Source organism: Nesoenas mayeri (assembly GCF_963082525.1).
Source record: "Nesoenas mayeri genome assembly, chromosome: 13".
Taxonomy (NCBI): domain Eukaryota; kingdom Metazoa; phylum Chordata; class Aves; order Columbiformes; family Columbidae; genus Nesoenas; species Nesoenas mayeri.
The window spans coordinates 17789663-17933841 of record NC_137550.1 but is presented as its reverse complement, the minus strand read 5'-3'; the positions used below and the strand labels follow the sequence as shown (position 1 = coordinate 17933841).

General features: G+C 46.3%; 1 protein-coding gene across 2 annotated transcripts; it reads left to right on the top strand.

Annotated features, from left to right (window-relative positions):
• Positions 1 to 31535: 31535 nt before the first annotated feature.
• LOC308045382 (gamma-aminobutyric acid receptor subunit beta-4) lies at positions 31536 to 102698 on the top strand (the record flags this gene model as incomplete). Of its 2 annotated transcripts, none has more annotated exons than XM_080352640.1 (9): positions 31536 to 32172; positions 36143 to 36231; positions 59131 to 59198; positions 80332 to 80552; positions 92644 to 92726; positions 96991 to 97128; positions 98692 to 98844; positions 101573 to 101817; positions 102321 to 102698. In XM_080352640.1, the coding sequence occupies exons 1-9, from the start codon at positions 32093 to 32095 to the stop codon at positions 102696 to 102698; spliced, it is 1455 nt and encodes a 484-aa protein (XP_080208766.1). In that variant the 5' UTR covers positions 31536 to 32092. The 2 variants fall into 2 exon arrangements, with proteins under 2 accessions (XP_080208766.1, XP_080208765.1); XM_080352639.1 differs by having other exon boundaries at positions 101573 to 101829.
• Positions 102699 to 144179: the final 41481 nt, after the last annotated feature.

Sequence of the window (144179 nt, the reverse complement as noted above, 5' to 3'; positions counted from 1 at the left end):
GGCTTTAAGAGCCACCAAGTTTGTTTGCTTTTCTGACCCAGGGTCCTTCTGGGTTTGTTCCTGCACCCACAAAGCTGTGAACTCATTTTTTGTTTCAAAAGGAAGTGGAGTGCAGCATGAAGCCAAAACAGAGCTCAGTTTACAGCTGCACACCAAACAACATTGAACCTTCTGGTGCAAAGGCCTTCAGGTGCAATGGCCATTAGGAGAATAAATCCCAAGGGAAGTATGAACTCTGGTGTGCTCAGGAACCTGCCACATCTGGAGACTGACTGTACTGTCATTGAAACAGCAATTTTAGGATCCTCTCCATCAAACAGGATAGTCAAGCAATATGGTTGTAGATAGAGCCTGTCAGCAGGAGAGCAGAAGTTTCCTGAAGACTTCAGCTGAACGTGCTACTTTAACAAGAGCTCTGAATGTCACCACATTGCCTACGCTATGGTCCCTGAAAGGATTAATATCTTGTCAGGTTTAGTAAACTTTACAAGGACAACATGAGGCTGAGGGACAGGCAACTGCCTAACACTGAGTGGGTCTCATCAGCTCTAATTAGCTGAAACAAAACAGCAGAGACCCAGGTAATAAGAGCTCTTAATGATATTAAGGTGAGTGGTGGCTGCGGGAGGCAGGACAATCCAACCACTGGCTCCTGGAGGCACCTGTGTGGGAAGCTGAAGATGAGCCAGGAGCTCAGTAGTTAATGAAAGGAGAAACTGCTCAGAAATAGTTCATGTGTTAGCCTTGTCCTGGCATGTGGTGAAGCACAAGAAGAGGCACAGTTTAAAGCCCAAGGGCTGTCTCCTGGTCACTCATGCAGCTTCATCTGCACAGTTGGTGTCAGGGATGGAAACATGGTAGAGGACTGGCTTATACATCAGTCCAGGTTCTGTCCTTCCCTAAATTCATTAGGACTGATGGTGACACCCTATTCTCAGAAACACCTTGACACACATGCACTGGAAACCACTACACCAGTTGCCTGCCAGAATGGGGCCAACACTGATGTGGACAGGCATTAGGCTACAGGTCCCAGGGCAGGCAACAGGGACTCCTTTCTGGCACAGTGCTTTGGAGAATCCAGGTGTAGTTGTGACTACAAACACACCACCAACAGTCAGTGCTCTCCTAGAGTCTGATTCAGGAGGGTTTTTAGTTTAAACAGATCAGAACAAAGCAGCAAGAGGAGTTTGGTGACAGGAAGGCACATGGCAGAGCAAAGCAGCTGTGCATGGGGCACAGAGACAGGCAGATGCTCTTCTGCTATTGTCAGCTGTCTGGCAACAGGACACGGAGTCTCTGGAAGTACAATCTGCCTCAGCTAAATAGGAAAACACAGGTCCAGGGAACCAAAGGACACTCAAAATGGGAAAGAGCTACTGTAACTGCCCCTGAACTAGCAATACTTATAGCAGGCCAAGTTGCATGACCCAGAACAGCCCTAAGGCTGGCTGGACTGTGATGAGCATCACTGCTTCCACTCAGCCCCATATCCCAAAGCACACCAACTTTTGATACTGGGAAATTTGAAACAGCAAATTTTGCTAGGTCTTCTCCTTCCAAAACCAGCTGGAAACAGTCCGAACAAGACAGTCCTACAATATGGCTCAGTCAAATGCCCACGAATGATTTAGGGTTGTTATTTCCTTCATAGGACTTCCCAGTCCCAGGTCCTGGGCTATTCAGGTGACTCCAGAGCAGCAGCCAGTCTGAACCAGGGTCCTGGCCCTGAGTTACCCCAGCGCTGACACACTCCCCCTGCAGGGCTGGACCATTAGAGAACACCTGCAGCATTTGAACATTAAACTTTGCAGTATTTACCAGAGCACGCTTTACTTTGTTCCAACTGACAAGAGGGGAGAGGAGAATAATTAGCAGGATCCGTTCTGCTTCTCTCAGTCCAGCCAGCCTCACCATTAGGGAGGAGAGCTCCTCCCGTCTGGAAGCCACTGCACACACTACCCTCTTGATTTGTAATTAGTGGAACAGGAATGCTCAGTCAGCTGGGAAATCTGCCTGAGTAAATGACATCCTCAAGTGCTTTCTGATCCGAGGAAGGCAGACTCTCACTTCACTGCTAATGGGCTGCAGTGGGGAGCACCAAAATTTCTGCAGTGGACCCACATGCATCCAGGAACACTTCTTTAGCTAATTCTCTCCAGGATCCATGTCAGAAGCCCCAGCTGGTCACCTGGGACAACTGGCTAGGTCCTGCCAAGAGTTTGCAGCAGTAATTAAACTGCCTCAGTCTCACAGCACTTGCTCCATCCACAAGGAATCTTGAGCATCTACTGCTTAAGGAATGGTCCAGGCAGAAAGGACTCTTGGGTTAAGGGACACAGGAGCTACAGAAAGCCCAGAGGCAGGTTCAAGGACAGCTGCAGTGCTGCTTCCATGCACAGGACTTTAGAAGTGAAAGAACAGAGGTTACAAGTTGAATCAGAAGCTACACAGCACCTGACAAATCACGCACTGGAATATTAACTAAAATAACCCTCAGCCTCATGTCTTTTAAATTCAGATGCACAGGGGAATCCATCAGGGTAATTTATAGTGTGTAGCTGCTGATATGCCAATCAAAGGAAGCCCAGAGTAACAAGTGTGTTAAAAGAACCTCATTGATCATTATCTCCACAAACACAGGCTTAATTCCTTCAATCTCAGTTAATCAGGCTACTTTGTTACATTTCTTATACAAAAGGGTAGAGTGATCAGTGGGAAGCATTAGATGTGCAGCCCCCAGATAGGTTCCCTTGCCTGGAACGAGGTGTGGAGGTGGCATTTGCTACAGCACATGTTCCAGAGCAAATCTGAAATGTTCCCAACCAGTGGTTTTCAACAGGGCATTTTCTTCTTCCCTAAGGGAAAATTCCTCCACATACAAACCTCCCAAGATTTTGATGAAAACCTGACAATTTGCAGATGTGGAGATGATAACCAGGAAGGCAGAAAGGAAAGAAAGACCATTGCTAGACTCCAGGAGCCCACAATCAGCCTTCACAAAGCTCATGCACTCTGCGGATTGCAGATGTGGAGCCATCCAAGGCACCAGGAGCTGTGACACAAAGTACCACTACAGCAGTTTCTCTCTCCACCTTCTATTTAACAGCACTCGCAGAGGTCTCTTTTCCTAGGTCTGATATATTTTTGTTCTTTACTTGTAAAAAATGCCATTCCAACCAGATTGGTAAGGATCTTCTCACATGGATTGATGTGCTATTGCATTACTGTAAGCTGGCAAACTGAAAAAATGTTGAGAGAGCGGGAGGTAATGCACAGATCAGGGTTAGATCTGGTCTTATTATATTTAATCATTAGCAATCTGGAAAAGGGAACAAGCAACACAGTAAGTTTGAAGGGGATCTGAAACAGAGGAACCACCAATAACAAAATTGAACCAACCAACCAACAACAACAGTACACACATATAAAAAGGAGGGAGGGGAAAAGAAAAATCAGGTGAGAAGTGGAACACATCAGCAAAAGAAAAGACACTAAAGAGAGGCTGAGTGGGCAGGAGGTTCAATCCTACCTCACCCCAATAGCCCCAGAAGACCCTTGCTCAACTCTACCTTTTTGCAGGAAGCCAAAGCAGCCCAGGAAAGTCCTTCCAAGTGTTTTACTTCAGAACTGTTAGGAGGGAATGATGGAAGCTTTGTCCCCAGATACAATGGGGAACTTCTGTCCACTTCAGCAAAGGACCACTCTGGGAACCTTTAAAGATTCACCCCAATTCAAGGCTGTTTCTGTAGGGCATGGCAACAAAGCAGTGTTGCAGCCTCAAACACAGACCAACACAAGAAATGTGAAACTTCGTCCCTTCCTAAGGATAAAAATGTGGGGCTTTGGGGCATTTTTTGTGTGTGCATGGGTTTCTTTGAGTCCAAAAGCTACAAAAAGCTTTTAGTGAAGCAGAATTCAGATGCCAAGGAAGCCAGGGAGCGGTGTGTGGCAGAAAAGCTTCTGCTGAGCAGCAGGATAACTGAATGAAGCCATGGTGTCTTCAGGCCAGCGATTTATGTACATATATCCACCCCCTCCCACAGAGCCCAAGCGACTACCCTCAGAGAGATAGAGACACACTCTCCTCTGTCAACTTGCAAAACAAAAGGACAAAACCCCTTTCCCTGCCCTGACAGCAACAGCATTTGCAGTTTTGTGCTCTGGCTGTCTTAAAGTTGCCACATATTATAAATGGCTTTAACGCAGATTGCTTTGTTGAAGGTTGACTCTACAACCAAAGTTAATGTTTCAGCTGGCCTGCCCTGGAATTGCTAACAGAATGACATCACCACTAATTAATCAGCCTCTCTCCCAGGCATTTCTCAAGTGCACAGCAATTGATCACATATTCCAGCAGGAATTGCCACCCTCCTTTTCTGTTGCATTCCTCTCCCATTTCTTGCTCACACATGTGCTCTGTAGCTGTGTTGCTCAGCCAGGGCAAGCATCTATCCACGAGGAAAATGATCACACGTTATTGCTTGAAGTCCATATTTGCCTTGCTCATCATCATCCCTGATACAATGTCAGCCAAAATCAGTATTAACAGAAGCAGAAATGCAAAGGACAAAGAAACTAGTATTTCCCACACTGCTGCAGAGATGTGGACTCCACTCAGCCCCCAAGCAACCTTTCTAAATGCCCTTCAAAAAAACAAGGGCATAAGCAAACACACTACATGCACAGTAGGAATTTGATATTAAAAGGGACAAGAGAGTTCAGTGGCTGACAGCTCTTAGTGTCAAGTCCGGGGTGTTGGTATTGGCTGGTGAGGTAGGAACAACAGAAACAAGGCCACATTGGTCAAACGCTGGGCTGAAGACATGGGACCTTGGACCATAAATAGCACTCCAAATATGTGTGGATTGGACCAAAGTCCATGAACACCCCTATGGCCACAAGTGTCTGCTTCTGACAGCCTGTGAAGCCGCTCCAGAAGTAATACTCACAAGGTTGTAGGGTCAAACACTCGAATCAGCAGTGCCAGAACTCAGAACAGCCCTAATGCCCTTACATACAGATATAAGAGGAGCAAATTATGACATTGTTTAATTATATAATCCTATTACGTCACTACAGGACCTCCAGCTCTTTCAGCCAGCCAGATACATTCATCCCAGATTCAATTAGCACAACAAAGTAGCAGCAGTTCCTGTTTACAGGGAACTGCTATTTGTTGCAGATAATGAGGTACAAATAGCAGATAGCCACAAAGCTGCAGAAAGATAAAGGATGCTCAGCTCATGAAGGCACATTGTGGGAGCAGGTGCTGCCTCTGGCTCTTATAGGGCATTAACAGAACCATTCAAACCCAAGTTTCCATAGGAGCCCCTCAGTTTGTTTCCCAGAGGTAAATAAGATCTCCTGTGTCTGCCTTACAGCTGTGCCAAGAACCCACAACTCTTACCCAGGAGTACAGCACAGAGCACCCTGGAGTTCAGTATTCTAAAATCATGGCCCTAGAGATCTTCAGCTTGACAAGCAAAAGCATTCACTGCTTTTCTTGCTTTAAGCTTCGCATGTCAATGCCCACAAATGTAAAGAGAGAGAAAAAATAACCTGTCTTCCAGTAGTGGTGTTGTGAAAGTAAATTCATTACCATGTGTGAAGCAGTCTGGTACAATAGTGATGAGTACTACCATGCAGCAAAGAAGCAGATTCTACAATAGGCAAAAGAAAAAACCTAAGAGCCACATTAAATGCAAGCACTGGGTATCCTGTGCACTCAAAGAGGCAGAGGTGTTTCAGAGAAAATCCATGGGGGTCAGGTAATTGGGCTGTATTGATGCATATGCCCAGCATGGGGTGGGATAAGGAAAAAAGAGGCAGATTCAATTTTCTTCTTTCAGCTCCTGAACACTTCCATAACATCAGCACACAGTGCAGATAAGCTTGGTAAAGAGCAAAAGGTTAAAAATGGATGCAGGAAAAACAAAACACACAGACACCACACGTACGAAAACAAACCAAACAAAACCTCCACACATTAAGAGAAAAAGTTGGGTCAAAAAGACTAAGGAAATCAAGGCAGAGAATATCAGGTTTACAAAAAAGCTTGGCTGCTTACAAAAAAGCATGACTTCTTGAAATGGCTGATCTAAGAGCCAGCACTTCATTTATTCTAAAAACCATATCTGTAAAAGAAAAGATCTATACAGCATAGACATCAGGGGAAAGAGAAGGTGGGCAAATAGAAAGGCTTGCATCTCTTGTTGGGAAGGCACACATGTGGAAGCAGGACCTTCAGAGTGACTGCAGGCATCCTAAAAGCCATGCAAAGCACGCTCAGCAAGCACTGCTAAGTCCTCCTACAATCGCAACACCCATGAGGTCTCACCACAGGCCCTGGGGAGTAACTTTCAGCTGTCTGATGCTTTCACCTGGCTTGCATTTTGCTGCTGTTGCTTGAGCCTCACAGATCAGCAGCCAGCTGTCCTTGGCCTCCAGCTCACAGCAAACATCTGGAACAGCTGCAGATAGAAGCTGCTGTTGGCCAAGAAAGGATTCATCATGTGGATTTACTTCACTGCCTTCCATGGAAAGTTTTTAATGAGAAGTATAAGACAGTCACCTGTGCAGGGTGCTGGTTGGGCTCTGCTCTGGACATGGCATTTCTGTGCCTGGGAGCCCCTGAACCACAGCCACAGGTTAGGCTGGTCCACATGTAGCTCTCAGTTTCTTCTGTGAATTTAGTCTTTCCTGTCTGACCCTCTCACAGGCAGAATCAGACTGTTTCCATCCCCATAATTTTCCAGGTGGCTTGGTCTGGTGCAAGCTGAAGGTCTTTATGTCCCAACTTCAGAGGATCACATCCATCACATCCTTCTTTTCCAGTATTTTGTCACCTGTAGAAAGTTCATCCCTTGGAAAACAATATCAGCCTTGTGGTCAGCCACAAAAAATGGCAGCACAAACTACAGCTGTCTCCAGCAAAAGCTCTTTGCCTTGGTCTGACCTGCTGTCCATTAGCATGAGGGAACACAAGCTTGCACTCAGGATACTGGTTAACACATTGATAAATAGAATTATTGAGACCTCTTCCCTGCCTGGCATGAAGGAAGGTACAACTGACCTATTCTGCCCCCCTCACATTGAGTTTCTACACCAAAGCTCAGATGATTTTTTTTCTTTTTAGATAGTTTTCATTTTGTATTGACTCCATCTCCAAAACACCTCCACACAGCATAGCACTGAAGTAGGAGGTCAGATCTCCTGTTGCTTTTGGGGCATGCAGATGAGGCCAGCACGTGAGGGGGCTCCAAATCCCTTTGGCAGAGGGGAATTAGGAGCATGAGACAATGCAGGGGCACAATGAGGCAGAGGAACCACTCCCAAGTCTTCATTGCACATCAGCTGCACCAGTCTGCATTGACACCGCAAGGCTGTGATGCTGGCAGCTTTTTCACTTTAAAATAGTTTATGCTGGATTTTCTACTTCCCCTCCCATCCTCCCACCTCCCTTTATTTTGAAAAAAACAAATTTGATTTTAAAAAAGTAAAATGAAACTTTTGGAAACTGTTTTCCTTCAAGGTTTTGTATTTCCATTTCAAGCTCTCTACTAGCCAGAATAGCACTAAGAACGATGAATTTTTCAGAGGAAACAGAACAGTGTCTTTCAGTTCTTTTCTCCTTTATATCTTATCTTCACCTGAGAGACAAAGAAGTCAGAATATTTGAGCAAGTAGCTACTACCTTAGTCCCTTTCTTCACTCCCATTTTACCAAATAGAAAAGTGATGAGAGGTTTCCATCACTTTGAGGAAGGTGGAAAGGCCTGAGAAGTCTTCCCATTTGAAAAGATAAAAATGAAATCAAACCAAAAAAGCTTTGTCAGGTGAAAATGGATGAGAAAGTTCGAAGAAAGAGAAGGCTATTTCTCACCAAGAAACCATCCATTTGAGCCTAAGTCTTGTGCTGAGATTCCTCTAAAAATAACCAAAAGCGTCTAGTACTTGCTGCTAAAGGTACTATTTTTTTAACCTGGGCTGATAATATCAACTAGTTTGCAAAACAAAGCCCCGTGATGAGACAGTAAAGAGAACCAGTAAAGTTGTCTTCACAACAGCCAAACCTCAGAGCCTCCAGAGCCAGGCAGTGCTGTGCACTGATTGCTGCCCTGCAAGGAACAGCCCCAGCCCTGGTCCTGGCCATGAGGACAGGCCCAAGGAACACCATCACAATCTGCAAGAGGTGTTTTACTGTGGGATTAAACATCTGTGAAAGTTACTTAGATATTAAGAGGTTACTGTCTGCATGAGAACAGCTGCACATTCTCTTAAAACATTGAAAGAAGAAAAACCACATCCAGGGTGGCACTGGGGTGTGCAGATCAGGACACCATTCCAAAAGGGACTCTTGTCCTTTGGCAGTGACTAGCACCAGAATACCCTGTTTCAGGAGACCTAGAAAGAGGCATCCATAAAAAGGAGGTTACTGAGGGATTCCCTCGGCTATTGACACATCTAGATACTTGGCAAGAAGCTCGGTCTGGAAACTGCAGAGATACAGATGCTGTGCAAGCTCCCTCTGGGGCTTTTAGGAAGTGTCTGACTCAAATGGAAATCAATGCAAGGCTGGAGTCAACTACTCTGCAGAAAAAAAGCTCCATCCAGAGCCAAGCCCAGATCAGCCTCAATGCTACAAGGCAGCATCCCAGGGCCCTGCCTACCTTGTGGTGAGGGAGTAGCACACTATGGGGAGCCCAGGGGATTGCGGCACATTTCTAAGGGCTTCCCTTCACCCCAGCACTGAGTTCTGTCCCCCCCACTCACCTCCCTTTTACACTTCTTTATTTTCTCAGGTTCTACTCACAGCCCTTGCTGGTCACACATCCATCCCTATGCCAGAGGCAGGACTGCGCCCTGTCCCAGGGCAGGCTGTTGCCAGCAAGCTACCACACTGCCTGCAAGGGTGCAGCAGAGCTCCTGGGCATCACCACACATGCTGACCAGGGGCAGGGAAGCTTGTTTTACCAAAAGCAGCTGCTTTCCTCCTAGGTCCTAGACAAGGCTGGAAGGGGCATTTACTTGTAGGGCAAGTAAAGCTCCCTAAATGGCAGCTGTATCAGGAGCTGTGGCAATAATAGATATGCTTGAGGGGCCAGCCACGCCACAGTCCTGCTGAGGAATGACACTGCTATGAGGCTAATTCCTAACATGGGACAGAACCAGCCAAGATCCTCATGCTTTGTGTGCCTACATACCAGCAGAAGGCCTAGTGCAAACAGCACAGCCCCTCTCAGCAGGCACAGAGATCAGGGCAAGAGGTATTGCTGGCAGAAACAGCACCTGCCTGCAGGCTTGCTCAAGGAAGGAGCCTGGAGGGAGGCTGGATCAATCCAGTGCAAGAGCTCAACAAACAGGCCGGGCAAACCGCAACAGACATTACCCTTTTTCGAGGCTCTGATCAGTCCTCGCCAGCCTCGCTGAAAAAGGTGTCACCGCACCAGCCCCGGGCTGGCCGCGCGGAGGCAGCGGGGCCGGGCGCGCGGTTCGCCGCTCCGCCGTCCCGCCCGGGCCCGTTCGGGGCTCCGCCGCCGGTTCCGCGGCTTCTGCTGCCCTCTGCCAGCCACGGGAGAGAAGCGCCGCCGATGCAGCAGGGCAGGGCTGGAACAGGGACTCTCCGGACACGTGCACGCGGTCTGCGGTCGGTCTACACAAACAGGTGTAAACATTTCCCCGTTAAGCAAGAACAGACTCAAAGCAGCGCCCGACAGGGAGGGCTCCGTCCTTCCCACCCATCCTGCAAGTGCTAAAGCTTGGAGAACCACACCCCAGGCAGGCCACGGAACACTCATACAGCTTTCAGACCAAAGCACCTATTAGACAGGAACCTCCGCACTCCACTGGTGACAGCAGATTGCCAGATGAGCATTGCAGAGCAGAAGCAGCAGTGATCTGAGTGTACAAAGATACAGCTTGTTTTATTTATGCATATTTATTCCTGCAGAGAAGTGATCAAACAGCAGGCAGGGAGCTCCCTGGGAGTTTCTGCACAACAGCAGTACCTGGTTCTTAAGGAAGGAGAATGATTCAAGAGCAGCTCTCTGGACTCCAGCAAAATCCAAGTTCTCTGGTTAGATGGACACTGTCCTGCCTTGTCAGGGGCACTTTCTGCCCACCACAGCACTCCTAGCATCCCTTAACACACAGTTCTTGCTAAGCTCACTTGCTCAGAAAAGCTATAAAGCAATAATAGTGTCACCTGCAGACATATGCCACAGCCATTCAGGTCAATCAGTGCATTTCTGGTAAGTGGACATGTACACAGGAGACCTCTGCTTTCCCAGATGAACTTCCATTTTAAACTGAAGCTTATTCAAGCATTTACATCCCAATGATGCATGAAAGTGTCCCTCTGCAGGTAAATTGAGACTGTAAGGCGGCATTTTTGTTTATCTGGACTTTTTTTAAACACACTGAGCCACGGACAGTTCCATCTTCAACTTGCTGCTTTTCAGTAGAGCTAGAGTTTGAGCTACAAGCTCTACTGCCCCAGACCAACACCAGCAAGGTAAGGAGCAAAGCTGGGGGTTTGTAGGGGTTAAACCCCTACTAAGCAACTGCAGATGTGCAGAAGTTCCCTGCCTACACAATTGTCCCGGTTGGGCATCTGAGAAATCATTGGCTTTGCTTTTGAGGGAAAAGGAAATTCAGTCTCCCCACATCTGTGTTTAACATCCCACAGACAGCTGGTAGCATCTCTCACCCTGGCTGTGCTGGAAGAAGGAGCTTCAGCACAAACAAGCAGACATACCACATCCCGCAGACATACCACAGGGTCACTGCAGACTCACAACACTCCTTCAGACTCTACCAGCCACGTAGGCAGCAGAGCCCCTTGGATAACAGGTCAGTTCACTGCCCTCAGGGTAGTGCCCTCCACCAAACCACTGTGACCCTAGGCCTGTGTAAGCTCTGCTGACACCCCATAAAACCATGGGGTTTGCTTTGTTTCTTCTCCATTAGAACTCCTTGGCTACTCACAGTTTATGGGCAAGCAGGTTGAAACACATTTGTTTGATCTCCAAGAGGAATATCAGCTTTTAAGAACTGTTCAAAGTGTGACGTAACAGGGTATCTGTTTCTTCAACAGATCTGCTTCCCTGCATCTGTTTGAAGTCTGACCTGATTATTCTTGCAATTGTATTTTTAATGCTCATCAGGTATCCTTAGAGAAATGGATAGTCACTTTTTTTAGATCATGCATATGCAATCAGACAAACAAAATATAGCTCACCTGCCCTGTTCTCCTCTACAGTGAAAAGCACATCCTTAGCAATTGCTTTGGTAAAAGCAATAGATATTCAGATGGGACAGAGTACCAGTTCCTGATCTGCCTTGGGCACAGGCACCAGCAATATCATCTCTCTTTGTTGTAGGGACAAATGCTACCCTCACACTGCAATAAACCCAAGTTGTTTCCCTGTCACCCGTGCAGTTGTCCTACTCATATTACAAGTTCATGCGTACAGTGACTTCCTCTAGTATTGTTCTCACATATTTGTACAAGTTTACCTATATTTTTGAACTGGCAATTTCAGCTCCATAGCTACTTTTATTCCTGTTTCATACAGTCTATTAGCAGTTGCCTGGACAAGACAGTCATGGAGGATCACTTTTGGCACTTCAAACCTTACCACAATCATGCTATTAAAATGAGAGAGGCACTAATTCAGCAGATGATGCAGCATCAGTTCAGCACTTTGTGGCTGGTAAGATTCCACCCTTATTTTCTGGGTCACATCCCCCTCAGGCAACACAACCTTAGCACTGGGGGAAGAGGAAGAGAAGCTGGAAGATCTGCCAAGGAGTCAATGGCTACTAAAGCTCAACAAGCCCAGCCCACAGTGTGAACCTGGGACATCAGCTCCACCTTGTGAGCACACCCCAAGACCCGCTAGTGTCTGAGGCTTTGCATGCATTACAGATCTAGGGCACACAATAAGGTCTATAGGCAGCCCCTGACATCAGGAAATGCCATCTCATCCAGGTGCCTGAACAGCTCAACCCCCAGCCATGCTGTGGTCAAGGCTCTATCTCTCAGCCTTGCTGTTGAGAGGCTGCTGTCATAGATCAACATCTCAATTCCTGCCTCATCATTCCCACATTCCCTTCACTGCTATTAAACCTCACAGGCTGGGATCAGGGTCAGCAAGCCTAGGGCGCAGAGAAGCTCCACACACCAGTTGTATCAGTAAGAGCCACAGAAATCCCCCTCCACACCCGAGCTAGAGGGAGAAAGTGTGAGATGCTGCAGAGTGCTGCCATAAGCAGAAACCATGGACACAGGCAGTCTCTGCACCTCATAAATCATCAGGAGGGGGCAGAGAACCAGCCACCATTTCATCAGTTAATTACAACTGTTAATCATATTTTCATTAACCTGAAGTGAAACTGCTAGCATTCCCCCTGTTTTCCACCCCATGCCCCAAGTCCCATTTCTCAGATAGCAATTCTCTATCAGTCAGGACACATGCTGTCCTTTCAACATGCATCTGGCCAGCTGCTTATATACAGAAATTTCCAGACCCTGCTGTCCTGCCTCTTTCCCACATCTGCATACACCCCCCCTTCCTAGGCCTCAGCAGCACACATGTCTTTCCTATACAGACGACATGTTCAAGTCCCCCAAGTAACTTCCTAACCCTGCTCAGGATGGGGAAAGCCTGCAAGGTCTATACTCTTGACTGTCAGACTTGCCAACATTGATCATGTTGCTATAATAGCATGCCTCAGTTTCCCCTATTTTTTTAGAATAGACTGGTGCTACAAGTCTGCTTCTGTAAAGAATTCTGTGCTCTTCATGTAATACTTGTAAGCAGAGCAGTTCACACCAGATATCCTATGGGGCAGACAGGAAGAACAGGGAAGCCTTCACCCTCCGCAGGCTATAGCTGCAAAGGCTGTTCTGTGCTCTGCCAGGGATGGAAAACTGAGCTAATAGCTCAGCAGGAATCTTGCCACAGTCTCCTCTCCCAGGGTTGTAGGAGTGGGTTGCAAAGCCCCTGCCCCACATTACTTGGTGGCCCTTGTGCAGCCACAGCAGCTGCCAGCAGAGGCTTTGCACACTCCAGCTCTGCTCCTCCTCCCCTGCCAGCTCTCATGGCTGTCCATGAGGAGAAGGGCTGTTGATAAATGTTAATTGAAGACTTCAGGTGCTACCTCTTCCCCCAGCATACAGAGATAATAAGCAGCATGACATGGCGTCCCCTTTGCCTATGCCATTGTAGCAGTGTGCTTGAGCTCTGCCCAAGGAGACAACTCACCTCTGGGGTGAGAAGTGGATTCAGGATCCCTGTGCCTTAACTGTCTGTTCCCTGCTCCAGCATTCAGGGCCAGGCATGGAAAGCCCCCTCTTCCAGGCTGAGGCATCACAACCCTCATGCCTTTCTGCTCTTGGGAAAGCAGCCCCTGAACAGAGCCCAAACACTCCCTTGAAGAGCAGTGTTATCCCCAACTCTGCTAAGTACAGGGCACCACATCAGTGGAGCAGCACCTACCAGGGGATGGAGGAGAGGGAAGACATGAGAGCAACCACAGAGCTTAGAGCTTCCTGCTCAGCTTGCTCTGGTTCAGGCTTGGTCTACCAAGGTCACTCCCAGACTGAACTGGGTGATCTGAGAGAAAGTGGTGACCACACTGATCAAAGCCAAGCCCTGCAAGGGGCAGGACAGCACTTCATCCTCCACAGCTGTCCCAAACCTAGATGAACTGTGGTGCACCTCTTCTTCCATTTGCTTAGTCACTTCACACACTCTTAACATCCCAGAGTGATCTCAACTCTTCACTTACTCCACTACCTGCAGGGCTGAAAGGAGGTCAGAAAGCCAGCCAGGGAAAGGAGGAGGACTTGGTTATAACCCAGGACCAGAGGCTCCAAGCTCTGCAGTTGCTTTTGTGTCCCTCTCCTCTCCCCCCCCACCCTCCAGGAGCCTCAGATGTGCTAAGCAGCATGCAAAGGTGTTAATGGGGAATGTATCACCTTTCTCACCATCGTGATGCAACATGCATGGCACACAGTGCAGAAATGAGATACAAAGAGTGTACTTACTCCCAATGTGAAAACTGCTGGGTTAAATATAACAGAGGCTTGCTGGCTCCAGGAAGCAGAGTGATCTCTTCATTTAATGGCAGAGTGCTTACTTTGCCAAACAGGCCTCAATCCCTATGTAGCAGGCAATTTCTCCTGTGTTAAATATGTGTATATATTACCAGGTACCATAGAGGTGCATAAATTGCCTTCAGTGTATATATTTCCATGGAAAGTGTCACAACACAATGTCTCATTAGCCAAGCCCAGCTTTTTTGTTGTTGTTGTTCAATTAAGTTTTTGATTTGGTCCAAGGAACACTTTTCTGAAGATGCAGAACTTAATGAAAGATATGTGTCACAAAGAGGGGCCAAGAAACCTTTGACAGCTTCCTGGCAGCCTCAAGCTGAGACACAGCAAACAGAACACAGGATTGCTACTAGTCAGGACCTGCTTGGCAGCCTTGAGAATTAGCATCTGCCTTCCAGTCAAAGCTTTAGCCACATATTTCCTCTGCCCTTTGCGCTTACCTGACCCATTAGGCCCCAGATGGAGTCTTGGGGTGAGGATAAGCTGCATTTGTAATATACCATCACACTGAGAGCACAGACTACTTGGCATTCACACTAGGTCTTCTGCAGGATCATTTGTAATCCCTTGAACTTGAGTCCAACATAGGACATCCTTATCAGCTACCAGTGAGGAGAGCTTAAATGTCCAATAAACACTCCCATGAGTTACAGACCCACTCTTCCAGCTCTGCAGCTCCCACACCTTGCACCCATGTTAGGAGACCACGGGTGCTCACCATCATTAAAAACAAAGCTTCAAATGCAAAGCCCTCTAAATTCAGCTGTTAGTTTAACCAAAGGACAAAGTGGGGGAAGAAGCTGAGAAACAAGACCTGCTTCTACCAGAAGTGACCTTCAGAATTTGAAATTAGCCAAGAAAAAAGCCACACACCGAACATTTTTAATGGCAAAGGTAATTAAGTATTGCACTCTCTGCAACTACATTCCTTGCCAATCTGGTTGCACACGAGGTTCTGTTTACAAGAAGTCTACAAATCAAAACACAACCCTTCTAACAAAGCTGGCCTTGCCAAACACCTACTCTGCCTCCAGCTAAAGTTACTTTGCTCATCAATTGAGCGTTAACCAGCTGAAACTTCAGGATACCATAGATAGAACAATTTATCAAATTACCACTTCTGGCCTCAAACTTCAAGAGCTTGAGCCTTCTTGAACTCCTATCGAAAGTGGAGGTACTATAAGCCATTTCTTATACCAGACTAGCTATCTGCTAACAACATAGGAACACATCACTCACCTTAAGAAAGTCAGCATTAATATTTACTAACTGAATGCAACCTGCATAACAGCTCCTATATGTACCAGGTTTAAGAGCAGCCCAATAAAAGCATGTCAGCAAGCCTATTTAAAAAAAAAAAGTGCCAAGGGATCTTGTAGTAAGTGAAGATCTTCTAGAAAAGTGAGGAGATTTGATTGCATTAAGTGCATGGTATAAAACTGGGTTAGACAGGACTGCTTTCCCCAAGGAGCTGGCTTTGCCAGTCACCTGGGGGGAATTATCTTTTAGGGGAAAAAACCCCAACAATTGTCAGTATTAGCCAATGCGTTTAAGACCCTGGCCCTTTATCAACCCAGTTTTCCTCCTCAGCTGGGAGTACACCACCCTCAGCCCCCTCTGTGCATTAGCCTAGCTGGGTGAGGGTGAACCACAACAAAAGGCATAAGGCTACCACCCTCCCAACTCCCCTGCCACAACCCACACCTTCATAGCAGCTACAGTTTTAGCATCACCTTCCTTTGCAGAATGTCAAGCTAATCCAGGTCATTCTCCACAGAAACCCTGAAGAGTAGCTGCTAATACAACCCAGCTCATTTTCAAGGAAAGACCACATACAGGGTTCGCCAGCTTTCTTATATCCGTGATCATTTTACATCACTTCGTTTTATTACCTAGCACTGTGACACAGAGCAGTGCAGGCTGCCGCTGGAACACCGTGCCCAAATTTGCAGCAGCATCTAAGAGACTGTAGGCTTATTGCCGGGAGAACTGAAAAGCAACAGAGGCTTATTAGCCTTGTTTCTTCAGGCTGAAAGAAGTGCTTTGAAGACACAGGCAACAAAGGGGGAAATTTTGACTCACCTGAAGCATTTTGCTAAAAATAGCTACTCTACCTCCATCACAAGCTTGTGTTAGGCTGCTATAGTATTTTAAAAGAAAGGTTATACATACAGCTTACTTCTCCTACCTCATTACATTTCTGATGAGCAGCTGCAGTACATACACACATTACAGCATGCACAGCACCCTGGCAACCATTCTGCCTTTAAGGCTCACCGAGTATTAAGTCCAGCTCAATAGGCAAAACCTAACACATTTGCTATGGGCCAGTAATTGCTAAGGTCCCCTCAATACTTTGCAGAGGGCTCACAAACCTCAGCAACTCACTGCAGAAGGAAGAAGGCTAAAATAAAAGGAAGAAACAATAAATGGTACCTAATTAGAGCAGGGACAAAAAAACCCAACAGGCTCTGCAGTGCCTTAGGTGCCACCTCTAAGGACATCTGGTTGCACCACTGACATTAGGTCCCTCACACTCTGGCCCACAGCTCTGCTATAAGGATGAAACAAATCCAACCTGTGAGACCTCCCACAGAAACGCAGCACCTACCAATCACTAACTATGCTGATTGTGATCTGCAGGTGATTAATTGCAGATGGTTTTACTGCAGTCTGTGGGGTGGATACAGGGGATCCCTATGGTATCACAGGTGGGCATGGTTTGCTGCTGGAGGCTGGCACCTCCCTGTGGTTGGAAAGGAGGATGCTGCAGCAGTGCCAAGGCTCAGATTTTGTTTCTGCTCAGGCTGGGACTGCCCTGGGTGAACACAGCACTTTGCTAAGATAATCAGTGCTTAGAGTAATTCCTCAGTAAACATCCCACCTGGAGAGCAAAGTCTTCCTCTCTAATGCCCTGTTTTTGCAACAAGACATTTTTGCAGGAGGGCTTTAAAGTCATTTAGTCTGCTACAGATCAGCAGTGAGAGATTATGTTTGGGCTAATGCTCAACTACATCTCCCAGGGCAAAGGCCAGGGAGAAATACTGCAGGAGAGCAGAGAGGGAGGGAGAGGAATTCCCTGAGCAGAAATTATTTTGAGCAGAGAAAGCTGCAGAGCAGTGTGGAGTGAGGCAGAAGAAATGCAGGAGAGGGCGGTGACAGTGCTGTGGGAGAGGGACCAGAGGAGAATGGAAACTCAAAAGGCTCCTCCAGGGAGGATGACGGTAGGAGGGAGGTAGGATGCTGCTCACCAGGACTCTGTAGAGGATCTCTGTCAGGAGCTGGCTGGGCTCAGCTGTGCTTCCCCTGCAAGGGATTCCCTCAGCCACCCGCTATTGGTTCTGGCACAGTGACAAGCTGCCAGAATGGATTTCTCTTCCCTGCATATGTGGTAGAGGTATAGGAAAACAGCTGCATCATTCCCCCTCCATCCCCCTCTACAGAGGTGAGATTCCTTCTTCCACCATCCCAGGCTGCTCTGCACCAGGGCTGAGCACTCACACAGAACCACACGACCTGTCTTCAAAGAAACCCACTGGGGTTTGTACTCAGCCTGCCTGCAAGGTGCAGGGGGAAGGCTGCAGTGCCAGCAGAGCACTGGGAAAGGGATTCAAAAGCTCGGTCCCTGGTGAGACCCAACACATCTCCACCTGCTGCTGGCACCAAGACACCTCCTCAGCCCCACAGCCATGCCAGGGTCCTGCCTGTCCACAAAGAAGCAGACACCCTGACATCAACTAGTCTCACAAAGCTGTTGTGCTCTGCATGACCAGAAGGTGCAGGCAAGACAGCGCAGGAGATGTGGGACTCAAGCTGCATGCTTCTCACTGACCAGCCCTTCTACCTTTTCCCCACTTGTGAAAAAGGGACACAACAGTCTACCCACATATTCATGATCATACCCAACCACATCTGCATGTAAAATATTAGAACCTCAAACCTTACCTTACTTTCAAGTTGTATTTTAGTGACAAAACACTGATATCTGACATAGACATCCTGGGTGACTCTTGAACACTTCTCTTGTCCCTTTTAACAAGGAAAAGATCCCTTATTGCCTTGAGGGCTGCTTAGGAGCAGGAACTGACTCCTGCTCTTCCCAGCTAGGAAGTACTTCAAGAGAAGCTGTAGCATGGGGGACTAAACTGGTACCTTCTTTCCAGGAATACATCTGCTATCTGCCTTCCTCCTTGCATATAGGCTACAGAAGGGTCCTCCAAGAGCTGTTTCTACTGAGTGCTGGAGCTGCTTCATGAAGGCAAAAAAACAGGAACCAAAGGTGCCCATAGTGCAGGCAGTGTCCTTACCAATCAAGGTGCATCCCTGCTACACCTGAAAACTGTAGGGCAGTCTCCCACACACAGCAGGGCAACAGATCAGATCCAAGGAGTCCAGCCAGAGATGAGGCTGGAAAATATGTGTAAGGACCCTCCAAGAGACAGAAATAGACCTAGAGAAAGCCACAGCATGGCCTAAAGCAAGAGGTAACATTCTGATCATGAGCTTAAATAGAGTCATGACCCAATGGGTGGGTGGGTGTCAGTGGACATCCCAGGTGGGGCTGGTTGGGGCAATTGGGGCTTGGTGGTGCCCTCAGGGCTCTGATACAGCTGCAACTTCAGAAGGTAAAACTCTATAGGAGTGGGTGTCCTGATGGTTGGGTGTGTTTAGGTGTCACAGGTGACTCTTCGTCTCATCAGATCTTGCTTTATGCTGTTGTCTGTGGCATGGGAAGGAGCAGCACACAACGCCTAGTGTAAATTAAAGTCTCACAGAACCATTGCAGTGATGGATGCTGCTCAGAGGCTGGAGGGAAACCTCAGTGAACCCTTGCAAGAGACCCCAAGTGCAACCTGGACCAATCTGCAGTCCTGGCCAGGTAGAAACCAGTGCCAGACTGAAACATCTTGACACACCCAGACAAAAAGCAGCAGTATACTTAATCAAGCATTAGCCAAAACTGTGTGAAACTGTGGTGTGTCACACCGTCCCAAGTTATGTGCATGATGGTAACGCATGCCTGCCTGCTGCAGATGCATGGGCAAAGTTCTTTGGGTTGGAAGGCTGCCTCTGGGGTGGCAAAAGGGACTGCTGCTGTTGCCATTTGTGTGGGGTGTCCTGGTGCCTTCTCCAGCATCTCAGAGATCCTGTGTGGAAGCAGTGGAGGTTTTGGCCATGCAGACAAACCTATTTTTTAACCCCTCTACCTCTTCATTCTGTTCCTGAGAGAACACTCTGCATTATTTCGAATAGCGGACAGGAATTATCTAATGCTTTAAAAGCCCAGGATCTTTGTTTTTTTTTTTTTGTTTTTTTTTTAAAAAAAAGTAATTTAGAGTCACCATCTTCATTCCATAATGGGAGGTTAAAGCAGTCCAGAGTGGTGGTGAGATTTGTGGGATGTCACGACATAAACAGAGCCTTGGTCTCCTTTTTGCACCCCAGATCTCTGCCCACTGCTTGGCTTTACCTCCCCAGGGAGAGAAGCTGGGAAGAAAATGGGGGGATACCAAGAAGAAAAGCAGTTGAACAAACTCTCGCCCCTCTCCCTGACAGCCGGGCACAGATTATGATGTTTCTCTCCCACCGCAACAACATCGTTATTCAACTCGGCAGCACAAGGTGGAGTGAGTGAAGGAGTGTGCGTGCAGTTGGTATTTTTTAAATCTATCACACATTTCCCCATTCTGCCGATTGCAAACTCCTGCCTGGCCGTCCCCGCTGCAGCATCCCGCGTTGCCATGTCAACAGAGGCTCTCGTCCCTGTGTCGTGAGGGAACGCTCAGCTTTCCTGGGGGCTGCGGGCTGGCGATGGAGGGATGTGCATGTGCCTGGCTGATGCTGACCCCTAACCAGGGCATTTTTCGGTAGTTTTTACCCAGAACTTCTAATGTTGGGAGATGATTTACCTCTTATCAACCCTTTAAATATGTCATCATCAGTGCTTGACTTAATCAGGACATCTTGGCATGAAAAACAGCCTTCTCCTGACCCCTGTGCTTCCACTGCGAATTAGATATAATAAAGCAAACAGCTTCTCCACTCCCTGCAATGCTTTGCCATCTTCCTGCCCTCGCTGCTGCTGCAGAGGAGTGTGCAGGGCTGGAGGGAGCTCATGGATGGGCTAGAGCTGTGGGGCCTCTGCCTGCTTATTTTTGTGCTCTCCTCTCCCTCTCTGCAGGATCAGGGAGTGAAGGCACCATGGAACAAGGCTGCCCAGCCCTGTGCCAGCATGGTTTCTTTTCGAGCCTGTTTAAAGCACTGGCTTCCCAGGGAGATGTCCTGCAGAGCTGGTCAGGAAACAAAGAAGAGAAAGTTTCATGGGATTTGCTTTTTTCCACTGGGGAAAAGATACCCGTGGAAGAGTTGTGAGTGTAAATGTGAGTGCCACCACCAGGAGATAGCAACCTCCCCTAGGGTGTTGATTGACTCAAAAGAGGGGGAAGCAGCAGATCTGCTCCCTTGTCCACACTCCCACTAGGCTGTCCTCCCTTCTGCCCCTGGGTCTGGGGGAAGTGTCAGCATGGCGATGTAGTGAAGGGGTACAGGGTCTGTGCTGGAAGAGAAAGTGCTACGTGGCAACCAGCACTTACCCAAGGCTGGGAAAACAAGAATTCCCTTGGATCAGGAGTGTCCATTGCTTTGCCTGCTGGTTAGAAGGTGTGGGTGGCTTGTAGTGGGAGGGAAGGTTGGACTAGATGATCTTCAGGGCTCCCTTGCAACCTCTGTTTCTATGATTAAATCTCTGGGCATCACCAATTTTTTAGTTCAGTTTTCTCTGTGGAACTGCGCAGCTGGAATAATTGTTACGTTGGTGGTCTGGAAAACAACTTCACATCCAGAAGTAGGGAAAATGAGCTGGGAAGCAGGATGGGAAGTTACTGCTTCTCCTGGGACATTGGTGGCTGAGACACCCTAGTGCAGGTTCCCTGCAGACACAGGCATCCAGCTCTGTCTTTGCTCCTGGGCTTGCCTCTGGAAGCTCTCTCCTATGGCTATGTCTGCAAAGTCCTTTGTCTTCTCCAACTGCAGAAGAAAAGTGGCCACTGCTATGGATAACAGAGACTGGAGGAAGGAGAAAGCAGAAATACAGGTCACCTCACTTCAGTGTGGGTAGTGTTGTGCTGTGTTCTCCTCTGAAGAGAACCCAAGAAGATGTAAAGGTCTGGATATAGCTTGAGCTGTGGGTTGTTTAGGCTTTGCAGAACACTGCACCAGGGGCCCCAGGGAAGTCAGCAGTGGGATTTGCTTTTATTGAATTAAAGAAACAAGCAAGAATGCAGTCACTCATATCTGTGACCCAACAGGGCTAGCTGCTGGCTTTGGAAAATCATGACCAGCCAAATGTATGCCCACACTATGCCTGTTTTTCAGCCTAGCCTGAGGTCACCTCCTATAGCCTCCTGGTTTACAAACAAGAGCCAGAAACTCCAACGAAAGCAAAGAGAAAGGTCAAGTTTCCAGGAACTGGGAGTTTGGGGTCAAACAGCAGCCTGTGAGAGCATTGAGAGGCCAGCGAGACCCTGGTGTCAGCACCCACCACTGACCCAGCCAGGCTTTGCTGGGTCCCAGGACAGCACAGCACAGAGGTTCTGCTCGTCTGGGCTGCTGCTCCTCCCTGCAAGCCCCTGCTAGACATCCCACAAGAACCCTGAGTGCTTGGGCCATTCCCATTTCCCTTTCATAAAGGAAACTGCCTTTCCATCACGGAGGAGGTTTGTTCCAAGCAGCATTGCAAGAATGCTTTACAATCGTCCTTCCAGTTGCTTTATTCTCTTGCAGTTTCCTTGGAAAAGTTCATTTTCCCTATGGACTTTCTATAGATTTTGTGGGCAAAGAAAACATCAATTTGGAACCTGAATGGAAAGAATTTGAAGCACCTTGGTGAAGAAAAAATGGGCATGCCATGAGAAACCTTGTAATTCTACATCTGTGCCTCGGTTCACAGTACATATGAGATATGACCTAAATTTATGTCAATAGCTTACCATAAGCAATTCTGCGAGCTTCAACTTACTTTCTGCTACCTTCTGCAACAGCTGGCACCAGCGTAAAGCAAATGTAACATGCTACTAAAGTGTTATGTCTTTGCACTCACTTTAGGCTGGTGTTAGCTGCAGCAGAAGGTGTTGACTGGTGGAAAATCAGATGTTTCAGCTATTGCTTCAATTATAGATAGCTCTTCCTGAGAAAATACTTTTGTGCCCGAGAAAAAGGCAGTGGAGTGAGAGGGAGAGCAGCCCAGCATTAGGATGGCTGAGAAGGGAGTCATAGCTCCTCTCCACCCTGCATAGGGAATGTGCCATAACCCTCGTCTCTGTCAAGTTTTCTGGGTATAACCCTTAAAAAAAAAAAGGTATTTTCCTTATGAATCCCAGGTTATGGCAAGAACAGATGTGGTTTGCAACACAGCTGGCACAGGCGAACTCAGCGTGACCAGTGCATGTTCTGGTCTTGCAGCTGCTTCACCCTGTGAGCACCAGCCCCAGGGAATGCTGCCTCCCCTTGCGCTCTCAGGTGTTGTGCTGAACCTTCATTTTTAAAAAGAAAGCAACAGATTAATTTTCTCAGAAAACACAGTACAAAATGGGAACGTTCTATGGAGAGAGATTGATATTTTTTTCTTCAATAATCATGATAGAAGATTGTAATAGATTTGGTCTGGTAAGTGTAGCAGTCCTTATCAGTTTAAATTTAGTATTTCCTCATATTAGAAATTACAAGAAAGGTACAGCTAAACCAAAACTTTATCTGGAACACCTCAGAAGAAAAAATATTAGAAAATATTAGAAAAAATATTTTTTCTCATTTTCCAAATTGGGATAAATCAACAGCTGGACCTGAGATTTCCTACCAGGTCAAAGTCCTGTTACAACACTGTTTTCAGTCAGGCTGGAAAAGCATCAAGATGGAAAGGACTGAGCTGAAAGGTTTATCTTAATTATTAAGACTCCAGAGCTGAGCACAGGGAAACCACATCACAACCCTACTACTCACTCACTGTGTGAGCATGAACAAGATACCTTGTTTTATGTGTCCCAGAGGCAACGCGGATGAACGCCTCCTCCTGAGGACACTATGAGATAGCGTGGTTGCTCTAAAAAAGCAAAAGGGAAAGCCAGAGGGTGGCCAAAGAGATGGCTGACATCCTTTTTGCAGTGTGCTTTATGCAAGGCCAGTCTTGTGTGGTTCAGAGGACTGATGTACACACTGAGCTCTCAGCCTTCTGCCTGATTCAGTGCTTCAAACAGGCTCAAATGCAAGCAGAGGGAGGTGGGGAAACCTCATGTGTGGGACAAAACATCACTCAAACAAGTTTCTTTGAGATGTTTGGGACATAGCTCTGCAGCCAGGACTCATGGCGCCATGCTCCAGGTAAGAAGGATTACAGGAATCCCCTGGCGTTAGGATCGGTAGTGAATGAGCGACCTACCAACAGGGATTTCCCGATGGGAAAGGATCCAGTGTCACTTCAGTGAGCATGGTGGCCTTCCCCAGGGATGTTCCCTGAGGGCTGGGCTACCCTCTGGCTGCCATCCCTCCCACCACAGCTCAGCTCCAGGCAGGGAGTCCCTTCTGGTCTGCATGTTAATGTGGGAAAAGGGGTCCCCAAAAGTCATTGTGAATGCAAATGGAAGGAAAGAGGTGCAGGGAGACCTGTGGCTTTGAGAGGGACTGTCAAGACCAAAAGCATTTAGTATGGATGGAAAACAATTGCTTTCCTTGTCTGCTCCTTCCTTCCTTCCTTCCTTCCTTCCTTCCTTCCTTCCTCCCTCCCTCCCTCCCTCCCTCCCTCTCGCTCTTTCTCTTTCTTTTCCAAGCATTTAAAGGAAATGAAGATCAAACTCACAGCCTCTGTGCTGACCATACCTTATTCTTGACCCCGAGTGTGGTCCCCTTAGGGTGATTAAACTGGGAGTGGGATCCTTTCCGAGATTTGTGTGAACGGCGGAGTGATTCACAGTGTACCCTTGTGTGGGTGCTCTTTGCTCAGAAGAATTCCCTTAGCCTGAATAGGTGAAATCAGCTTCAAAGTTGTTTGAAGTCTCCAAGGACTGTGAGGGAAGCAGGACTATGTGAATCCCTTACAGGTGAAGAAATGCTGCTGGTGCGCAGAGGAAAACTGCATTTTCCTGCAGTTCTTTGGGTCAAAGCTAGGACACATCTGAAGATAGACAGCACCTGCCCCTGGGAGGTCACAGCCATGAGCCCTTGCAGCTCAGTGAGTGCCCAGATGTCTTCCTTGGTCTTCCCTTCCCTATGTTTCTCTCTGACATCTCTCTTTTTCCTTACCTTCAGTTAGACTTTATTCTCCCCTTTGTTTCTTCTCATGTTGTTCTGTCTGTGCCTTTGCTCAAAGACATGACCCTCTCTGCTGGATCATGCTCCCCTTCCCTCTGCTGCACACACACACACACACACACACACACACACACAGGCACCATGCCTGGAGAGGCTCCTCTCCAGCACAGCTCTGGAGAAGACTTGCCCTGTGTTCCATCACTTGCAGCCTGTTGCCAGGCAACACAGCATCACATGTATTTCACTCCCAAGGTCCAAAAAAATTGTATATATAGGGGATTTTCCTCCTGTTCCTTCAAAGAGGGACCTCACAAACACAGAGACTGGTAAGTCTGAGAGGGTGGGTGGTCTCTAGCAGTCACTGTTGGCTGCTGGCTTTGCAAGGGTGGTACCTTGCCTCAAGCAGGAAAGCTGGGATGGAGTGAAGTGATGAAGGCAGAGAGGAGACACCATTAACTACTGCTGCAACCAGCCGTAGTTTCCTTGTCCCCACTGTGTGGCTTGCTCACGCTTGACATCTACCTCCAATGCTGCAGTCACAAGGGATGAGCAGCAAGATTTCTGCCAATCTATGGGACCAGCATTGTGTTTTCTGTTACACTGGTTCAGACCAAGGCAGTTTCTTACTGGTGTAAGGGGGAACACAGAGCCCACCGCAGTTGTTTTGTCTTCCAAGGTGGAGGCATGCTTGATGTACAACTCCTCACTTCACCTTCCCCTCTGCCTGTTTTGTGCTGGGGAAGTCCCATACTGAGTTTTGTTTGAAGGCAGTGACTCCCTCCAGACAGCCCCACAGCCAGATGCTTGGGAGTAGTCGGAAACAGTTGTCTCCTACAGGGATTTGTTTAATAGGTGTCCCACATTCAGCCTGGACAGGACTGGCAGTCTGCAGGCTTTAGTTAGGTACTCTGCACACTTACACTGGAGTTTTGTTTTCACATCTGCAGAGTGAATGCTAAAATGGCTTCAGAAGTTGAGGCATGACCAGAGCTTACTTGTTGTCAGCAGGCTGATGGACTGTCAGTCCTATTTCAGGAGCAAGACACATGTCTCCCTGTCTTACATTGCACTATGTACAAATTGCATTTCATGACAGCCATATAACACTCCGGAGAGCAAATTTTGGCACAATTATCACCCTTTTCAGGTCATAAAAGTCACTCAGCTCTCAGCCACCTGCTTTAGAGCTGTCAGCCGAAGCCCCTTGCAACTACTGCAGTGGTTAAACACCATGGGAAAGCACATGTGAATATTATCTCACATAAAATGCTGAGTTAGCAAGGAGTATACACGATGTTCCTTGTGAGAATGTATGTGCAGGTGCCTTGTGGTACACAGGAACAACCTCTTGTGTCACATTTGCTGTGGCCCCTTAGTGCAGGTGGTGGATGCTGCGGGGCTTTGGGAGGAGGCAACTCCAGGTGGCACCTGCTGTGGGAACACATTGTTCCTGTGGCCAGTGGGGACCAGCAACTGGGTTTCTCAGCTCTTCCTGACTCCTGGCTGATGGTGTTGGGTCCTGACCCTCCTCAGAGCAGGAGAGCTACAAGGACGGAAGGAGAAAGAGATGAAACCATCCACACCTCCATGTGGTGGTCAGGAGTGGAATTTTTTACCTAGATCCTTGCAGTCCATTTTATTGCTGTTACTAGCACTTTTTGTTGGATATCCATGACCCAAACCAGGAGCTTTGACTCACCAGTTTGCTTCTCTGATGACATAAATGGGAAGGAGCATCCTGAGGAGCAAGAGGTGCTACACCTTCTGAAACTCCCCTTGGGAGACATTGGCCCCACAACACCCTCCGTGTCAGAGCAGATCTTTGTTGTTAACAATAATGAGCAGGGAGGCATTTTTTGGCACTTTTTAACTGTCTGCAGGAGCTGAAGGGCCTTTTCCTTGCCTTGGGCCCTTCACACTGCCAGTCATAATACAATCAGAAATGCCAGTCCCGAAGGGCATTGCTGCTGATCCTAACCACCATCATGGAAATGTGAAGAGAAAATAAACTTGGGGCCATTTATGTGCTAAGCTCAAACCTGAGCAGGCCTTTGCCACAGGTCAGGAGTATGTGTTCATGGCCCTGAGGTGAGATGTGCAAAGGCACATACAGCCATACGTGCATTCGTGAGATGACTAAGGTTCTACATCCCTCAACACACATGTACGAACATGTTAAAGAGGTTGGAACACAGAGGAGATACACCAGTTCACCTATTCCATGGTTCCTAAGAATGGAAAGTACTTCCACTTACTCTGGAGAACTCTGCATTATCTTGCAAAGTAATGAAGGATCTTCAACTTGGAAAGATGGGGAACCCTGTATATACGTTATGCTGTTAAGACACTCAGGAATACATAACAGCTATCACGTGGTGTGTCCAAGCAGAAGTGCTCCCAGGCTAATACATTAGGGGTGATTTGTGAGTTAGAGGACACGGAGCTAATGAAACAACAGTCCCAGCTGTCCATGCAGGTGCTGGTAGCCACCAGCCCCATCAGTACATAGGGGCAGCAACTTGTGATCTTCTCTTCCCAATGCCTGAAGGTGATCAGGTGGCCTTGGAATTGCTGAGGGAGCATCTGTCCTACAGGATGGCTGGAGGGTAAACTTTTCCTGCCAGAACCTAGAGCTGGAACCACAAAGGCTTTCTGGCTTGGTGAGTTCAATCCTGGATGCAGCTGCAGCAGGAGACAAGAGTCTGTGTGCTACACCAGGTGGGAAAGCTTCCCTTGCCTCTGACCTTCTCTATTTTCACCTCGTGAGGTACACTTCATTTACTTTCAGCGTGTTTTCCACCTTCAACACAGGAATGTTAGCTCTAAAGCTGAATATTTTCTCCCTTCCTGCAGGGCTTTTTATTAAACTTCTGGTTTAGTGCGTGGTTTTGCCCTCTCCTCTCTTCCTCCTTTTTCTGTTCATAGAAGAACAACCATCTTCTGCTTGGCATTGTTGGTTTGACAGAAGAGCCAACCATCCTGCTGGGGGGGAGAGGGGACCAGGAAGAATTTCCACCTTGATGGCAAGCCCTTGGGAATAGCAGTACTTACACAATAATAATGATGGCAAGGGACAGAGCCTCTTGTTCCCTCTGGGTGTGACAGGGACATATGACACCTCTTCGGGGCAGGAGGTAACAGAGCTAAGTGGTACTAGTGGACCTGTATTTTGGATGCTTCCTAGTTCTAGTTCTAATTATATTTCCTAATGCTGGGTGCTTTCTACTGAAATACCTACCCAGAATTCATTTGCTGAGTGCATCCGCATGCTCGGAGAGGAGGTCTGAAGCATGCCTTGGTGCTAGCAAAGCTCAGCCTCCCTCTCCATGTTTTTGCTAAAAGGTAAAGACAATCTAATTGACTGCCTTGCTGCTTTACTCCTGCAAACCCCTCAGGAGAGCACTGATCCTTCTCTCCCATGCCATGAACCCAAAGAGGTCAGGTAGCACACAGATAAAGACCCAGCAAGTGCTCAAATGTTAGACTGTGGAGGAAAAAAGGGGAAAAGAGAAGAAATAAAAAAAAAATGTAAAAGAAATTGCACTGTCTCTGGTGGCTGAGGACCATATGTCGTAACCTGTAGAGGCTTTTGGCATAACCCTGTAAAACTGCAACAAGGCCACAGGGTAAGAAGGGAGGGCAGGGTGTGGAGTTTGCAGCAGAGCAACAAGTAAGAGAGGAGTGAAAATGAATGATTTAATAGAGGAGAGCAGAAAATGGTCGCAAACACAAACCTCCATGGCCTCTTCAGAGTGGTCATGGTCACAGCACAATCTCCAGCAACCTCTTGCAGCTCTTTCTGGACTCAGAATATGTATGAACTTCAGAAAAGCCCATTGCTGGGCTCTCACTGCAGAGCAGACAGCCCCCAGCAGGGGAGGGGGACCCAGCATTTGGGATTCTGGGAAGGGCTCAAGGTTGTCCATCTTCTGGAGGGCAAGAAACAAACACCTCACTGAGCATCATCATGTGTCAATGTGCATCAGCCTTAATGAGACTCAGCGGAGATGGGTGACTAATTCCAAAGCAGTACTTTATTCATGAACATGGCTTCAGGTAGATTATTCAAGAGCACACAACAGCTTCTTTGAATGCATTCACTTCTAAGCAATTGGCTTTCCAAAGCTTCCTGTTGTGGCTGAGTGGTCAGACAATTCATGTGACACGGTTTCTACTCCCAAGCGGGTGAACTTGCAAGCACAAATGTCACCGTTTGTGAGCATAATTTTTCCTCTTCATGTATGCCTCTGACATTTGCTTTCCACTTACCTTTTTGCCAGTAACATGCAAAGATAGCTGGTGGGAGAGAGCAGTGCTAAGGGGCCAGAAAAGGGAGGAATGGAAGGACCCAGGAGGAGCTAAATAGAGCCTCTGGTGCCCAGAGCTTTGGTAGCAGTAAAAGCTTTTCATCTCCCCAAGACCTCCTCCCTGGTACCCAGCAGCTTAATTCAGAATAAGTGCTCCAGAAACACACTGCTGCCAGGAGACCTGTGTGCTGGCAGAAGAAAATGAGGTAACTACTGTCCCTGTACAATGGCTGACACCCCAGGGGTGCTGGGGCAGCTCATCCCAGGCTCAGGGTTCCAGTGGACACAGGGAGATCTCACAGGACCCTGGCCTATCTGTCCATGCCATGGCTGGCTATGTCCTGCACTGTAGAGCCAAGCACACTGAGTAAGACACAAGTGACCACATAGGAGACAAACCACCCTGTGGAAATGGTGGGACCAGCTGCTTTTCAAGTTGGGGTTGAGCCTGACCAAGCACAGCCCAGATCTGCTGGGCTGGTTCCTCTTCTTCAACAGGCACATGGGGAAACCCTATTGCTTTGGCCTGTCTCCCCACAGCCCTTTAGCCACAAAGCATGCATTGCTCATGTCACCAGGGAATGGTGACACTAGGGCACATCCTGAGGGCACACACCCTCAGCACAACAGTCAGCCCAGCCCCAAGAGCCTCGGCAGATGGGTAGTGGTTGCTTTGGGCTATTATGCAGCTAAATAGCACCAGCCATAGCTGGATATCCTGGTTGAGTCCCTGCATCTAAGTGCAGCCTGGGAGGCCACGGCGAGTGGTCTGCAGTGAACGCCCATGGGCAGCGTGCTGCATCCTGGCACCCAACTCTGCATGCACAGACACATTTGCTGGCATGTGACAAGTGCCACTTATCTGCTTTGGCCTGAGAGAAAAAAACAGCAGGAGATCACTGCTCCAAGCTTAACTCATGGAGGTTTGGAGGAGCAGGGGTGGTCTGGGCTCTAAACCAGACAGAGATCATTTTCCACCAGCCTCAGCAGCAGGTGAGAAGAATTTTCCCCTCCCATTCTAGCACAACCTCACTGGAGGTGGAAAACCTTCCTGGAGCCCTCCTTTCGCCCACAGGCCTCACATGCTGGTTCCCCCCAGGACTCCCTCGCTGTGACAGGAGCCACAAGGGAGATGGCCTGAGCTGTGACACCAGGACAGTGCATCACACAACCCAGCTTTTCCTTGTCTTAATGTCTCTGCATCGCAACAGCTCAGTCTGGCCTGCAACAGGGAAGTTCTTCAAAATCATCACTCTCTATCCCTGTTTTTGAGAGGAGTGCAGAGTATGTGATCTGTGGTGTGACTCAGATGAGGAAACTACAAAGAGCCATACCAGGCATGAGGGAAGGGAGCATCATGAACTCCAGAGCCAAGGATTTGCCCAGCTGGGGCTGGGGCTGGGGCAGGTCTCCCTGCAGGGAAAGGCAAGATGAGTCTGTGCTCTTCAAGGGCATTTTGAACCTCATTCTGCCCAGCTTCAGTGACATATCTTCTTTGCCATCTTAGCCCAGGAGGGATTTATAGACCGTCAATACACAAGTGTCAGCTAGCGCCAAGGGACACTTACCTGCTTGGAGGGTCAGCTCTGAGCTGCCAGGGAGGTGCACAGGAGATGGCATTTGGGACAGCTCTGGCATGAGGGCTTGGACATTTTCTCCTTGAGCCATGGCTTCTGCTCTGCATTTGAAGTGCTGCTGGATCTCTTTTTTTACCTAGGAAAAAATCCTCCATGGAAATACATTACTGCATGCCTGATACAGAGATGTAGAACTCCTCAATTATATCATGTTTTTAAGAAAAAGATCAGAAGCTGGTACACAGGAGATCATGACTCTGAAGGTTTCAATGGCTATTACCATTTCAGCAGGCAAAGCCAGAGCACCAGGAATGATCCTCAGCAGCATTTCTGGAAGTCCAGGTTCCCTTTTCCCACAAACTGTATTGTACCCATAACACAGTAACCTCCAGAGAAAGCTGAGCAACCCTCTTGAGCTGGGCTTCCCTGGCCTGGGGAAGTCTCCAGCCCCACCAGAGACTTCAGGTCTTCCCCAGTGCTCCAGAAGGAGGCCATCAGGCCACTCTGCCCTGTGGCGTGGAGGAATCTTTGTAAATCACCTTCTTTTTTATCTCTATGGCTGAAGGAAACAGCTCAGGCTTTGCTGATCACACTGTTTCAGGAAACTGCAGCACCCATCAGTGCTTGCAGCTGAGCCACTGTTGTCCAGGCACATCCCCCCTGCTTGCCAAAATGCCATCACCTTTCCCCTCCTCTCCCCTGCTCACACCTCCCTGTGAGAAGAACAACCAAAAAATCTCCTCTGCAAGCCAGCAGGGGTTAATATTGTCAGCCATGACGTCAGGATCCCATTTGTCTGGAGAGTCCCCCTCCCCATCCACAAACTCCCTCTCTCCTCCCTTCCTCCTGTGACTTTGCAATGAGCAGCAAAACTCCACAGGAGCTGCAGCAACAGCACTAGGGAGACATCCAGTCCTCCCTCGGAGAGCAGCTCTTTCCACAGACAGGGACTTATTTATTTTCTACACATGCATATATGTATTTATTTATTTACTGCATTACACTTGGTTTGGCTTTTTTTAACACTTTCAGAAAAAGCTCCAAACATTTCAAGTGACAAGCCTGAGATTTCCTTAAAATAAAACAACTGCACAGTGGGGTTGGGTTGCTTCCCCTTCCCCCTCGGGAAATAAAGAGGGAAGGGGGAGCAAGCAGGTAAAATCCAGAATAAAATCATATATCTCGATAACTCACGCCTCCCCCCTCTCTCTCTCTCACACACACACACACTCTCTCTCTTTCTCCTCCTCCTCTTCTCTGAAGGTGGGTAGCAGGAGCCATGCAACATCTGCAGAACCGGATGGCAAAAGAGCAGGAGGAAAAATAATCCAAGTGGAGTGCTCAGGGGGACACTGACTTCTTTTTTTTTCTTTTTTTTTTCTTTTTTTTTTCCTTTTTTTTTTTTTTAATTCTTCTCCTCCCCTGCATACCTGTGAGATTCGATTTCACATTTTGCTGAGCCCATTTGGGGGCATTTTATTTTTCCTTCTCTTGGGATTTTATCCATTGCCAGAGGATGTCTCTTGTTGAGAGGATGCTGAAAGGAAGAAGAAACGAATTCTTTGACTGGCACTGAAGGAGGGGGGGGGGATATTTTTCCCCCACATTTTAATTTTTTTTTTCATTATTCTTTTTCTCTAGGAAATCATTAACTGGGGGGGGTTGGTTTCTTTTTGCCCTCCTCCCCCCCCCCCCCCCTTTTTTTGGAGGGGGATATCAGAAGAACCATCCTTCTTTCCCCTCCCCTCCAAAGATCTTTTTTCATCCTTCGTCTTTGTGGAAATGTGGACATTTCAGGCAGACAGATTGAGTGGAATTGTCTCTGCTTTAGCAGCTCTTTGTCTCGCCTGCTGTGCGCAAAGGTAAGAATTGCGATCTTAGCCTGCAGGGGCAGGGGGGCTGATACAGGCTTGGTTTGTTTTTGTTTGGGATTTTCTCCATTGATTTGTATGTGGGAAAGGGGAGGGTTTTTTTTTTCCCCCAAATTGCTTTCCGTGCTGCCTGCTGTTATTTCCCAGTCTGTGTCATTTTGGGGGGAGGAGGGATGCTCATACATGAGATGTGGAGCAGACGGAGCCCACCTCACAGCCCACTTGCAGCGCGTCCCCCCCCTCCCCGTCCTCCCGCCGTACGCGACCTGGGGGAAGATGGCAAAATGAAGCGTTTTGCTGGGGAACATGGTGTCCATAGGAGCTGAGGGAGGGGATGGCACCGGGATGCGTGCATAAGCACCCTGGCACAGGGCTGGCTTGGCTGTGCCTGTGTCTGCACACACACACACACACACACAGAGCACGCACGCAGCCACACTCACATCCAAGGGTTCTGTGCCTGTACCAAAGCCCCGGCTCTGCGGTGATGGGAGGCAAAGCCTGCGTCTGTGCCTCCACGCACATTTATGGCGTTTAACATGATCATCTGTGGGTGCTGTCTGTTCAGATACATCGCTGCATGTGCGCATTCATCCATGCCCGTTTGGGTGCACACACGTGTGTCTCACAACACACCTACAGAGTGCAGTATGCTTCACCTGCTCTGCATGTAGCCATGTCAGTGTTTGTGCTAATACCCTGCATGCTAAAGCTGCAGCTATTCCTAGTATGTGTCTTGAGCAACCGGAGAAAACCAAACAGCCGGAGGTTCAAGCAACCATCCAGCCTGGACAAGGTGTACAGAGCACACCTGTTTGCTTAACACACGCGTTTATCTGCTGCCTTCACACCCAGGAGTAGCGCTGCCTACGCCTCCTCACTCTCCGTTCTCACACATGCGGGCAGGTGGGTTTGTACCTCTGTGCTGACAGCGTGCGCGAAGTCTGCTGGGGAGAGGGAGCTGTGGCATTTCCTTGCTCAGCCATGAACACTGAACAGGCAGGTCCCTGCACAGCTTTGCAGATCTATATATACAAAGATTTATGTTCCCATAGTTATAAACACGCACATGCGCAGATTCATGCCCACCTTACCCACACCATTCATGCATGGTTCCGCTGTGTATGGACACATACACAGGCATGTTTAGAGGCAGTGTTCAAAAAAATGTGTAAAGAGCAGTGCCCATGTCAAAAGCCTGTGTTCAGATGTGTCCTTGCATGTGTGTTTATATTTGCTTATGAACGAATATTCACCTATAATCTGCATGTATATCTGTGCACACCTTGGAGATAAAACACTCTCCCATGTGCACATGCCTTCAGCTACTCCCACACAACCCAGCCAGCAGCATGGTGCACATATATGTAGAGGTTTGGCTGCGAGTATACATGCATATGCAAAGCACATGCACACCCACACAAAGTCAGGGACACAGTATTCAAAAATTCAGTTCACAGGCTGGATGTACGTGCTCCCTAAGCGGATGCAGACCCACATTTACCAGGAATAGCACTTACATGCAGCTGCTCACCCACAGCTGGGCATATGCACAACTTGCCTGTTCAGCAGGAAGGACGTGGCTTTTTGGATCAAAAGGAGCACTGAGAGGCGAGAGACCTTGCCCTTAACCATGACGCCAGTTTATGTTCTCACTGAGCCAACTTGTAGCTGATGAGGAGGAAAGAGCCCCTATATCCCCGTCTCACTCTACTCCTTTCTGCAGGGCCCCTGGCACATTGATTACTGTCTCTGCCTCAGTTTCCTTGCCTATATTAAGGAGGTAACACTGCTTCCTGAGCTGATGTGCTGTGTGAAGCTAAACAGAAGTGTCTAAATCCCTTGAGAAATACCTAGTATTTATACAATGAATATGGAACTCTATGAATATGGAAATCTATGTACCTAGGAATGACTGTCTAGTGACAAACAAATGCACACTATCAATCCACAGTGAGCAGATATACATAAGCATGCTGCAAACCCTGACATACCTGCATGGAAATCCACAGGTGTAAGCAGATCTTACAAGCCTAGGCACAGTGTTGTGAAAATGTCCACCTGTGCACAGCTCTCTGGCCTTTTTACAGTAATAAAAGCAATGCAATGAAGAGCTGTACCCCTCTAAGGTGCATGCTCAGAAACGCAGCTCAGACACCTTGCCCCAGCAGCACAAGTGCTGAAAGGTTTGCCTGTGCACCAAAGCTGGGCCTCGGAAGTGTGCTGTCTCACATTTGTACACCCCTGTTTGGCTGAGAAATCTCTGCACATAGGCAGGCTGTGCATCCAGAGCCTTAACGCATGCCCAGACTCCCCAGTGGTCCCACATGCCTCCACCCACACCTGTACAGATAATATGGGCCCTTGGGAACCCAGTCTCAGGCACCCACAAATGCCTGTTTCCATGCTCCTGCATACATCGTGCCCACAGCCCAGTGTCTCATCATAACGCAATGGAGCAAGTTCTGCACCCACAGTCACCTCCACACAGACTTGGGTGGTTTGTACATGTTTCACAGCTGTACCCTTAAGCTCCAGCGCTTTCATATGTTTGCGTGTCTGTGTGTACAGGCACGGAGTCTGTACATCCCCTGTACAATCGGGAAAGCATGCATGTCTGCATGTGTGCCTGCATACAGACATGTCAGTGCAAACCCCAGTGGCCAACGAGGCATGGGGCTGGCTGGCAGAGGTAGTGCTATGGAGCAGCTTTCCAGCTTGACTTGGATGAATGTGGGAGGCAGTGTTGACAGGGAGACATGCTGTTGTGGTGGGTGACTGCAAAGAGCAGCAGTTGTCACTGACAGGGTCTCTATTCTCATGCAAAGCAGGGGACGAGGGAGGCACAGAGGCTGGGTATTCAGGTGGAAAACCTAGATACTCCGCAGCACTGAATAGATTCAATATTTTTAGCATTCTCTGCTTTCTGGTTTCACACCTTCACTTTGGCTCTTGGGCTGTTTTTAGAGGGAGCTCCTTTCTTGCTGAAATGGCTGGAGGAGCTGGATCAGTGTTAGAGAGGATGGCTGCTTGTCCTGTGTGCAAGTCAGAGGGCTGGAAGGGAAAGGATTGCTGCTCTGGCACACAGAGGGAAAGATGGACTCTCCTTCCCCATCTCTGTGTCTTGATTCACGTTGCTAAGAAGTCACGGTGATGCTGAGTGACAGAAGATAAATGTTTCCATGCCAAAGATCAGCTGTATGTTGAGGCCATAGGACAAAAGGAGCCTTGTTTTTTCCTTTACTTCAACAATATGAAGAAATACCTGGGTGCGCTGAGAAGCAGAGATTGCATGTATGTGACAGTGCAGGGGACCTGCTGTGGGGGCTTGTGCAGTGGGGACCTCGGTGAATTACAAGTCCACGTTGTGCGGTGTGAGACCAGGGAAAAGTGCCCAGCATGGTAGGGGAAGGGAAGTGAGTCCTTCAAGAGACTGCAGTCACCCCCTGCATGCCTTGATGGGACAGAAAGGACAATTCCTGTCTGTGTGTGTATGTGTGCACCCACCTACGGGCAGGGCACAGTGAGGTGCCCTGAGTGTGTGCGTTGGTGGCCAGGGAGAACATGTGTGGTGAGCAGTGCCCACATTGAGGAGTGTGGGACCACCAGGATGCAAACACACATCATGCGGAATCATGGGCATATGGAGTTTGGGGTACCCACGAGTAGGGGTGAGCCACAGAAGAGGAGCCAAAACACCTGCCGAGACTCCAGTGCCACCCCCCAGGACAGCTTAGGACTTCATGAGTTTTGTGTGCAGGTCAGGCACCACGAGCTGTGCCAGGGACAGAAAATATGAGTGAGAAACAAAATGGGGAAGCCCTGCCTATGACTAGGGTGTCCATAGCACACGCAGGTGCTTTGGCGTAGGGATGCTGTGGTGGTGCTGCCTGGCCAGGAGCCCCACCCTCATAGCCAATGGCACACAAGATGACGAGGACTCTCTTCTTTTGTCTTTCAGCCCATCCACTGGGAATATTTCTGTGGTGAAAGAGATTGTGGACAAACTGCTGAAGGGCTATGACGTCCGCCTCAGGCCTGACTTTGGAGGTATGGTGGCGGCCGGTTGTGGGGAGCAGAGCACGGGGGTTGTTGTGTGTCCATGCTGCTGGCTTGGCCACCCGCAGCATACACTGACCTTGTGAAATGGTCCCATCTGACATCTCCTGCCCTCCGCTGTTTGCTAGCTCTCATCTCCTTCTTGCCTTCCCCCTCACATTTCTTTCTTGCTTTCTGTTTTTTCTCCTTCTCTCACCATCTCCTCTCCCCTAATCATCACCCATTTCTGCAGGTAGCTGGGTTGTCCATGGTATGATGTTTCTGGGGATGTTTTGCTGGGACAGAGACACTCTGCTTTTCCTCTGCTCCAAATGTTCCTCCATCATGACAAAAGGTCATCCTGCCTCCACTTCTGCTCCCAGTGCCGGATATTTTAGCTCTTTACCCTGCAGAGGTTTGGGGTGATCGTTGGCTGGGCTGCTGGGCTGCCCCCTCAGCAACAATACAGGATCAATATTCCCTGGGGTGCTGGTGGTGTGGCTGCTATTCAGTAGGAGATGCAAGGACCTGCAATTCCTCTGTTGTGTCCTGTCCTGTGAGCAAAAAGGAGAATGGAAAGGGCCTTCTCTTTCTCATCCTGGTGGATACATAATACAAAATAAACCTCGGGTACTGTCGTGCTCCAGGGTACAGTTGAAGTCCATTTGTTGGAGAGGAGCAGGCAGTGGAGAACCACAGCTGATTGCACAGGGAGGGGGATTTGGAGGACTTCTGGCTTCAGCCTGCCAAGCTTGGCTGTTTTCAGGCTTTTCTGGGAAATGCTATTTCCTCCTCATGAGGGAGATGTGTGGGATTGGAGGATCTTCAGCTTGCAGGAGGACAGGAACCACATCAAGATGTTCTTCTGCAGATGACTGCTGGGAAGCAAATCCATGCCTGTGCTCTCGAGGGGAAGAGATGCCAGGGCCAATTCCATGGTGATGCAAGGGAGGAGTTTTCCCCCAAGTGTTCCTCGAAGTTGGGGGTGGAAGAATATCCCCACTGATTTCATCTGATTTTGAAGTCACCCCAGTGTATTCCAGTTTCCCATGACCCTATGAACAAATGTGTCTCCCCTGAAACCTCAGGTTTCCCTGCATCTCACCCAAACCTGCCCCATCCACCTGCCCTTCAGATCTGCTTCGGAAGGGCTTGCAGTGCTTTACAAGGAAACAGGGATTCCCCTCCTCTCCTTTCTCTCCTTTGAACATGGGATATGGCTGGATTTGATTTAAAGGCTTTGTCTGGGAAACACAAAATGTCCCTATTAGCTGACCAGCTCAAATCACAAGAATTGGTGCAGTCACATTTTATGAGGGGGAGAACTGCAGAGATGACATAAAAACTGCAAGAAAACCATCTTGTAAGCCATTGAGATGATTATGATACAGTAAAACAGTAGGCAATCTGGCTCCGCGGAGGCACAGAGCAGAAGGGTGGCACGAGTAACTGGGGCTGGAGGTCCAGTATCCCAGGTCCATTTCACAGCCTGTGCGCTCTGATGACAGGTCCCCAGGTCATCCAGCCACCCCCCAGGACATGGGCCTCCCCTTCCTTCAGTCTGGGCAAGGCAGGCAGTGCTGCTGACCCTGCCAGGTATGTGTGGTGCATGGGCTGCTCTTAGCAGGCACTGCATCATTCCTGACTGTAAAATGGATGGTTTTGGGCAACCGTTACATTTTATTTAATTTTATTCTGAATTCCCGAAGTAGAAACTGCATTTTCCCTCACTCAAGCAGAGAAATAGAAAGGCTATGGTAACCCCCTTTCCCGCACTCATCTCGCTGTTGCTTTTCACCCTTTCTTGTCCTTCCCTTTGTTCATGAGTGCAAAGTCCAGGCTGGCAGCACCAGTGACCATGCTTTTGGTGCTTAGTGTGCAGGGATGCCCTAACTCGCAGCATGTCTGACCCCCTCTCCCTGAGGATAACCTTATCTAGACAAAATCACCTCTGCAGCATTTACAGTTGAGGGAAGGGTGGGTGGACAGGTGAATCTGAAAGCTGGAGATCATTAGCATTACAAGCCCAGGGGAAGGAGGTGGAAGTTTTCTAGCTCCACTGCTGTCTCTAGAGCTCACCTGTTCTCTGAGATTTTGGGCCAAATCCATTGCTAGGAGAATTCCAGTGGGATCATGTCAAGATGTGTCTAATGCTTTGTGGATTCTAGTTCATCCATAGCCTTGTTGGGGGGAGGGTGAAGTTCCCCAATAAACTGTGTGCAGCTGAAAAAGGCACATTTTGGGCAAAGCCCTGGAACCTGTGTTTATACAGACCTGCTACGTCTCAAGGATGTGTGGGACTGGACTGAACCCCAGGCCCAGCAACCTGAGGATGGGCTGTTCTCCAGGACACAGCCCTGCAGCCTCCCTCATGCTCCACCTGGACCATCCTGGCACCCCTCAGCTGCCTTCTAGCTGGGCAAGATGGGTGTAAGCCATCTCTGCTGAGGGAGGCGAACCCTCTTCACCCACTTGTGCTCTCATCCCAGGAAGAACAGTCAGGGTGAGCTATGAATGTCCAAGACAACACCTTGGAAGGGTGGCAGGAGCCATGTTCTCTGGAGGAATGGCATGGGGCCATCTCAGGACTGGCCCTGCAGTGACTGAGGGTTCTGACTGGACAGGCAGCTGCCTGCACAAGGAGTGGAGAGGACAGGAGCAAAGCAGCTACCACTCAGTAGCCTGTGAGCCAGGCTGAGTTGCTCCAGTGAGCACCTCTACAAGCCAGAGCCCTTTGCCCTCTGCAGCTCAAGAATGAGGGCGCCTGGGGCAGGAAGGTCAGAGCAGCCAGTGATGGGCACTCCAGAGGTGCAGGCAGAGAAAGGTCCTTCCCAGACAGGTTCCTACGTGAGAAATGCAACCCACAAAAGCAATAAACCAGGCTGCCATCCCTTCTTGTCTTCTCTGCTCTTGCCCTGCTTGTTTTTCCCATATCTTCCTGCTACAGGAGTGTTGTTTCCTTCTTGCCATCCTCCCCCCAATTCAGTGCCTGGTGGCAATCACTGTCCACTGATGGCCAGATGCCACCTCTGTGTCCTGGGGTGCCTCCTCCACACACCCACGGTTGCTGCCCAAAGAGCAGTTGGGAGCTGGGGATCTTTGGCTGTAGAGGCACTGGAAGAGCCTGTTCCCATGTACCATTTGTGCTCCTTGGCCTGGCGAGGCAGATCTCGCACCTCACAACATTGCTAAAAGAACCAGTACCTCCACAGCACAGCAGCCCCAGGCTGCCCTCCTTGTTCCAGCACCCCCATTGTCCCCGGGATGTGGTGCTTCAATGGCTCCAAATGCATCTCTGGGCTCCCCAGTCCTCTTTTTTTTTGAGAGAGAAAGAGAACTCCGACTAATGCCAAAAGGAGGACAGGCCTGCTGGGGATTGCAGTTCACTTTTTAATTTTGAGATGCCTCGTTAGCTCTGGGCCGAGCTGAGTGGCTGAGAAGCATCAGCCACTCGCTCTCCTCCCCTCCCCCCCACCCCCTTGGAAACCCATTAGGCCGATGAGCAGGTCGGCTCTCAGGGGTGATGCTGTGGCAATGACTGTGACGTGCTCATCTGAGGAGCTGGGCTGAATGGGGGGATGCACAGGAGAAAGGGGGAAAGTTGGAGCCATGTGGAGGTGATGGAAAAATCTGGGAGCAACTCCTCCACAAAACCATCCTGGCTCAGTGGAGGAAGCCCAAGGGAGTCAAGCACCAGGAGAGGTGAAGTAAAGGGGCTGGCATTGAAGGATCAACAAGTTCATCAGTCATCGGGGCACAGGTGGTAAACCCTTCCAGCCGGGGGAGCCCTGGACAGTGTCCTCTTACTTCACAGCCACAGTCCTTCAAACCCATCACACCATCAAGGCCAGCACACCATCTTGGACAGTGGCAGGGTGTGACATGAAGGGAACAATTTTCATGGGCTGAGCAGGGACATGGCCTGAAACTGAAAGGACAGGGAGCTCTTTACAAAGCAGCTCTAAGGGGTTTGGCCAGGATTATGTTGAGGATCTGGAACAGCCTTGGAGGAGTGATTTGGAGGGTGGGAGAAAGATCCAGCCAGGGCTCTTGGTCTGCTGCAGAGGGACATCTCTGTCATGGTGGTGCAAGATCAGCAACGATGCAGAGCAAGGTCTTTTGGCAGGGTATGCTGGGAAACCTGCTGAACTCTGGGGGAACAGGGCACCATATCTCACAGGGAAATCAAACCACAAGTAGGTGTCACCCAGCTGGCCCTGGCCTGCGGGATGGACAATACAGGAGGCAATATTCAGTGGGTATATTGCAAGTACGATCATCACACCACAGTAAGGCAAATGGGATGCTCATGATTTAGGACTGGATGAGCAGGCGATGCTGCAGATTGGGTGTGGGAAGCATTGCAGAGCCACAGGTCAGGGAGAGAGGGAGCTTTCAGAGCAGAACGTTGTAAGTGCTTTTAGATACTCACTTTCAGAAGCATTAGTTCCAAGGAGAAGAAAAAAAAAAAGAAAGAAAAAAAGAAGGCAGACTGTATTGCCCCAGGGTGGAGAAGGCAATGAAGGAATGGCAGGAGGATCCCACTTGAGCTCAGTGACTCGGCTGCTCTCTGTTGGTGCAACATTTCCAGCCCAAATCTTTGCAAGACTTTCAAGGAGCGTATGGAAAGGGGACCCGTTATAGTTTCTCAGCGTCATTTACAGATCTTAACCAAAAGCAAGGTGAGAGCATTCTCTGCTCCTTGCCGCTGGCCCACCTACAGTGCAAGGTTCTTACTGTTTCTCTTGGCTGGTGTGCACAGTGTCTGAAAATGCCTGGTGAAAAAGGAATGACCAGGAAGCCCTCAGGATTACACAGTTAATCCTATGTTTCCATGCCTGTGGATCCAGCAGCTTTCCCTGCCCCATTTTTAAGGCAGGCTTCTTGAAGGGCAATTAGAGCTTAGAGGATCTTGGATTGAAACGAGCCTGTCCGCTGCTCCTCATCTGCTCTGTGGCATGGACCAGGCTTCCCAGCTCTCATCACCCTTGCTCGGTTTCAACCCCCTCCTTTGATACCCAAACCTGTCCTTAGCTGCAATATCTTGGTCTCCCTCCTTTCTCTCCTTTGCCTCTCCTGCCCTCAGCCCCTCTTTGCTCCATCACTCCTGCACCATCTTTGGGACCCAGTCTGCCCCCCTGTCCTGATTGTTCCCCAGCATTTCTTCTTCAAAGGCCACTCCAAATTCAGTGGATCCTAGGATGAAATCCTCAGCCATTTTCTGGGTAACAGCATCACTTGAAACCCAGAATTGTAAAAATAAATGATTGCTGATGCATAAAGTGTTGCAGTGAAGCATCATCAGTAGTTCAGGGCTCCGAAACTGGCGGGGCTGGCAGGCTGAGCGGCTGCGTTGGCTGGCATGAATGCGGCAGGAGACAGAGGGGGGCCTGAGCCTTGGTCCACCAGCCTTGTGTGGCTCAGAAACAGCTGGTCTTAGTGGTCCTGTAGTGGAAGGAATGAGAATTTGGTTTCTTACGTAGTCAAGGCTGATGGTATTGTGTATTGTTAAGGCTTCCTGAAAATGTCCCTGTTTTCCACTGCGTATAAGGCTCAGCCACAGTGGTTGTGTTTTTTCCATGCAGCTAGCTTGCTTTGACTTGTCAAAGGGCAGGGGGGGAATTTTTCGGCAAAATGATTAGCAAATTTCTGAGAACAACTGGGGGTATGGACATGCTGGATTTTTTTCCTCTCATAAAATGTTGGGGGGTGCGACTGGCTGTTCCTCCAGCAGGGCTGGCCCAGGTGCATGTGTAGTTGGCGGTTGCCCGGTGCTGCCGGCAACCCAGCTGGCAAAAGCGCTGCAGCCCCATCATCTCCTGTGTGGGTGCAGCATCCCAGAGGGGTGGTGCTGCTGCGGGACGACTGGGATGTGGAGCTGGGAAGGGAGCAGCCCAGCAGTGGGGCGGGCGCTGGTCCTGGGCTGCCTGTACTGGGGGCAGTAGGAGCTCCAAATGTGCCTTTCCAGGGTTTAGTCCTCAGCTCTCGAGATCTCTTCCCCTCCACTTCTGTGCAGAAATGTTTAAATCTCAAAGCAGCCAGATTCAATTTTCCCTATGCTTCTGAGATGCCTTGAGCCAACTCTTTTACACGCTTTTGGGGCAGGGAATTGAGACTCAGCAGGAAGGCATTCCTCTGCCAGGGCCATCTCCTTCACTGTCTGCAGGAGAAATTGCCCAAAGCTGGAGACAGGGTTAACCTGCAATGCTGCACTTCACAGAGCCTTACAGCAGTGGGAAATATCACCTCTCCTTCCCTGTGCCCGGGCACGATAGAGGAGCAGCTCTGAATTTGAAAGCAGAGGGGTGAAGATGGATCAGATTGGGGAAAAAAATCAATTGAGGCAGGAGCTGTCTGAAGAGGTCTACAAAGCCCAGCGTCACCCATGGCCAAAGAGAAGGTGGATATGACACGAGGGCTGCCAGTAGTCCCGCTTTCCTTTCTGAGAAAAGGGCATTAAGAAGAGGATGTTCTTGGTCAGTAAAACTGGCTGCAGCTGTGCAGCCCTCACTTCCTCCCCCATTTACATGACTTCTGGCTCCAGACCATGGGTCGCATCCTCTCTAGGGCTAATCCAGAAGGAAGATGACAACCTCCTGCTGTTGTGTCTTCATTAACTGAAGTGGCAGGAAATGAAAGTCCTTCTTGGGACATATGTGGATGTTAACACATTGCCACATGATGGAATTTCTATTTTTTTCACTTTGCTCTTTTTATGGGAAATACATGCTGTGAAAAGGACTTTGAGGCTGTAAAGTCAGATACTCAGGACTTTAGAAAGAAGAGGACTGGAGTTTCTCCCTGGATTTATATTTGTTGCCCTTGTGAGGGTGCATCAGGAGCCGAGGTCCAACAGTTGCTTCCTCCTGAACACCTCTACAGAGCACACAAGAGATGCCATTTCCACATGAAGCTGATGTTTCTTTTCCCCTTTGTTCAAGAGTGGGACAGGCTGGGAGTGTGACAGTGGGGACTTGCTGAGGGGGTCACGGCAGGTGATTAGGACAGACAGCCAGACTAGAGTGAGATGTCTGATGCAAAGCCTGGGACTGAGCAGGCAAAGACAATTTTGGACTTGTGCTTTCTTGACTGCTCTATATTCAGACCTGCTCACAACGTAGAATTAGTTGTTTTTATAACTGTTGTACAGCATGAAAATGTTTACACCTCTGCTCCAAGGAGTCGAAGGTATCCCCTGCTGTGGGGTGTCCAGCCAAAACACCCACTTTACCAGAATACTTAGCAGCATTGTAGCCAGCACACTGCGTGTGCAAAGCACAGCTCCTATGGATTTCAGCCACAGCTGTGAGCGCTCAGCCCCAATGCCCCAAGAGAGAGATATGCAGAGTTCACAAAAACCTGTGACATATAGGTGACTCGTGTAGGAAGGAGCATGTAGGAACCCCCGTGACACATCCAGTCCTGGCGGACAGGACTCAGCGACACAAACATCTTCTTTCCTTTCCTGGAGGCCTCCCCCTCACTCACTGCATGGCTATCAGCTGCTTCAGCAAATCAGGCAGGGACCTCACTGTCAGTGTCATCCTCTGATATGTAATCCTGCGTCATCCTCAGAGCAAATCCACCCTCTATCAAAAAGGAAAAGAAATGAACAAGGATCCTGCGGACAATTTAACTAAGAACTGGCTCCATAACTTCCATTTAGCAGTGGGCTTCCTTCCACCTAACTTGCATCCATTTTGTTTTCTCATGTTTTTGTTTTGTTTTGTTTTCTTTTGGTTTTTTTGAGTGGAATAATATTGTGGAATATTAGCCCAGTCCCTTCCTCCAGTATGACAGAGCCTGCGAACTTCTCGCTGCATGTTGAACATGTTTGTGAATCCATCTGTGGCCTTATTATCCTCCTTCAGTCGGGAAGCTCTGGCATGGAGCAGTGGAGGGAGTTTTGGGTGATGTGACAAAGACAACAACAAAGATGAGTTCCCCTGAGTCTCAGGCGAGTCAAGCTGGACTTGGGTTTTCCAGCAATGTGTGCCTGCCCTAGAGCCGTGCTTGGTAGTACCAAGCATTGTCTTCTGGATTTGGTATCCGTTGGAGGACATGAAGTCTTGCTGTCATTCATTAAGCCAGGATCCAGTCAGAGGAACTGGAGGAAATGATTCTCCTGTTTGTGCCAAAGCTCATGGCGGATAATGCATCCAGTTGCCCTCCTGCTTCCTTTTCACCCGTGGCTGGTGCAGCCTTCCCGGTCCCTGGCAGACGTTTCCCAGGGCTGCTGGATCTCGTCCACAGCAGAGCACTGTGTCCAGTGAAGGGTGGTGAGCCTGGCTAGCGAGGGGCTCTGAGCTATCTCTCGAAAATAAAGATGTCATAAACGTTTTAACAAAGCATTTCTTCCATAAATTTTTCCTCTTTTCTTAGTCACAGATTTTTTTTATGACTCAATGTAATGCATTCAAGTTATTGATTAGTAGAATAATTCCAATGCTTCTTAATTAATTAACTGATTGAAAGTAGATTGTTGTTTATAGCCAGTCTGGAGGATGTTTGCCATCTCACCTGGATGCATCTTTCTCCTTGACTAACATCTACATAACACAATTTCTGAGATTATTCCTGCCAGTAAACTTGCCTTTGAGGGACTGCCACTTAAAGCAAAATGTAAAAACAGTGTAAAACCCATTGGTACAAGTCCTTTTGATTACTCAAAACATATTCTCACAACCCTAGAGCTGTTCATCAGAGCAGCTTTACATATCTGCATTGTTCATTTCCTAAGACTCCCAATATCCCGGTTAGGCAGAAAAATATTTTTGACCCACATAGCACAAAGTATAAAAGCCAAGGAATGTGCTGTCATTTTGCTGCTACATGAAAGACAGACTGTGTGTGCATGTCACTTTTCTCACCTATGTCTTGTTCAAAGCAAAAAAAAGTTGGAGGCTACTAAAGTGTCAGGCTGAACTGATATAAGATGGTTCTTCAGCAGTAGTGACAGCATTTGGTGCAGAAGTCTGTAAGATCCATTCTTGCGGATAGCCCTTGGTAGGGCTTGTTAAGTGTCTATTTATATCTTGATATTTCATGTGAAATATCATGCACTTGTTAAAACATGACTAGAAACATGGACAAGACAAATGATGTGCTTAATGATGGCAAAAAGCCCATTAAAGGGATTCACATCAAGTATGTGAGAAAGAGAAGTGTTGGATGGTGAAGCTCGATAGAAGGAATAGATCAGTCAAATAAACGGGTATTCTGAAGATCCAGTGGTTGATCCTGTTTCCATCAAATGGAAAGAAACAGAGGACTTTTCAGGTGACCCTTTCTCCCAGGCTGTGTGAGCATCGCTGTTTGCTTTGAGCAAGGTATGAATTTCAGGCTGGTTTGGGGAACATTGATTATGCAGTTCCTATAGGCTATTCTTCTGGTTTTGGCATTTATCCTTAGTTCTGTGTCAGAGCTAAAATATATTTTTCTTCTCTGATCTTTCCCCCCTCCCGTTCCTGTTTCTCCTGCACTTTGCAGTCCTGCAGGAATAGTGCTGTTAAGTAATTGTACACTTCTAGATGTCTGTGCTTCTGACAGGGCTGAGCCTCAGCCCAACCTACCATAGCTTGAATTTCCCTCCCCAGACCTCAGGACCTCTTAGTTCAAGTCTGGGAGGGCTCTGAGTACAGTTATAGTTGGAAAAGAGCCTCTGTAAAAATTACATCTTGTTGTTCCATATTTATTCTCCCTCAGTGGTTTCCATGTCAAATTTGCTCAGTTTACCAGTCAAAACAAGATATTTCTACCTGCCAGCACTGCCAGCTCAGCCTGGGCTCTGGAAATCAAGCTGTGCTCTCTCTGCTCCGGACATCATCACCAGCCAAAAAGGATTCTCAAATCGGGGCTGAGCTGGATGTGATTTTGATTATGCACAGATATAATTTGTTCCCAGGTAGCGTTGCAGGCTCTGTGTGACAGATAGCAGCAAGGCTCCTATGCTGTACAAACATTGACTAACAAATCTTCCCCTCTACCTGTGGGAGGATGGATCACTGCTAGGTCCATATCTAGGGAACACCAAGAGGGGACAAGTTGTTGGGGATGACACAGAAAACCTATGGTGGTGCATGGAAGTTCTGCTTCCTGCTATCAATGAGAACAGACCTGAGAACCCTCCGTGCTCACGTCCACTGCTTGGTCACCAAACCACCACCATTCCTTCGACTGTATTAGCCTGTGAAATCCCTAAAGGGAACAGGGAGGTGGGCCCACTTCTTGCTGCAGAGAAATGGAAGGGGTATAGTAATAGGAAAGGCATTAATTTTGTTCACAAATAGTTGCCCTTCTGGTGGATGGAGCAGGAGGGCATTCATCACTGTCCTTTTCAGAAGAAATGAAATTTTGAAAATTTGGGTATTGACAGAATAGTTCAAAAAATTATACGTAGCAGATAATATATTCGCTGTGTATAATCATGTCATGTAGTAGAAAAAGTAGGAAGGGTGTCCTGGTTATTGCACGAATTCCAACCTTCACTCTTCTTATGCTTCTGTAATGAATGTCACCATGGGCTGTCAGGAAGAGTGGACACCAGAGCTTTCCCTGTCCCAGTGCGAGACTGTGCTCTCTGAGCCTGCAGGGTCATTTCAGCCACTAAAAGCCATAGATGGATTTATCTGCTGTGCAGACTCACCCTACCAAGAGCAATGGCCCAGAACCAATATGCCCTGCTTGGTTCCTATGGCAGTCTATCATCCTGTGCTTACATTTGGGACCAGGGCCCGTCAGTCAGCTGAGATGTGAGAATACCAGACTGCCCCTTCCTCTTCCCTGGCTTGTAATGGCAGCTGCACAATAAAACCAGGATGACTTTTCTGATCAGGAGATCTTTTCAAACACATCTCAGCTACCAGGCAGTGTTCTTCTTGCTCTTCTCTTACACATTGTCCACAGTGAGAAAATCAACAGCAGGTGACTCCACCAGGTTGGGGGAAACTTGCGTCACTTGGTTCTGGACAGTTCAACATAAAGAAGAGGGCTCCCCATTCCAAGTGGCAAAGCTTGAGGCTGTCACACCAGAAGACGAGGCCACTCTGGTTATGGGTGGGATCTTACTGGTGGGACATTGTTACCTGCTCCCCCTCCAGCTGGGGAGAAGGTCTGTAGGAAATCCCAGTGTGCTGGCCTCTGTGGAAGGATCTCAGATTGGTAGAAAATTTTTGGAAGTGAGGGAGATGGCAGGCTATGAGCTGAATTTTTCTTATTGTTCTCTTTTAATTGCAAAAATAGAACATCCATCACAAGTTCCCTTACACGTTTTTCTTCCCTATTGCACACGAGCTGCTTGCTAGTATTTGAAGCTAGAGAAAAAAAAATTGATGAGTACTCAAGTTAATAATGCGTGATTATTATGTTGATGAATTGCTGGAGATGAATATATATGTAAAAGCTCTGCAAGATTCGCTCATCCATGCATCCTGAGTGAAAGCAATTATTTTGGTGAACAAATGGCAGTTAGTTCTATCTCTTAATAAAAGGTGCCAGGGTAAAAGGAAACCTGGCAAATTTTGTCCTGCTGAATTTCCAGGACACTTTTGCAAATCAGTCATTACTGAAAGGATGGAAACACCAGCACAGGGGTCGATCTTTCGAAAGTGACCAACTTACAAACTTGAATTCTTTTCTTCTTCCTACAAAACTCTTGCCATTCTCAGTCATCACCGAATTTTGTAAGATTTTCTCTGTCTGGTGACTGTAAAGATAGAGCAGAACAAACTGAATAAGGCACATCCAAGAGATTTAGAAGTGGGGAGATGGAAACATATAATCCCATGTATAACATTTGGAAAGGGGGAGGCTTGTTTGCGCGTGTGCTTTTCTTCTCATGATTTCTAACTCAGACTCATGATTTTAATGTGAATGTCACGGTATTTTCAGGCCTGACTCACTCCTTTTTTCAATACTTGCACTGTAAGTTGTCCTGACTGTCAGTGAGCATAAGCCTTGGGCTCCTTGTGACCTAAAGCTCTGTCTCCGAGCTGAGCCAAAGGGCCTTGTGCCCTTCACAGGATAAGGGAAGGACCAGGTGAGCAGTGTAAGGAGGTGGTGCTGGAAGGCATCTGAAGTCAACATTAACAAAAGCCCTACTAGTGGGCTCTATTGGGATGGATAAGGTGGGCACGGCCAAAGGGCTCTGTGTCCATGTGTCCTTGAGAGAAGTAACAGAAAGGAGTGACCTTCTCTCCCTCAACCACCCCAGCCATTTACTTTGCACTGTCTTGAGTCACGTCCAGCACTGTCAAAATATCTTCTCATGGAAGTATGACAAGAGGACCACAGAAGGGTTGTCCCCTGATGTCCCAGCCCTGGTTTCAATGTTTGTGCAAGTTGGGCATGTCCTGTCCTGGCCATCTTGTTTCTTTTCTTTTTTTCCCTGCATGGGGCGCATGTCCAACTGGATTCAATCCAGGAGTTAGATGCCATGGTATCATTTAAAGACAAGAGCCCATAAACAATGATGAGGTGTGACTAACTCATTAAAAATTGGAAACAGGGCAAACAGAAAGAAAACACCTTCTTGTTGTCCCTTTGATAAAAATGACAAGTCCAGATATTTTGTTGTTGTTACAAATACTTCCAAAATGAAGTAATGGATTTGATATGAACAGAGAAGCTTGTGTTAACCCACTTAAATTAATTTGATTCAGCTCATTTTCAGCTAAGGGGATTAGATGGCTCAGGATTTGGTAATGGGTGAGAGTGTTTTCCTAGACAGGTCACGTATTCAAGTACAGGCCAGGCTGCAGTTGTTTTGGGGATGATATTTCCAGTGCACATAAGAGAGAGGTTCCTCTGTATAGCAGACATTTAGTGGTAATGTGCCAGGAGAGTCCAGTACTGAAAAGATGGGTCAGAACCTTTGTGCTCTGCGTGGGCAGATGGGAAGTGAGATAGACTGATGGGCAACATGGGAGAAATTTCCACAGCTGCCACTGGTATGCAGCTAAAATTGCTAAATGGCCTCAGGTGTGTGCCACTCCAGCAGCCTCACCTGAGAGGGATGGTGGGTTTGTGGAGGGAGGGAAGGAATGAGCTGGGTGGTTGGATCTTGTGTCAGTCCCCAGCAAATGCTGGGATGGGATGAAGTGAGGAGGATGTCCCATATATAGCACCACCCCTGCGTTTAAGAGCTGTTTGTCTGTGGTGGGAGGATGGTGCTGTGATTTCTGCAGGTAGTTTGCTGCACTTTTATCTCCTGGGCTGTTACAAGGAGTGTCACAGTGCTATGGGGGCCCCAGCACTAGTGATTCAGTTCTAATCCTGCTTGAAAAAAAATCTGTGTGCATTCGTGGGCCTTGTAGCACTGGAGCTTGTGCAGGTGTCCAGTGTTTTGGATTGTAAATAATGTTTTCCAGGCTGTGAAAGAGCCCTGGTAGTGTGTCTGCTCTGAAGGTAACCTGGTGAGCTGGAGATGAGGCAGGACAGGGCAGCTGCCTGTGCTGAGGCTTGTGGTGAGTGTGCTCTGGTAGAAGGTTGTAGGTATGTGATTAACTACCCTTCTCTCTTTTGCACATTTACCTAGGGGTTTCAAAGTACTTAGTGTCTGTGTGCAATCCTTTCTGAAGATCTACGCTCTTAAAAAGCAGGATAACAGTGGGTGGGCTAGGAAATGAGGAACAGCAGGGTGCCAAAGGCTTTTGAGCCTGCCCAGCTGGGGGAGTGGTGGCTCTTGGACTGTAGAAAAGTGCCCAGGCTGGCTGTGAGGAGGTGGAACAAGTGTAAGCTTTGAGGGCCTGTGTAAAGACAAAAAGGCTGGACAACTCCTGAGTCCCCCACAGCTTCCCAGGCAGATGGGCAGGACTGTGCCCCATGGCTGCACTGGCAGGACCCTCATGGGAGACGCACTTGCCTGCCAGGATCCTGACAGAGGTAGGTGGGAAGTCTTCTCAGGTAGAGAAATGTGGGGGTGGCTGATCAGTGTGACTCTGATGCTTCATACTGCTGCTGGGGAAAAAAATGCCTGGCTTGTGTTGATCTGCTGTCAGTCTACAATACACACTTGCTTGGGAAGCCTTGTTGCCCTCCTGCTACTACTCTTGGTGGAGAGCTGGCTGAAGGGATCTGGGGTGCTCAGTGTCTCTGAGGGTTATCTCAGTGTAAGTGCAGGGAAATACAATGTTTCATAGTGCCCGGCTCTGCAGAGGGGGGTGAAAGAGCAAAACACAAAGTGTGTGCTCTGCAGACAGCAATGCCCCAGGGCTTTGTTGGTGCCCTGAAGGAACAGCCCTGGAAGGGGAGGGCAGGTGACCAATCCTTGCTCCAGCAGAACAATGTATCGGGAGGTCAGGGCATTGCATTCATCTCGTGATCGTCTGATCTGGATTGCCTGCTAAATCCACCCTGCTCTGATAAAGAAACTGTTGGCTGTGGCAGCCTTGCAAAGTAAACTGTCTGTGGTCTGACCTGAGTGCTGTGTACTTCAAGGGATGGATGGTACTTGGGAATTGGTGCTCTTCATAAAGTTACTCTTAAAGAGTTGATTGTTTGGGACCCATTGGTGGTGCCAGGTTGGTAACGATCAGGTCTGGTAAGGTGATGCAGTTGGGTATGTCTGTAAATGAGAGCAAATATGCAGTTTGACAAAGCTAGGAATGTGTTTTCCCCTCACTTTGCTGTAACCTTACCCAAGTGTGTATCACCTGGGCAAGAGATGTGCATACAGAATGTTTTGGAAGACTGTCTTCATCACTGAGGATGAAACAGCTTTAAAAACCTGTCTCCTGAATATTGACCTAGGTCTCTTCCAAGAACAGAAGGTATTCTGAGTAGCCAGTGATTTTTCTTAATGCTGAAAGGCCTGAGTGTGTGTACAGGTGCTTTGCTGAACTGAGTCCACCAGTACTTCAGATGTAGTAAGGGTTGGTGTCCACTCTCTTGTTCCATTTTTAAGCCTGTACATTTTAGACCTTGTTTTTATTCAGCTTGGGTAGCTGTCTACCAACATCTTTCAAAATCAACCTTAATTTAGCTTCCTCTATAATCCTTCAATGCCTCTGGGACAATCTTTACATATTTTTTTTTTGCAGTTAGTTGATTGTTCTCTCTCACTTCTAAATTTCTATGGGATATTTGCAATATCCCACTCTAAAACCTACTAATCCATTAAAAACACCCAAGAGATAGATTAGGTAATCCACTGTGCCTCACAGATTGTGCTCCTTAGCTCTCTTCTTTCCCTAGAATAGTCACAGAATGAGTGCTGCATCCGTTTTGGGAAAGCATTGTTCCTCCAAAAGAATCCCTCAGCACTGGCTCACAAGCAGACACAGCCTGCGTGAGAAAACGCTCTGTGCCTATTCAGATCTACAGGGACAGCTTCATTTGACAACATGCTTGAAATGTGGCTGCCCACATGGGTTAACCCATGTTATATTCGCTAAGAGCATCACGAGATAGTAGGATTTGAGTGGTCAGTTTCGCCTGCTTGACAAGTGCTATGTCTCTTGGATTCTTGCTGAAGAATTTGCTTCGTTGCTTGCTTAGAGGAAAGCCTGTCTCTTACTGAAACCCTTAATTTGTTCATTCTTCTGATACTCCAAAAGTCTGCTCAAGAGCTATGTTATGGTTGTACCTTCCCTTAGATGTTCAATCAAACATGTGTGCTGTCTTTGATATCACTATCTTGGTGAGAGCTTGCTCTAACCTTTGATTTCTCTTGGGAATTCCCTAGTAATTCCTGTTCTTTAACAAATAGTGTACACTCAGTCATCTAACTGGATGAGGCAAAAAGCCAGGCTGCCAGGAGACCAGAATGGTACAAGCTGGACATCCTCATTAGCTTCCTTGCACAGGGTTATCCTGTCTGGTCTGAGGTGGATGGATGGATGGATGGATGGATGGATAGAAAGCCTAGCAAGATTAGGAACAATCTTGTTCTGTGCACGTGCTTAGTGGCTTAAAAAGAGCCAAACACTCCCTAAAGTAGTATGGCAAAATGCAAGAAACCTGTCAGGCAAAAAAGAAAATGTTTTCTGCCAGACCTACTTGGAGACCAGCTGCAGTCTCCATGAGAATTAGTGATGGTAGATATCCCTCCTGCCCCTGCAGCACAATGAATCCATCAGGAAATATTAAAAGCTGGCATTGACAGCCCCAGATATTCTGGAGACCCAAGCCCTGTCTTTAAGCTCCAAAATACGATGCTTGTTTCGCGTGGAGGAGATTCCTCAGCAACAGCAAGTCTCTCATATTTTCTGTTCATCACCATAAGAAGGTGATATCATATTTGCAGACTTGCAGTGAGACCATCTCTCTTTCTGGTAATGTATAATGGTGGCCAAAAGCATAAAGTCATGGTATGCTTTGCTCTTTTAAATCCAACAGATGTCATGGAGTGACCTGCTAAGAGCAGGGGAAGAGCTTAGATATCAGCCTCTGAATGTGTTTGATGCTCCTGGCTGTTGTGCTGAGCCTGACAAGCTTAGTACCAGCATCAGCTGTGGGTGGGGGAGAAGTCATGGAAATAAGAGTAAAAAACAAATGGAAAAATGGTTGGAGATTCTTTAATGGGTATTTAAACCTAGATTTAGTTGAAAAAAATTAAGGAGCTTCTTAAGAGACCCTGCTGAAGTCAACACTTCTAGGTATGACTAAATCAGAGTTGCTGGATAAAAGTGGTTTCCAAAACATTTCTGCTTTCATGAAACTTCTCATGCTGCTCAAGCAATGTTAACACTTAGTTTGTGCCTGCTGCTGTATCTAAGCTAAGAACAGGAAAGGAACAGGAAAATTAGCATTGGTTAACTGCCTCCTGGGCAATTCTCCTATTAACTACTGTAGCAGAGCCTCCTTATTGAGATCTGTGAGTGCAGCTTACAGATCTCAAGACTGAAATCTTGAGCTTACCTTATCATGCACTGAGCCACACCATTTTTATGAACTACAACCAATGCTTTGAGGAGTCCAGTTCATGCTTTGCACACAGCAACTTGTGAACTCCTCTTACAATCCTCCTCTATGGTGAAAACCAAGGAGCATTTCCATTCTCCCTGGCCTGGGGTGTAGGTACAGACTCCTCCACAGTCAACCTGAGTCTCTGAGTTATCTTTTGGGAGGGTTTAAAAAAACTATAGCCCAGGACTAATTATTCCATCAGCTGAAAATTATTCAAGGGTATCTGATTTGGAAGGGATAGAGTGGGATTTCTTAAGAGATTGTATGGTTGCATCCACATAGCAGCAACTCAGCTAGTGACAAGCCTTGTGCTGAATGTGCTGCCCTCTGTACCTGGGAGCTCTTGCCTCCTAACAAACCATGTCTTTCAACCCTTTTATAACCAACTCACTGCTGCACGTAGCAGTGATGTGGTTGTGGTTTTAAGCTGTAAACATAAAGCCAGGGTGCCCTGAGGTTCAATGCTGTGAACAAAGCAGAGGCAGCGGCTTGGACAAACCATTTTATACATGAACAGCAAGCAGATACTGAACAGTTCTCCCCTGTTCAGGAAAGTGGGGATAACACTGAAAGAAAATGTCCTGGGAGTGGAATGACAGTCTGTGTGCTGATCCTGCTTTTGGCAAGCTTGAGAACATCCTAACTGCTGATCCTATTTGGTGTGGGAATCATTGAAAATGCAGGCACTGCAATCCTGTACCTACATATATCAGCCAACTTTGCCCCTTTCACGCCTGCCTGTATCACCCTGCATTTGCAGAAACTCTTCTCTCATCCAGTGCAGGGAAACTTTGTCTGGATCTTGCTGTTTCTGGGCTCTGGTGCCACTTCTGTCCTCTGGCTTCTGGAGAGCTGGGGATGAAGAGCAGGGTTTTCCATGGATGGAGTCTTATGTCTGTGGATATTTACCATTGCAGGGTAAGGCGCAGACCTGTTCTATATGTAGGTTTAGTGGCTGAAGCCTCTAAATTGTTCTGGTTGGCTTCGTTTACACAGCAGGAGACCTTAAATCAGCTTTCCTGCTACCACAGGGATCTCAGAGACTGGTGATGCCACAGGCAGGGTGCAAGCAGGGAATGCTGGGGCTCATGCACAAAGCTGTCTTGAATAATCTTTCGTCTTGTCCAAAAGAGACAGTGCTGTACTCCCTCATTCCACATGCCTGATGCACTAATGGTAAGAGCTAGACTGCCCCTTGAACATCTTTAAGCTCCTACACAAAGTGAGCATTTGAGTGCAGTGGGTTTGGAGAGGCTTCTGGGGTTTTATGAGAACCCTGTACGTGTCATCTTTGCTTCAGTGTCTGGTTTCTGGATACCATGCTTTAAAATAGAGATGTAGATGTATTGGCAAAAGGCCAGAGGAGAGCAGCACTAATTGTCAGAGCTTTAGAAAACATGACCTCTGAGGAGAGGTTGAAGAAATCAGGTGCATTTAATTTAGACAGGACTGTATTGGTGGTGGAGGGAGGGGGAGGATGTGGTTTCTCAGTACATAAAAGCTGTTGTTAGGGAAGGATGATGGATTTATTCTCTGTCATTGGAGGCTGGAGGTGGGGTGTGGAGAATGATGAGACAAAAGTACATTTACACTGAATAGAAGGTTTAGTTTAGATGTTTAGGAGAAGCCCTTAGTGCAGTGAAATGGAGGAAGAGATTGTCCAAAGGAGTTGTGGGATTTCTGAAACTGGTAGTTTGAAGAAACTTCTGTCTGCTTCCATGAAAGATATGAGCTTAGCAACCTCCCAGGATCCCTGTCAGTGCCTTTGCTCCTGTAGTTTGGGCTGAAGGGTATGTTTGAGGGTGATGCCAGTCCCATAGTGACTGCCAGCCTTGGTTCTGCCAGCCTTGCCAAGTTCATGTGGTCAGCAATGCATGAACCAGACTCCTCAAAGCATTGGTTGTAGTTCATAAAAATGGCATGGCTTCAGTGGATGATGAAATAAGCTCTGTTTGTCTGCATGCTGTTTGTCAGTCTTTTTGGCTGTGTCTGTATTGCAGTTGGAGATCAGATGGCATGGAAACCCAAGTTTGTTCTAGTGTAACTTTCTTGGGTAGGAGTGAAGAGAAGGCAGCTTGGACCTTAGTACAGGGTAGTTGCCCAAGTAAACATCCACTGTCTGGAGACCTATTACTCTGAATTTTGTACTGTTGTCTTTGCTGGTCTCTGCAGGCTGAGATCTGGAAGGATGTTCTGATCCAGGCTGCCATCACCTCTGGCTGTAGTGCAGGCAGATACAGGCGTGGAAACCTGACCTTTCCTCCTCAGTTGTGCCACAGGAATTACTTCTGTAGCAACACAACTCTAGATTCTGGGGCTTTTAAACATGATAAAATGTGAAAGTAATAACTGGTTGCTGGGAAAATATTGCAGATTAGCACAACTTGTTCTCTACCTTGACTGTTTTTATATTTGACAAGTATCACTTGCAGAAGAAGGACAGGGTTTTTTATAACTCTTTTGTCTGCTTCCCTTCCAACTTCACAAGTACATTTTTCACAGGCAAACTACTTTTGGGACAAAATGCTGGTGATGTCTCCAGTGGTGGTGAGAAATGAGGATGTGTGAGAGTGCTGTTCACTGGTGAAAGTGGCAGAATTTCTCACCCTTGTGATCTTGCCTACAAAACATTTCAAGGCATAAGGTTTTCTTCAGAGGGAGAAGGTCTAGTTTTTTGTACCTATTGGCAAGGCACAGATAAAAACATGAATCTTTAATATCAGGTTTATTTCTTTTGCCTTGTCTCAGATCTATAAATGCAGAGTTCTGCCTTTTTTGGACAAATTTACAGATGATGCTATCCCATATTTTAAATACCCTACGTTTGTATCCCTCTTGCCTGAAGCTATTAACATTGACAGAATTTATGTCCTTTTTTTATTTTGTGTACTACTTACAGCCTCAATTTTTGACACCAGCTGGTCTAGTTTTTCACTGGGCTGTGATAAGAGGCAAGGCATGCTTGTTCTGTTGGCTGTGTACATAGAATCATTTTGGTTGGAAGAGACCCTCAGGATCTTCAAGTCCAGCCATAACCTGACCAACTCCAGCACTAAACCATGTCCCTGAGAACCTTGTCTAAACACCTTTTAAACCCCTCCAGGGATGGTGACTCCATCACTTCCCTAGGCAGCCTGTTCCAGTGCTTGACAACCTTTTCTGTGAAGAATTCTTTCCTAATATTCAACCTAAACCTCCCCTGGTGCGATTTGAGGCCATTTCCTCTAGTTCTGTCACTTGCTATTTGGGAGAAGAGACCAACACCCTCCATGCTCCAACCTCCTTTCAGGCAGTTGTAGACAGACATGCTCTTCATCCCTGTCCTGAGGAGGCTGTGAGCCAGTCTTCACGACAGGCATGGGGAAGGGGAAGCAGCTTCCCTGTGATCAAGCTAAGAGTAAGTCCAGTAAAGGCAAGACTTTGCATATCTTCACCTTTGGAGTGTTTCTATGATGATCACATGCTTCTGCCTGTGGGTTGATGGTCATACACCCCAGGGGTTGCAAGCAGGCAGAGGATCCTCACACTTGCCTGTGATAGATGGATGTGGAGGTCTTGACGATGCCAAGAACGGCCAAGAGGAACATTGCTGACCGTGGATGAAAGCAGGGTGCAGCTGAGCCCAAGCTGATGGGGAGTAGTGTGGCAGACCTCCACCCCAGCATTCATCTTGGAGCTGGGAGTCAGGAGGTCTGGATCTAATCCATGGCTCTGACACTGAGTCACTGCATGACCTCAGGCGCTCAGATACCATGGTGATGAACACAGCACAAATGTCTAGACAGATAGGTTGGATAGACTCTGTATTTGACAAATAACTGTGTATCACCACTGTCAGTGCTCTTGTGTTCTAACCACCCATCCCGCTGGTTTCAGTGGGTTTCCTATGCAGCAGTGGGGGGAAGAACCACTTTTTGCACTGATGAAGGAAAGGATGCATAACCACAGTGACACAAGTACTGATAGTGATAGACGGGAAGCAAAGCAGACAGTAGGACAGCTCTTGGAAGGAATAGGACTGCATGGCAGAAAGGCTCAGGAGTCAGGAGCTGGCTTGTCTCCAGCTCTGCTGCAGCCCTACGCATGGCCCCATCTTTCCTCCTGTAACCAATTAGTCTGTAAGATCCTCAGGGCTGTGGCAACTTCCTCCTTTTGCTATAGCTTCTATCACAATGCCCTAATATCAGAGGGAAAAAAAGGCAAACTACCAAAGTGAGACTTCCTTAAAAGTTTTGCTGTGCCACTGTAAGTCTCTGGCGCAAGGGAGGATGCAGGTGAATTGACTCTCTTGGTTATTTTCCCACCTGTTTCCCTTCTGAAAGATGAACATAGCGGTACAGCAAAGATCTGGCTGAGAGTGTGTCCATGTAGGGATTTTCAGAGGCTCTGCAAAGACTCTTGAGCATCCCTGCCTCTGGTACCCTTGACAGTGAGCCAGGGTGCTGGGGAAGAGCACTGCCTCTTTAAGGAGATTTGCATAGCAGGGCCTAATTACAGTTGTTGATTCTAATGTTTTCAGTGTTGTTCATATTCCATTAAAGGATAAAGCTGCTTAATTTGCAGTAGAGGGTCTTGGTTAACAGTACACCCAATCACAAGGCAGCCCTAATGACACTACTTCCCTGCTTCTTGTAACACATAATTAAAAAATCACTTCACTTCCAGTTGTGTGGTTCTCCCCTCTCCCCCAATCTCCTAATTACTTTATAAGCCATTTCATGATTATCTTTAAATATTTCAGCCCTTAGATCTGTTAATGAGTCCATGGAAGGGTTAATACCTTGAGTGACATAACTGCTTGCCTTTCCCATTCTAGTACTACATTGCAAGGAATCATTTTCCACCTTGCATGTGTGAGAAAAGAGGCTTTGCTGATGGCAGGTTTAGGTTTGTGCTCTGACTGTGGGGATGACAGGAGAGGGGTAGCACTTAGAAACATGATATCAAGCTACATGAGGTTTTTTGCTGGTTTTGGTAGTGGATATGTGTATCTCTGCAAATGATTTTGTGTGGTGTAAATCCCACTGAAAGGGCTGACTTGTCGCCTGACTGTGGGAGCTGCTAGTTGGAGGGGTTTAGGTAGAACTGGGTGTGAGTCTGGATCTAGCTGGGATGACTACGCATTTGGAAGAATTGTCTGAAATGTCTGGTTTCTGCCTTGACTCCACAGGTTTGTGGGAAGTGCTAATACAGCTCTTGCTGCACTTGGGCAAGAGAAGGTAATAGGTCTGGCTTTGACTGTGTTTTTTCACAAGCTCATCTTGCATGCCACAGTGGCACTTACAGAGGCGTGAGAGTGGCTCGGTCACTGGGTAAGGGAATATCTGAGTTTCCCAGCAAACCTGTGTAGAGATACCTACCACAGTTCTGTGGCTGCAGGTGAGAGAATGCGGAGTGACATGTGCCCTGATGCCCATGGTAAGAGGAGGAATCTGTTCTCTAATCCAAGTGCTGCTTTGCCCTAAAAAGCCACTATGCAAATGCTGCTTTCTCATGTCATAGATCTGATTCCTGTACTTGTCTGGTATCATGGGTATTAAAACTCACTTGGGGTTTTTAGGCTGAGCACTTAGAGCTGACAGAGTAATAGAGGAGTGAGCTGGAGTATCTTTCCTGCCCATGTTTTGCATGGGCTTTATTGCTATATTCTTTGTGTGGTCAATCAGTAACACCTTATGCAAGCCCACTGGGAGTCTACTGGTGGTATCTGAAGGCATTTTTTGGAAATAAAAAAAATCAGAGGTAATTGTATAGCTAGGGAGTAATTAACTTCGAGGAATTTAAGAAGCAAGATTAGGCTACACTACTCCTAGGGGTGAGTCTGTAAGGCTGGTAGTTAGAGAAATCTACTCTGATCCGTTGAGCATGTGTGACTTGGGAATCTTTGATACTTGGGGAATGTGAAGCTGCTTCAAATCGTATCCATGCGTTTCTAGGCAATTCTTTAATAGCAGATAGGGGAGGAGGGCTTGAATATGATCCTAATCCAGTTCATTTGTCTTTCAGGTAACCCTGTCACAGTGGGAATGAGCATCCATATCTCCAGCATTGACCAGATTTCTGAAGTCAACATGGTAAGTCTGGAAAGAAAAAAAAAACGAAACCCTAATAAACCGTTCTTCCATTTACTTGTTGAGATGTACTTCTAAGACAATAAATCCTTGGAGCCACCCAAGATCTCAGGGTGCACTTTTACCTTTACCTTCTACAATAGATCTTCTCTGCAGCTGGGAAGTTGTTGGAGGCAGAGTAACACTTGTCTGGTACTGAAGAAGTATTCTTTACTGCTGCTATGGACACAGAATGTTGAGGGCTATGGGAACTTGTATTTAAAACAGAATTCTTCCTCACTAAAGCATAATGAATTCAAGGATGACTTCTCCACATGTAGGGTGGTGAAAAATAAAATCGGTGGGCCACAAGAAATGAGGTTTTTGGGTTTTTTTTCTAAGTTTTTCTTGGCATACTGGTTTTAGTTTGAGCCTTGCTTCTTCCACCTGTTCAGCGGCCTGTGCCACTGGGAACGCCTGTCACTTGTCCCCACAGCCTCAGCCCCAGGCTGAAACAGTCTTGAACTCGCTTAAAACAACACTTGCAAGACGCGACTGTCATGTGGGACCTCAGTGGTAGCCACCTACCCCTGCTGGTGGCACCTCTGATGAGGCTGGTCATGCTGAAAGATTGTAGTTCACTTCCTAATGTGGGGTAAATTCTAGTAGGGTTAGTGAGCATCTGTACTACCACACTGAAATATCCCTGGTGTCATCTGTGAAAATGTGGATGGAGGACCTCTGCTGGTATCTCTGGAGCTAGTGGCATCTTACCCAGAGTAGTCTCATCCCTTATATTTCTGTGCTGGTTGCACAGCCACGTCTTTGAGCCATTAATGCTTATGCCTTAAAAAATTAGATGTGAATTGTATTTTTCAGCTGACACAAAGGCAGTGGTGGCTTTACAGTCAGCCTGTGCCTGCCAAGTTGAAAAACAGTCAGTGGTTTTTCGTGTTTGCTGGTGGTAATTTGGCTTTTCTTTGGAGACCTGTACTGGAAAGGGATGCACCTAATGAAGGTCTGGGTTTGGGTGGCATGGAAAAACTGGAGCTTTTTGTACCACTGAGAAGAAAAAAATTATCTGTTCAGCTAGCAATTTGTTAATTATGTTGGTCACATCCAGGATTGTGCATTCTCTCTCTCAGAGGCCCTTGGCACCCAGCAGAGGGCATGGACTGTGCTGATCATTGCCTATTCTTGCCTTCCTCTCTCCTACCCAGAGACTTTTCCTCCAAAATCCTCTGCTTTCCAAGAGCATGAGTGGAGTGGAAGGATCGTGGGGACCTCCTGCCAGCAACTGTCCCGTTCCTCAATTCCTGACCCATGCAGGAGAACCCTAGGCCAGTTTACAGTTCTTGCTGTTCAAGCCAATTAAAACCTTGATCTCCCGATGCTCCTGTCCTATTTTATCTGCTCCTGGACTCTTCTGCCCAGTTTCTCTGGCCCACCAGCTATTCTGTCATTTCATGGGGGAGATAAGGGAAGGTGAGGTGAGACAATCTAACTAGTTTTGTTTTCTAAACTGCTTGAAAATTCTGAATGCATATGTTGATATGACCCAGGGTGAAGGGCCAGCCACGAACCTTCAGCTTCTCACATGGAAGAGTTTCTTTTGTGGACTCTGTTATCATCCCACCATTACCATAATTATCTGCATGGCATATTACACCTCAGTCTAGTAACAGTGACACTGGACAGCGTGTACAGTCAGAAATTCAGGCAGAGACCTACATCCCCATTGCATTGGGTAGCTGTGCTTGAGGTTAGACTCCACTTAGAAGAGCCAGATGGCTTAACCTAGTTCCATCTATCTTGCCTGTCAGGTCAGAACTCAGTTTTGAGTCACCTCCTCCCCCGGTCTCAACTTGGACCTGAAATTTTCTGTGTGGTGAACCAGCTGTCACCCTTTTTGCTAGAGCCAGCATAAACAATTTGGGGGCTGGACCTGGAGCATAAGACCCCAGCTTGCACAAGCATAACTGGGATGGTATGAGGGATTTGGTTCTCAGTTTACCTGTAACAACTTCCCTGATCTTTCTCTGTAGACCTGAGAAGATAGATGGACACTGCAGAGACTGGTTCAGGATGCAACTCCTGCTGGAGGTGGACTATAAAGGCTGATCAAGTGCTTTGTCATATGACTGTTGTGAGCAGCTGTGGCCAGGCATGCTGTGTCCCTGGCTAGTGGCCATTCTCTTAGCAACACTTTTCAACCCTTGCACATGAACGTGATGCTATCCCCTCTCCAGTGAACACCTGCTTCCTTCTGCTGGAGTATGGCTGGGGCAAATGTGTGTGATTGGGGCTGGGGAGAAACAGCAACAATAATATTGCTGTGGGGTGCAGGGAAGAGCGGGTTTCCTGATGGATCTTCATTCATATGCTGCTCTGAATCCTGCAGAATATGGGCAGGACCATGGATGGACATTGAGTGTTTTGATGGTTGTGGCATGGCTGTAATCAGGCTGGGCACCAACCACTGTACATGCCATGGTCCTGTTGATACTGCCAAGGCATGTCACTTCTGGGCTTTTCATTATATCTCCTGGCTCTCTGTTTGACTTGATGAACATAATCTCCTGTCCAACCTTCCTACATACATTGGGGCAAGGGAGGGGGAAATGAGACACAAAGTGAGAACCTACTCAAGATCAAGATCTCTAAGCACCATGGTAACGCAGCTTCAAAAAGGGTTACAAAAAAATCAGAATCATCTTAAAGAACAAACATTTAGGGAGCAGAAGAGTTCTCATATGATGTAAGTTTCCAGGCTGAAGGTATTTTATGTGCATCATTCTGTGTGACAGATGCCTCGGGGAAAGGGTTGGGTCTTACCCCTGCTCTGGACATGCATACTGACAAGAAAAACAAGGCATTTTTGGCATCATGTGTGATTAGGAAAGGGACTGTGCAATGAATAAATTAAAGGCACACAAGTGAAGCTGGGTTGTCATGGCAACCCAATAGCTTCTATTGTTCCACAAGGAGTGTTATTACTTACTACCCCTTGTAGGATAATTAATTAATCCTCAGACATCCTTTCGGGAACAATGGCCCTGGGGCTGGGCAGGCTGAGGTGAGACCCCAGCTCTCCCATGCGTTTACCTGGGATTCTTGGCATTTGCTGGCTGTGTGATGCTGGGGAATAAGTGCAGTCAGGGACTAGCCATTGCATGTTTCAAAAAGTTGTTTACCACAGGAGTCCAGATAGATGTGGGGCTGTAAAGGATTATGGCTCCACCCATGGTCTCAGGAGTGCTCCTTGCCTTCACTCCCACAGAATCATTTGGGTTATGGAAACTGTATTCCCAGAATGATGATATGGTGACATTTCAGTCCTGGAGGATACAGGACTCTCTGCAAAGGCAACACAGTCATGTCCTTATGTTGGAAGTTCACAGACACACTGATATACAGAATACTTTGTGGCTGCCTATACATGTTATGTATTTCCTGGTGCCTTGCTATACAAAGTTGATGCATCTCCATCTCCTTGAGGGCCATGCTCAGATATGGTGCCATGGTACAACTCAGAAGATGGAGTCATACAAGGATGCAGAACGTTCATAGGTACAGTGCTGGCTTTGTAATTATCTCCCAATGATGAGACACCTAAACTACAGTCTTTATCTTAAAAAAATGGCACCTTCTTGTTGATTGCAGCTGCTGCCTGTGTGTAGTCAGCCGTATTTTCAAGCTCGCTTGCTAGAATAATGCTTTATTACTGTGCACTCCTCTTAGCCCTGCTAAGCAATGCTAAGCTGTAGCCTCTGTTCTTGTCAGTGATTAGAAGGATTATTTGCTGAGCCAAGATCAGTGACATCAATTGAAATGCCTGGGAAAGGATGCCAGGGGCCAGGCCAAATAGGTACTGGGAAGGGCACGTTTGACTGGCAGACCCTCTGGGAACTGCTGATCCATGAAGATGAAAGGCCTAGCTGGAGTCTTTTCTTATCCTGTACAAATTTGCAAGTTGGGGATTTAAAGACAGACTGAAAGGAGGAATGTTTTCATAATTACGTTCAGTAGCTCAAATGATCTGCAAAGAATGGAAGGATAGTACCTCCTAGTTCACCTTAAGGGAAAAGGGATGGATAAGCTATCTGTTTAATGCCATTTTGTTACAGGTGATTGAATTGCAGTAAGCATGGAACAACATGAAGGTATTTATAGATGCTGGTTGGTGTATAGTGGTACTTGCACAGTGCTATGTTCAGACCTCTTTGAACAGTACTTGAGTTATTGAGGAGGCCAGCAGTCCTTCTGACCCAGGAGAATGAAGAGCACTGGCAGCATGGAGCAGCATGCAGGTTTCTGTCCATGTGGTATGTGGCCTGGATGCTGCCCAAAGCCTCTATCAGCAGGCTGGTCTGGTTCTACCAGCTTGCTTTGGTGGGTCTGGTTCTGATGATAACCAGCACCAATGGCTTCAGAGGGAGCTGGAATACTTGCCATACTTCCCCCATTCCTGCATGTCTTTTCAACAGATAATCTGAGTACTGACCCGTTCAGGGTATGTTGTGCTTACTGCATGGTGAGACTAGAGAAAAATCCTTTCAACTGTAGCCTTCTCTCTCTGTAGTTAATCTTTGGGGGCATATTTTTCAAGTACCAGAAAGTTCAGACTCCTTTCAGGCATTAATGAATTATTTCAATAAGGAAGACAAACAGAAGTTTTGTATCTCTTTGAAATAAGAGATAGTTACCCTTCATGACGCTTTAATTTTCCTGCCCTGTGATCTGTGCAGCCCTAAACCTGCTCCCTCCTGTGTATCTGCACACCGTAGACAGCTCAGAGCATCCAGCCGTTAGACTTGCGATTTCTTTGTGGCTCCTATAATTTATTCATCCCAAGATGCTCTCCTACATCTGCAATAACATTGTTTCAGTTTGTTATAGCACTAGCTTTAAAGTTTTATAAACCTGGTGACAAGTTGAAAAGTTACAAGAGAATTGTTGTAGAGGGCTAAGGTAAGAAACAAAGCTTCCAAATAGAAATGTTCACAGGAATCTAAGTTTTAAAGGAACAATATCTGTGGGATTGGCAATACCTTTTGCTGGGGGAGAGTGTGCAGTGCAGACAGGTTGGAGTTTGGTGCAGGATCCTTGGCAAACCTGACCTCGATGTTTCACTTCATCGCCTCCTGCTCCTGTGTCACCTGTTGTCACACTGGCTTGTCAGAGTGACTGCACTTGTGCTGGATCTCTTGGGAGTTATGGAAGGAAGCATCATGTCAGTTATTTCCCAACTTCTGTCTTGTTTAGCAATCAAGTTTTCCCCATTCAAGAGAGATGTAAAGCATGTTCCAAGACAGTGATAAGCTGCAAGGATTTTAAATGGGCTTTTAACTCAAAACAAAGTGGATCAGGTTGTCTGTAAGGGTGCTCTTGACCAGGACAGTTCACCCTACAACATGTTATGCCGTCATCAGTGGGGCATCATGCTTTTCATTGTCAGATTTTCTTAGGCATGCTTGAAATAGCCTTTGTAGTGGAATCTGTCCTAATCAGGCTTTGCAGTTCTCTTTTCACTGGAGTATGAATATGCACTGACTAGTTGAAGCTCCGTTTCAGTGTAAAGCATGCACAGTAATATATGTGCTTGAATCAACTGCATGTTTGGGGTAGTTGATGAAAGAAGGCAGTGTGGATGGCTGGGCTACATAGGAGAAGCTTTCTTTGATACAAAACACAGCAGCCTCTTAGGCTGCAGGTTCTCCTGGTTTTAACCTTTGAGCCCTTTCAGGAAAGGGGAAGAGAAAGGCAGGAAAATGCATATCCATGGGGGATCACTGATCTCAATGCATGATGTCCAATCCATTCTCAAACTGTTCTGACAGTCAAATTGTATATGCAAACCCCTGCTTTCCATGGGGCTGATGCAACTTTGGCAGGAGCTTTTGAGGATCCTCTGTATGCCTGAAATAATAGACAGAAACAACTTTGCTGCAATATGCCCCTGAAAAGGATTTTTCCATTGGTACAGGTGTCTTCAGCTTTAACAAACCACATTTTCAAGAGTAGGTTTCTACTGTTATACTGTACCTTGTACTACCACATATCCTTTTCAAATATCAACATTTTTCATATTCTTAACTGAAAGTGTTGTGTTTTGTTGCCATCTCTTTTCAATACAGAAATGACATACAGATATTTCCTAGTCAGTCTGTTCTATATCTCTGGGTACCCAAAGGTTTTAAAAAAACAAAGGTTAAAACATTTAAAGCCTACACTCTGAGGTTTCTGCATTTCTATGCTATGAGATACAAGTATGACATGACATATCAGTGCTGTAAATGTTTCGCTGTAGCCTAGGGTGTCTCCAGCCCTGTGACACTGTGATATCTACATTGAATGTGTGTGTATACATTACTTCTTGGTATTTAAGGCTGCTGAATGTTGAAGGCTGCCAATATATGGTAAAACTAAGAGGTAGCTTTGGTGCTGAGCCAAAGGTGGTGTGCTATAATGGTACTGCAGGGGCTGTAGCCCTATTGGGTTGCTGTAGGCTCCTGGAATAGTAGTGTTGCAGGTAGCAGAGGATGCTGTGAGGTCTTGGTGCTGGAGAAGGACCAGTGTGGCACAGTAAGAATGGGACAGCTCTGACTCAGTGTGAGAGATCCCCAGGCTCTGTGCTGGCATGAACAGTGAGGGTTTATGCTTTTTTCACATGCTAGGGCCTTCTGTGTGCAGTGATTTAAACTAAGATATTGCAAACATGAGGCTGAGATGATATGTTTCTTCAGAGCTGGCAAGTGTCTTTGCCTTCCTCTGCAGGTGATTGCTTCAGTACACCTTGGGTCATGCAGCTCTTGTCACTTCAAGTCCCGGTGTGCAGATCTGCAATGCATTGGATGGCTGTTTGCTTGGGAAATAAAACAGTGGCGGTTCTGCACAAGAGAAACAGCATTTTCCTGGAAGGGATAGTTACCAAGGGATGCAAAGGGCAGTCCTGCACAGTGGTTGTGTGCAGTGTCCTGTGCACGTTACTGTCAGTTACGGATGGTCACCTTGGTGGGTCTCACATCTCTGCTTCTCCAGTAACAGGAAGTAGCTTGGCTAGCTGAAGGAGAGCAACAACATCTTGATGCCTTTTCCTTCTGCTAGAGGGATGTTTGGAGAAATAACAGACAATTGTAGCAGGGAGGACAGTAACCTCCAAACCACTTAAGACATAGCTTTGAGCTGGTCTCTTGCAGGCAGGAGGTCCAAATGCCTGCTCTGGGGCTCATCTCAATGGATGGTAAGAGTAGAAAACTACTGAACTCCTAGAAACATCTTTACAACCAAGATGTCAGGGACCCATCTTACCTGCCATTGCTAGATTTGAGGTTACTTTGTCTATCCTTGAAGTGGTGAAATCCTGTGACTGCTGAGGCTCAGGGTAACTTTCAGCAGCACTGATACAGTCTAAAAAGTCAAGAATTAGATGTGGTTATCTGCTCACACTATGTTATGTTTTTGTTTGTTTTAAGAGAAATCCCTCTTATTGTGCTGAAATCTCCCTTGGACTAAGGTAGTGCATGAAGACAAGTAAAGCATTTGGCCTTGGGGTGCTCTGCAATGTGATGGTGGTGATGGGAAGTAGTTTAAACAAGCAGTGGTCCCCTTTCTGCCCGAAAGACAGGGATGGTCCTTCCACAAGAGGGTAGGGTTCTTGCATAAAATAGTTAAGAATAAAGCAAACTTGTGAAAGGCCCTGACATACTCCCCATTCACTGCTTCCAAAATCAGCTGCAAAGACATTGTCCCAGCTTAAAAACTAGAAAATAGGTCAGTGTGACTCATATGTCAATATTTACTGCATTTATGGCAATTTGTAAAAAGGAAAAATCTTGGGCGTCTTCCACAATATTTCACAGATTATCCCATTCCCATGACAAAAATTCTGCCTGTGCCCATGATCTTGGTGTTGCTTGACTGTAGAGATGGCCCAGTAAATTCACTATATCTCAGAGTGGAGTTGCTAAGTAACAAACCAAAGATCACCATACAGTCTCTTCAAATGCCATGGCCAGCTGAAAGGTAGGATCTGCACAAAACACCGGGGATTGCTTTGGAGACATGTGTCTCAAGGACTTAGTGCAGGTGTAGCAGAAAGCAGCCTGGTAAAGCAGCAGTCCTACCCAGTCCCTGCCATTGTCCTGTCTGGAGGTGTCATCATGTGAGAGTGGACAGCTTTATTGCTTCCCCTCTAAAGACATCTACTATGCTTGTTCTGATGTTTTGAACATCAATGATGTTCTTGAATGAAATATTTTTATTGGCTCAATTGTATGATTTTTGCCATGTACGAAGATCACTAGATGGTGAACTGTGGAAACCTTGTTGAAACAAGCTCTCAGTTGAAGAAAGGCTGTGAACTGATGGACTAGAAAATGAGTCTCTACCCCTGAGGCTTTCTATTCTACCATGATTTTTGTTCCTAGAGATCTTGTAGCATTAACATGATAGCTTAATGGGAAGGTTTGCAGAAAGCTCTTTGTATAACTGAAAATTCTTGGTTATGGGAAAGCTGTTGGTGGCAATGCTTGTTGCAAATGATTCCCCCCTGTACATCTTTCCATGATGCTGTTATCCCTAAGGAGCAGCTTTGCAAGCTCTCCAGTATCACAAGTTCAAGCCTCAGGAGGGCTGAGTCAACCCTGCTCCAGTACTGAGAAACAGAGTTCACCCGTTTTGCATGCCAGGCAGTTTCCCAAATGAGAATGTTTCTGTGCTCTCACTGAAGAGGCTGAGTTCATGCTGCGTTTCATAGGTGACTCCATCCCATGTTGGATGAGAGTCCGTGGCTACACAGTTTGCAGCATGTTTTTAGCTGAACAGTGCTATGTATTGCAGTGCTCCATCTGTTCCTGTATCAGCCAAGTTATCTTTAGATCTGAACATGTCTGTGTTGTATGGTGGTGGTATGAACCATTTCAGCTTGCACCCCAGCATTTCTATAGTAGTTAGAATTGCTACGGAAGAAAACTTTGCACAGGATAAAAATGTCCTTTTTTTCTTAAGTTTTTATACAGGCTTTTGCACAAGCAGAACTCCCACAGTCTTTATATATATATTGTTTTTTTTTCTTTTTTTAATATATATATAAGTATTAAAAAGCTGTCTGTATTTGAGATCAATGTTCCAAACTGCCACCTGTTTCAAGAGCAATGTTGTAGCATAGGAGAGAATTACTGCAGAATGCTAAAGTATCTTCCCACAAGTGAAAGCTTAAACTGGTTTGATTGAAAACCAAATTAGATCTTGAGAATCTGACCTTCTGACATCCTGTCATACATATGTTTAAAACATCTAGCAGTGGAGAACGTGTGTGCACAAAAGTGCCAGCACCTCAGTATAGAACCTGGATCCAAATACAAGCGTGTGCGTGTCGTGTTGCTCTTTGAATATGTAAATAAATGGCGCTATATATAGCTCTATGTTATGTACATGTTAAGTGAAGGTGACAGATACAAAAGCTGAATAGCTTTGCTGTTTCTGAGTGCTGGTAGAGGCTCCCTATATCACTTGTGCCTGCTCCTACCCCTCTCAGCCTTTCTACTATCACATATTTCAGGCCTCTGGAGAAGACCATGTGTGGGGACAGGAGTTGTTAATATTCTGAGTCTGCGCTGAGTTGCTAGGCTACAGACAAAAATGAACATTCAAGGAAAAGGGATGATAAAAGGAAAAGGATCTGCTGAGCTGTTTGCAGATCCAGAAAGATCCCCTAGTCAGACGAAAGGGATCATTTTGGGGAAGGAGTGTGTGCATGTATGTCGGATGAAATGCAGGTAGTCCCCGCCGCTGCTCTGACGCAGAATCTCAGGCCAACCTCAGACAGAAAAAATGCAGAGGAGGGAGTAAAAGGGAAGATCCACCAGCCCTTCCACATCCCTGCTTGCAAGGTGTGTGCAGCTGCCCTCCTGCTGTCTGTGCCATGGTGCAGTGGCTTACCAGGCTGGAGTATGACCTCTTACACATCCTTTGCCCCTTCTTTGCAGGGTACACTGAGCTATCATCTGAGGCTCTAGTGAGGAGGGAAGCAAATACAAAACACACTCACTGCTTACAGGTTGGGCATCATGTCCTTTTTCTACTGCAGCAACCTGCTGCCACAGTAGCTCCTTTAACTTTGGTATAACTGCAGGGGAAGACAGCCTGTGGCTTTTATAATATCTCCCTGACCATCCCCTTTGATACGTTCTTAGGTCATGGATACACAAAATATTGACCTTTCTATCCAGCAAGAGTTTGCAGGTATGGTTCAAGGAGACTTGAGGTTTTACAGTACAAAAGCTTCTGTTCGAGCCTAGTTTTTCAGAGTTCCAGTCTAGTTCCTGAACATAAATCCTCTTCCTCTTCAGCTGTTCCCCCCATAAATGAGTGTCAGGTATTCAAGTGTACAGGGTGTGAACCATCAGAGCTACCAGGTGCCTTGTGTTCCCCTCTTCTGGATGGATAGTGTTGCCCTGTGCTCCTGTTCCTATCTGCAAGATTTCTGTTCCCTCTCAATATTAGTGGCTATATCAGAACCCTCAGAAAAATTAAACAGTGCCTCTGGGTATTTTTATTATCTGGATACTTTATTTACCGAGCTCACATGGGCTCCCTGCCAATAACTTTCAGCCAGCTCTGCAAATAGAGCTCCTTGGCTCCAGGACTGTTGGTCCTGGTACTGCAGAGAGCACTCACTCAGCATGGACAGAGACTGCAGCTTGTTCTCAGCCATTCAGTTGGCCGTGAAGTCAAAGGCTGCTTGCTTGTGGACCTTCACAGCCTGCTGAAACCTCCTTTTTCTTCATGCATCCTGTAATAAGCTTGGCTTGTTCAGCAGAATCAGCAGTGTTTCATACAGCTGCGTTTTTGAATGCTCTTGTCAGTTAACTACACTGAACCCGTCCATCAGGTTTATGATCTTGCAGCCAAGGCTTGGATTGCTAAAGTGGAAGAATGATAGTATGGGCTGTATTGTGTGCACTGCTGCTGCTGTCAGCCTGGACTGGTCCCTTTGGCACTACCCTGGCCTAAACAAGGGCAGACTAACCCATTAAATGGAGGTAGAGGTAGACTACTGTCTAGTCAGTACCCTTGACAGTAGAAATAGTTTCCTAGAAGAGATCAATTGATGCTCCTCTACTTCTTGTTTGTCCCGGCATGACTGTACAGTGCTCTGTTCACACCACAGTTGAGACAGCTTATTGCTAGCCATTTTCTCTACCAGTAAATCAGTCTTACTGAGTTTGTTCTCTTAGGACCATGGACAGCATCCATATGTAGAAGCAATCACCTCAGGTATGGAACCAGGTCCCCCTGTGCAGGAGTCTTAGGGTTTTCAAGTACAATACTTTGCATCCAGTTTGTTTGGGCTTGTTGCAAAGTAAGCCTTGTTTTTCAAACCACAGGGCTGCCACCCTCTACCCTTGGGAGGCCACCCTTGATCTAACTGAACCCTATGGCCAGAAATACGTCCTACTCTTCTGCATTTCGCCATCTTATCAGTGTACTCCCAATTATCCTTCCTACACAATCAAACTTTACTTTCTACAGGAAATAAACACCATTCTAACCTTTTGGTCAAGCCAATCTGTGACAGCCTAGTTGAGGTGATTGTTCTGCCCAGGACATATTAGTTGTCTTACATAATTTAAAGGATTTGGTTTTTTCTGTCTGCCTCCTGGGAAATGACAACTTTGTGACAGTTTTCAGAACTTGGAATATCAAACCTTCCTTCTCAAAGTTAAAACGGTGTCTTTAGAGCATTGTGTGTCTTGATACTGTTGCAGAGAGTGTCATGATCTCAGTGCTCAGAGCTGTACATACAGCATTTTATTCTGCCATGTAAAATAATAACATTGCTTCATTCACAACATGATTCCCTTCCTCTTCAGCCCCAAACTGCATTAGTGGTCTTGACTGCCACTGGGAATTACAAGCTTTACTTCCCCCAACGGGGGGAAAAGTAATTTTTGTTCATTAAACACTTAGCACTTGCCTAGAGATGTTGGGATCCTAAACTGCAGCATGGAGGCAAGTTAGCATCAGTGTCTTTTTAAAGATAAGTGGAAATGAGGCACAGGTGAAAGCACCCAAAATCTCCTACAGAATTAACATTGAATGAGCTGAAATTGATCCTCAGAGGTGTTTTTTAGAGTACCTAATTCCAATGGGCTACTAAGCCTCTTTTCTGCTTTAAGTCTGCATTCCTCTAGCCTTTTTTCCTCATGATCTCTACTAGACAGTGTCTATGTGGAGGGCTGCAGAACCTCTCCAGCTTGGGGTAGAGTCTGACTGGATTGGTGTCCAGTAAAACTCTTGGAAAGGTGAAGAGGATGTTTCATTTAAACATAGAAAAGGTACAGAGGAGTGAAGAGCATGCCCTTCTGTGCTGGTTTGGGATGGGAAGGTATAGGAACCAAATATGAGTTCAACCATTTTTCGTTAAGTGGTTCCTCTCTGTGAAAAACAATTTCTCAAGTTATGATGATGTTTGGAGTGAGAGCTAGCTGATGATTCAGAAATGGGAAGGTTAAAGAGTCTTACTTTTGGGGGTAAAATGGGCTCCAGATTTGGCCCAGCCGCTGGTTCATGGGGAACGGAGTGAGGACGCCAGACCAGCAGAAATAGTATGCAGTAGCTCACAGATTTTATGGTTTAAGAATAGAAACTGCCTGGCATTGTTTTCTAAGAGCTTGCCCGAGGAAGATGTCATGCTGCAGGTGGTGATTTTGGGATTGCTGCCTGTAACACTGAATAATTTTGCTGTTTTGCATGTGCTGATAGAGCAGGTGCTACTTATCCCTATGTCCATCAGTTTTGACTTTCTCCTCTTGACCTCTGCTTCCAGCATGACTGAGGCTGTTAGGCAGATGACATATGGTGCTGCCTCCTGCTTAGATAGGACATTGATACACAGGGTCAAATGCCTGAAAGCTTTGTCCTGGGCAGATCAATGCCCTTTTAGCTTAGAACCCAGCTAGGTATGTCCTCTATCTTACACCTGCAGGACCAGCACCAATTTAGGTGCTGCAGAGATAGGTCATGGCTGGAGAGAAATAGGGCAACAAAGTGACACTTTGCTTGCACACCCCTCATTGTTGAGGATATAGCTGGTATCTGTCCCAGTTTCTGGATGTGCATTCAGCAATTAAACACATTCAAATTACTGCAAAAGTAGATCAGATTAGTGAGGGGAACATCTCCATACAAAGTATTTCTCAGGTCCTAAAGAAAACAAGTTCAAGCGCACAAAAGCTTGCAGCACGGAATGGCACAGAGCACATCCTAGCACCCAAACATTCCTGTCCCCTTGAATTACTGGCAGAGAGACTGCAGGTGGAAGGTGCTTCTCCTGATCCCCAAGTCAGTGCTGACATCTGGTTATTCAAAAATAAGGGAGGTGAAAGGAGACTGTGGCTTTCTCACCTGTTAAGGTGAAACCTAGGGAGAAGGGCAGTATCTAAAATAGTTGTCACTTTATATATAGCAGTTGTCATGCAGAACTTCAGACCTGTAAACTGGGCACTGGCTTGCACAAAAAGAGAGATTAAAAGCAGCATTTTGGCAGAATGCTCTCCTCATGAAAAGTACAGTAAGTACAAGAGCTGCTGCCTCCTGCCCTAAGAAAAGGTGACAGTCTGAACAGATTTTCTGCTGGTTTAGAACTGGAAAAATGGCTACCAGGTATTTACTTGTGTCAGATTAACTGGTGCTCATTAAGATCCAGGAGACATTGATTTATCTACTTGGAAATAGACAATCCCTTATGAGGGCAAAGTAGTTTTCTTAAATGAGCTTGCTAAGACCGACCCATGGCTGTCTTGCTCTGTCCTTCATGTATTCTTCTGTACATTTTATGTTACTTCAATTCTCTGCAACTGATTGCAGGCACATCCTGTCTCCTCCCCTTAAAAATAATTGCTCTTATTTCCCCTGCCCCCTCCTTAAAATGAAACAAACTTGAGGGCTACTTTGTCCTTTAATTTCTTTCCCAAGAATGATGGGAACAGGAGATGGTGTTTAATCATCAAAGAAGTTGAAGCCAGCAAACTGTTCATTAGTCTCTGGCAGTGGCAGCTTGGTTTTTACTAAGTCAGATGTTCCATTTTTCTCCATCTTTATGGAGCATCTTGGCTTTCCTAATGTTCTTTTGTGATCTTGGACAAGGAGACCATATGTCATTTGCTTATATGGGGAAGGACTTTTACTTGGTCACTTTTCCAAAAGGAGGTGCTTTGTCAAAGTCAGGGTGGAGGGCTAATGGGGGAAAAAGTGGCACAGTTAGTGCTAGAGGCAAGTTGTAAAACCTCCTTTATCCCTCATGCCCAAAGTCATGCAGCAGTAGAAGAGCAGTGTGCACTTTCTCCTGCAGAAAAGTTATTGTATCCAGTACCTTGCAAGTTCTTGGTGAAACACAGCCCCCACTTAGAAGCCTGGAATAGTCACCTTCACTTTAAAAGCCCCACTGAAAGGTATCTGAGTCACTTGTCATGCACAAAAAATGGACCAGGCACAGGAGACATCCATGTTACTAGAAATACTGTATTCTGAGCAAAGATTTGACCTTTTCACATACATTATTCCTTCCATTTCTAATCCTGGCTTCTATGTCTAGTGTAGCTCCCAAAGAGAATGCGTGCTTCTGCCTCTGGACAAGTTTAATACTGGGGACTCTATAGGTCACAGCACAAAGGAAAACGGTCTGACCCAACCTGCCAATGATCTACATCTTCCAGGAGCTGTGCTGAGGGATCATGAAGCAGCGTGCCTGGGATGGACACTTCTGGTGACTTTCTGTTGGGGGATGGAGCTTCTGCTTTGCATCAGAAGGCTCTGCATCCTTGGGCTATTCTTTCCTGTTAGTCCCTTCCTTTTGTGACTTGGACTGTATTTTCCACATTAATGCCTAGATCCTCCAAAATACTGTTAAGCTTCTGACTTCATGCTTTTGTAACAGTAGTTATTTGTGTTCTGCTTAGTAACCCTCAAGCATCTAAAAGGGAGTGGGACCTTGTAAACTTGAGTAGCATAGGGATATGATTATTTACTGACTTAATAAAGACACTACAGTGAATCAGAAAAGAGTAAGCCTCATTTATATTTGTTTTAGAGTGATGTGAATACAGTAAAAAGCTAAACTGTGGAACTCACTACCGAAAGACTGCAGATTCCAAAGGATAAATATTCTGAGAGATAAGACAAGCTTTCAGAAGAGAAACTGAGTATCTCCAATTAAGAAGGTACAAGTTCTAGCTCAGGAGAACCTTAAACCTCAAATAGCTGGAGATTTAACTATCACAATAAACACCCTACTCTGCTTGTATTCTTTCCTGCTATTCTCTTTACTGTTACTGAAGACAGGATACTGATGTAGAAAGACTGGCACAGTACAGTTGTGTCTCCCAAATCACCACAAGCACACTTGTAAGAATATCGCTGGGGACATACACTGTGTTTGCGTCCTGCATGCTGACATGCTGCTGTGCAGAAGCACAGCTCTTTCTGGGGAAGAGGGGCTGCTTAATTTTGGACTCTTTCTTTCACTGCAGTGAGCAGAAAGCATGCTGCTGTCCTCCAAAAGGCCATCCTTGAGCCTAGACACTCTGTGTCAGTGTGTGCAGAGGAGGACTTCCTTAGGTGGCTTTCCAGTTAAAGGCTGAAGCTGCACTCTGTAGAGTGCTGCCCTTGTTACTGAGTTGCCTCAACTGGTTCTGCTCTACCCCTTGCAATTCTTTGATCCGTAGACAAGGAAGTTCAGGTTCCCAACCTGAAGTGTTGCGTCCATTGGTATTCGAGGTGCATCCCTGAACACTAGTCAATGTGCATGGCTGACCCTCAATCAACTGGCCACATGCCCCTGTCCTCACCTGGGTTGTGGTGGCTTCAGGGTGTATCTTCTACTCCCAAGTGCTCCAGCTTCACTCTGCCCTCTGGTTTGTCAGTGTCCCACTGGCAACCAACCTGTGCTCACAGCACCAGCAGTGATCTGCTATCTGGTATTAGTCCCCTCTCCAGGACTCACATGTCCTATCACTGCCTTGGCCTCCTGGCACTTTGCCTTCCTCTGCATAAGTAGGTTTGTTCCCATTATGTTCAGATTTGGCAGCTTTGCTGTCCTGTAACAGTGGTCTCATTTTGCTCCCAGACTTCACAGTCAGTACAAGTGAGGAATGGTCCAGGCTGAGTCCAGGTTTGCTTTCTAAGGTTAAGGGAGTGTTACATTCCAAAGGGTTTCTGTAAGATGAAGGTGCAAGGGCTTGTATGGTAGATGCTAATAAAAGTATAAACCCCTGGAAATTCATTCTTGAATTCATAGTAATGGTGCCAGCTTATTTCACTTCTTGCTGTGCCTCAGCTGCTGTTCCCTTAGACTTATCTACACTGTCTTCTGAGAAACTGGAGAATCCCTGTACATGCGTGACTGAATTTATTGCCTCTGGGGTTCCGCAGGAACCGTCCTCCATTCATGCCTCTCTCCTGACAACATTTCAGCCTTTCCCTCTTCAGTCATCTTACATCATCTTTGGTTTGGGGTCTCTGCTGAGTTTCAGGAAAGGCTGTGGTTATCAGTCTTCTTCTCCTCTTGTCTGGAGATGGATGCCGGCTGCTCTGTCCTCAGTAGCTGGTAGGATGTGCTGTCATTTCAGCATGTGAGGTCCCCAACTAAGCTTTTCTGGGCCTCTAAGTGAACTGTCCACCCTCCTCGCAGGGAGGCACCTCTGCAACATGAGCGTGCGCTGGCTCCACATGTTGCTCTCACCTCTGTTTTGTGTGCGTCACACGCAGAAAGGAGGAGGAGAGAGAAAGAAAGCAAAGCCTTTGCAGAACCTGTGAGTGGGGGAGGCAAAGGGGGCTGGGACTGACAGCTTGGAAGGAGCTGCTCAGCAGCGCAGACCGAATGGAGGCATGTGGAGGAGGAGGTCCCACGAGGATGGTTGTGCTCAGCAGCTTTCCTGAGGACTCAGATGCCATCTCGGCTTTGTGAGGGGCTGAGTGTGGTCCCACAAGCAGTCGGACCACAGGGTCTGCTTTGCAGGGCAGGGAGCGGGAGTGCTGTGGTACAGAAAAGGGCTGGAAGCAGCGTTGGAGCTGTGCAGCTTGTGAACTGCTGGGTACCAGCTTCTGGGACAAACCAAAGGGTCTGGCCACAGAAGTGGAGGTGAGAGGGACAGCTTGTTTTGAAACACACAAGCTCTTTTGGCATAAGGGGCATGTGCTTTGTAGGTCAGTGAGACTCAGCAGGGCTCATCTGGGTCTGGAACAGGCTTTCCACTTGCCAGCACTGTTGACTACAGTGTTTCGCAGTGGGATGCTGGTCAGGATAGGTAGGTACAGGCTGACATGGCCACTTAAGCTACAGTAGCAAACCCTAGCTAGAGAGAGTTTGCAGCTATCTTTGGAAAGCTTGCTTTACCTGGGGGTGGAAAACAGAGAGCTAGTTGGAGGCACATAACTTCTAGTCATGACCACTCTTCAGAAGCCCCCTTCCTTTTGTTCCACCCTTTACTTTTTAAAAACTGAAATCTAAATTTACACTGAAGAATTTCCAAAGGTCTTTACAGTGCAACCTTTATAGAGCTTCTGATGAGGAGTGATATTTCCCTTCCTCCAGGCTTGCCTGTCCTCCTTCAGTAGCCACCAGATGAAGCAGGAGGCTGCACAGGGTGACCTGGAACCGTGCATGGGTCCTGCCTTTTCTCCCTGGTGCAGTAGGTGTACCTGGCAAGGTGAGCTGGGAGCTCTCTGCAAAGCTCCCCCATTCTTGCCAGAGCAGTGATTTGCTTTGGCCAGACCCTGGTCCCAACTGAGCATTTTATGGTCCTCCAGAAAGACCTAATGGAATCCAGGACAGGATATTTGGAAGCATTTTTGTTGCTATTGGAGGTGCACTGGTGCAGTGTGGACAGGATCTAAGCTGCACTGCTCACTTGCTTCTCCAGCAGCAGCAGAGGCAGCTGTTACTGGGTGTGCATGCACAGAGAAAACCCGCTTGTTCTTCCCTAGCAGAGGGGACAGGGAAATTCAGCTGTGTTGTCCCACTGAAGTGCTCCAGTGCTGAGCTGGAGGGGTGCATAGGCTTCAGGAGTGTTTGGTCTTGGAGCTCTTAGTTGAGCATGGTAAATGGGCCAACTTTCTGTCTGCTGGTGATGCTGAGAAACCCAGTTTGTGATGTATCTGTGGCATCAGTAGGCTTGTGAATTTCACTGCTTAGTGTGAGGTCTGGAAAAGCCTTGCTTTATTCCACTGACAGATAAAACCCTAGAACAAAGGGATTGTTTTTCAAAACTCGGTGGAAAATAAGGCTCATTACTTCTGATCCCTGAACTTATCAACCACTGCATGCACTGGCTCCATCTGGCAGTTCTGCTTCTGCAGAACAATGTCACCCTTGGTCATTATTTTACACACCTCTGAAAGGAAGGCTATGATTAAGATCTCATCAGCTCTGGAGCCTGGCCAGGTGGTGATGCTAGGGTGTCACTTGGGTACTTCACAACTGCCTGACCAGGATATGGGGTATGAAGGGGAAGACAAGCTCACTGCTTTATCTCCTGAGTACTGGTCCATCTCGCTGTGGTGGGCCATATCAGGGCTTCTTACAGTCCCCTGATCTGTACCCTGCCCTCTCCTCAGGACCTGGAGGCAGAGCATCCCTCTTCCCCATAGCTCAGTGCTGTGCCCATCAGTATGTCAGTGGCACCTCTCCTTCCAGGGACAACTGACCTCTGAGGGGTGGACACTTGTCCTGCTCTTTTTGTTATGCCCAGAAATCCTGTCCACTGTTCAACCATGCTGTGTGGGGCAGGGAGAGTAGGAGAACAAGAAGTGGAGCACAGGAATCAGCAGAGAGAGGGGCTGAGGGAAACCTCAGGCACCAGATGAACCATGATTATCAAGCGCTCCAGACTTCTGTGTTGCTGTTCAAATAAATCTATTGTGCCAAGAAGCCAGGAATATTTGAGAACAGAGCTCAGCCCAAGACTGGGTTGGCTGTTCTTCCCCAGAAAGGTCTCTGCATTTGAAGAACATCATCAGCCTAATGGGCTAAGGTATAAGCTTTTATTTCCGTAACCTTATAAATTTGTTTCCATCAATCCTGGAAATACGGAAGATGAGTTTAGAAGTTGTATCTCTTGGTTGTTAATGACTGTTCACTTTGTAAGCAGCTTGCCCTTCTGGAGATTGTTGCCACCTCTTGTCTGCTGATGCTTGAGGGCTGACAGGAGCCTGCAATGCCAGCAGGGTGGCCTGGTTAGGGGTGAGGTGTTGCAGGGCTCTGTCAAGGGTTAGGAAAATGCAGGTCAATTAAGCAGCTTGCTGAGATGTGCAGGTGGAGGTCTCAAATGAGTGAGAAGGGTCTGGTACCAAGGGGGTAAGAGGCTCCAGGAATTTGGGTGTTCTGCTCCTCTGTGCTCTCACTGCAATGCAGGTCCAAACACCCTGGGAGAATAAGTAGGGAGAGTACTTTCCTTTGCAAGGTCTTGACTAGAATGAAAATGTTTGTGCCCCTGAGAGATGGATTGTGAGGCTTCTGAGGCAGGATTTTAGCAGTCCTTTAAAAAGCAAAGCAAAACAGTTTCTTGGCCAGAAAGCTGTCACTGTGTTTTTGTTCTTTTCAGTATAACACAGAAAGTGACAGATATAGCTTTTGTACCCAGTCTACACCACAGTTCTACTCTCTGACCTTTTGGATATGCATGTGGGTCTGGATTTGTGAATCATAGCTAGATATCTGAAAGCTGGCATACCCATAATGTGAGATTATTTGTGCTTGTTTTCAGAGGTGCTAATCAAACCTGGCTTTGAGTGAAGTCAGTGGGAGAAGACAGGCAGGCAGGCAGGCAGGATGCCTCAGTGCTCAGCCCAGATGTTAGTGCATGAGCGAGATCCTTGCCAGCCCCTTGCACAGAGCTGGAATTTGCAGATCAGAAAAACCCATCGTGCAAAACTGTGTGGTCAGGAGGATTCCTGTGGCACTGTGGTATCTGCTTGAGGAGAGGTCATTTACACACATTTGCAAAAACGCTGTTTGTTTAAGGACTTGTGAAAAATCACTGACTTCTCTAAGGCCACTGTCAGCAAGAGTTGTGCCCACTTACTAACCAACACCCTGTTATTTTAATGCTATCTGTTTTACCCCCGAAAATTTTGGCTACTAGCCTGTTTAAGACCTGTTGTGAGAATATTTTCTATCATTGGTGTGTACAAGACCCCTTCTTGTACTACTTGTTTATCTGAGAAGAACTAATTGTTCTTCTAGTATGGTGACGCAATACTGTGTCTCTGAATAAGCTGATCTGGGGCCTCTGGATCTTCCCTGGATATGCCATTACTGTCCAGCAACTGGTATGGTTTCTGCAGAGGTACAGCTGTGAGCCACCAAACAGCTCTCCCTGCCCTCTATAAAATTCTTGTCTTAGCAACAGTTCTAAGTTTCAACTGTTTTACTATTGAACAGTAGAGGAGCAGGCGATACATATGGTATTGTGCTAGCTGGGGCTCGTCACAGAACTGCCCCCTTAGCAGTGGATCATGCTCCACTGGTGACAGATTTCCTCCACATATGTCCTTCCTGAGAATTGTAATGAACTCCCAATGTAGCTCATGTAACAAGGCAAGTGCTAATAGCTTGTCACGGCTGGCCTGGGTTGACTTTGAAACCTTGGTCTTGAGGTGAGATTCTCCATGTGCCCTTGGGAATCTCCTGAGTTTCTGCTCAAAAGAAAATTGACTTTTACCAACCGTGTGGTAACAAGCAGTGGGTGAGCGTGACTGCATTGTGTCCAGACACCTTTACATGACTTAATTGAGAAATCAATCCTTGAAGCCTTTGGCACAGTGTAGCCCACTGTTGGTTGACATCCTTCAGTGCTATCGTAGTACTAATTACTACTAGTTTTGCAGCCAAACTCTAAGCAGGCTGGGACAACACGAGTGGGATGCAGTTTTGTTTGATTGGAGTCATGTCATTTAGTCCCCTACAAAGCTTGGGTTTGTTTCCATTTTTCTAGAACAAAGCACAGTTGCCCCCACTGGTGGAGGTGTGGACACAAACAGTTGAGTGCCAAGGAATTTGGAGACTCACCAAAGGTCTCAGCAGCGGCAGTAGTGAAGGGACTGAGCTACCTCCCTACCCTGGAGCCAGACTGATGTTTGCATGTTTATCTCCCAGGACTACACCATCACCATGTACTTCCAGCAGAGCTGGCGGGACAAACGCCTGGCGTATAACGACCTTCCTCTCAACCTGACGCTGGACAACCGGGTGGCTGACCAGTTATGGCTGCCGGACACCTATTTCCTGAATGACAAGAAGTCCTTTCTGCATGGGGTGACAGTGAAGAATCGCATGATTAGGCTCCATCCTGATGGGACTGTTCTGTATGGCCTGAGGTAAGTCTAAATGGAATCTTTCATTGCCATTGAGAATGACATCTCATCTAAACTTTTCCTGTTTCCAGAGATATTCTGATATGCCAAGGACCCAAAAGATACTCAAGTGTTGCACAGTTTTATGTATCTGTTCTTTCTCCAAGCTGGAAATGGTTGTTTTCTTCAGGCCTTCAAAGTTTCTTGTGCTGCTACAGGCAAATGCTGGAGATGGGAATACAGTCTGCTCTGAGTATTTCAGGTCATTATCATTCATGTTGCATAACACTTCCATTTGAAACACTCATTTTCAGTTACTTGTAATATTCTGCAAGTTTGGCCTATGGAGACAAGACTTTGTTACTCTTGTATCTAAGGCTGAATTTCTGTAGCATTTGAGTCAGATCACTTTAGTCACTTTTGAGTACGAGATAGGAGACATGTTTTTGTACAGTTAAAAATGTCTCTTTACCAGAGAAATTCTGAAGATTGATACTTGAAAATTTATATCTAGTAGGGAAATGGTCCTAAGTGAGGAGGCTTTTTGTGGCATCTGGAATGAAATAACATAGGCAAGTCCACAGCCTTTGAAAGTGCTGTGCTTGCATGTGGTGCAGGTGGCAGACGTTTGGCTTTACTGTATTATCTGGATATGTGGAAATGCCAGGATAGGTAAGAAAGTTAAATGGAGGATGTAGAGGGCTAAAAGGAGAGTTTGAAGGTATAGGTAAGAGTGCAGGTTTTGGATGCTATAGCTGAAATCTAGGAAGTGATTTTTCCCAACTCTGTATTTGTCTGATTTGAGCTTTTCTCCTAGTTTTTTTTTGACTACCAAAATTCACAGCTGGCTTTTTAGACCTGCCTCCACATTCACAAATTATTGCGACAGCAGCTCTGGGCTTACATCCCAGTACAGCAAAGGGGGAGGAAAGACCTTTCTCCTTCAAAGAGAATACACCCACCCTTCCCATTTACAGTATCAGCTCCTCTGCTGCTTCGTGTTTTGTGGCAAAGTTTGACTTCTTGTGATTTATGTTTTTTCCCTCCTCTTGAAGTAGCAGGTCTGTTTTGTGGAGGGTAAGGCTGGGTATAGGCACAGCAAAGTAGCAGGCTGCCCAGGGCATTGTCCTGCCAGGGCAGCAAGGTGGCTATACCCTCTGCTTTCCCTATGGCAGAGCGCTGGGAAGCTGAAAGAGCAGTTGACGCTGGTGCTGAGGGACAGGCTGTGGTATGTGGGGTGAGGTATGTCATATTTTTCCCTTCTAATCAGTGGATGCCTCTTGCTCCAGGCCTGGACACAGCAAAAGGTGTGATAAGCCCAACTTTGTTGACTGTGCCAGTTCTGCCTCTCCCTTCCTGGGACAGGTGCATCTATCTCTCTACCTTGGGCCAGTGATGTTGTTTGGCTGATACTGCCAGGGAGCCCTGAGCCAGATTTACTGGCCCACCAGAAAGACTGAAGCCTTCCCACAGCTGGCTGCCCCAAATTTCCTCATTGTGTTACAACAAGAGTGAAGGCTAGGCAAGAAGATGCTTTGTCTTGTGGTAGATAGGAAGGTAAGTTCAGCCTTTTGGGAAGGAGAGTGGAAAGAGTGTTCTTAAGCTTAGGCTGCTCTTTGCTGCTGAGCCAGCCCACCTGAGCGTAGATCTTCCTCCCCCATGCTGGTGGGAATTCTTTGCACACACCTGCACAGCAAAAGAAGCAGAAATGTTAGTACATTTTTATCAGCTGCCATTTAGTCAGCTCAGATAATGAGAACGTGAACCCTGCAGCACAGGTGAGAGGCAGTAGAAGCCCTTAGAGGGTTTGTACTAGAGCTGGATTGGGCTGGGACACTGTGCACTGTCCCTTCCCTTTCCCTCCCACGGGGCTCAGCAACACGAGGAAGGGAGCTCAGCTTCCTCGCATGACCTGCATAGATGGGTGAGATGAGGAAAATTGCATCCAGGCCAAAAGAAAGAACATGACAGCTGTTTGCCCCTGTTATTTCCAGGGCCATAGTAAGAGCTGCCTGTGTTGTTTTAACTTTTGGCTGGTTTTCCTGGAAGCTACTCTCTTGCCCCTAGAGAAAATGGCAACTGCAAAAATGAAGCACTGAGCAACTGCAGCTCCTGTTCCTAAAATGTACCTCAGGTCAGGGTGGCTGGCTTTTTACTATCCTGAAAGCACTGGGGTTTTGGGGGACAAGCCAGGTGCTCTGAATGCTTGTAGTCCCTCTACCTTTATTTATAGTAGTATGGGCAAAGATTTCTTTAGGGGTGTTTTCTGTGCTGACTTCTGCACCTGTGATGTTGCTGACCACGGAAGTACTAGGTTCATTTTTGCAGGTGCAAATAATTGCAATACTATTCAAAAATACACAGCCATGTGTATAGCAGGTGTAATAAAGTAAGAAGTCATTGAATATTCACCTGTGTTCCCTTTATCTTTGTAAAAACGCACTCATGCTTGTCCTGAAAACAGGAAGAAAAGTGCAAGTCTTGCCTGTACTTTGAAGCCTGCTTTTGGTCTTTTCCTGCATTTTTCAGAAGGATTTGTGAAATGGAGTTGCCCTGATGGAAGAAGGCCAAAGGACGCAATTTCTATTTCTTTTCCTTTGTTTGATAGTTTGTTTTTCCCTGAGCGAGATACCACAGCTCTGCTCCTTCTCCTGATACCTTCTTGCGAGTCGCTTCCCCCTCCTTTGAGCTGATCCTGTATCAAAATGACTCAGTCATGCTATTTGCGGCACAACAGTCATTTTTCTTTCCAGCAGTCTCTGATGTCAGAGACCAGGGACGATGACACCCTGGCAGGCCCCTGCCTGCAGCAAATGCTCAAGCGACTGGCAGGATCGGGCTCAAGCACTGGACCAGATCCCAAGGTCCCAGTTAGCTTACATGGAAATCAATAGGTATTTTGTTTCTAACTTCAGTGAGAGCAGGATCAGGCTTCAGATAGCTTGTTTGTATGAGCAAATGAAGCCCTTTATTCCTCCACTCCATTGTGAAAGTCGTGTGTCAGAAAAATGTATGCTTGTGGGTTTTTTTCTGTAGAATTAGCAAATTAGTGGATGAGGGGAGTGCAGCATACGTAATATAGCTACATCTTAGGAAAGCATTCGATACAAAAGCTTGCTTCAAAATGAACTCCCACTGGACTTGGATTAAAAGCTGGTTACCAGGTCTCTAACAAAAGGCGTGCACAAGCAGCAGCGGGCTGTGCCAGGGCAGCGATGCTGGGCTGCTGCAGGGCTGGAGGCAGGACTGGTGCTCCCTGCCGCCTTCCCCAGGGAGTTTGCAGATGCCATAAATCCCAGAAGGCCAAATAAGGTCCTGGAGAACCGATCCAGCCCTCTGCAAGCATAAAGCGGGATCACAGAATCCCAGAATGTCAGGAGTTGAAGGGACCTGGAAAGCTCATCCAGTGCAATGCCCCCATGGAGCAGGAACACCCAGATGAGGTTACACAGGAAGGTGTCCAGGCGGGTTGGAATGTCTGCAGAGAAGGAGACTCCACAACCCCCCTGGGCAGCCTGGGCCAGGCTCTGCCACCCTCACTGGGAAGAAGTTTCTTCTCCTATTTAAGTGGAACCTCCTGTGTTCCAGTTTGCACCCATTGCCCGTTTGTCTTATCATTGGTTGTCACCATCCTCCTGACACTCACCCTTTACATATTTGTAACCATTAATGAGTCACCCCTCAGTGTCCTCTTGTCCAGCTCCAGAGCCCCAGCTCCCTCAGCCTTTCCTCACACGGGAGATGCTCCACTCCCTTCAGCACCTTGGTGGCTGCGCTGGACTCTCTCCAGCAGTTTCCTGTCCTGCTGGAACTGAGGGGCCACAACTGGACACAATATTCCAGGTGTGGTCTCACCAGGTCAGAGCAGAGGGGCAGGAGATGCAAACAGGCAGAGCTGACAGGATTCTTAGGAGGTGTAACCTGGTATAACAGTGCCTGATCTTGCCTGGCCCCCAAACACCTTGCAGGAATTAAAAGTTCCTGTGAAGCGTAGGAGAGTTGGTCACCTGTGGCACACAGCAGGAAGGTGCTAAAATGATGTGTAAAGTCTGCAATATGAAGGGAAGCTTAAAGGAGCTGCCCACAAAGACAAAGGAATTAGCTATTGGGTAGTGGATGGAGGAGGACAAAACAGGGAGGAAGAGCTGGATAGCACTGGCCGAATTCAATATATTTTTCCTCCTAATGGCTTTTGTCAGAAATTGCATTGGTATCATCAAATTTGAAATGAAAAATTAGGGAGAAATTTTTTTGTTTAAGAAAAAAACATTTCCGAGAATGTTGATGTTTCACTCCTAATTTTATGTAGAGAATTTTTCACGTATGTCAATATTTCCCTCACTATTTCAAGCTGCTTTACTACCACTACTGACATCTGAGCAGCACAGGGAATCATCAAAGCCTTTCTCTGGACATCCAGGGACTGTCCAGTCCACCCCTGCCACAATGTTCAATAAGCTTTACATTATCACACCTACAAGTTATACATTGTAGTCTGAGATTTTTATTTCCTTTTCTAGACCATGTAGCATCCACTTGATAGTGAAACAAGTTGACACTTGTCAAATGCTGATGTCACCAGTATTTTGCTATCTGTTTTCAGAGACCTAAAAATAGAAACAACTGTAACAATGCTGCAATTCTCATATGCTAATTGGAAATCATAGTTGAAACCAGCTTTAAAATAATCCTCAAGGGAAATTTTGAAGCTATTTGATTTCATTCTAATTAGGGACAAAACCAGATTCCAGCAGAACAGGTGCTTTGGGGAGCCCAGGCTGCATCCTTGAGCTGGCAGGGGGAGCAGAGGGGCTGGGATGGGGGAAGCAAGCGTGAAGCCGGGTGGACAGCAAGCGAGATGCGATGCCTGTCTGGCGAGGAGCCCAGGCAATGTAAACTGAGCAACTGAAAACCTGCAGAGGAATTTGATGACGGAGACTAATTCCCGTGCAGAGAGAATGAGGGATCTCCTCCTGCAAAGGTGGTAGCGGTGGTGAGGAGCATGTGTATTGTGTTTTCTTTTGTTTGGTTGGTTGTGGTTTTTTTTTTGGATTTATTTTAATTTTTAATTTTATTCCTGTCCACAATAGTCACCGCAATGAGGTGTGTTGCAGAGATCAGGCACTTTGGATGTGTGCAAAGGTGCCAAGGCATAGCACGGCTCTGAGCCCAGTGAGGGCAGCAGATCTCCACTGTCCTCATCATTGTAAATACCTGTTCAGTCCCTAAAGCAAGAGGGAGAGAATTGTCATACTTCAGACAACTCAAAATTTGCAGATTTAGACTGAGAGAAGCCGAGCCTATCTGCTTTGGCAGCACTTAATTTCAGCTTTTCATGGGGTAACTTCCCATCCTTCAGCTGTTCCTGGGGGACGTCAGCCCTTGCACTGCAGCAAGCTACTGCTGACCCGCTTGTGGACTTGACCTTGTTTCCAAGCAAAGCAGCAGCTAGAACACCACTTCCAGCTCACCTTACATAGGGAAATGACGCAGGTTAACAGGCACATGTAGAGTATCCCACCCACTCGCTTATCCAGCACCAGAGACCCCCATGCCAACTCGGTGTGTGGTTCTTCCAGGGCTGTCCTGTCCTCTCTCCATGGCTCTGCTGGAGCTCATTGTGGGCATTTCATAGCTCCCACCTCCAACTTGTCTCCTGATCAGGACCCAGCCTGGTCTGTATTACATTCCTCAGGTCCCAGACTGGGGTTCTTGGGTTATCCACCTGGTAGAAAGGTTGCTCCTGTCTCACATGAAGCCTGCTGTTTGCAGCCATGTCCTTGTTCTCTTCATGAGTGTTATTGGATTTTCAGCAGTGAAGATGGTCTGATGGGTTAAAATTGGGAAGATTTTTCTGTACTGAGACGACTGAAAAATTTTCTTCTCCTCAGAGGCCAGAAGGAAAGAAATCTGTGATTTTTGCTTCCCCTTCCTTTTCTGAGAGAGGTTTCTCTGGAAATGTGCGAGATGATTCAGGCTCTACCCTGCCTCCTGTAGCTTTGCATGCTCCATCCTCAGGTTAGGTAAAGGCAATGGAAATCTCTCCTTTGACAGCTTGGATGCAAAGAGTTAGGCTTATTTCCATCCATGTGGCCCCTTGGAGTTAGTTCTTCAGCCTTGTGCTGCTCCCACCACAGAGCTCTGCTTTGGGCCAGCTCCTTGGCACAAAGATGTGGGGGTGGGAGAAGAGTTCGTTAGGTGGATGAGGGGAAATGAGAATTTAAATAGGAGCTCAGCTCCCTAGCTGAGGTTAAAGACAGATCCCCTTCTTCATTTGTGCTGGGATGAAGGACTTAGTTGGAAACACTGGAGGGAAGTTTAATAATGTGGAATTTCAGAATAACCTTAGAAGCAGTGAAGAAATTGGAGTTCACTAAAACAGGATAAAGCAGCAAGCCAGAGCTGCTTCTCCATCGTTAATGTTGCAAGAACAGCAGCAAGCATGCTCAGGGCCTGGCTGGAATTGCTGCCTGTGCTGCTTGTCCTATAATTCTGACTTGTTTATTAGCAAAAATAGGGGTCAAGTAGTACCCACAAACAGCTGATTCCCACCATCTCCTCACAGATCACTGAAAGAGTTTGCATGCCCTGAGCCCCTGGCTCACTCTGGCAGCACCTCTTAGTGTTCCTGCTTATCCTATCCCAGCCACCAGCCTGAGCTCATCCCTAGATCCTGCCTATTTTTTTCACTGAATCCCAGAGGGATTCAGGGATGTTGAAGGAAGAGACCTCCTGCTCTTTGAAGTGGAGGTCACTGTTGTCTGAAGCAACCGTAAAAATTGTTCTCTTTTTAAACATGTTCCACTTGGGTCTCTCTTGTTACCCAGTCCAATTGACAACTTGCCAGGCTCATGGTGCATTTGGAATAAAGAGGCAGAAAAGCAAAACCTTGCAGCCAAGGCAACTCTGCTTTATACTCTTTCAGGGTAGAAAAATGGTTGATTTAGATGACCAGCACCCTGAATACTAGTTTAGAAGAACCTTTTCTTTTCCTTCCCCATCTGAGTGCAGTGCACACTGTTATTTATCCAAGGATGCCTATGCAAGCACAGATGCTTTTGGAAACAGAATGACCTTAGCAGGATTGTGCCAAGGCTTATGGAGTCAGTTTTGGGCAAACAGGCACAAGGGGAAAATATTCCATATCCTTGCCTTGCTCTTGGTTCTAACATGACCTCCAGGAGTTTGCAAAGATCAGACTGTGTTAAAAGAATGGCAAAATTCACCACGGGTTTATAAATCCCTCCAGGCCCTTTGGAGTTTGTGCTTGCTGCCAGGCAGAAGGTGACATTTGCCAGCGTGTTTTTACGACTGACTTTGAAAATGTGCAGAGTAAATTTTGGTTTTTTCCCCATGTTCAGCAAAACAGCAGTTTTGCCTCTCCCTCTGCTCTTAGTCACCAGAATTCTCTTACTAGTGTAACTTGGCCCATGGGATGAGCCTTCACAAGTCCTGCAAAACCTGAGCTGTTTCCACCCATTCTTTGAACCGTTGTGAGCTCTGTGTGGAACAGGAACATCTTCAGCTTCTTGGGAAATGTGAAATCCAAAAAGTTACAACCAGCAACTTAAAAATATTTATCCTTTACTGTGAGAGTGTTTGTGTTAGTCCCTGCATAATGACACTTAATCTGTAACTCCAAAATAGGGGTAAGTGCCTGAACTGCTGGCTTCATCCCTCCTTCTATTAGGAAGGGAACAGTGAGGATATTTGTGCAATACTCTTCCAACTCTCATCCATACTGAATTTTAGGAAAGAAAACATTCAACTGTGGTAGTTTTTAATAGCAGGTTGGAGCTCTATGCTGCTCCATGTCTGTGAACTTACATAATCATTCTAAATAAGACAGAAGAAGCCATTAATAAGTAAACAGCAATGAGGAGGATCAGAGAGGGAATGAAATGGCTGGTGGTGTTCATGTCAGAGAACTGAAATATTTGTGGAGGACTGATGGCTTACAGAAATTTGAGCATTCCCTTTTGAGCTGTAGCTGTGGTGGGACAGTCCTCTGCTGCGGCTGGGTTCAGCTTGTGAGAGTAGGCAGCGGTGGAGGGTCAGGTTGTAGTACCCTTTCTGTGCCAGCATCTCCTTTATCAATACAAGCAGATGGGCAGAGCTTTCATTGTAATAAATAGAGACCCAGCGCTGATCCTGTTTGACTTAAAGCTCTGTGGCTGCTTTCCTAGAGATGGTCTCTACCTCTCCTGGGTCTGAAGGATGCTCTTCAGAGCAAGTTATCCATGCTACTTCGGCTTCTGCTTCCAAAGCTTCTTGACATCTCATGAATGCATGTCCTTTTTTTTTTTGAGTTGTACAGTGGTTTCTCCACAGCGTTGTCTCCCCTCAGATGAACTGTGTCCACCTGCAAGCTGTGCAGCGGAGTAGCAGGGCAGTGAGGACTTGGTTGCTTGATAGCACGACTTCCTGCACACCTCAGGAGAAATTATTAGGGCAAGGGCATTGATGTCTTTTTTTGTAGGGAAGGAGATGTAAAGGTTGTGACATGTGAGGGGGCTGACCTGGAGACCCACAGGGTGGGCAGAGATTGAGGGAGGAAAGGGGAGACAGAGGGTGGTGGTGATGGCCAGGCTGGGCTGCTGGAGGGAGCGGGACTGCTTCATTGAGCGCATCGTACAAAGCGAAGGCAAACCTCTTCCCTTGGATGGGCAGTGTCTCTGTGAATTGCCATCAAGGCAGATGAAATTTCACACCACACAAATTTTTTGAATTTAAAAGGGGAGGGAGGTGGGCAGAGAAGCGTGAGAGGAGGAGAGGGAGGGAGAAGACACAACCTGGCCAGGGGCCAGCGCCTCATGCTAATGCCACAGGGAAGGTGGCATCCTTCCCCAGCGTTGCCTCTGGCCCCCGCGCTCCCTGCTCCCTTTCACTTTGGTTGCATCTCCTGGAGGCAGCGTGCTCTGTCTAGAGCTGTTTACAGGGTGATGGTTTGTTCTCTGTCTCCTCATCTCCTTTTTCACAGTGAGCATCCACTCCTGCTCTGCTTTCTGTCTTTTAACCTCCCATTCTTCTCCAGATCTCTTTCCCCAGGCTGCTTCACCCCTTGCTTCCCCTGTTTCCTCTCCTCTGTTCCCTTACCCCAGTGGCCTCCTGTCCTGCACTATCTGCTCTCCTGTCTTTCATTTCCACTCCTGCCACCCCAATCAGTGCTCATGCTGTCATCAGTCTTTGCTTTTCTCCTTGTTTTTCCACGCCTTACTTTCCTTCCACCTTTATTGCCTGTTAACCCTGTTGAGACAGCCCTGAGCTTCTTCATGGTCAACGCCCTCATCTGTTTCTCCAGCCCTTCCCATGCTCTTCTATGTGCCAAGCAAACACATCTCTTCACACGACAGCTTAGAGCATATCAAAGTAATACATTTATGGACATCAAAGCATGAAGCAGAGGTTGCTTCTGTGGCCTTCTGGACCAGAGGTGGCATGTGTGTGACCCCAGAAGGCTACTGAGGTGCCTGAGTTTTGCTCCCATTCCCCTTTGGGTGTAAGATGTAGGTGAAGCCTCTCATCTCTTCGAATCCCACCTGCCCATAGTATACAACCACCAGGAGTTTGGGATCTGCAGCCAGTGGGGGTATCCCTGGAGGATGCTGAACTATACAGTGTGGATACATCTGCCTTTTTAATTGGAAGGAAGGAGAAATTGTCTGGCTTTTGAGGACAGATGTCCTCTTAATCTTGTTTTTCTCCTTTCTGTCCTACCTGTCCTGAGGTTCTCTTCTTTTTTGAATTAACAGGGCTAAATTCTGCCCTGATGTAAATCTCTGCTGATATAAATTGGTGCGATCTTGCAAGAATCATTGGAGTGGCTCTGGATTTATGCTGGCTGTTAGTGTGAGCAGGATTTGGCGCATGGAGTGTGGTAGCCATAGCTCACTGTGTCGTGCTCTGCATTTCCAAGCAGCACTGCAGGTGATAAGCAAATCCTGTCGAGAAGCGAGAGGGTCCCTCTTGAACCAGAAAAGGCTTCCCCTGGATGTCCTTTGTGTAGCCAAGTTAGTCAGGCTCCAATTTTGGGATGGACTCTATGGGAAGGTTTTAGCCCACAGCGTCCCACAAATGGGGTGGAAAATTTTCATTTAATACATTTTTGCATCTCACACTTTAGGGAAAACAGGAAAATGCGTTTGTAACTGCTATTTCCCACGGGTGCAGTATAATATATACAGTATATGCTGTGTGCGGCATAGGGGAATGAGTCATACCCATTCATGACTCTTTGGTCTCAGTGCCTGGCCAGGATGGACACTTTGGGCTTTCCTGGCAAGGTGCAGGTCCGCCCAGGTGTGCTTCAGATCTGCTGTTCTGCAGTGGGCTCATGTGCACAGCTGCCCTGGTCTGGGAGGATTAGGGTGGGAGAGGCATTGTGTTTGCAGCAGCCCTCCTGAAAATGCTGAAGTGGGAGGCTGTAAAAGCAATACATGCAATCCCGAAGCCATGGTGATAATTTTTAAGTGGCTCCTGTCCTGTTATCTTTCTCCCCTTCTGAGGTTTCTCCCCCCACCCCGACCGCATTACAGATAAAAGGGTTAAGAGCTCACTTGGGCCCCCTGCTCGGAGAAAGGGCAGTTGCAATGTTGTATCTAGACCCAGTGAGGATATATATAAATTCCCTCCGTCTCTTTGGATCTATTTATAGCATGGCAGGCAGTGGCAAAGGCTCTCCTCAAGGCTTCATCTCCTACAAACAGTCTTCACAGACAGCAGAGAGATAAATTTAGCACACGAGATTTCTTAAAGCGCCAGCAGCTCTGCGGGGGCCACTCGCCTGCCCTGCTACAGCCCCCACCCGATAGCCCCCAGGGCTCCCCTCTCTCTTGGGGTGCTTGCTGTCTTGCTGCCCCTACTTCTCCCCACCCTTTCTAATTTTTTTGTCCAGCTTCAGCCCTTCTCTCTCCGTTTCTGGTTTCTTTTTTGATCATTGATTTTTTTTTCCCCTCTCTTTTCTCTCTTCCAAGCCACAGGGCTCAGAAGATAAAGCTTTCTTGTTAACAGTTCACTGGTTATGCCTACATAGTAAAAAATGTGTAGCTTGATTAATGCCTTCCAGATGGTTAATTGAAAAAAAGGAGGGGGGGAATGCACCAATCTCTCCCCCCTCATCAGCACTCTGCACACATATATTGCACAGAAAGAAAACTGCATTAAAGGGTGAGCAGAGCAATACATTTGAGAAAAAGGACCAGCCTTTTAACTCCAGGGCAGTGTTGCCAGGTTGGTGAGTCGGCTGTTGATTTGCTCTGTCCCTGCTTCATGCCCTCTTCCCTCCTTTATCCCACCCCAAAATTCTCCATCCCAGAGAGTGATGTTCCTTCATGTACATGAAACACACATAAGTCCTTCTCACACCCTCATATGAACCCGCTGCAGGCACCGTGCTGCTCTGGCACCTCAAAAACAACACCAACCTTCATTCTCTCCCTGTATTTATTTTTTGCGGGGAGATGCACACATACATGTGTCTTTCATGAGCCTTGATTGTGCAATTGGTTGCACAAGTGTTACTCTGTTAGCAGAGCCGTGAGCCCGCAGGAGCAGAAGGGCGCATCAGTGGGGTCTGAGCTTTTGCATTTGGCAGCGCCCAGATGCGTGTGATGGAGTGGGGATGGATGGGGGGCTGCAAGTAGGGTCATTGGGGTGACTTTGGAGGAAAAGGGGGTGTAATGTAGCCAGCTATTCTTCTCCATAGGTCATTGCTGGACAATTAAACTAATGCATCTTTTGTTTTACAGACGTGTGTCAGCTGTCTCTCACAAACTGACATGCCTCTCCTCTTCCCCCCCTGCCTGTAGCTCAGCCTACTCCTGGTTTCTTTGTCTCTCTCCAGAGAGAGACAGAGGAGGAACACAAATCCCTCCCCACCCCGTTAACACAGATACTGCCTTGCTAACGTGAGTTATGAAGGATTTAGGCCATGCAGTTGAGGGTGAGCTGCATCCAGCCCCTCAGTCCCGCACACCTCTCACCATGAATCTCCCTGGTTTCCAGGGAAACAGCGGCCCCAAATGCTGCCTGACTTTCACATCTACCTTTCATTTCTCCTTTTTCTTTTAATTCAAGAAAAAAAAAACACAGATGATTTATTTTTTTCCCCTTTCAGGATCACCACCACGGCTGCTTGCATGATGGACCTGCGGAGGTACCCCCTGGACCAGCAGAACTGCACGCTGGAAATTGAGAGCTGTGCGTATACCTTGTGTCTGTCCTCCACCACGCAGTGCCACCTGCCCTAGCCACAGCTTCCCGCCCATGGCGTGCCTCCCAGGGCTCTTGTGGGCCACCCCTCCTGGAGGATGTCTCCTGGGGAAAGACCAGGCTCCCTCATCCAAACTCCATCCTGAGGGGACCTTGTGGGTGAAATGCCTGGGAAAATGGAGCTCTAGCAGCAGGCTGGGTATTAAAATCACTCTCACCCTTAGGGGAAGCCTCCCTTATCCCCAAGAAAGCCCTGGGAACCTTGTGGCTGGCCTTGGTCTGTACAGGAGGTGGGACCCAAGCCCTCCCACAGTCCCTCCCCACCTATGGAAAACCTCTCCTGGCCATGCCAGTGGAGGGAGTCCGGCTGTCCCTCATCAAAATGCACAGCAGTATCCCTGCAGGAGTGGTCCAGAGCAGCAGATCTCACAGTAATGATGATGCAGCTTCAGTGGTGATTATCAGAGAATTGCTTCTTTCATAAAAGAGGTCCCACAGCATCCATAGTCAGGAGGCACCGTGCTGCCTTAGCAGCCCTGCCCGCGCCTGGGACCCCCCTTCCCGTTCGCTGCTCGGGTTGCCTGGGATGCGCAGCCACCGCAGCACTTGGCGTGGCGAGTAATAGGATGTAAATTAGGTCCTGCTGGAGGCACTAATGACCTGTCATTTCTGGTGCTCCTTAGCATTTTGAGAATAGTTTATGGTACAACCAAGAAAACAGAAGGCAGAGAATTACCCACAGTTCCCCACGTTGCGATTTGGTTCTTAATGGGACATGTCAAGCCAATTTGTTAGTTGAAGCTACATTTCCTTACAATATTTCTAAGATCCACGCGGAGATGAAGAGATTTGATTGTTTCCTTCCTAAGACCTTTTGTCTTCTACACACTTGGACGTTCAAAATCTGCAGGGCTCCATTTTGTTTGCTTTCGAGTCCACGCAACTCTGGAATAATAGTCCTTCTATGACTGGCTTAAAAAAAGAAAAAAGTATATACACATATATATATATATATATATGTATATATAAAAACCCCAAACAAACCACCAAAATAGCCCTTTTGTGGTACAGGGGTGCTGGGTTTGTAAAGCAGTAGCAGGCAGCTGGGTCTCCTTCCCCACAGCAGCTCAGAGCACTTACCTGCAGGAGGGAAACCAGTGCTAGCACTGCTTGGTGATCCCATCTCTCCATTCCCAAAATTGCCCTCACCGCATATACCTCTGCCAAACTATGTGCCAGGATCTAACAAAAACCTGATGAGGCAGGCAGCAAACAGGCTGTTAATCTGACATTTTAAGACATCGTATCAATACTTTATGATATTTCAGGTTGAAATGACTAGTCTTTGTGAAAGTTCTTTTTTTTTTTTTTTTTTACTTTTTAAAAGTAAAATGGAAATTTGATTTTCTTTTGAAAGCTTAGAAATCAAAGTGAAACGTTTATTTTTAGACTGAACAACCTTTCCCTTTAGAATCACTTTAAAAATGGCTTCCTGAGAAAGATGCTTGATTTCATACTGCATAATGTGATGATAAAAAAAAAGAAAACACAAAAATTGGTACCCAATGCAAGCAGGTCATAGAATAAATGGAACTGAGCTAGTTAACTGTGAGATCTCCTAAAATTAGTTACTGTAATTTGACATTTTCATTGCTGATCAGGAAGTAAATTTGAAGTCACTGCTGTTAAATTTGTGGATGATGAAGATAGCAGTCTGCGTGGCTTGCTTGCTGCACATTTCAATACCTCCCAATTTGAATACATCCAGAATGCATTTGAACATGGCTAAATGTGGAGATCTGTGCCTGGGTGTGGGAGCGCAGGCTGGGCTGAGGGACTCGTACCTGCATGAGTATCAACTGGGGGAAACGTGGAAGGGATGACAGCCCCGAGCACCACGGCTGGAGGTTTTGTAGCAGGGCTTTAACAAAAAGGGCTGGAGTGAGCCTGCGTTATATAAACCAGGGGAGCTGTGAGTCAGAGCAGGGAATTGATTGGCATCTGAATATGTCACTGGTGAGATGGGGAAAGGGACTCTTGTCTATATTTGGTTTCCAAAATTCAGAAAGGAAGTTGAGAGATCAGAAGAGGTTGAGAAAAGATGCTAAAAAGTGGTTCAAGGGCTTGAGCAGATGTTTTGCAGTGAGAAACCTCAATAGCTCAATCTGCTTTGTTTACTGCAAAGGAGGTGGAGAGGCGACTTGTTTACAGGCTGGATGCACCTCTGCAGAGGGGGAGTGCTCGGTGGAAAGGGCTTGGTAACCTCCTAGAAAAATTCACAACAACCACCAGTGTCTGAACGTCTGAGCCAGATTAATTCAAATGTAAAATCACACAATGTTTTCAGCTATGAGAGCGTTTGAGCCGCTGGAATCAGCCATCCGGAGGAGTGGGGAACTTGGCTGTTTCTTGCCACTTTCCACACTTGGTCTCAGCATTCTGGGAGAGACGTTGCGGCCAGATGCAAATACCGATTCCTGTGCACAAAGCTGTGGTACTCAAGGCAGTGAAACAGCCTGTGACACCCCAGTGTGTGCAGCAGATGATAACCTCAGGGTCCTAAGTCTTTTGTGGGCGCTTTAGCACTTACTGCTATGGGAGCAGGAACATGCCATGGGGGGAGGAGGTGGAGCCATGGCTTAGCTGATTTACATCAGAAGCAGATCTGGCATGGCATTTGGAAAACAGTTATTATTTTTTAGCACCCATGAATAAGCACAGTAATGACTGAGAGTGCAGGATGTGAGTTTGGAGACTACACAGTCATCGAATAATTCAGTTTGGGAAGAGACCTCAGGGTGTCTCTAGTCCAGCCCACAGCTCCAGGTAGGGTCAGTTATGAGATCAGACCAGGTTTCTCAGCTCTTTATCCACTCGGGAGCTGTAGGATGCTGCATCCTTAAAGGTTCAGCTATGATCTGGAGTAACCCTTGGCCACTAAGGCTAGTCAGAACTTTTTCTTCATGGTACATTCAACAGCCCTTCAGTCCTTTGATCCCAATAATACACTGGTGCTGGTTTTGGTGGCAGCTCTCGCTAGTGGCTTTTAGCCTTGCTGGGTATTGCTGGCCAAGTGTCTCTGCTGTGAGGGCTTATGGAAAAAGGAGGCTGTTGTGTTGCAGTGCAGGTTGTGAATAATAGTTCTCTGTGGGCATAGATGAAGTTCAAGCTCTAAAGGAAGCCTTGCACCATGCTGTACCAAAACCTGTCCATACCTTACCACTTCTTTGCACATGGAGGTGCTCCCATGCAGCTCTGCACTTTGCTTACAATGAGAGGCCATCTCTTGTGCAACAACAGCTGCAGTGCTCCAAAACCCAACTTGCCACAAGGGTATTAATTTTTAAGTGGAGATGAATCCTTACTCCTGAGGGCAGTGGGAAGGGCTGTGAATATCACTGATGGAAAGGAGAGCTGCATGATTTCATCCCCTGAGCCTCATTTCCCATGAGCCCAGAGCATCTGGGAAGTCTTTCTGCTGGGACTGTGGCTTTGGGCTCCTCAGCACTTCCAGCCTGTGCAGACCTGTCTGATGTGTATTGCTTGGGGTTAAAATAAGAAGCTGTACCCTTGGCTGAGTTAACAAGTCCATTACCCTGAAATGTAAGGAATGAGTATTTGTTACCAGCCTGACTCCCTTTCCTCTCTTCTCCCATTGCTGCTCTTTTCAGCCAGCACTTGGTAAAAGCAGCCTCTGATGTCAGAGACTTTGTCCACTTCCTGGCCTTAAATTTTGACAGAGACTGTGCGGAAGAGGGAGATGCTCTGGTGCTCAAATTTCTTTTCAACTGCTGTTGTAAATCTTTATCTCTCTGGGAATTTTTAATACTTACATGTTTGGTTTGCCTAGTCCCCACCAGAACGTATTGTGTGGTCTCCCCCTTCTGGTAAAAGAAGGTAGTTTTTAAAAAGCAAAATGCCATGTTTGGTTCATTTGACAGAGACTTGTGTCATGTCAGCTATGCGGATTATATAGCACAGGACAAGGTCTGATGGACTGCTTCTCACCTTTTTCTCGTGAATTCTAGCCAGAAGTGGGACTTCTGACCAATTTTTTCATCTTTTCCTGAGGACTGCAATGCCAAGCTTAGCTGAAGAAGAAAAGAATGTCAGCAGGGATGGCTTATGCTTGCTATCTGATGGTGTGGGCTTTCTTTTGGAGCCTTTTCCAGATCACCTTAGTGAAAATGGGGGTGTCGTCTGCTCCAGCTTGTCAGCTTAGTTCTCTCTCTGTGCTTCTTCATCTCTGCAGATGGTTACACAGTTGATGACATTGTCTTCTTCTGGCAAGGAAATGATTCTGCTGTCACAGGGATGGAGGTGCTAGAACTGCCTCAGTTCACCATTATCGAGCAGAGACTGGTCAGCAGGGAAGTGGTCTTCACCACCGGTGAGTGTCTGCAAAAAGGGATGTTTTGGAATGGGCAAACCTTCTATGGATCAACCTCAATGTGGTTATTCCTCTGAGTCGGATACTGAGGCACTAACTTAGGATCTAGGCTTCAACTTAGGGTCCTGTTCCTTTGGAAAAGAGGCATCTTCTGTGGCCAGCAAGTGTTGTTTACATTTCTAAGTCAAAATACCAACTGAGCTCAGAACAGAATCTCTTTAGAAGGTTCTTAGCTTGTAGCTTATTTTTATGTGGTTTGCAACTGGCTCTCAAAGTTAATGTAGGTGCAATAGTAAGCAGAAGAATCTATCAGTTGAAAAGCAAGTGGTCTATGACCTGGTGCAAACCCATCTGTGCACAGCAATAAAAAGATCTGGAGAGAATATCTTGGATGATTCAGATGCTGCCAGTTGGAAAGTTGGAGGGGTTTAGATTTTGGTTGCTGTCTTCAGTTTGATCTGTCATGGAGTTCATTGCCAAAACAGCATGCCACACACCTTTTAAATAGGACAATTTTCGAAATGCCATGAAATCACAGCCTGAGTCTATCAGAGGTGGTGGCAGATGGTGATGTTGTTACAACAGTGCCTCAGGGGCGTGCTAGGAGCAGGGTCCCATTGCAATGGTAATCTGGAGACCCACAACAAGAGACAGTATTCCTCCAAAAGAAGTTTGCAGTCTAAACAGTTAAGACCGTCAACAAAAGACGGGTGAAATACTGTGTTCAAGCTACGCAAATGGCACATAATGGTGAGAGAATATAACCTCCTTTTTTCCCAGTCTAACTCCTTGATCGTTAAAGACTGTTGTTCTCTTGTTACTTTAGCTGCCAACCCACAATTATACCCATGTTTCAGGCTGCTATGTTGCCTAAGGGACAGAGGTAGGAAGGAGGAATGACTTGGGCTTTGTTTCACAGCATAGAGAGAGGCCATGCTTTGTCTCTGTTAAAATGACCTGGCTCCAATGGAAAAAACAGTAGAAGTACTCACTATCCCCATTAGGTTTACTAAAAGATTAGGAGGAAGTTGCAACAACTTGGGAAAATAAAGAAAAGAAAAAAGACTAACAGTGCTCCATTTGCATATGAATTTGCACAGTCTGACCATAACCCATTTTTAGAACAGCACAGGAAAAATATGATTCAGATCTTCATTGCTGTTTGGAGGAAAAGCTAGCACATGAAACACTGGAAAATCATCTCACTGCATCCAGATATAGGGTTGAAGTCTCCTGTGTAAGCATGTATCAAATTGGCACATACCATAATAGCAATTTCAGCACTGAACAGACATTCTCCAATGATGTCTGACACAATAATGTAACTTATGTAGAGTTTCCTTTCTTCTTAATATTCTGAGCCAACTGAGCAGCCTTTGAAGAGTCTCCTTCCAAAAACTGATGAGTCTGCAAGAACAAATGAAGGAAAAAAGAGAGTTTTCAAATTATCTCTGCCTCTTGAGAACATTTTCCGAATAAAGTTTTGATTCCTAACCTAAGCTCTTACCATAAATGCAGCCTTGCCCTCCTCTGAAACATCTCCCTTTAATGTCTCATTGACAGGTTCATATCTGCGCTTATCCTTGAGCTTCCGGATTAAGAGGAACATTGGTTACTTCATCCTGCAGACTTACATGCCATCTATTCTCATCACCATCCTGTCCTGGGTCTCCTTCTGGATCAATTACGATGCTTCTGCTGCACGAGTGGCACTGGGTATGTACCTTTTTATTGCGTGTTGAATAAGGTGTTTTTTTGAGGGAGATCAGCTAGGATGGCTGTAAGAAAGAAAACCACTTAACTCTGTCAAACTTGTCCCAAATGACGGACATTTTTCCTGAGAACAAATTTCAAATTTGCAGCCAGAATAACTACTTTTTTGTTCAAAAGTACCAGTACTTCCCAAGCTTGAGTCTATGTTATTTGAATTTGTAAAAGTTCTCCCATAAGTTTCTGTGGGTGCAAGTTTAGCTCTGTAACAAAAGCATAAATGGCCACAGGTTCTCAGACATGGGAGACTCTGACATACTCTGAGCCCTTCACTTTGATTTGTTCTAGTTTCCTTAGATAGAGAAATCTAGGTACCTTTTGCTCACCAGGTGTGCCAGAAATGGTTAGTTGGAGGATAAATGCTGAGGGTGGGGGGCAAAGAGTAGTAGGAATGGTGAGTGAATGGCTAAAAGGTGTAAAAAACAAAGGAAGTGGCATTACACGTTTTTGTGATTGTTTAGTCCCCATACAGACACTTTTTGTAGATTAAGACCTTCATAACCAAGGCAAATGTGGGACAGTAGTTGAAGTCCAAGTTAATCTTAAGCACACGCTTCCTTAAATAGGAATGTTTTCCTGTAAGAGGAAAAAAAAATGAGGTCTTCTAAGCAACAGAAGGGAAGTGGGGGTGGATTGCAGATGAGGATTTTGAAGAAGAAGCAGGAGAAAGTGGGGATGGCTGACATATGAGAACGGGGCTGTGCAACATGATAGGAAGTTCAGAGGAAATAAGAGAGCCAAGGAGGGAGAAGGATTTAATCTGTGAGTGGGAAAAGGCTCAGAGAGGCAATGGAGCACAGATAGAGGCTGGGTCTTACAGGAAAAGCTGGGGCTTACATTAGCTCTAGGAGAAGACAGAGTTTGAGAAGACTCAGAGGAGGGATGGTGTGTACAAAGATGTAAAATGGATGATTTGGCTGTGATTGCTTGGAGACACCGGAGCAGTGAGACAGGGAGGGAATGAGAAGGGCATAGTAAATTTGAAAGGTAAGTTGCACTGACAAGAGTGAGAGAAGAAAAAGAGACCGTGGCAGACATTGCTGGCACAGAAGAAGTACAAGCAGAAGGGTGGACATGAGATGCACAGCTGTTGAAATTCTGCTGACATCTGGATTCAAAGGAGAAGACAGAAGAAAAACATTGTAGATCAGAACTGGAACATATCTCCTTAAACTCTTCCTGACAGTTCTCTGTCTAACTTGTTCTTAAAAATCTCCAAAGGAGACTCCACAGCCTCCTCTGGGCACTTCATCTCCAGATTTACCTGCCTGTGTAGTCAAAAAGCTCTTCTTTGCCTCTGTCCTAAGTCTCCATTGTAATTTGTCCAGTTCTTAATGGAGACGTGGAGAACATTCTATTCCCCCTCCTTTGCCCTAGATTTCTGGATATTTAGACTACTGTCTAAATATAGACAATATAATATATTGTATGTATATAAATATATCTCCCTTCTGTTTACTGTTCTGTGAATTGAAGACTATTAGTTCTTTAAATCTTTTATCAGGAATGACACTAAAGACACAATGAGGGTGAAGGGGAAAGAGGACAAGCAGAGGTCCAGGATGCACAGAGAGGTTTGAGAGCCATCACTGTAGAGGTAACACAGAAGAGCAATTTTATTCTTTTTTACCCAGAGGTAAACCAGAAGAGCAAATTAAGGTGATGGAGACTAAGCTGCCAACAGGGAGGTGAGGAGGAGGGAAACAAGAAGAAAAGGAGAACAGCAAGGTAGTAAGAAGAGCATCACAGCTGGGCTAGAGAAGTGGGAAAAGAAGACTAGGTTGAAGAGAAAAAGCTACTGCCCCCAAAAAAGAAACGTGAAAGCTCATTGCCATCTTTTTGAAGGTGGTGGAAGACTGTCAGACAGATCTGAGACCACTCTGACAGTCCAGAGAAGGGAAGAGGATGATAAGAAACCGAAGAAGAGGACTGAAGCTGTGAGAGTAATCATGGTGCACCAGGCTTTGGAGTCTGAGTAGATGGGGAAAAAAGTGTTCAATGAGAACAAGAAACTTTTATCTAAGATGCAGGAAATACAAATAGGCCTAAAAAGAAGAGCATGAGAACCACGGGAGAAGTGTGTACAGATGATAATTGAAGTAGTGAGTGTAGTAAAGCTGGCAAAAGGAAGGTGGGAATTGATGGGTTCAAGAATGTAGATAGAAGCCTATGAGGCAGGCAAAAAAATATTACCATGAAGAGGCAATCTCTTCATTCTTTTTTCTATTCATGGCATTGGAAAGACAGCAGATTGTAAATTCATATCAAAGATACTGAGGCATTCATTAGTGTCCAGGGAAGCCTTACGAGTTCATGAAGTGGAAAAAAGGGAGGAGAAGAGTTTGAGAGAATGAGAGCAAAACTGAATGTGTCCTACCACACTGAGGGAAAGAGGATCAGGGAGAACATAAAGAACCAAGGTCCAGAGGATGTTGATCTCCATCATCTTGATGATACTTAACTTTGACTTTTTCTCCCACTGTTGGCAGCTGGTTTATTTTCTGCAGCGATTTGTACAGTGCAGCTGGCCTTAGAATAACGAAAATTTCCTTTCCAGTTCCACTGTTTCCATCCTTCCTGAGGTTGTCCATCTGGGAGGAGGTATGGGGAAGCTGAGTGGCGCTTCAGGAAACCATCTCACCTGAGTAATAGAGCACCTACCCTCTCCTTACAGGGGTCACCACGGTGCTTACAATGACTACTATCAACACCCATCTGCGGGAGACTCTCCCTAAGATCCCTTACGTCAAGGCTATTGATGTTTATCTCATGGGCTGCTTTGTCTTCGTGTTCCTGGCACTCCTGGAATATGCTTTTGTCAACTACATATTCTTCGGCCGAGGCCCCCGACAGCAGAAGAAACAGAGTGAACGCATGAGCAAGGCCAACAACGAGCGCCACCGTTACGAGGAGAAGAGGGTGAGAGAGCAGGTTTGTCCCCTTCTTTCATTGTGGCAGGAGAATTCAGATGCTCCACTGTTCATTCAGTCCTGGGTGAGCTGTGGAGCAGACTTTCTCCTCATCATAAGAGATGAACTCCAGTTCCTCTGTTTGGTAATTACTGGGAATTTTTTCTCCTTGATCATTTTGCATCATCCTCAAGCCAGTCTCCTCAGGACCATCCTCTTGCAATGGGCAGGTGTATCCAAAAGTACCACTGTGCCTTTTGGTCCTGGTATGTTGGCAGAATCACACTACCCCTCTCAAAAATTTGCTGCAAGCACATGTTGCTAGTCCTTCAACTCCAGCATCAGTGGACAACATTTTCAAATGCAGAAGTCCAGGTTCAGAGCTCACAAATGACCCATCCGGTGGTACTGTTACACAGAAAACTGTTCGAAATCATCCCTAGATGGTGTGGTCCTGAGTTTATTGTGCACAGGTCATCCCTGCTACCTTTCTCTCTGTCTTCCCTGTTCCAGGTTGATCCTTATGGTAACATTCTCCTCAGCACTCTGGAGATGAACAATGAGCTGCTGGCCACAGACATGATGAGCAGTGTTGGCGACTCTCGAAACTCTGTCATGTCCTTTGAAGGCTCAGGAATCCAGTTCCGCAAGCAGCTGGCCTCTCGGGATGGATTTGGTCACCACCCAACCCTGGACCGCCACGTCCCGCTGACCCACCATGCCGCAGCCCGCAACCGTGCCAATTGCCGTCTCCGCCGGCGGTCATCTAAGCTGAAGCTCAAAATCCCAGACCTGACAGACGTCAGCACCATTGACAAGTGGTCACGAATCATTTTTCCCATCACCTTTGGATTCTTCAACCTTGTTTACTGGTTGTACTATGTAAATTGATGCCTGCAGCCTCCGCGAGAGATAGGGACAGACACTCAGACAATGACAACACAGGAGTGTTGTGGTCTTTTGGGTTTGGGTTTTACTCTTTACTATCATTATCGTTTATTCCTTTGATTCATTAGGTTATTCTAAGCTTACTCTTCTCTTTTCAGCACATGTAGAACCACGGAGTGTGGGGGGGAGGGTGAGGGAGAGAAGGGCATAAGGGAGGGGTTTGTTTTCAGGGAGGGATGTGTTTGTCTTGATTTTGATTTCCTGTTGAAGGACTTAAACCATTCTTAAAAAAATCACCAAAAAAAAAAAAAAAAAAGAAGAAAGAAAAAAATACAGAAAAGAAAAAAAATCACAAAAAAAATGTTTCAAAAGAGATGAGGGAGGGAGACTTAAAGAAATTGAGTCAAAAACTGGTGATGCTGATAGGTTATCTTTGGCTGTGCTCACTAATGCACTATCGTCACTTCCATTTCACTACTGAATTTCATCTTTCTCTTCTCAGTATTATATTTTTTAAATTTCTTCTGTCACCGCTCTTAACCCCTTCATGGTTATTCTTTCATGCATTCATGAAATGGTGGGGGTTCATTCTCTTGCTATGAGATTTCTCTTTTCTTTTTTTCTCTCCTTCTCTCTTGCTTACAAGCCTAAAAGAATCTTTTAAACGAACAAATAAAAAGAATATTTATTTTGGAAGAGTGGGGTGGGGGGAGGACAAGGTAATTATTTGGGAGGGAAGGGACAATGTGGGGTTATGGGAGGGTGGGAGGAGGGAGCTTATAAAAAAAAAACAAAGGCACATTTGCAAGTTGCCTTTTTCCACCTTCAGGAGTTTGCAAGCTGTTTTTCCTGTATGAATGTGTGTATGAATGTGTGTGCACATATACGGATGTGTGTGCGCAAGCATGTTTTCTGGGGAGGGGAGCTGGGGAGGGGGGTTTTGTAATGTCTTTTGTAGAAAGAGAACACAGATGACATTTAACCGGCAGTGTTTTGGGGGGAATAGCGGGGTTTTGTTTGCTCATTGCAACTTTGTGACGTTGGAGTCCCAGCTTGTATTAGAGACAGAGCTGGGAAGGTAGATCGTGCAAATACGTACTTGCTGAGGAAAGAGAGGGTTTTGGGGATCAGCAATGGGACAGTGCAGCTGTTTGCTGCTGGTGTCTGATCTCTAATAGACTAAACTGATTCAGTCCTGAAAGGAGGGGTTTTTCCTAATCATTCCCACCCTGCATCTTTCTTACTGAATTTGGGGAGACAAGCAATGCAGGACTCTGAAAACTCTTCCTCCTCTCTACCAGTTCATTGTGCCAGACAAGGGACACTGCACTCTAGCCCACTAAGTGACCGTAGCCTACGATGAGATGCGGGAAAGGCGGGATGACATTTAACTTTGTGCTTCAGGACGAAAAAATCCAGATCTATTAACTATCCCCCTTCCTAAGAAGTTCAGAAGCAAATGGTGGGCTGGTAGCCTCTGATCTGTACTGCTTCTATCAGGCCTTGCTTTGCATCTGTTAATAAATGCAGAGTGTAGACAAGAGCACCCTGTGTCCCTTCTTGCAGAAAATGCATCTAAGGATGCAGGAGAGTTCCATGGAGCATCATCCCTCTGGAAGATGATGGTCTTCAAAGACTGGGCAGGGTGAAGGTTGCAATGAAAATGCTGAGCTTCTCAGTGCTTGTGGAAGCCCCCAAATCTATAGCAGCTTCCATTCACAGGCACTCGTTACAAAGGTACAGAAGGTTAACTTGGCCTTGGACAGCAAGGTCAACTTTTTCTAAAGGAGCCAGTGACTTTCAGGAAAATCACTGAATTGTTGGCCACTTTGGCAATCACTAATGATCAATAATCTCCCTTATAATATTAATAAAAGCCATGAAAATAATAAATTCACAAGTGCAAATCTTTAACCCTAGGGTCATTCTGCCATTTCTGGAGTTAATGATGAGAACCTTGTTCTTACCTGATGGAGGTTTTTACATGCTAGACACACACACACACACACACGCTGCCTTGAATCCAACCATCTCTTTATTTTCCTGCTAGCATTCTCTTCCTTTTTCCTTGATTCCCACTGCTTGGGAGAGCACAGTGATCCTCTGAGACCAGGGAAACTTCTGTTTTTCAGATGACAGATGCATCTAATGCACACTTTTTCATTCATTAATTTATGTCTGTACAGTGCTATGAAAATGTGAATCCCTCTAGGCCTGACCTAGTAACACATAAGTCATGGAAAGTTTTGTCTTGACTTGGATGAAGCAGGATCAGGACTCATCAGAGTAATAAGTATTGTTCTTTTTATATCAGTACTGTGTCTTATGCATTTTCCACTAACAGACTCCTAAACATAAAAGTAGAGCATCCATCTTTCTCATTCACCCCCAATCTCTGTCTCCTGCTCTCATGATCACACATGCGCACATTTTGTCCAGACCTCCCTGGACTCACCAAGGTTTTTGCACAATTGTTAAATCAGACTTAAATTCCCAGCTGCCCTGCAGAACAGTCTCTTGCTTGTTTACCCATTTAAAGCAATGCTGCTGAAAATGGTTTTTTTTCCAATATCATTGCAGTTCATGGTCTAGATCGGTCTGTATAGGAATTAGAGACTGAAGAGTGAATGGAGCTGGATGATGGGGCTAGGGCTGGATCGGGTAGTTTTGTCTGCCCAATATGCAGGAAATTAAAGCTTTACCAATTGAGAAAGTTACGCTTTCTAGTGGGATTCTGTTTGAAAATGGCTTTTAAATGTTTTAATGGAAGTCATAAAGTTGCATTTTATGACATCAGCAGTATAATGTAGGTGGATATACGCATGTCAGATGACTGCAGTTCCCAGATGGAGATTGCCTATCAGCAGGTTGAGTTTTTAGGGGGAGTCTAACCAGCTGATTGATGATCAAATAAAATATCTACGCACTTACCCTTTATATATATAATTGCAACGTAAAGGGTGTCAGAATGATAGAATGGGAAAAAAAAAAGAGGCAGTTGTAAGAAGCCTAGTAAGAGTGGAAGGAGAACAAATGGCCATGTGGTAAGAAATTATGAAGCTGAGGGAGATGACTCAGGAACTCCAGTAACTTGATAGTTGTAGTAGAAGCCTGCCAAATGTGTGATAGGAGTTAGGCACCTGAAAGCTCTCTCGGCTGGTCCCGAAGACCAGCAGGCTCAGCAGCACACAGAGGATGCAAAACCCACCTGTGCTCTTTGCTGCTTGGGTGCTGAGCCCCACATGGGGTGGGGTCCTGCTGACCCCATCCAGCACCCTGCAAGTACAGCCCAGGGCCTCCAGCAGCTGGAGATCAGGCACAGGGGGCTCTGTTCAATGTTGTTTAATATTAGAGGCTTCAATCAGAGATTGAGCCAGGAATTTCATAGCGACAATCCAAAAGCTTTCCAGGGAAAATACACTGCTCAGCTGATTTCTTCACCTGCTGGGACTGGGAGCCAGGGTCCTTTGCTATTGCCTTGGTTCTCTGTTGGCTGGGTTCTCTTTCTTATCAGGAGTCATCCTAGTTTCTCTCTTTGAATGTTTCTGACCTGGTATTATCAAGTCAGTTTTACTTCATAGAGTCAGTTTTAGTATATCCAGACATCTGGACTATTTGGTCCTACACAATAATCTTTGCCAAAGAGTGTGCGGTCAGGACTTTTCACAGTTCAGGAACTGCCTTATAATTTCTGGTGATGGGGCAGAAAGCTGGAGAACAACTGAGTGTCCTGTAAGTCGGATGGGTAATAAAAAATGTGCTCTTGTACAGGAGTGAGGGAAGAGCGCTGAAGGCCTTTAGAAATGCCCTCCTCCAGAACCAAGGTGGCACCTCCATTTTGCTCCTCCATAGCTGTGTCCACCTCTAAGAAAGGCAACAAACCCATGTCTTGTTTTGAGGTCCAGTGATCCAGAAATAAGATAGTGGAGAAAAATAGGTATTTTAATCATACTCAAGGATCAGAGGTTTAAAGCCATCACAAGCATGAGGAAAGGAAAAGCAGGAACATCTCATGCAGTGAGTTCAAATCTGGTATTATTGAAAAGTCGAGGGGATTTCCACGCTGCAGCTCGTGTGCTCGCTGCTGTCCACCTTTTCATTGTGAAGGGAGAACAGTGGGGAAAGGGGGAGGAATGAGTATGAGTGCTGTTCCAAAGTCAAGCTGCTTCTGACTTCTGCTGCAGTGGTAAAAGAGGCAATTCTGATCGGGGCTTGGTTTATTTGCAGCTTAGGGCAGGATCGCTGCTTGCTGGGTTGTGGTTTTTTAGCAGAGATTGTAATATGAGCATGAAGGATGCTCCAGGCTGCCTGAGGGAGCTGGGCTGGGGGAGAATGTTTTGCACCTTTCCCATGCATAACAGCCTAGGGCAAATATGTGGAGGAGGAGAAGGAAGAGGAGAAATAGAAATGAAATCTCTCTCAGGATATACATGGCCAACACAACTCTATCGCTTCATTTTCCGATACTGTATAGTGCTGTCACTCAGGGACCTTTAGGAACTAGGACCTTGGGACTGTAATCCTACCTGTTCCCCTCTTATCCCCCCTTTACCTTGAATATTAAGAACTGAAAAGAGAATGAGAGAAAGAGCAAAAGAGGAAAATAAGAGCCCTGGTAGCAAACCCCTGCTATTCCATGGGTGAAAATAAAGCTTTGTCTATTAAGGTAAAAGGGAAATGCATACCTTTATATTTATGTCTTCAAGTATAAACCAGCCAGTAGTGTATATAGGATAAGTTCACAGTGCATGAAACAAACAGGACTGTAGGTCTTAACTGACATCCAGCTTTCTTGCATGCACATCCGACACCACGCCAGCAGCTTATGTCTTGCAAATAAGTAGGGAACCTGCCAAAGCTTGGCACTTCCACTGTCCAATGGACAGCATATCCCCTTCCCAGAAAGAGCCATGCAGGGAACTGATCTGGCCAGTCTGTTTGACCAGATCTGCTCCAGGGGCTCTGGCAGGAGGAGATAAAGGGTGGGAGAGGGAATTGGCTTTGTTTTTTTCTGGACAGGAGGAGAAAGGGGTTTTAAATCTCTGAGCTGTTACCAGACAGAAGAGAAACCTCTGGAGCTACAGACCAAAGGACAGTGGCTTTAGGGAAGGTGGTTACCAAAATCCTGATGGAGAGGATGATATGAGGAAGATGTTGGTAGGAGAGAGCTGTAACTTTGGAAGCAGAGCAAATAGGAGTGAGGTAGTGAAAATGTATGTGCAATACAATAGCTTTGAAGGAACTGGAGCACTGAAAACCAGGGACCTCCACTGAGTCAGGCTGGGTGCAGCTGCAGGCAGCGCTCAAGGAAACCCAGCTGTGGCAGCAGTCCCCAGTGGGCAGAGACCGTGGTCTCTGGTAGGTGGTGAGGTCAGAACAGGGAAAATAGAGGGAGACTGTTGCTACACTGCCATCAGTATGAGCTCAGTCCCTTTAGGCAGGGACAATTATTTGCATCTGGACAATGTTGCAGGAGCTGGGCTGGGATGTGTGGGAGAGCGACCGCTGTGCCAAGCTGAGGCAGTGGCTGAGCTCTACCCTGGTGTCAGAGATAGCGCCAACCGGGAAGGAATGTCATGTGGATTATCTAATGCTTTCTTGGAGGTGAGACTGGATTTACCAAGCAGGGTGGGATGTCTTTGCAGTAGACATGCAAATTGGATTGGAGGGATAGGTCGGGCGAGAGAAGCAAAACCTATGTTCTGGAAGCAGGACCTAATGCAGATGCTGGGAGGGAGGGAAGATAGAAAGGAAGGAGGGTAGCAGAGACTGGGGAGAAGATGTATATAGCGTTGAAGCTTGGGTTTTATTTTTCATTTGATGGGGGGTTTTTTTGTTTGGTTGGTTTTGGTTTTTGTTTATATTTTTTAAAAATGTTTGATTACTAATGTCTTGATGTAAACCAAATAAAAACATTTCTGTACATTCAGAAGTGAAGAACAGCTGAAAGGTGACAAGTGTAATAAAGAAGCACTGTCCTTCAGGCTGATACTATAACACATTTCCCCAGACTTTTCCCACAGGGGTTGGAGGGCAAATCTGCACCTGCATGGAGCCACGGGCTGCTGGGATGGTGACCTTAGGGCTGGCTCCCTGATCCACCTCCAAGCACAGTAAAGAAGAGGTGGGCAGTAAAGGTGGAAGTGATGGTGTGTAAGTAATTTTACAGTGTTTGATTACCCCATTCCTGGGGCCAGTGGGAGAAGGCTGGGTATTAGATTCTAATCTCTTGGGTACGTGGTCTCTTCCTGGAGAGCCAACCTGCACTATGCCTTACTCTGCCTTGGGATGTAGTGAAGGAGATGATAATGAAATCAGGTATCACTTGTATAATGGTGTAATGCAGAGGGACTAAAGGTAGTACAAGCCTGAACTTTATTTTAGTAGATTTTCTTGCTGCTTTCCACCTTGTGACTTAGTCTAGGGTGACAAGTGTTAGGAAATGATCAGCTGCTTAGAAGAGGTACCAAGAAGCCCTTTGTGTGAAAAAAAATATCTTAAGACCCTTTGCAATTCAATAGAATCTTGTCATGGGTTCCTGGTTCTTTTGTGAAGGATGGGTTTGGAAGACAGTACAAAGCCGGGACCTTGTGTTAAGCTTATTTATCTGTTTAAGTGGCCATTGGCCCTGCAGAGACACATTCTTCAGCAGAAGTACAGAAGGTCGGAAGTACAAATGAGTGGGCTCAAGTATAGGCCACTGATTGAATTTGAACTGAGGGACACCTGGTTTCCATGCAGCTTCCACTTAGCAGAAATGAGTGATGTGGAATATCAAGGATGATGATAGTAGTGGGTCTGGGACATATGAGTAACCCTCTGTGTTACAATCTATCTTTATCTGGCCTGGGAAGAGTGGTAAGGGTAAAAAGCAATATGAGAAATTGCTTGTCTGTCTTACATTTAGTTCTTTGGAAAAGCAGAGAGCAGTCTTGCTTCCATGGGGCAGAAGTGTGGCTTCTTTCTACAGCTGGGCCAATGAATAATGTATTGTTTGTATTACTGCAGTGAGGCTATAAAAAAAAAAAAAAAAAAAGCAACAAAAACAAACACAACAACAACAAAAAAAACGTTCTGTGAAGATAGACCAGAGGGAAGTCTCAATCCTTTTAGGAAAGGCCATCCTTCAGCAGTGAGATTCACTGCCTCTGCTACTCCAGCTAGAGTACATCAGTATGGTGCAGCCACACAGCCCTGACTCAGCCATTTCTGCTGATGAGCCTGCCAAGAAGGACTGGTGGGTAAGCAAGGACAGGCATTTTGCAGAGGCAAAACAAGGAGTTGTGTGGGCATGAGCTCCTGCAACCCATTGTGCTCTAGACTAGAAAACCCTGGAACAGAATGTGGTTCCTTGCTACAAGGAGCTTAAGCTGTCATCGTCCCCCGACTAGAGACAATGGACACAAACCATCCCAAGCGTCCTGCACTCAGCTCCATACTGGGAGCTGCCTATTCCCATCCAAGATAGCCAGAACTTGCCAGTGCCACTGGCAGAAAGCTCTTGCAGAGTGGTATTGAATATGCGTGTGATAAAGTGGAGAGATGAGAGCTGGTAGACCCTTTTATGATACAGGGATGAACATTTTATCATTTGCACAAGCTGAGCTTGGCATTTGTGCTGGCAGACTTTTCTCCCAGAAAGGATGAGATAGCACAGTGTTGAGTAACGCTATTTTTTGAAGAGGGTGATAATTTCTTTTCCAGTATGTGTTTTAAACAGTAGATCAGAATTGATTTGCCTTCTGTAAAGGTTAATGCCTCCCAGCTCTCAGTCCTATGCCAACTGCATGACATGAGCAGCTCTAGGGTTAATTGCCATACTCACTTTCATGCTGGGTCCAGGTCTTATTTGGGGACCTTATTGGATACTCAGTGGACAGTGTCTAGGCAAGGAAGGTTAAAGATCTTTTCCTTGACTTTCCCACCCCTTTCCCATGTCTTTGACTGCAGTGTGCTTCTCTGGGTATGCTGTCATGTTGCTCATGCTGCTCAGTTTTGCAGAGATAGTCCTGGTACTGCTGAGCCCAGTGAGGAGGGCTTGGGGACCAACAGCCAGGGAGAAGCCAGGCCAGAAAGGAAGGAAAACATGACTGCCTTTGTTGTGATGCCAGTGCCTCTTGGGGACTCAAACAAGGGGCAACGGCCTGTTTTTCAGCATCAGGAACACCCTATCTCAGGTTAGGAGAGGCATTTCTCTCTGTGGGTGATCTCAACTCTTCTCTGCAGAGAAAGGAACCAGCACTGCCTCTTTGCTGACAGATGCCCTGCCCTACACTGGGACAGACTCGCTTGGCCCTGTTCTATCCTTGAGCAGGTCCTCTTCATTTTTACCTGTAGGGAATGGTGCATTTGGTTGGTCTCTTCTTTCTCATCACCATCCTCTGTTTGTGCCCAGGGCCATGGAGCCTGCGCTGTTGCAGCACCAAGCCTTGCTGAGGCGATTGCCATTCCCAATGAGACCAGATGGTCTCTGGTGAGTGCAGGAGGCACGAAGGTAACTCCTCACTGCAACAGTGGCTGTTGTGCGATATCATGACATGTCAGGTGCAAAGCCAAAGAGGAGGCGCAACTCATGAGAGAGCTGGCACTGGCACAGCTGGAGATGCTTAACCTTGCGTCTTCAGAGACAGTGACCCACAGGACCTGAAGTTCTGGGGACTGTTGTGCTACCTGCCTCAGGGACATCTGGGGACCCATCAGGGGTATTTTGAACAGGAATATATGTTTTGCTAGAGCAGCTTCCAGGCTGGTCTTACATCTCACCATGCCCCATGAATTTGGAGATAGAGAGAAGGGACACATGTCCCAGAACCTCCCCTAGGCAGGGACTGGGCAGAAATCCCTGTGTTTCAGCCCTTGCTAAGGCTAGGTGATGATGAAGGAAGAGGTTAGCAAGGGAGGTGAGGTTGCCCCAAAAATTCCCCTCTCCCATTTCAATTGCACTGAAGCAAGAGGGTGAGGGGCAAAGCAGAGAAACATGCTGAGATTAAACCTACACAGTGGCCCAGTCCAGTAAAGCCCAATCCCTTGCTCAAGTCTGAAGCAGACCTGACACCTGCACATCTGCTTAAAATCATGCCTGGATCCCACAGCTTCATTAGGTTGGAGCCAATGGGCTTTGTAGGCCAAAAGGGAAGATTCTTGGTGAGCAAGCCCCTAGAAAGGCTCTGCAGTTGTCACAGAGAAGCGTTTCTATCATTTAGAAAGATTAATAGCTAGAAGAAAAGGGAAAACCTGAGAATAAAGGAAAGCCTCAAGAGTTACCCAGAAACACCCCATCTGTTGGCAAGTACACATGACCCTGGTGGAAGGACCATTGTCTTGTCTGCAGTATTTTCTTTTCCATTGCCTGGCATGTCATAATATTGTGTCTTTGTATGAAATCACATCCCTTTTCAGAAGAAAAACTGGTTTCTGAAGGACAAATGCTCTCTCATGATACACTCACTACAGGGATGTTATGCCAAGAGGGATGAAAACAAACACGATTAGACCTCTAAGGCGGGGACATCCTTCCCAGGAAAATCTAGACCATTTATGCCAACGTATCATCCTCCCAAACTGCACTCATCCATCTTCCCCTCAAAGATGAAGAAGCTGTAACGTCTTCTCTAACTGGGGACATCTTACGTGGCCTGAAATTCAGACAAACGACTAACTGAACAACAACGACAACAGGACAGGGAGATCAATGTCAATGTATATTATCAAAGGGACTGCTGTGAACCATCTTAACATACTATGAGTGGCTGCATTGCATCCTGTACAGTGTAACAAAAAAAAAAAAAGAAAAGGAAAAAAAAAAGAAACAAAAAACAGAACAAAACAACCATTTTTATGATCTTTAATTTGCATTTTCTGCATGAAATAAGACCTTGATCCTTGTCTTTTTCACAAAAGCAGATTCTGCTTTAATGTAAAAAAAAAAAAATGAAAGAAAAATAATGTTTCTAGCAAAGTGATTTAGATGTAGAAATTTTTGTAAAAAAAATAAAAAAAAAGGGGGAAGAAAAAAAAAAAAAGGGAAAAACAACAAAGAAATAAAATAAAATGACCTAAAGAGCCATCTTTGTCTACTCTAGAGGTGGGAAGGTGTGACTGGTGGGTGGCACTGTCTGCTCTTAGAGCCGTCCTGTGTCAGAGGTGCTGGAGGAGGCTCCGAGGAGGCCGTGCTCACCAGTTACTGCTGGCTGCTTTCAAAAACTGTCTCCTTCATCTTCTTTTGGGGAGATGGGGCAGAGGGAAGGTGGGAAGGGGCAAGGAGAGCTGTTTGATTTTATTTTGGGGTTTTCATTTGGGGTGTTTTTTTGTTCCCGCAGTGACAGTTTTTGAAAGGTGATGATGAACAAAAGTTAAAAACAAACAAGCTTAAAAATAGTTTACAATTTTGTACAAACCGTTATAAATACTAACAACAAATGTTTTTAAAAATGGTCCATACCAGTGCCAAAATAATGTAATGTGTAATTCATTTCTTCTTTTTTTTTTTTTTTCGAAGAAAGCTGTTAAAACACAAAAAATATTTCTTTTTTTTTAACAAATGCTGTATGTGGACATAAATGTACTTGAACGCTGTTAATTATTAATTGGTTAGGAATCTTTCTTGGGCTTTTGGGTTTGCTTTTCTTTCCCTACCCAGGACAAAAGTAACATATAAAATACAGCCTTTGAAGGAGAAACAGTCAACTTTTTCTCTGTTGGTTTGAATGTTCTTACATGTTTCCACTTTCAAGGCACCATTTTTAGGCCAAATCTGTATTACTGACCTCTGAAAAGCAAATCAACCTTACCATCCAGAGGACTCAAACTTGTCCTTAACTTTAAACATTACTACAGTGATGCCATTTCAAATGTGTGTCCAAAGGACTTTGCTAAGACTTAAACAAAGTTTTCTGCATGACCAAGTGTTCTGTTGGGTTGAACAAAGACCTGGGGTATGCACAAGCTCCATGACACTGCCTAAAGCAGGAGGGAAAATTAGAATAAATCCCCGGTCTTATTTTTCCGCCATAAGGTGAGTGACTTACTCTAAGCATGAGGAGCAAAGGTTCCTGAGTCCTGTTTCCACAAACAAAGTACTCAAGCACTTCTAGACTTTGCCATGCTAACAAAAAGTGGATTAACTGGGACCATTTTCAGAAGTGGCTGATGCACTTAGAGTAAGGCCTTGAGGTATTTAATTTAGTAGGCTGAGTCTTGAGCTCCCAAATTTCTTTTTAAAAGTTTAGAAGACTTGGCCTTTTAAGGTCATCTAGATGACTTTTGGATGTGCAAGTAAGGCTGTCCGGACAGCTGTTGCAGAGTGGGCGAATGTGTTGAGCGGCCAGGGTGGTGCAGTGTGTCGGCATCACTTAGCAAGGGGCTGTGGTGACACAGGGGGACACTGTTAGGGAGGTGGGACACATGGTCAGCTGTGATCGCAGGTAAAAAGAGGGAGCTAGGTTTGATGTCCACACATCTCTGTGGCGCAAAGTGATGTTTCCACCCCAAAGTCCCTCACTGCAGCTGCACTGGGTGTCCATGTTCCATGCAGGCTGCATTCTTCACAGCTTGGTCTGCTCCATACATCTGTGGCTTTATGCTTTAAGCATGCACCTAAGGATTAAAAATACAGGGAAAGTGAGCAGTGCAGAAGCACTGGTGGGATACTGGAAGTCTCCTTGCCACAGGCAGGACCACACTTGCATCCCTGAAGCAGAGAGATGCTGTCTCTTTCACACTCAGGCAGGAAAATATAAAAAATGTACACTGCTTAATATGCTCCTGGGGGGCATTCAGGTACCTGTACCTTTTCTCAGCTGGGATCTGTTGCCAATGGGATCTCAGGAAAACAATCATGCTAGGAGCTGCATTCAGCACTCAACGTGTGAAATGCAGTCCTTGTTTCCCTTTGCAACACCAACCAAAGCCACCACCAGTTCAGCAAACCAGCTGTGTGGTATTTGGCAGGTGATGGGGAGGAAGGTTTCATTTTTGCCTCTGGATTTTTTTCACTGAAGTCTGTATAAAACTATTATCTTGCTTTCTTCAATGATGACAATTCAACTTTTAGGTCTCCTCACCAGTCGCTAGGACAGTTCTTGTCTTTAAAAGCCCTGAAGCCCTGCTCAGCTGAGACACTGCCCTTTTGTGGCACAGCCACAGTGTTGGGGAGGCCCTTGAGCATCACTGCCCTCTCTTCTTGGATTTCCTTCCCACTGACCCCATATTTACTTAAAGCTGAAGCTTTTTGAAACCTAGTACATGAGCTAGACATCCAGTCCTCAGTCTTTGATGTCCAAACTCTTGAGGGTCTCAGCCTCATCAAAATCATAGATGAAAGCTAAAGAGGCTTTGTTTGTCTGTCCCCTTCCACCCTTCAAGAGAAACAGTAAAAGCCAATTATTTTGTAGCTTTAAAAGAGAAATAGCAAGTGGATAGTGTCTGCCATGTTTATGCTTAAATTATGGGAGAATAGAGCAGAGGAGACCAGCACAATAGAAATCTTTTCAAGCTGTGATGATGAGTTACAGTTCCTGCTAACCTACCACTCTGGAGAACTTCTGTGATTTTCTTTTTCCTCCTGCCTTCATTTTATCAGAGAGAGAACTGTTTTCATGTTTAGTTGCTGGAAAAACTCCTCATCTTGCCATCTCATTTAATTTAAAGTGATATTTTAGCTCTGTTAATCTCACTTCACTTTGCTGTTCTCTTCTATTTAATATATTGTCCCCTGGGTTTCCATGGCAAGATCTCATACTGCAACAGGGAAAAAGCTTTAAGGATTTCTTCTAGTCATAGTTTCGGACAAGGTGCTAATAATTACTTCGTATCCATAGACAACCTTCAGGGTTCACAACTGTCCAAGATAACTCTGTCTCTTTATGAAGAATATTTTATCTAGACTAGAATTTCAGCAATTTTTCTATATTAATCCATATCCTTAGTAAGTAGCACCAGTATATACCCAAACACCCTGGAAGCCCACATAGGGTAGTTCTACATCATTTGCAGCAACACTTAAATTCGATGCCTGTCCACCTCTGTAATGGAATACTGAAAGGATTTTTTTGTTAATAACAGCAGGGATGTTGTTATCATTCATGGTGCTAGTAAACATATTGTATATTCAAATAATGATAAAGCTCCACATTTTTAAAAGCCCTTAAATGATTAAAGCATCCGCTCTCCTCCTTCGACTTTTCAATGGCTCGCATCTTTAAGTTGCACAATAGTAATATCCAAAGTGATTCACAAGGTTTGTAAAAACATTAAGGACATGTTCAGATTGTTTTATCCTGGAAATTCTCTTGCTGTTGGAAAGAAGAAACCCTCATGCTCAGTTTGTATAACAAAATGCAATAATATCAATATTCTCCCTCTATTTGCAGGAAATACCACTGCAGATCTACTTGCAAAAGTTTGGAAGGTAGAACAAGGCAGAGTTTAGTGCATTGCTCTGCCAAATATCATGCGTTAAAGTGAATACACAGCCTCTTAAATTGGAGAAAAAACAGATTTTTTTTTTTTTAAGAGTTGATTTGAAAATTTCACACTAACGTATTTAATTCACATGTAAAATTAAGTGTCAAAAAGGTTTTATTTTTTGTTGGTATGTATTCAGAGCATTTTGTGTCCAAGAATACATTATGTTTTGATCTGTATTAACACAACTGACATTGACTAATTTCAGGCAGGCAGAGGCAGAAGGAAGGAAATCTATAAAAAGAAATATTGAGAGCAAAATGGATACTAAAAAACTTAAATGAAATAAAGGTTTTTTTTATTTCAAGGCAGATGGAAAGCTTTTCATTTGAATCACCATGATTTCATTTTCTTAACAGTTTTTGAGAAAAATGCAGAGTTTTAAAGGAAAAGAACAACAAACATTTTCCAGCCAGTTGTCTTGTGAAGTCTCATCTAATAGACCCTGTTACTCTGTGCCTGGAGAGTAGAAGGAGCCAAACCGACTCAGCTGCAACACAACCGTGTGGCTTGAGGGAGGCTACACATTTTGTGCTTGCTGTTTAGATCATGCAGCTTTCCCCCAGACAATACACTTCTCCAAATGAGGGTGACGCTCAAGCAGCTGTCTAAATCGGGCACTGTGTCAACAGTTTAAATATTAACTTTTCCATGTGTTCTCACCAGTCCATGGGAAATGCAACGTCAGCCAGGGGATTCAACGTGGACTCCCACTTAGGGACTTTTTGCCCCAAACAGAGCTGTTCGGTCATGAACAACCTGAAGACAGCCCATGTTCCCTTGCAACAGCTCTGTCACTGTGTTACACCAAAAGTGCTATGCAGGAAGACAGGTTTTCCATGACTGCAGGGTCTGTTTGGGCAGGCTGCTGCAAACACAAAGCAAAAACAACACAGCATCCCAGAACATGGCTGTTGAAGGGATGAAGGCTCCTTCTCATGAAACTGAGGACCTATTACCTTGGAAGCAGGTAGGTTTGAGGCCTTTGATTATTTGACCAAAAAAAAACCCCAAACCATAAAGCCTGATTCCTATAAACCACCAGGAAACTGGGGTGCTTGGGGTCAAACAACCCAGCAACAGATATGCTGACAAGCATCATATCAGGCTCTGCACCAGCTTTCGTCAATGGGTTCATTTAAGTTTTGACGTCATACTAAGCAGAGTGCAGGAGTCTGGCCTTGCAATAATGAAGGCACAAAATATGATAGCAAGGTCTATAGCTGGAAAAATAGTCTACAGAGGAGTTAAGAATGTGATTTATATAAGCTGTTATGGATAGTGGTTTTGTATAATCATCTCAGTTTTTTGGACTGAAAATTGACCTCTGTAGCCTGTATGTTAAATATCACTTTCATTTGTGTTGTGTATCTACAAGTCAGGTCCTAAATCAGGACTTAGAAGAGCTCCCTGAAGCTCGCTATAGTGTATCAAGGAAGGGTCTGACTTCAGACTGTACCCACCATATGGAAAAAAGATGCACCCATCCCTTTCCCCTGCACTTGCACTCATGTGACAAGAGAACAATTCAGGCTTTAGCAGTTAATTCACTCTCTTGGGAGATGCTGTCAGGTAAACATGCAAGACCAATTAGGAAGTATAAGTCATTGAAATAAGAAGTAGCACCAGCAGATATAGCACATATGAAGCCACATTCTTCGCTCTCCATGTCAAAGATCTCTGCTGCACAAGCCCTCAGGAAAGAACATGCAGGAAAAACTGGCATTTTGATGGCACGATGTAGAGCTCACAGCAGTACTGTTTTGAGGTGGTCCATCTACCATGCACTCAATCTCACAGGGCAGATCCATCCTCACCCACCCACATCCTCACACTGTATATTCTTTCACTCTGTGGGTTTATTGGTGAATGATGAGTACATTTTCAAATGGATTCATCTTTCAGTTGCTATGCAGAGATGCACCCTCCTCAGGGAGCTGTGAAGATCACAACTGAAACGGCACCCCAGTGTTTTAAAATGCTGAGTTTAAAGGCAGGTGCTGCAGGTAAAGGTGGAGCCTCTTTTTAGGAGAGGAACAGAAAGTCAGCAGTCTGCTGAGCACCACCAGTCACACTCCTGCTGGACCAAAAGCCTCTGAGGCATCTTGGTTCTGCACTTGAGCATCATTGTCTTCTGACAAAGACATCCCTCTCCTGCCATGCACCTGCAGGCAGAAACACTGTTAAGTCAGTTCTTCTGCTTATCACCAAGGAGGATACACAAACAGTATTACTATTTCATGTTTCTATTTCTAGTCTCTGCTCCTTTTCCCAAAGGCAAGCTCTTGGTTTTTTTCTCTTAAAGTTTGAGCAAAATCTATTCTGCCATTTTGAAGTCAGATGGGTGAAAATGAGCCAACTTGAAATCGGAGTTGCCAACTGGTTTAATTTAATTTGGTGAATTAATCATGAGCCTAGTTCTAAGTCCTTCTTCAAAAAAACAACAACATGTTCTTCGATTCATGGGAATATATCCAGGGCTGTGATTGCATTTAAAAACAAAAAGTAAGTTTCTGTCATGGAGACAAGCTCTCATAAATGTGACTGCTAGAGCCTGTTATTGAAAGTTAAATTAAAGGAAACTACCATTAAATGTTTATTAATCAGATAACAGGCTTCAAGTGAAAATCAAGATTTTGGAGAAGTGAAAAGTCTAATAACTAAAGATTATTGAATATTTGTGTCTAACAGTATTTCTGTACCTACTCCAAAATCTTGAGCTCCCTTCCCCTGCAACATATATAGATGTTTATACGCTCCACAGAGGAATTTAACTTTCTTATCTGGGACTCTTGCAACAGTGCTTCTGATCAGCTTTGCTGAACAAAGAAATAACCATAATTTATGCAGTGGAAACAAGAATGGCATAGAAGTACATGACTGCTCTTTTTTACGTTTTTGTCGGATAAAGTTCCCACCTGGCTCCATGTTATGAAACAGTGATGAGGATTCACACTACAGGAGCACGTGAATGCCTCAGGAGGTATGTAAGCAGAGCAAGAGGGAGCACTCAAGAATGGTATAAAAAGGAAAATAGTAGAGTTCAGGTGCAGTAACCTATCTGCTGGAGCATGGCAAAATCAGAGAGAATTTGTGGTCTTGATGGGGAATTTACGAGGATTCTGCTGCAGAGAAGAGCTTACTCCCCCTCCAGTGATGGTTCAGAAAGAGGAGATAGGACTGTCAGCCCAATCAGCTGACATTATTTACTGGTGGAGCTCCCCAGCTGGATTTGGGGGAAGCATCGCACTGTCCTTGAAGGCAGGACAAGGTATCTGCTCTGGAACTTAGAGAGAAAGTCCTACACCTATTATATTATGACAATGTGAATACTGCATTGGTGGAAGCTGTTTTGTACCCTGGGTCACCCTAATTGTATAAAAAGGCTGTCCACAGAAGGATGTCAAGAAGGATAAAACAGAAGATGATGTTTCATTTGTCTTCTCACTGCCCTACATATTTGCGCACATATTGACCTACTTGCGACTACGCAAAGTTCCTAGACAAAGCCGTATTGAGGTATTGGGATAGTGAAAAATATCTTCTTCACAGACCTTAGAGGTGAGTGGACTGTGTTTTACAGAAGAGGATCCTTTCCCTGAAAGTGTCTTCATTTTGTCATCATTCCTTATGGCAGGGAGGGGTTTGATGTGTAGACAGCCAAAAGGAAGATGAAACTGCTCACCACTGAGGGAGCCTTTTGCAATTTCCCCTCAAATGTGTGCCTAGTACCTTTTCTTAAAGAAGGTAATTCACAAGAAAAACCTCTTCCATGTGCAGCTCTCTGGAGCTTGCTAGATGTTCCTATATGTCTCATAAATCATAGAGGCAGCTGTTACCATCAGCATTTTCCTTCTCCCTTGAAGCACTCGCAGCCACAGCAGCTGCTGAGTCTGAAGTTAATTTCACAAATTAACCTCAGAATATCCCACAGTCCCAGGACAACAACTCTACCTGCTCCATGCATCTTCCTGAGAGGGACAAAGCTTGCAGCCTCAGCACTTCTGTAAGCTTTCCAAGAGGAGGGGGAAATCTTAAGAGGGGGAAGCCTCAGCTAGCTAAGTGTTTCAGCCAGAAGGCAAATGGAGAAGACAGGATGCGTTATACAAAGGCAAAACACAGAGCAGAAATAAAAACGAGACAGGAGAAAGGCTCCTGGGAGTATGAATGTAACAAAGGAGATGCATAGTTATCATTTGTACTTAGAAAAGAAAGAAATAAGGATTAAGACTGGGGCTGGAAGAACTTAGTACCAGTGACATCTAACTAGGACACAGGGGCCAGAGTCCCTTGGCAGGCTGAATACCTTTGCTTTGTTTAATGTGCTGGGAATTTTTCAATACCATGGTGGACTCAAACATGCGCTAGGTTTGCCCGTGAAGATGTGTCTTTGCTCTCTTTTGCGTCTCTGAGGAGTGGAAGCTTCTTGTGAACCCAGCCCTCCATCTCCCATTTCAGCTCTAGGGACTAAGCCGTGCAGCTTTTTATTGCCCCCTGCCTTTTCTCCATTGCTTTTACCAACACGCCTCCATTCCCACCAAACCTTGGCACAAGGGACATTAAAGCCAAAGAGACAAAGGAGGAAGGGTGACTTTTCTCTCTTTCCTTGGCAGGTATTTGAAGTTTCTGTGCTAGCCCAGTGAGCTGCAGAAGGTGAGGGGCATCCCTCCACAGTATCACAGTATCACAGTATGTTCGGGATTGGAAGGGACCTCAAAAGATCATCTAGTCCAATCCCCCTGCTGGAGCAGGAACGCCTAAGTGAGGTTGCACAGGAACATGTCCAGGTGGGTCTTGAATGTCTCCAGAGAAGGAGACTCCACAACCCCCCTGGGCAGCCTGTTCCAGTGCTCTGTCACCCTTACTGAGAAGAAGTTTCTTCTCAAATTTAAGTGGAACCTCTTGTGTTCCAGCTTGATCCCATTGCCCCTTGTCCTATCATTGTTTGCCAACGAGAAGAGCCTGGCTCCATCCTCATGGCACTCACCTTTTATATATTTATAAACATTAATAAGGTCACCCACTCCTGCAGCAGGCTGTGTGCTAGGAGCCAGCAGGTAAAACCACCAAAGCAAACCAGGGCTGCACACCTGAGTCTTGTTGCTTGCTACCATGTGTTAGGGCCCTGCCTGCACTAACAGGCTCTAATTAGCCTGAACAGCTTCACCTGGGACCTGGTGTTGGTATGAGCTGTGCTGCTGGTGGGTTGGTTCTTAGTTCTGTCCTGACTTGCTGGTGGGATTTGCATTGGATTTGTGTTTTTGTCTCACATTTGTCTCACAGTTACTGGGCTGTCAGTTGGTCTCATTGCCAGCCCTGTTATGCTTGGATACCGTGGGACTGTGATTACCCTTGTCACAACTCACGGTGCAGCTCCGCTCCTGCTGCTTCCCATCATCGCAGAAAGTCTAGTGGCATTTGGTAGCAGGACTGCTGGGACAACTCCTCTCTTCAAAAAGGTAAAATCTGAGACATCCAAAACATATTTGATGAAAGCCCTGACCTCAAAGGCTGCAATGCAAGAGACCCTGAGCTCTAGAAGAAGGGGTGGGGTGACAGAAGTTCTCTAACGAAGTCTTGAAATGGACAAGGGACTTCCTGGAGTGTCTTAAGGGTCCTCCATGGTGTCCAGTGCTTCAGAGTTCAGGTTTGCACAGGCTGTTTCTTGTTATTGAAGCTGTTGAGATCTGTTGTCTTCTTGTTCATTAAGTGGTCAAAAATCTGAAGGTAGTGGACATTGTTAAATGCCATGCATGACTCCTGCAGCTACTGCACCTGGGTGGTCAGGCCCTGGAATAGCAGGCAAATGTATTTGCTAATGTAGATGAATGACTGGTGAGCTCCAGTAACTTATTTGTAATGTTTCTATCCCTAGAAACACAGTGTTAAAATCCTTTACCTACATGGGGTTTGTATTTCTCCTTTAAGGATGATTATTTAAATGACTTATTTCTCTAAGTATGAAGCAAGAGGGAAAGGAGGTGGCTGAGAGAGAGCAAACAGAGCAGCTCCCTTCAATTGTGAAGGATGCTGGAATTCCTTGTCCGAGCCATGCTCGCAAGGGAGTCCTGTTCTCCTGCCTAACTGGGAGATGAGGGATCAGTATTGTGAAATGTCTGGGTTGCTCCTCAGTTCTCTGTGGACCAAAGAGCTCTTTTCAGGGAGCTTGGTAGAAGGATTTGAGGTTTGTCTCCTGGATGCGGTTCCTTTGTAGTGTGCATGGTGGAAATCTGCAAGACTTGTTGGTCTGGCTCCAGCTGGTCTGTGGTATGAGAAATCTGCACAGTCAATATGGCCTCTTCCTGAGCATATTGGGATTTACCCCTCTAAGTCCCTCACTCTACTTAGTAGGGAGCAAGAGGGGAGGCGAGCAGATGCTTTTCTTTCCTTCTTGGTGTCACAGAGGTACATCAAAACTAACCCAAACAAAGGATTAGCTCAAATATACTTTATTTCCTTATGAAACTGAAAACAAACAACAGAAACCATTGAGAAATGGGGATAATCCAAAGTCAAACAACACTCCAATAACATTTAACATGCTACAGGTTTGATGTAGTAGTCAGGGATATTGTTACTACATGACAACTCACAAGAATGATGATCAGAATTTCTCCTCCTGCCCCAGTTCTGTGAGGCTTCTTACTTTGTTTCTTCATATAGTGCTAAAAAAATAATTAAGCCTAGTGTATGAAATGTCTGATTCAGTGTAAAGCCATACGTTCTTCATCTCTCACCCTTCTGTGAGAATTGCTGATTTAATTTGACTATTAAAAAAAAAAGTGTGTTTGTATGGGCACAGCCCTGCTTACATGAGGAAATTAAAGTTGAGCATTGCCCACAGTTTTGGGCTTTGATATTCTTGAACACAATATACTAAACATGAAGAGTCTGAGCCACCCTTTCTACAGAAAGGGGATATCTTTGAAGTGCGTATTTTGACGATGCAAGACCTAATCCTGAGTGCGGTTGAGCACCTGCAGAGCTGAAAGTGGCAGAGACGAGGCAACGTTGTACATCCCTTGCCCTGTAGAGTGGCGATGACCAGGAACCTGCTTCTCCCTTGCTCACTGGCACGAGCTGTGCTGCACCAGCCCCTCTGCACCCAGCTGCAGGACCTGAGAGAGATGTCTGCTAGAGAAGAGCTGAGCCCTCACATCTACTTTTGTTTCCAAGAATTGCTCTTAGGTAAAGAACACTTTGATTAAAGGAACTAATTTATGAAACAACAATAAGCAAAGAAAACCCTTCTGTGAGCTCTATACAACAGTCGCAGCACATCACTGCTTCTAAGCTTAAAAGACCAACTTGACATTTCGTGCTGGCTCCTGTGCTGAAGCAACAGGAATAATGGGGACCAGAAAGGTCATGTAAACCTTCAGTCCTGCGGGTCCTTTGACAACCAGCTCCCCCTGAGTAGGGCCATGACTACCCCAGAACAGCATCTTGTCATGAAGCAGTGGGGTCCCACTCATTCTACCCTTCAGATGGTGTTTCCTATGCAATGTCACATTAGATTTACACCCCCTGTCTGCTTCTCTACTCTCTTCTTTAATAAGTGTGTTTCAGGGTTCTGTACTAGTCTCACACAGTTTTCCTAGTTATTTTACTTCTTAATTTTTGTCCTAGCTTTCTCAGTCAGGACCTTCAAAAGAATTGCCAGTCTCACAATTGGAAGTGCACACCTTGATCCTACTCTGATACGTGATGGCCCCTGGCATCTTTAGGACCTAGTGTAGGGACAGTAATGCAAAGAGTTTGATCCAGTGTGCATAGTTCTAGTTGTGGGTTGTTATTCACATGTTCCTTTCTGCACTGTTCTGGTATATATGTGATCTCCTGCTGTGTGTCTTTCCACACACAATGTTGATGTGGTGATGTTGATTCAACCAGTGACAAACGTCATTGGTTTTGGTCTCCATCCTGACCTTATCTTAGGTGTGTATGGCTGAAAGGAGACCATATCAAGTTCAAATAGAAAGTCTCTGTGGTTAAAGGGGTAACTGGTGGCACTATGTAGTGAAGGGGGTGGGAAGAGTGGACTGACTGTCTCAGAAGATCCAACACTGTATCTGTATCGAATACTGGAAAGAGGAGCTGCTTATGGCAAAGGCTGTTGAGAGGTTGCTTCTTGAGAGTCGTGTCTGTTTGTGTACACAGCTACACACATCTTGATCTGGAGCTAAATCTCCAGCAAGTCTGAATCTGTGGCTTGGTTTGAACCTGCTGTGCTGAAAGTTGAGGCTGTGTTGTGCACCCTGCTTTTCAAAGAGAATTGGGAGCTCTTCTTGGGTTTGTGTACTCTCTTTCTGGTTTAATTTGGTCCTAATTAATTTTTGCAGTAACACAATGAGAAGCAGAATTGCAACAGAGGAAATTCTGTTAGATAAAAGGAAAACAAATTACTATGGGGAAGGCCTTTAGTCATCAAAACACAGCCCAGGTAGGTTGTAGGATCTCTATACTTTGAGATATTCATTATTTGACCAGACAGACCTGATCTAAGTTAACTTCAAAGGCTGTCCTGCTTTATTCAAGGGTTAGATCACAGACCTGCAGAGATCCCTTCCCACCTGAGTTATTCTGGGATGTTTTGAACTGTGTTGACTCTTGTCTTGCTTTCACCTGCTTCTTACCCCACACCGCCAGCCTTCAGTGCTGGGATATCTCCATGTCCCACAAGACATGGTCCAGAGCAGAGGCAAGAGCTCAGATGTGCAGATGTGACTCTAGAATAGGATTCAGTGAAGCAAACTGATTTGGGTGGAGGAGAGTAAAAATAAAGCACTGCCTTTATCAGCGAGCTATGTCCAGAGGCCAAGGAATTAAACCAGAAACATTGCAAGCCTTGCAATGGGGAGTGACTTAATCAGCTGGAATTAGCTGTGGGGTTTGTCACTTCAGCTTTTTGTGTTTGGAGTGATTACAATTAAAATGCAAAGGTCTGACTGCTTAAGTGCTCTGCGCTAATTGGGAGATCAGCGTGCTTTCTTTTCCCTTTCTCCTCTAATCTATTTTAAGGCTTTTTTTCCAGTCCAGAAGGTGTGGCATGACCATGGATTTGAAAAAAGGGAGAGAGGTGAGAAATATCAAATCAAAACTGTGTGGGCTCCTTCCAAAGCTGGGGAGGAGGGGAAACACAGGGTTTTCCGTGAATAGGAAACAAATCTTTCCAAAGGAATGCAATAATCCTGCTTTGCTCTCCACTGGTTACTTTTTAACTCTGGTCCAACAGCTCTGGGATTTAATTGAATGAGTTGGGTTAGTCAAGAGTTGGCATGTTTTCGCAGTTAGTCTGTGGGCTGGAGCAAGCTAATCCTTCTCAGAGCAACCAGCAGCCTTTTCTTCACCAGTGGGTGCTATTCAGGGGTAAGACTCCTGTTTTTTGGAGGGGACAGCTGAAAAGCTATCACACCTGTCTTTTCATGTACTCTCATCCAAGCATCCTCATAGTTTGCATTCATGAGGTAGATAATGGCAGCAATTAGCACATCAACATAGCTGCTCCAAATCAGCAAGATGCTTCTTATGCCAGGAAGGGGGAAATCCCACTTGGGTTACCTGAGTGAACAGTGAAAGGGAACAGCCTAGGGCCTCCAGCACGCAAGAGCACCCAGAGCAGAGACTTCTTCATGAGCAAGTGGTGTCTGGGGAAGGGTCACTGCAGTTAGTGATGGGGCCAGTCCACAAGTCCAGTCAATATGCTTTGGCTCCTGTGCTTGCAGTACTTTGGGTACCAGCAATGAGAGGTCTGTGGTGGGATCAGGATTCAGGAGCACTGAGACACTGATGTCACAAGAAGAATAGCATCAGATGCCATTATTAGCAAATGCCGCTATTCCCACTCAAAATTTGCATTGTCAGCTCTGCCTCACAAAGAGCTGTGGTCAGCAGTGATGAGGAGCTAGACAAAATCACTGACATCTGCTGGATTCATACTTTAGGCAGCTGAATGCTTCTTGGTAGCCTTCTGCTTGTGCACATCACAGCTTCTTGACATCACGATATGTTATTGCGTCCTTTTTGATGGAGTGCTGAGGCCCAGAGCACACTTGAAATCCAACAAGGTGACTCCAGCACAGCAGGGAGCAGAGCTAGCAAGAACCTTGATGACCATTGTGGGTTTGCAGAGCACAGCAAGGACTGGCAGGGAGAGAGACAGAATGCAGCGAGTCACAGGCTGCTCCACCAGCTGCTCAGGAGGACAGATGGTGCTGGGGGAGCCCCTCCTCAAAGGTGGGCTATTGTGATTCTCGACAAACTTCATGACAGGCTCTAGAGGAAGGCAGGCATTTCACATGCTCTGTATCCCCTTACTGGGAAGTAGCACTTAAATTAAATAACATAAAAACACAGACTCCTCATCCTAAATTCCCCTTCCCTGGACAGGTTGCCCATGTGCTATGGGGCTGAGGTGGATGACTGGAAAGTATCTGTCTCCAGCTGGAGATGAGGGGTGGCCCTGAAAGAGTTGAGAGTGGGTGAATCCCTCCTCAAAGACAGGCAGAGGACAGCGAGCAAAGGGCATGCAGGGGCTGCGCTGTCTGTGCCATGGCCAGGGCCCGCAGGAGTCCTCCATCCCTAACAAGCCCTTCTCATGCCCAGCTGAGCATGTCAGCAGAGCAGCCCCATCCCCAGGAAAGGGGAGGATGGGTCCCAGGGGCTCTGCCGCAGAGTACCCAGTGATGCAGCTCCTGCTCTCGCTCCAGTGGTCTCCAGAGATGGGCAGCTGTGTGTGAAACGTGTTCATCTTTTTTTCATGAATTCAGCAAGAATTACCATAGGGAAGGAAGGGAGAAGAAAGGAAAATATGTTCTGATCTAGAGGCTGGGAAGGGAGGGAAGCAGAATTGTGGAGGAAGGCAAGAGAAGGGGGCAATTGAGGAAGCCTGTAGCTGTTAGAGCAGGGGTACTGTGAACACACTGGCTGTTGTTCATGATGGTTTTTCCTCCTCCATTTCCCATGCTTCTCCCTGTTTCCCCGCAGGCAGAGCTTGCCTCACACATGGGATACAGGCACTCACCACCTCAAATCCTGAGCTGAGCATCAGCTGTGGCAGAGGATGGCTGTGTGCATGAAACTCCCCTGCACAGGCTTGTTATTTGTGTGCAGAGCCTGGCTGAGCCACACAAGGACCCTGTTCAGAACCAAGTCCAGTCATATCTCTACCCATTACTCTTCGTTGGCTGGGTTTCTGCCTGTGGGAAGTGCCGTCAATGGTTGTTTTCTTAAGTGCAAGAGAGCAGGAGAGGGAACCACTTGCTCCCAAATGAAGGTGAAACTGGAACTCCAGTTCCTGGCTCAGAGAATATCTTCTGACTGCAGCAGGCTCATGCAACTTCTCCTTGTGTGGGCTGGCTCATTACCTCAAAAGTAACTGGGGCAGTAGGACACAGTTGGCCTCTTGTATGTCACTGCTGTCTGGTGGGACATACAACTTGAGCCAACATCACTTGGTTGTGTTTGGAAAGAATTTGGGACCATCCCTGGGAGCCAAATGGTGTCTCTGTCATGAGGCCTTTGACTCCTCTGTTCCTGGCACTGAGATGCTTCTGGAGCCAGGAGGAAGAACAGCCCTGTTCGAAGAAAAAAGTCAGTTTTCTTGTTCTCCTGACAAATGAATTTAAAATGAACCAGAAATTTGAGTGAAGCTGATAATAGCTGTGCTATTTTAATCCATCCGTGTCTCCCTTGCCTCTGCATCAGCACCGACGTCAAAGGCTCCTCAGCCAGGAAAGACCCTGGTCGGATCTCCTGGAAGCTGGCGCTCTCAGCAGCGGCACAGGAGGATTGCAATGCGCAGCCAGAGCCCTGTCTCTGATAATTGGCTCTATTCCTCTGAATGTAGCACTGAACCCTCTGCAACTGAGCGTAAAAAATGTTGAGGAAGTTTCCTCCTGCAACAACAAATCTCAAACCCATATAGCCTTAATAAATAAATAAGATTCCATGTTCTGCTCCCAGATGCCACTGTGGAAATCCAGGCTAAGTTCAGTGGATGTATTCCAAAGATACCAGCATCAGGAAGAGCTGAATTTAGTCAGAATGGCAGAGGAGGGAAATGGGATGCTTTTGCTCGCTGCATTGAAGCATGAACATAATTTCCCTTGTGAAGTATTATAATGATTCTCTGAAATATAACAAAAGGAAGCTGTGGCTCCTCAGCATCATGTCTTTCTTTAGCTGCCCTTCATTGATAGTACCAAAAGCTTTATGTTACTGGTGTGCCTGGGGTGTGGTGCAACAGAGGAGTACATCTTCGGGGTTGTTAAAGCCAAGCATGTCCCAAGTGGGCTCCCTGATGTCTGTGATGACCCTCTCAGCACAGAGAACAGCAAGCTGGAAGGCTTTCCATGACCTGGGCTGCAATCCCTTCTGCCTAAATGTGAACCTCATCTCTGGTGATACCCAACAAAAATCTTTTCTTTGCCAGAAATTAGGGCAAAACCTTCCTTGATCTTTGCATGAGGCAGATCAGCTGAGCACACGAAAATTGTAAGAAAGGCAGAGGTAATGTCATTTTACTTCTTCAGCCTTTTTCTTTTCTTCCTGTAACACACCTTATTCAAGTTCCAAGCAATTTTTTTTTTTACCTTAGTTATCTTTTTTCCTTGAACACCCCAAAATTTAGCAGAAGGTTCTTTAAAAATTATAAAATTAAATGAAATCCTGCAAACAACACAGAACAAACAAAAAAACTCCAACCAAACACACACACACACACACAGAAAAAAACCCCACAATGCAGAACAGTTTCTTTGTAACTAACTTGATGTCAGCATCTGTGGAAATGAAATATTTAGCCCAAGATTCAGTGCTTATCCTTCTGGTGTTAACTCTAATCTGAGCTACCGCTTAAGAAATTGAACAAACAAACAAAAAATAGTCTAACCTTTTCCCTTACAATGATAGCTTCAAAGATGTAAATTCAGGACTTTGAATTCATCATAGCGAGCTTCCCTGCATATACCAGATTGTTTGGGGGAACTTGTGATGTCCCACCATGGCTTCTGAGGCTCATTAGCACTATTGTGTCACTTCTCTCCCTACCCCCAGCTCCGTCTCTGTACGCTCATCCCATTCCCAAATGCCAGTGCTGATACATGCCCTGGGGAGCAGCAGCTTCAGGCCCTGTAGGGCACCAAGGTTTTTGACTTAGTTGTTTTGTTATTTGCTGTCACTGCTCCTTCAGCCCTTGGCTCTGGGTGGCACAAGGTCAAGGGAGCATGCCTGCAGAGAGAAGGGTGACTTGCACCTCTTCAGACCCATGCCAAGCTCCAGACCAGGTTGCCCTAACACAAACTGAATAATCCATCTTGTAGGGATTCTTTAAATTGACCTTTAAACAGCCCCTAATGAGATTCTGTTTGAGGATTTGGTTTTGATTTATTTTTGGCAACAACAACAACCAAAGCCCAAATAATAATTTTAACTTTGGGTACCCCAGGAGCCTTAACAAAGCCAAAAATATTCCTGAAAAACAACACAGTGGTGGTTTGCATTTTCCATAAATTACACAAAAATACTAACCCTGAGAGAAGCTTTTTTGTTAATGCTAAAAGTGAATACATTTTTAACCAAAATAGAAGTTGATGTAACAAATTTGACCTTTCTTGATTGATCTTGCTTCATTCTGGTGCTTTACCACACCACAATTCAAACGTATTTTATCTCAAACATAATATGTCCTCTGTTGTGAGGTTGTGAGCCAAGCTGGGGAAGCAGAAGAGCCCATCAGCTCCAGGGTTTTTCCACCTTGGGAGAGCCTTTTGTGTCTCTGCTGTTAGCAAAGCTGAGGATGCCTGGCCAGCCTTGCTGGGCTCTGGTGAGAGGTCCCCTTCAGGTGGCCCCCAGGTTTCCATGCCTTAGACACTGGTGGTGGGCATCATCCACACCAACCTCACACAGGGCTGCCACCATCACTAGACCAGGTTAGTGTGGCTTTAGCTTGTGAAGAACTGATGAAACAGCAGTGGCAATGGGAAGCCAGTGAAATAACGTGTTTTTATTTCAGCTGAGGCTCTTGCACTGATTGTTTATGTCTTGGGGATAGGAAATTCAATCTTTACCCATTCTCCAGTGGATGGCTGGGTTCCTTGTCTGGAAAGCGTCTTCACCTTGGCCCAAATAGGCCAGTTGTTCCTACCTTGGAAAAGTCATGGGCTCCCTGGAGGGCTGCCAGGTCTCACCTTGTCCCTTTGCAGCAACGTTGATGCTGGGAGTCAGCGTGCTCTCTTTGCTTTTAATGACCACAGCGATGTTCTCATTGCAGATGAGCCTGTATGTGTTTAAAGCAGCAAAATTAAATTCCCCCTGGTCTCTTTCCTCAGTGAAAAATGGAAAGTACAGCAAGATTGGAGGGGGAAATGGCACATCTGGGTATCCTGTGCGCTCACTCTTACCAGAGGCACAAGCAGTCTGTCTCTCATGGGGTTTCTTTGAAAAGCTTTCCTCTCTGATCGGCTAAGCCCCATCCCCCAGGGCTGGGGAGGGAAGGGTTGCTGGTGGGCAGGGGACAACTGGCTGCAGAGCGGTGGCAAGGACACAGAAAATAAGAAGAGAGCTGAGAGGCTGCATGACTGAGATAGTGAGGAAAGGCACCAGAGCAATGGCTAGAATAGCATTTCCATAAATATACAGCAAAAAGCTCTCTGTGCCTAGTGCTGAGGCTGGGCACTGCTCTGCAAAGCAGAAAAGGCCATTTTTCCCCCAACACCACTGTAGTACACGCAGCTCACGGTGCCTGCACTGCTCCTGTTGTCCCCACCAGGAGTGGGAGATGACTACCACCGTGCTGGGGCTGGACCAGCGGGATGAGGTGTCCCCAGGTGGACAGCCCAGCACAGCACTGGCTGCTTCAGAGTGGGTGACGTGCAGCTGCAAACCTTTCAGGGCAAGGCAGTCTTTCTCCTTCACATTTGGGTAAAACCAAGCATGTTTTGAAATTTTCAGGGTTTCTTGGTGGTGCCTAATGCTTGTTGTGGAGCTTTAGATGGACAATAAGGCAAAAGTAGACCTGTTCCCTGCAGCAAATATGTGGTCTGGTCTTCCACCAGCTTTGTCCATTGTTATTATAAGCCAAACCCGAGCTTTCCTGGATTTGGGAGCTTTGCTTTTAACCCACTCATGGCTTTCTTTTTGCCTTTGATCCCTAACACTGGATAAAACCTACAGAGCAAATGTATCTACCCTTCTTCACTTTTTATTGTGAAGCTGAAATTCAGTTATGCACTTTTGAGCTGAGGATGAGCCTCAGGTCACGGGCCTCCAACTTTTTAATTTCCTCTGGAAGTCTGGATATAGAGTCCCTTGGGTATATGAATGTAGTCATGGCCTTGCTTACATAGTCCTTGGAGGAAGCCAGAGAGGGGTTATGAGTGTCTTGGTGAATTATTTTCTTCTTTAGTAATCAAAGAACAATTCTGTAAAGCCAAAAGTAGATGTGGGACAGAGACGGTCTCAATAAATCATACATTTTCAAAAAAAGTTAAAAAAACCTTATACAAACATGCTCTGAGCAAAAAAGATCCATCTTTTTTCCATAAATGTATATTCATTCGTAGTTCAAAATACACAGCATTTAAAGGATCAACCACGAAATGAAACACAAAAATTACCAGAATAATATTTCGGCACCTCTAATTTGCTTATTTGGTCCCTTTTAGAACTTATTTTTAATTTGATATTTTCATTCTCATTTAGGCTGAAAAAAATTGCATCTGTAACATCAAAAAAACTTGAAAAATTATTTCCCTCTGCTTTTGAATGGCTCCTTTCCCAGCCTGCCAGCCACCCACCCAGCTCTTTGCAAAGTCCCTTTGGGCACAAGCAGTCTGCCAGCAGCTCATTTCTGCAGTTCCAGGCCTGGAAAATTCTGCTGCTGTTCCTACAAAGGTCTGATCTCTCAGTGGGATGCCCCAAGAAGCGTTTGGCTGATAAGCCACCACTGGCTGCTCCATGCGTGCTGCTCCCTCTGCCTATGCCTGCCCGCAGTGCTGAGCTCGTGCCAGTCAAAAGTACGTGGTGCTGGCTGCTGGCTTTGTGTCTTGGTCTCCACATCCTCTATTTAAAGTAGTGTCTGAGCTGTGGCCATGATGGGAGCTTGCACAGCCCCTTGCAAGGCCAGCAGTGCTGCTTTAGCCACCCAGCAGAGGACACTGGGTGCCCCTGGCATGCTTCTCCTGATTCTGAAGGGAAATGAGCCCAGTCGGTACCTGAGTCTTCCTGATGAGGGAAGGTAAGAGTGCAAAGGAGAGATATGAAACAGCCATTCCCTTTCTTGGGGATGGCTATGAAGCCCTTGGACTAGTGATGTTGTTGCTGAGGGGGGGGCGCAGAGACACTTTTGGCACTGAAAGCTTGTACACGGGGCATCATGTCTTTATTTCACAGAATCACAGAATGTTAGGGATTGGAATGGACCTCAAAAGGTCATCTAGTCCAATCCCCCTGCTGGAGCAGGAACACCTAGATCAGATTATGCAACTTTTCTGGGTAGAAAGGGTATATGAGAGATGCAGGTTTGAGAGAGCGTGAGGAACAGAAAGAGGAGGGTGAGGATCTCTGATTCAGCCCTCATCACTCTGGGAATTTCAGCAGCTGCAAAAAAGCTTGTGTATCTTGGGGAATAGTGACTTGTAACTCCCCACGGGACCTGACTATGACAAAATCCAGCTGTAGTTGCAGCAGACAAATGTGCCACTGTGAGCCTTGGACCTCTCTCTCCCTCGAGATGTGTTACTCTTAATGCAAACCTCAGCTGCTCCTTCCCAGCCTCCTTGAGGAATGAAAACCATATTCTCACCCACAGCTTTACTTAAAGAGCAGAAGGGGAAGCTCACGTTAGATTGAGCTCTGTTTAAACCAGACGCCAGGACAACAGTCCAGGATAAGCCCTATCACTGTATTTCTCCTGCCTGTGACCAGCTAACAGCTTGGACTATTGCTAGAACATGGGGCAGATCAAATAGCTAAAAAGATCTTTGCTCTCTGTGTGGAGAACAAACCATCTTCACATGGCTAAGGTTTTGCCTACACCGGTTATCTGAACTGGTATCAACTGAACAATGCTAGTCTGGGTGCCATCCATTTGGGTTAAGAAAAGTTTATTTTGAAGACAGGGGACTTAATTTTAATGTTTTCCTCATGGTCTCAGACTAAATTGCAATAGGAAATTAGGGCATCCTCATAGCATTTGCGTAGGTCTAATGAAATGCACTTAAAAGCCTAGGTTTAAAGCTCACCTAAGCAGTTGTTGATTTTCTTTTTGGAGCTGGTTTAATTTTATTGGTTTAGAAAATAAGGCTTTCAGCATGCTGGATGCTCCTGTGAAAAAGTTATTCTTTGTCTTGTTATTTCACTAGAATTATGCTGGTACAAATGCTCCACTGAAAATATAGGAGAAAAAAAAGAGAGCAAGAGAAGTAATCTATAGTCAACCAAGCAGTTGTCTAGCCAAAACTCTCCAGAAGGTTTACATGAACACGCTTGTCCTGCTGGGCTCAGCCTATTGAAATCAGCCCAAAACAGCTCACAGACAAGATGTCTCCAATCTGCATTGGGTAGTTGACTGCAGTGTGTTACTCATCTGAGCTGCTTGCTGGAGCTCCCCAGCTTGGGTGCAGCCTACAGGAAACACCATGGGCAAGTCCCACTGGTCCTTGCCTCTCCTGAGGTTTTTGAACTCTGGTTTCAGCACTGACCAAAGCTCAGAAGCAAACATACACGAACATATTATGTAGTGGGCATGTGAAGAGAGCAAGTTAGTTCAATTGTACTACAGCTGAGGTAGATTTAGATCTCTACAAAGTGTGGCACTGGCTCCTATTTTACACCCAAAGTGTTCTTTTCAGTCTTAAAAATGGTTCTGATATGTACTGAGTACTGGAGGGGCTGTGATCAATTTGTTAGAATGGGTTTATTAAATAATAGAATTCCCGGAAGAAATTAGGAATGGGGCAGTTGTAATTATCTCCATCAATTGATATGCACTCTGAAAACCTGAGCTTCCCCTCTCTGGCTTTGCTGCAGCTCTGGTGGTTTGCTGGTTGATCTGCTTTTCTCCTCCGAGCACTGGGGGATTCCTTCCTCTCCCCTCCCCACCATGCCATGAATAATCAAAACAAATATACCAAATAGCTGAAAAATATCCTTTTCAAAGTAGACCCAACCTGTGTGCAAATTTGGGTCAAATTCCATAAACAGTTTCAGCCAAAAGCATGCAAGACATGTTGAAACATTTTTGTTTTGACATCAAACTGAAATGTTTTGAAATGGCCTTTATTAAAATTTCAAAACTGATGCAAATTTGTTTAGCCTGACCTTAAAAACCAGACTAGACAATAAAGGAAGCTTTTCCTTTCCTATTGAAGGAACCACTTAGTCTTGACTTTAATGATCCTTAGGGTGTTATTTTGTTTTGCCAAAATGGTTGATCCAAATTTCCTCTGATGGTTTTAGGTTCAGCCACTCGTATGAAAAATAGTCTGTTCAGCCAGCTGTAATTCGTACATCTCTTCCAGTTTCTTGCCTTCTGCCCTGGCTTTCCTCCTGCACGGTCTGTTTGCCTGCTTCCTCCATCCAGTTTGATGCCAGTCCTCACTAAACCCTCTCTGTTTGTGATACGTTCCCTCCTCTCAAGGCTGTTTCTCAGTGGAGGGCCATCTAATTGTTTGGGGTATTCCCTTTATTATTCAGTGCCACACATGTATGTACACATAATAGGAATGAATAATGGATGCTAATAATGCATAATTAATTCATGATAAGTGTCTGTTACAAAGTCAGCATCAGAAGTGGGATCACAGCAGGGAAATTCCCCATCCCCCTCTCAGGCTCAGGTTTGAAAAGACCCAAGCTCAGTGTGCACCATGGTGCTGCTCTGAATTACTGAACAGGGATGTGGGGGGAGGAGGAGAGACTGTCCCCATGTACTCAGAGCAGAGGGAAGGGCTGAAAACCGCACTGCCCGGAGCTGAGTTACTGCCATATAGCACTGTGTGAAACCAGGCTGGGCACCTCCCCCACTTGCTCCTCATCCTTCCCAGTCCAGGCCAGGCCATCAGATCAACACCAGCTGCTCTGCAGACTCCTACTGCTGTCAGGGAAGACCTGGGCAGAGCCTTATCCCTCCTCCTTAATCATATTTGTTCCCCTGTGTCACCATCAGTCAGGCTGGCACTCACGCATGACAACTTTGATCTTCCCAACTGTGCTGCGGGAAGCCTGGCAGGGCCAAGGTTGCCTGCTGAGGACCATTAAAGCCTACTTGTTAATGTACCTGATGTCTGAGGCTCTTTGCACTGAGTCCAAGAGCCAGGGCTAGGCTTGGAAATAAGCACAAGTGGTTTCCTACAGCCCCGAATACCTGCGCTGCCATTCAGGGAGCACCCACATCTCCACCTCTTCTGCCTTTCACTGAGCATTAGCAAGGCTCAGATGGTCTCAGGCTGGGACCAACGAGGAGGATGTGTATGTGATGAGGAAGGAATCTCCAGCACAAAGCTCTTTCTTCATCCTGAGTGCCACTGTCTGTCCTCAATTAACAGTTCCTGTCCATGTGAATATGGGCAATATCTCTCTGTAGCTCACAGAGTCTGTTTACATGGTAAGTGTAAACCCCACATGTGTTCAGAAGAGCCCTCATTCATTCCCTGACAAGAAGGGAGAATGCTGTTTTGTCCAAGTGGACTGTAGGCATGGCTGAGACCATGATTTTGTGCCACATCAGCCTATACATCCTTGTCACATCTGTGAGGACAGGAGATGTGATGCAAGATCTTAGTTGTGGCCCATAAAGGAGCTCAGTCAGGCTCTGACCTCTGTCACAGGCATGGGAGATCCCAGCACCACCAACTTCTGAAGGCAGCAGTCAGAGGCTCTGGCTCACGAGTTGGAGAAACCCTGTTCCCACTTCATTTCCACTGTTGCAGCCGGGCTTGTGAGGACCAGAGACTAATAAAAGCTTGAAATACCCTCACAACAGTACCAGCAGTGCTAGTGCTGAGCGACTGTGCAAAATCTTTGCTGGGATGTTCCGCGGCTTCTCTGCTATTCACTTTCCCCTGACCCTGCTTCCTACGTGTCCCAGTTTCCAGTTTGACTGATGCCAAAACTAACAAGCCGCTGCAATGCTGCTGCTCTCCATTACTGTTCCTTCTGCTCCTCCTTCATGTTTGGCTCCACGCTCCTCTCCACTTGTCATCACTGATAGTGGGGCAGCTGCTGCCAGCCAAAATCTTATTTAAGGGGAAAAAAGTTTAAATGAGCTAGGGACAGAGCTGGACTGTGAGGAGACCTAACTAATGGACCCAGGGGACCAGCATCTCACCTGTGGAACTGCAAATACACCTCCTTCCAACCCAACATGCATTCAACTTCACAGGAGCATTTGTATCTTGCAGAGTATAGCTGTTCTTCCTTCCTTCACCCACAGGACAATTGATAAGAACTAATGTTTCTTTCCCCGGACCTTCCAGGATACTTACCCTCTCTTTAGACCCTGAGGCCACATCACTTGGCAGAGCAAGACACATTTATCCCTTACAGTGCACAGGCAGCCAACTCCTTGTCATGGTCTGCCACCACCACCTGGGAGTCCTCTCCTCCCCTCTGCCCTTTGCACGAGTCCTACACCGGCTGCCAAGGGATGGGAATGCTTTTCCTATGCCATCCTGCAAACCTAATGCTCTGCTGACCCCAGGGACACACTGCCATCCTCCCAAAGCCTGCAATACCACCAGTTCCGCTTGCCTCCCACTTGCCCAAGTCAAGACTCATACACAGAGTGCAGTACCACCATGGCAAACTTCTCTCTTCCTACTCTTGGCACATGCTGCCTCCAAACTCCCTGCCTCGTCGTGATGTGGTATGGCATCAGCACACAAAAGGTCAGATTTCTCTTATAAGCAATTCAAGGCATTTAAACTGTATCAAACTCAGGAAAAAGCTCGTGATTCTGCACCGCATAAAAACATGGTAAATTTTCAAAAATGTGTTTGACAAATCCATCAAGTTACATCAACAGAGTGCCTGGTGTTTCTGGATTTCTCCATGCATGCTATTAAAGCAGTAGGATTTTGCCAGAGGCTTTCACCAGAGCTGAGCTGCACCCTAGAAATGCAGATTTCTACAAGCTAATTTTATGCTCACAATCAAGCACATGAGCTGTGTGGTCTTATCACCTCAGTCTTTCCACGATCGGTAAAAGGGCTGTATGTGGGACAGCAGGAAGTGTGCTTCATTGTATTCCCCACCTGTCTGGTGACTTATTTCTTTAATTTCTAGATGTGATTGCTGCAAACAACCATCACATCCTGGCTCAGTCTTTGCTGTTTAGGCAGTGACAGTCTGTGCATGGAGGCAGGTTTTCCTCCTTCCATCCTCCCTTTTCCATCTTCTCTGCCCATTAAATCTAGCAGGAAAGGAAAGCCAAGGAAAGGAAAACAAAGCTGGGGGCAGAGGGTAACCACAGTGCCAGCAGTACCCTCACCAGCCAGCGTGCAACCTCATCACATTGGACAAGGAAGACTGGTGACAGTTAAAAGCCTTTGTGAGCTTGTGGCCATCATCATGATGGGGCATCCACAGCTGCTCTGGGGAGCCTGTTCTGGTGCCTCACCACCCTCATGGGGAAGAATTTCCTCCTTATATCTAATCTGAGTCCACCCTCTTTCAGTTTAAAGCCATTACCCCTTGTCCTATCACTACATGCCCTTATAAAAAGTCCCTCTACAGCTTTCTTGTAGATTCCCTTTAGGTATTATAAGGCTGCTATAAGATCTCCCTGGAGCCTTCTCTTCTCCAGGCTGAAAAACCCTAGCTCTCTCAGCTTGTCCTCATAGGAGAGGTGCTCCAGCCCTCTGATCATCTTTGTGGCCTCCTCTGCACTCACTCCAGCAGGTCCATGTGCTTTTTATGTTGGGGGTCTCAGAGCTGGACACAGTACTGTATGTGGGGGTCTCACCAGAGTGGAGTAGAGGGGAAGAATCACCTCCCTTGACTGGTCATGCTGGTCATGCTTCTTTTGATGAAGCCTAGGACACAGTTGGCTTTCTGGGCTGCAAGCATACATTGCCAGGTAATGTTGAGCTTCCATCAACCAACATCCCCAAGCCCTTCTCCTCAGAGTTGCTCTCAATCCTTTCTTCACTCAGCCTGTACTTGTGCCTGGGATTGCCCTGCCCCATGTTCAGGACCTTGCACTTGGCCCTGTTGAACTTCATGGGCCCACCTCTCAAGCCTGTCAAGGTCCTTCTGCATGGCATCCCTTCCCTCCATCTTCTGGGAAAAGAAGAACGTTGCTGTGGATGTGTGCTGTTCTGAGCCATGAAATGGCCAGATTGGCTGGAGTGAAATAGAAGGTAGATTGCTTCTTAAGGATAGGAGCTGGCTCATAGATAGCTTTGACATCCCACAAATTAGGAATTGTAAGGAAAAGGATCTTTGTTGCTAGGAGAACTATGTCCCAGTCCCCAAATTATTTTAATATACTGGGAGCAAGAGCTTTGTTTTATGATACCTGTAGATACTTTGTAGAGGAGCATGTTGCTCTGTCATGATGCTACATGAAAAATGCTTTTCTAAACAGGAGGCGTTCTTCTCCCTGACTTCCTGGAATCTTACATTTAAAGGGGAAAAAGAGGTGATGTTTGACTGCTCACCTTCTATGCTTATGGTGCCTCATCCCAGAAGAACTGGTGTTCACATACAACAGAGGTGCCTATCACCCTGCTGTTCACCAGCCCTGTTCAATCAGCCTTGCCTGCCACAGCTGTCCTGAGTTGGAGCTAAAAGGAGCAAAGTCCAGCAGGAGAAGGTTGCTTTAGGAGGAGGGCTGGATCTTGGAGAGTATTTTTTTGATGTAAGCTTTCAGGTAAGTGTTGGGGCGTGCTGTACCGTTGTCTAAGGATTGGGTGAAGCAGGAGAGTTCAGTGTGAAGATGAGGGTCTGAAGATGTGAAGTTGCTGCTAGAGATTTCCCTGAGAGGCTGAGTAGGTGGTGAGGAAGAGGAGGAGCAAGAACTATCAGAGAAGAAAGGGCAAAGTAAGGAGTGGCTTGGGGAATGGAGAAGTTGGCTTTGCCTGTACCTTAACTCTGGAGCTCGGAGCTGAGGGTGGTTTTAATCTTCCAACCAGTGTTCATGGATGTGTTACTGAGAGGATGCAGGGCAGTATCAACAGGTGATCTGCAAGCAGGGCAGTTGGCAGACAGTTTGCTGCCTGTTTGGCTACAGGATTTTACTGGGCAGGTTTAGAGCTCTGCAGGGGAAGGCTCAGAGCTATGTCTTGTGTGTGCCTGTGCTCTCCCAGAGGTGCAAAGACATACTGCACCCTTATGGCTCCACAATGCCTTTTTTTTTTACAGAGGAAAACTGGATTCCCATGGTTCTGTGGGGCCAGAAGCAGGAGACCTGTCTGCTTTTGGTTTTGTTCACTGAGTACTAGCTCTGCCTAAGCCTGGCCTGAGATTGCCTATGGAGCTTGTGGTCTTTTTTCCCCCCCTACAGAGTGATCTCTGCTGGTGGCAGTTTGTTTGTCTGATGGTCTGTTGACAGTTAATGATTGTCACAATTTAACAAAAAAAAAAAAAGTTATTTACCAATTTTCTTTCCTATGGAGCTGCAAATAATAGAAAAATCAATCTAAACTACATAACACTAAAAAAACAGATAGATTATCCAAGGTGACCAAATTAAGCTGCTCACAGAACTCACAGTGGTTCTGTTGAGTTGCAGCCATGGGACTCCAAAATAATTATTGCTAGCTGCCAGATGTGTGACAATTTGGGACTTTTTATGGGGAGCATTGATTCTTCAGTGGGAGCTGGGAGAAGGGAAGTACAGACACTTCATACAGTGGAAAACATGAAGACAACTGCTGGCATCGCATAGGTTTAATAGCACTTGGTGGTGTGTTTTGGGGTTTTTTTTACTGTTCAAAAGAAGTACACAGATAATAGCAGTGATATGAATGGTACTTCCCAAGGTGAAGTGCAGAAAACAAATTCAGAGTATGAACAAGATTCTTTGGTAATGATGTGGAGAGTCTATTTTCTCGCAGTGAAAGGCAGTGTAGGGCAGTGGGTATCCTACAGAAATACCAGAACAAAAACAACATCTTTTAGGAATGAAGGCAAAACAAAGATAAGAAAATGAATCAAAGTGGTTTGGTTTTGCGATGGTTGGTTTGTTTGTTTGTTTGTTTTTGTCTTGTGGGTTTTGTTGTTGTGGTTTGTTTGTTTTATTTTCTGGCTTTGTCACTTGCAAGACCACGTTTTAGCTGTGATACAGTCAAGGTGCTAGATAACATGCTCTTGTATTTTTCTGCCTTTAATGAGGTATTCCTGGAACACTGTTTTATGGTGTTAAAGATTAAGCCAAGACACAACAGGAGGGAAGAGTGAGGCCTGCAGCACAGTGGGCAGTGGATTAGTAGGAGAGAGGCTTCTAATCACAGAATAATGTTCCCCTTTCTTTGGAGACTGGTGTATCTGGAGTAGCTACAGTATTGGACTATCAACTCTGAAGGAAGGCTCCTAGAAAAGCAGCAGCACAGGTAAAGAGAAGGGAGGAGAGAGGCAGTATAACCTCTTCTGAGGAGAGAGCTGCAGATGGTGCATTCCCAAGGGGATGCATTTGTGCCAGTGCTGAGCTTGGGACCATGAGTTTTGTAGATGTCAACAGACAAAAGGTTTGGAGCACGGACTGTACTTTCTTACCCCAAATGCAGCAGTAATCAGCATTTTGAATCTGATTTGCTCGGGTATTTTTTTGCTTTATCCTCACATACACATAAATGACCTAATGGTGAGGTTAGACCTCCCCTGGTTTGTGTACTCAGTGTGGGTTTAGAGCCGGGTCTCCATTCCCAGCAAACGCTGGTCTCCCAGCTCTGTTGTACAGCAGCAGCCAGCCCTGCAAGATGTGCAAGTACAGTCTCTTGGTTCAGTGGCCTGTCCAGGCACTGATTGCCTTGCATCCCTTGTGATGCATCTGGCTGAAAGTTCACCCAATGCTGGGAGATGCCTGGAGAATCCCTGTTAGCCTTAAACCAGCCATCGAGGTCCTTCAAGTTGGCAAAGCAGTTGGGAAGCTGGGAATAGCCGCTAATCCCATTCTATATCTGGGAGCATAGGAGGGCACTGACATTGCAGCTGCTTATGGTAAGAGTAGGAGGTTGAAGCTGGTTTTTAAGGAAAATACAAAAACTACAGGGAAAGCTGGACAATTTGAAGTATGTAGTAATTTGCCTGTCAACAATTACTCCTAAACTTCTACACCTTTTCTCCTCCAGTAAAAACTAAGACATATCTCTCACTGTGGCTCTGTCTAAATTGAATGTGGTCCCACTTGTGCTTAACTTGGCTTTCTATTACCTTTTACCTATGTCCTTTTTTGTTAAAAGAAAGAAAAAAATTCCTATATTTAATAACATCAGGGATTATCTTTCTAAAGACACAGCCTGAGGAATTGAGGCAGATTTGCTGATTAACTTCACACGAGAAAAGAGAGTTGAAACACTTTACTTGGAAAACAACAGATTTAAACACCTGGGCACTTCAGTGTAAAGTGACATTTTTCATTTTAATTTCTTTTTTTTAAGTGGTTAAATAATTCAAAGAAAAAATTAGTTATCCGGTGGAAATACTACGTTGAGTGAGCATCACTACTGGAAACTACCTGTTGTGATATTGGGAAGGTGCCCAGTTTTCTCCCTTTTTGATGAATGCAGGTGACTCATGGCTTTTAATTTTTGTAGCCTTCACGGTGGAGAGGAAACTGCTTTTGGAAAGCCTCTGCCACTTCCTTTTGACAACTGGGCTCCTGTAGTTTGAGGCTGCTTTTAATGTTATTCAGTGTAACTAAGTGGGGTAAGAGAGGGACCTTGGTGTTGCCTTGAATGTGGAGTGCACTTAAAACAGGATTAGCTAGCAAGCTGGTTTAGGGGATGGAGTTAGACAATGCAATTCTCCCAAATCTGGCTTTGTATATGGAAAAGGAGCTTGAGGAAGAAGGGGATGAGGGCAGACTTGCTGCCTTGCTGGTAACATGAAGTCACCTCTCCCATGCAATCCCAGGCTCACCTGGAGGAAAAAATGCAAGTTGAATGGAGAGGGACAAGCTTGGCAATCTGAGAGGCTACTTTTGCAAGGAGCAAAAGGAGACAAGGACTTGGTGAGGCCCATGGGATGAGCAAGCAGATGCAGCCACTGCTGCAACTTGTATTGACTTGCTGTCTCACCAATGGAGATTAGCATGTGCAGCATTTTGAAGAGGTGCGTCCCCTCTCCCTGGATGTGCTGTCACATCCCCTAGCTGGGGACAGTTGTGTTTGCTGCTCTCTGAAACAGCAGACCCCCTGAGAGCTTTTCACCTCCCCAACATGACACAGAGACGAAATGAGGCCTTTCCTGGAAAGAGACCTTTCAGACAGGTGGGATAGAAGGAAACAGTGTGTTTATCCACAAATCAGATTATAATTCCAGGAGGCTAGGGGAAGGGAGGCAGTGCTTAGAATTTGAAACGGAATTTAAAGGAATAATTTAGGGTTCTGCCACTGAACAATGCCAATGAGCTGGCTGGGAATAAATCAGATTGCACTTGCACAAAGTGACCTGGAAAGATATTACTGCCTGTCCTTGGCCAAACCTCATCACCACTGGGCGTCATTGAATGGAGGGTGAGGTAACTCTGGTCGGAGCCAGGGAGGGCTCATCTAGGGAGCGAAACCTGCTGAGCAGGAACTTGGGAGCCTTTAAGGTGGCCTTTGTTCCAGACGACAGAAATCTCTGCTCTGAATAGACCAACCCTTGTTGGTACCATTTTGCCTCTTGAAAATGCACACAAAATCTTTTATTAAAAACCCTGCAGATGAGTTAACAGCTGGGAGAAGCTGGAATATGATTAATGTCTCGTGAATTAGCCCTGGAGGTACTTTATGGAAATAAGATTTACAACACTATTACACGCAGTCCTGAATGTGTTTTACATTTTTAAATGAGGGGAATGAATGTTTCTTTCTGCTCTGCTCCCTTCTCCCTTGGGCCCTTGCCGAGGTACAGAAATACAATCCCTGCAGATTTGGGACGGGAGGTTTTGACGCTGGGGGAGGTATTGGACTGTGCAGTTAATTGAATGATCTTACCCTGGCACGTTATCAAACAAGGAATCAAAATGTGTCCTGACATGCAGGACGCAATTACAAGTCATTAAGAGAGAAGTTATAGATGCTAGGATGGAAAGGAGGGATCTATCAGGCTGTTTTGTCCATCTTCTCTCTGCTAATACGTGATTTTTCCTGACAGCATATGGTTTGATGCTTCTGGAATAATTTAGCTCCTGACACCTTTTGAGCAGTGTGGTGCTTCGAGCAGTCCCATTTATTTCAGTGTTTAAGTGTTCTGCTTAAGATTTTCCTTCCAGACTACTCAAGTCTTGCTAGAGGGAGATGGTAATCTCTGTGGAAGCGGTGGTAGGTAGAGCCCCTGCTTTGTTACATGTGCCATACTGAGGAGGATGCTCTGTGGAGACCTTCCTTAAGAGAAAAGGCAAGTGTCCCCTCCTGGGAGCCCTCTGCAGCCAGGACCATGGTACCCTGCGTTTGCCTCACTACAAGAAACTTAATGAATGACCCTGTTTGGCAACAGCAAAACTCTCCCATTCCTTATGCATGTCATTTTGCATCTGAAGAGAAGCTGGACTCCTGATGTTTTGTGACTGCCTTGCACAATGCAGACCGAGCGTATTCTCTCCTAGTGTACTCAGGAAAGACTAGAAATGGGCAGCTGAAGTTCTCAGTCTGGTGATTTTGGTAAGGTCAGTCCGAAGGAGGGGCAGAGAGAGGAAGGAGGGAAGAATCCTAGGAATGGGCTAGATGGGACAGCTGAAAAGCAATGAACCCCACACTCCCATCACCAGAACTGATGACAGAAGATGAGACCAAACTAGTTCAGGTAACTGCACAGTAGTAAACCTGATGAAAATATAAGAGATGGTCTTGGGGAAAGTGACAAAGCAGGTGC